We start from the raw sequence: 140313 nt of genomic DNA on the forward strand, positions 1-140313 counted from the left end.
GCCATCATCAAACTTTCGTCTGGCTTTTGTAAAACAGACAATGCAAGGACCCAAATAGCTAACTAGCTAGCTCGCTAGCTGCACGTTGCTTCCAACATTGTCAACTCCCACATGGATTTGATTTCATGCTAGCATTACAGAGTGTGAAATTGCCTCGCCGCAATGCTGTTGGTGTGAATGCTCTATTAAACTTCTGTCTCCCCTCGGATAGCATATTACAAACAAACAAAAACGACATTTTAAGTTTGTCGACAGCCTCAAAAGAAAATACATTCAAATGACCCCCATGACCCTAACTCTACTGAAGCAGTAATCACTCCCGTCCTTCTGCTGTGTCTCTGTGTAGAAGGTGTGCGGTGCCTACGTCTACCTCCTCTTCATGACGGTGGCCATTGTGGCGTTTACCTTCACGTGGCTACGCCTCCCAGAGACCAAGGGCCGCACCTTCGACGACATCGCAGCCGAGTTCCGCGGGGCTGAGGGCATCCCCCTGCACAACAAGACTGGCTTCAACACCTTCACCTGACCACCCCCAGAGCCTGGCCCCCATCCCACTATCACCACCACCAGCTGACCCAGCCTCCCTCCAGCCTGGCCCCCATCCCACTCTCACTACCACCAGCTGACCCAGCCTCCCTCCAGCCTGGCCCCCATCCCACTCTCACTACCACCAGCTGACCCAGCCTCCCTCCAGCCTGGCCCCCATCCCACTATCACCACCACCAGCTGACCCAGCCTCCCTCCAGCCTGGCCCCCATCCCACTATCACCACCACCAGCTGACCCAGCCTCCCTCCAGCCTGGCACCCATCCCACTCTCACTACCACCAGCTGACCCAGCCTCCCTCCAGCCTGGCACCCATCCCACTATCACCACCACCAGCTGACCCAGCCTCCCTCCAGCCTGGCCCCCATCCCACTGTCACCATCCTCCCTAGCCCACTCACCCTTCCAACCCAACAGCAGACTGGAGGTCTAGACTGGAGGTCAAGCGTTCATGCAGTCAAACATGGACACCTCCGATCTATATATATACATATACACACAGAGATCGATATATAGTTACTGTCTAGATATAGATAGATATATACATGCTGTATATACATATACTTATAAACATAGACCTATTACACTAAATACTATGTGATTCCTACTGAGGCATTGTGTTTTTCTCTTCTTTTCTCAGAGAACAGTACATTAGCACATAAAAGATTTTATTTTCTGTCCTCTGTCCCCTGAGCAGCAGCAGCACTTAGCTGCATGTGGCACTCAGCCCAGGTTGACACCAGGCCTCTCTACCAGGTTTCTCCAAGTCACGACAGCTCTGGGAGATCTGCCACCCACGTGTGTACATTGTAAGACAGGAAATCGAGGCCTGCCAAGTGATAAATAAATGCTGTATCGTATCCAATGTGTTCTGTTGTGGCTGGGAGGCAGTGGAGCTGGGGGGCAGTAGCGCTGCGGGGTGTGGAGGGTGGGGGGGGAGTGGTGGGGTAGGGTAGTCTAGGGGAGTTAGGGGGGGGGACAGAGTGTGTGAGGGTGGGGACAGTCTGTCTGCTTGTATACAGGAGCGAAGATGAGGATGTGGCCTAAGGCTCGGCCTTGACCCTCAAGTCTATCAAACGTACTCCTGTACTAGTAGTCCATTCTACAAGCAACATCACCAAGGGCTTCCCACTCATCTACAGATGTCCACAACATAACTCTCAGGAGGTTATAAAACGGACAGTCCGTTATCAGGAAAGGGAAGTGCATTCAATTTACTGGATACTGATGTGTTCAGCCTCCTAAAGTCAGTCACTAATCTGTCGTTGTTTTCTCTTATTGTTCTGTTGTTGCCATGTTCACGTGGTGTTGATGACAGCTTGGATGTAAATACACGTCTCTAGATGTGAGTTCACAAACTGCCACATCGTTGTTTGTTTCAAAAGAACTACAAAGAATAAGGAGTTCTTAAAATAGAGGTTAATCTGTGCAATAAGAAAGGTTTAAAAATAGTTTATTGAGGACATGACACAGTGCACAGATAGTGAACTCAGAAAACACGGGATGTGATCTATGTACAGATGCATGTTGTCTGTAACAAGGCTAACTAATTACTTAGTTACAAGAAAAGGGGGATTTTCTCATTAGCAGTGGAATCTATTAAACCAAACAATAGAGCTATTAGCACACATCTGATTCTGGAAAAATACAAACAGACCAAAACAAGACTTTAGATTTTTTTTACTGCTCAATTAACCCGACCTGTAAAAATATTAGTTTTTTAACAGGTATTTTCCAAGCGTCCTTTCAAGTCTGATAATGAAAACCGTGCCTTCCTATCACATGGGTTCCATGAGGACAGTCCTTACTTGGTCTCCAGATATGCTGATTTAAGTCTTGTCACGCTCTCAGAGAAGGAGGGAGGGATGGAGGGATAGAGAGGTGGATCAATGGGGGGATGGGGAGAGATGGGTGGACGGATGGAGGGAGGAATCGTAGGGAATGGAAGGATGGATGAAAGGATGAAGGAACAGCTGGAGGTGTGGAAGGGTGGTGAGATGGAAAGACAATAGAGGGACGGATGGATGGACACAGGGCTGGAGGGATGGAAGGATGAAAGGGTGGAAGAAAGGACAGGCAGGGTGCTGGAGGGATCGAAGGACAGAAGAATGTAAGGAAAGAAGGATGGAAAGAAAGAGGGTTGGAAGAATGGAGGGGTGGAGGAAGAGAGGGGTGGAGAGATGAGGCGTGGGGGCTGGAGGGATAGAGGGATGGAAGGATGGAGGCATGTAAGGAGGATATTGCTGGGAAGATTGATCTGGCCTCCCAGTCAGAGCATGTGTGAAAGCAACAATCCTAACATACCTCACCACACAGGGGACAATTAGAGCGCATCTGTCACTGAGTTCACACACACACACAGTCAAACACATGCAGCCACACACGCTCACACGTACATACATACACATGAAACAGACACGTTTGTACCCACACAGTCATACACACACTCTCTCTCTTACACACACACACTGATATACTTTAACTGACTTCTCAAAGTGTGCCAACAGCGCCACCCACTGTGAGCAGTCATATTGTGGAGAAGTGTCTATAATACTGGTTCATCTTGTTTGCTGGTCTGTTCCTGTGATCACACACTATCATCGCAGTCATCTGATACAAAATGGCTGGAATATTTAGTAGTGGTTTTCCTTAAAATGTTTGTTATATTTTTTTTATAGTGTTCTGATGGGTTTCTACACTAGAAAGTGCTTTGCTAGCATGCAGTATCATTAGTTAGAGTGAAAACTATATATGCAACACTGTGGAAACTATTGTCCAACAGCCATTCTTGAATAATGTATATTGAGGGGTTTACACACCAAAAGTGGCAACTACTTTCAATCAAGTCCGACCCCCCACCTCCTCAGCTGGGAGCGAAGGCCCAGGTGAATCTTGGGGGGTATTGCAGGCAGGAAGCATCAACCCCGAGGAGGGGTTAGGCTCTGGGGGTGTGTTGTCTGTGGGTTGAGGCAGGGTAATGTTGAGTCATCCTCTAGGTCAGGGGTCCCCAAACTACGGCCCGAACGCATCCGGCCCTCTGAACAATGCCAGTCTTAAAAAAATGCAATAAAAAATAAAAAAAACTTTTTTTAATAATTTAAAAAAATATATATATTAAGTAGATGTTTTGATTTCAATAGCAACGAATATGAAAAAAATCATGTACAATATCAATAATGCTCTTTTAATAGGATGTTATATGTACGGTGCATAACATAGTAATAAACTAATCTAGCATAATAAATATACATTTAAAATCATAATAAAATCTCCACAATACTGGTAGTTACTCCGGCCCAAGTAGTTTTCTGTTCCGACCCGGCCCCACATTCAAGAAAGGAAAATGATCTGGCCCTCGCAGACAAAAGTTTGGGGACCCCTGCTCTAGGGGTTCCAGAGACCACAGGTGTTCAGGGTTCTAAAAGGGGATTACAAACGGCGCAGCTTCTCCTCATGCAGGTAGTTTGGATTTAACTGTTAATTCTGGAATGTTCCTTTCCTCAGGTTCTGGGGTGAAACAGCCCCTAGACGCGCCCGTGGCTGAGGCCTTGAATACGACCCTGCGCTGCTCCCAGATCAGCACCTCCTACAACAGCATGCTCTGGTACCTCCAGAGACACGGCCAGAAGCACCTCACCGGGTGTCACGGTCAAGTTGCGTGCATTACCACAGTCTACCACTGTCCTCACGGCAGGAGCAGGTTGACACCCACCCTTACTATCCTGCCTCTTGGACACAAAAGCACAGGCAAAAGCTGCAGTGTTCATCGTGTGATACTCTGCACCCATAGGAGGGAGGAACTTGATTGCAGACAGGTCTGCATTGAGATTCTAATGATCATGGCTATTGATCAGAGGATCACTTGGAAGAGCCATTGTCTATTGGTATGCAGTGTACCCTTGGTTAACATATTCCTGCTCCTTAAGTCCTTGTCCTGTTGCAGCAGAACACACTTGAAGGACAGCTTTTGGTTAACATGAATATGGTAAAGTTTGGAGTAAAGTTTGGAGTGGTCTGGGGGGAGAGAGTCAGATTGGACACAAGTGGAAATTAGTGAGACAATGTCCTAAAACTCAATGGAAAAAATAGGAGAACAACAGTCCTCCCTTTTGATAGATGAGAGGTACACACATACCATCTAGCATAGATTAAAATGGCAATTAAAGTAAAAAGCGGTGTTGTTGGGTCCAAAAATAAACAAAACACAATTAAAGTAAACAGCAAGAATAAAATAAATACAAGTTCAAGCTATCTACATTTACAGGTCAGGAGCCATTGTGAGTTTTGCTAAAGCCTAGAGCATTTACCACCAACTAAAACACAAAGGTACATACTGATCCACAATACCGGCTTAACTCATCCACACAAATCAACATAGGAACCCATGGATGGACAGAATCTCACAACTTGGTCCTGAATTGAGTACATGTAAGAAATAGAAACATGTTACAACATGAAGGCTTTAAATCTTACCTACTCTACCATGATCATTGTAAATCAGAGAGAAAGCAAGAGGTTAGCAAGGAGTAGGACAGTAGGACAAAGGGAGAACTGTGAAGAAGATGAAGTATCCACAGGACAAAGCATTACAATACCCTTTATGCAGAATGAGGTGTGTTGGATGAATGGCGGAGTAGGATGTCCGGAAGGCAGTCACCAGACAGCTTGTGTCTCTCAAGGTATGTAGCTCTGCTCCTGCTTAGTAATGTTTTTACTTGTACCGCTCTTATTTTCTATTTTGTAATTCTACGTTTTTTAATAGAAGACTATGTTATTATTATTATTGGATTTTAAACTTTGCAATTGCAAGCTAAAGTCATTTTATGGTTAATTTGCATGTACGTGACCAAAATGTTTTGTGTTTCTCCAGTAAAATAAACCTGTAATGTTATTGTTATTTGCATTTAATTGCATTTAATGCGTATTGTGTAGGTAAATCATATAGCCTATATTTTTGAAGAAAACTAAATTACTATAAAGAGGAGTTGTATGCCAAATAAGTTTTTGTCACAGTGTTGTGTTTCTCCAGTAAACAATAAACCTGAGAAACATACACCTCTCACCAAATGATCAACCATACAAATGCAAAGTGGCCCATTATAACAGACAAAAGATTTAATATATATGTGAAAGCTGCAGATCCCTACTGGCCAATCATACTTCATCATGGGCGGAGGCTAGACAGAGGATACACTTTAAGGCTCCAGAGAGACTACAGAGACTCAACCAGAAAGACAACAGAGACTTACGCAGTAACCAGAGAGAAACAAGCTTTCAGAGACTACAGGATCTAACCAGAGAACAAAGAGAGAGCTGAGTATGAAACATCACTGTGATACATGTGGGAAGAGCCTTTCCTCATCCAGTAACCTTAAGAAGCATATGAGGATCCATACTGGAGAGAAGCCCTGCAGCTGTGACCTCTGTGGTAAAACCTTTAGCCATAATAGCAGTTACAAAGCTCACCGCAGAATCCACACTGGAGGGAAGCCCTACAGCTGTGACCTCTGTGGTAAAACATTTAGACAGACTGGTAATCTCAGACAACACCACAGGAAACACACAGGAGAGAAGATCTAAGCAGCCCACACTGACTTTTTATGTCAAACAAATGACTTATTTAAGATTTTCTTGCACATCTATGATTGAAAAACCAAGGGGGTGAAATTGTCCCAGCAGTCACCACCTGAGAGAACTTCTGTATGACCCACAGTTGGAAGAACTGCTGACCTGCACCTATTGGGACAGCACATGCAGTAACACCAGATCTACAGTCCAACATGACCAGACACAGGGAAGATACTCTTCCCCTGTAACAATGGAGGGGAAGCTGTGTCAGACTGGGTAGAATCTTGGTCAACACTGGCAGACACTTTTCAATTTTGAAGCACACATTTGTAATTTCATAGGAAACCCATCAAGGTGCTCAATATTAATTTCTGGTTGACCTCTTTTTCTCTGCAGTCCTTAAGAGTGTCTGTGTTTTTGACCCATTTGTTCACATTTCTGATATTAATTTCAATTTGCGCGGTTGTATATTTCTGAATGCCATGGAAATGCTCAAACCAATGCCAATCAATTTGAAGAGCCGAAGTTAGGCTATAGTGATGGGTCGTTCGCGAATGATCTGGCACGTCGGGAGTTGGCTCGCATATCTGAAGAGCCAACTCAATTTTTAATAGATTAATATAGCCTATAGAAATTAAATGAGAGAATTATTTTAAGTGTATTTAAAATAATTCACGAATTCCAAGAACAACAAAAAAATGTATTATATGGGCCTAAAGGCGCACACACATTCGTTTTGACTGTCTGATCAGCCACACGCTCTGTTCCTGTCAATCATACACGCGGTGTCAACTAATTATACTGCATAAGGGGGGGGCCGACACATATCGTTGAACGATCGTAGTCGTAGTCGAAACTCCATAACAAAGAGCCATAACAAATCAATGCATTTTTAAAGACATTGTGGATTAGATAGAGTATGATTTAATTGAATAATTTAATAAATATTGTTTTCCTATCATAGTCAAAGTCATGGTTAAAACATTTTATTTTAATTAACTAAGACACTGGCATTCCAGCTAACGAAAAAGAGCTGGAATGCCCATCAGGAGTTACACGTTGGCTATTCTCTTCAGTCGGGTAGCCTACTTCATTTCCTGAATTTCTATCCGGTGGTGTCCCAAGAAACGGGACCACGTTATTCTTCTACCAGACGGCTCGTGTTTCTCAAGGTATGTAACTCTGCTCTGTATAGTAAAGTTAAATTTTACAGCTCTCGTGGGAATCATAAAAAATTGCTGTATTGTTTCAGTGGATCTAATATGAATTGAGTGATCATAACCCTTCCGTAATTTATTTTACATTTTGTAATTCTCCGTTTTGAAATACAACTTCAGAAACAGGCAATGGAGACCAATTATATTATTATCATTGCATTTAAAACATTGCAATTCCAATGTAAAATCATTTTATTGTTCATTTGCATGTAATGCGTGACAAAAGTAAGTGTTTTGTCACGGTGTTTTGTGTTTCTCCAGTAAAAAATAAACCTGCCATTACATATGCAAAGTGGCCCATTATGACAGACATAAGAGTTCCTTGATATGTGAAAGCTTAGTGCTCATTAACTTGGAACAGTTTTTTCCAGATCTACTGGCCTATCATACTTGATCATGGGTGGAGACTAGACAGAAGAGACACCTTAAGGCTCCAAAGAGACTACAGAGACTCAACCAGAGAGACTACAGAGAGAGACTCAAACATAGATAGACTCAACCAGAGAAACTACCGAGAGAGACTCAACCAGAAACAGCATTAACTAGACAGAGGATCAACCAGAGAGAAAAAACAAGCTCCCAGAGACTAGATACAGGATCCAGAGAGATCAGATAGAGAACAAAGAGAGAGCTGAGTTATGGAGACACATTGCTGTGATACATGTGGGAATAACCTTTCCTCATCCAGTAACCTCAAGAGGCATATGAAGATCCACACTGGAGGGAAGCCCTACAGCTGTGACCTTTGTGGTAAAACCTTTACCCAGGCAAGCAGTTACACAGCTCACTGCAGGGTCCACACTGGAGAGAAGCCCTACAGCTGTGACCTTTGTGGTAAAACCTTTACCCAGGCTAGCAGTTACACAGCTCACTGCAGGGTCCACACTGGAGAGAAGCCCTACAGCTGTGACCTCTGTGGTAAAACCTTTAGCCAAGCTTCCACTTTGACAAATCACAGCAGGATCCACACTGGAGAGAAACCCTACAGCTGTGACCTCTGTGGTAAAACCTTTAGCCGTGCTAGCATTTACAGAGCTCACCACATGATGCACACTGGAGAGAAGCCCTACAGCTGTGACTTCTGTGGTAAAACCTTTAGCCACGCTTCTACTTTGACAAATCACAGCAGGATCCACACTGGAGAGAAGCCCTACAGCTGTGACCTCTGTGGTAAAACCTTTAGCCACGCTTCCACTTTGACAAATCACGGCAGGATCCACACTGGAGAGAAACCCCACAGCTGTGACCTCTGTGGTAAAACCTTTAACCAGGCTACAACTTTGAAAGATCACCGCAGAATACACACTGGAGAAAAACCCTACAGCTGTGACCTCTGTGGTAAAACCTTTAGCCGTGCTAGCAGTTACACAGGTCACCACCGCAGGATCCACATTGGAGAGAAACCCTACAGCTGTGACTTCTGTGGTAAAACCTTTAGCCGTGCTAGCATTTACAGAGCTCACCACATGATGCACACTGGAGAGAAGCCCTACAGCTGTGACATTTGTGGTAAAACCTTTAGCTACACTATCGATGTCACAGTTCATCACAGGATTCACACTGGAGAGAAGCCCTACAACTGTGACCTCTGTGGTAAAACCTTTAGAACCACTGGGCATTTGACAATTCACCGCAGAATCCACACTGGAGAGAAGCCCTACAGCTGTGACCTCTGTGGTAAAACCTTTAGACACACTGGGGAATTGACAGTTCACTGCAGAAACCACACTGGAGAGAAGCCCTACAGCTGTTACCTCTGTGGTAAAACCTTTAAACAGAATGGGGAATTAACAGTTCACCGCAGAATCCACACTGGAGAGACACCCTACAGCTGTGACCTCTGTGGTAAAACCTTTAGCCAGGCTGGCCATCTCAGACGTCACTGCATGTCCCACACTGGAGAGAAGCCCTAAGCAGCCGACACTGACTATTTATGTAGAACAAATGACCTATTGAAGAGTTTCTTGCTCATCTATGAGAGAAAAAACCAAGGGGGTGAAATTGTCCCAGCAGTCACCACCTGAGAGAACTTCTGCATGACCCACAGCCGGAAGAACAACTGGCCTGCACCTACTGGGACAGTACATGCAGTAACACCAGATCTACAGTCCAACATGACGGGACACTGGGAAGATACTCTACCCCTGTAACAATGGAGGGGAAGCTGTGTCAGACTGGGTAGAATCTTGGTAAACACTGGCAGACACCTTTCAGTTTTGAAATATTAATTTCTGTCTGACCTCTTTATCTCTGCAGCCCTTTAGAGTGTCTCTGTGTTTGACCCATTTGTTGAGTAAGATTGGTTGGTTTGTTATTGTTTTAATGACAAGAGCTGAGACAGGCAAGAATTATACTTTATTTGTTATTGTTGTTTACTGTATTATAGTGTTTATAGTTTCATGATCATGATTTTATTTATTATGTAATTCAAGTCTTCATTTTGACACCTTACTTTCAAGTTCCTCTATGGATACAATGTTTTTGTAGAAGAGAGACTTGTCTCCTTCTGGGGTCAAGAAGTCATACAGAGAGGCCCAGTCAGTCTGCATATAGAAATGTGACAGCTGTCCACACTCATTGGAGACAGTCAGGTACGAGTGATGTCGATGAGTTACGATGATGTCACCGGCCGTCTTTCAAGGGTACAAACTTGCTGACCACATTCTGTGCCTTGTAAGGACATATTCTGTGGAAGCTATATTTGTACCTGTTCCCCACTCATCTGACCACTCTGTTGTGGATGGTCATAAGATCCGAGCTGGTTCTAAGCCAATCTTTTTAACTGTTGTGCATCTTTATGCCCACCGACTGACATCATCCTATCTATGTTGTACAATGTAATATCGTTTTATGTTAAGTTTGGCAACTGAAGTGTTTAGATACATAACTCATTATGATTCTCTCTTTTAGAGTTTTCTCTGTTAGATAATGTCATTTAGCAGACGCTCTTATCCAGAGCGACTTACAGTGAGTACAGGGACATTCCCCCCGAGACAGGTAGGCCTTGCCCAAGAACACAACGTAATTGTTTAGCACGGCCGGGAATCGAACCAGCAGCTTTCTGATTAATAGCCCGATTCCCTAACCACTCAGCCACCTGACTCCCGATAAAAGAGTCATTCTCTCTTTTAGAGAAAATCATTGAGTGTCCCAGCTGTGAATGATTTTATGAGGCAAGGTTTACTCCCAAAAAACATACCCAGAAAGTTTGTTCAGTGTCAATGCATCTTCTGCCCCGTTATGCTGGTGTTGTAAGGGCTCGAGCCAAGGACATTGGACATCAGGTGATAAGCAAATTGATGGGTTCTGCCGCCTCCTCGTAAAAGGAATACATATTTCAAATGGTAATTGTAATCTGCGATAACATTGCAAGGTTCATTTATGTAGGCAAAATACATTGAATGATGAAGAATAAAACATTGTGGTCTTGGTCAAATTGTAATTGTCAAATTATATTACATGTGGCAGACAGTTATTTGTCGCTTGAATTCTGCATCTCTGCCCTTGATTGAGACTTCAAACTAGAGGGTCCCCAAACATTTTTCTGCAAGGGCCAGACATTTCTTTTAAATTTAGGGGCCGAGTCAGAGAAAATTGCATAGGCCAGAGTGATTACCAGTATTATTGTGGAGATTTTATAATGATTTTAAATGTATTTATTATGCTAGATTAGTTTGTTATTTTGTTATGCACAGTACATCCGTACATATCAAGGTACAGTATGTATAGCCTAATAAAAGGGAATTATTACCATCGTAGTCACCTTTTTTCATATTCATTACTATTAAAATAAAAATGTTTACTTACTTATGCATATTAATCAGTGTGAATGTGTTTTAATTTTTTATTACAAAAATGAAATAAAAATGTCTGGCATTGTTCAGAGGGCTGGTCCAAATGCGTGGGCGGGCCAAAGCTCGCGGGCTGTATTCATAGTTTTCACGTGACGTCACGTTCCAAGAGGCACGTCCGCTTGGAGGGCAAAAAAGACAATAGACCTTTTACACAATAACCGGAAATGCGTAAGCAATGTGGAAGTGGACTTCCTGTCAAGCGTCAACACATCAGAAGAAAATGGATCCGAGACTCTGAGAGTCTTCACAACTTCGCTCAGAGATTTACCAACAACTACATTTGCTGACGTTGCAAATGTAATTCAACCACCCCATCAACCACTCTTGAGAGAAACATTTTGAAGGATTTCTAGATTTTTTCGCGACCACCAAAAGACCAAAGAGAGTGTGACCAAAGCAGTATTCCCCACAAACAGTACTTTCTGTCTTCAACTTTGTTGTCAACAGTTGGATGTTTGGCAATCAGTGTAGCTCATAGGTAAAAGTAGCTAATGTGAATCACGTGTGGTTATGTATAAAACCACTCTGGTGTCGTGAAATTATTGTGTTTATCCCCATCATGGACTGTAGGGGGCTCTCTAGTCCCATCAATCCTCACGTCTCTAACGTTGTTGCTGTTCTCTTAAAACCTCAGACTTCTCCTGAAAGGTCCTGAGTGACGTCATGTGAGATGACAGTGTGTTCTGCTGACACTCCCTCCATCCACCTCCTCTGGGCAGAGTCACTGTGACACAGCAGGGGGTGGGTGTAGCTCAGTGGTAGACAGCCTCCTCCCTCTCAGTCAGTAAGCAGACTTTGTGTGAACAGAACTTTTCAAACCGTTTCAAAGTGCTTTCCTGCACATTTATCAATCCAACAAACCAACACAGAATCAAAGCCAGTCCCAGTAAAGACAACAGTGGTCCAGCAGTAACAGGTCAGTCCCTGATTATCTGAGGGAAGCCTCACTGGTAGAGCTTCAGCAGACAGGAGCACCATGATCATCTTGCTCATCAGCATATCCATTCATGCTGTCTGGGGTTCAGGTAAGTTTACATTCATGAGATGATTCATTCCTTTGGCTACTTGTATTTTTGTATTAAGGCAATAACATCTTGTCTCATCTCATCTGCAGGTTCGTCTCCGAGTGACCAAGTTTACCAGACTCCTGCAGCCTTGATTAAGGACCTGGGAGATTCTGCTGAACTAAACTGCAGACATGAAATACAGAATTTTAATTGCATATATTGGTACAAACAAACCAAATCTAGAGAACTGCTGTATCTGGGATACATGCAAGGGACAACTGAATTTCCTGAAGCTGGGTTCAAGATGAAAGGAAGTGCAAACCAAGGCCAAACCTGCACATTAACAATAGAGCAGCTCTCTTCAGACAGCAGTGCAGTGTATTTCTGTGCTGCTAGTCTCCACAGTGGTGTAAATCCCCTCTGTTCAATACAAAAACGTCTCCCAGACTGTGCTGTTTGTGTGGTAGGACTCCTCCACACACCTGCATGAAGCCACTATCACCAGCTTTGATCCAGGGCCAGAACTCTGCTCAGCAATGAGGAGAGGAGGAGCTTCTTGATGCAAGAACACCTCAGATGATGCAGGCGGGGCCTTTGTAGTTCCGCCCACCTCTTTCACTCACACACATACACACACAAACACATACACACACAAACGCACTCTCTCTCATGCCCTCCCAATCCTACGGAAGCTGCTTGGTTCTGTTCAGAGCAGCTCTCTCCAGATCTAGAGGGCCAGCATGACTCTCCAAGCTCTCATCCCTGTGTCTCTCTCTCTACTCTGGCTCACAGGTACTGTAGGGTCAGTGGCTACATAGGAAACATCTCCATGATGGACAAGATAATGCTCACACGGTGTAGATGTTTACAAGAGCATCACTTCCACTCTGCTATGATTATAATCTCCATCCCACAGGTCACTGCCAGAAGAGTGATGTCACACAGCAGCCAGGAACGATCTGGAGTCTTGCTCGGAAAACTGCGGAGATGAACTGCAGCCATGAGAAAGACGCGAGTCACATTCAGATGTACTGGTTCAGACAGCGTCCAGGGGAGTCCATGATGCTCATCGTGTTCACAAGCGTTGGTCTGCAGCCGGACTACGGAGATCTCAGTAAAACCAAATATTCAGCTGTTAAATCTGTGGCTCAGAACGGAGCGTTCAGCGTGAAGGACTTGACACCAGAGGACAGAGGGCTGTATTTCTTTGCTGTCAGCCAACACAGTGATACAAACTGATATCCAGATTTTCTGTGTACAGAGAAACTTGAGTCTCTTGCTGTGGTCAAGAGGTCAGACAGTGGGTCTCTGACAATACACATATAGATGGAGGAATGTGCTACTTTCACCTTTGGAAAGAACAACATCAAGAAAATAGTACAAACCATGAGTGATGAACGAACCACCTGTGTGTTGTTCTCCCTGTGCATTAAGTTGTGGAATGTATACCGTTTAAGGACATGTTTTGGTGGCTACTATATTCAGCTCATATATATAATGTCCATCTGAGACACATGTTTCTCACTCATGCCTATCACTCTGTTGTGGACTGATGGTATGATCCGAGCCTCGATAGCTAATAAACGAAGTCAACTCTTTTTCATTGTGGTGCGTTCCTTGGCCCCCCCTCCGACAGAAAATCATCTAACACAAACTGATTGTACAGCTGAACAAATACTGGTTTGTGTAAGCCTCTGGTTTGTTTTCCTGCATCATCAGAACAGATGTGGTGTCTGTCCTTTAGGTGGAGCTACAGCTCAACAAGTTCTCCAGCACCAGACTGGGGGTAAAGTCTTGTTCTGGATCAACCAGAGCTCAGAGCTCCTCAGAGTCCCTGAACATTTCTGGACTGAGAGTCAACATGGTCACATGTCTCATATTCACAGTGATTTTCTTCATCCTGACCGGTAAATGTTATATATTCCTCTCAGAGACATTACTGTTTAGATATGCTAAATGTGAACAATGTGTTTTTATGTATTGTGTGTCCATATGGTGGTAATATCTTCTCTGTCTGTCCAGATGTGTGTCAGACTGTGGAGGTCCACCAGACTCTCTCTGATCTCCTCAGCAGAGATGGAGATACTGTGCAGCTCGTCTGCACCCACGGCCAGGCTGACTACAGAGTGATGCTCTGGTACTTCCAGAAACCAGGGGACACAGCGCTCACACTCATTGGATAAATTAACTACCAGAGTCCCACATATGAGGGTTCATACAACAAATATTTTAGTATGACGGGTGATTTCAGTGGAAGTGGAACCAAGAATGGCTCACTGTGTATTAGAAGCCTGTCTATATCAGAAAATAGTGCCATTTATTACTGTGCTGCCAGCTATGCGCAGTGCTACAGATCCCCTCTGTTCTCTACAAAAACCCACCTCTCTCCTCCAAGAGTGGTTTGTGTGTCAGAGTGAAACACCTGCATCTGTCGGCTGACTTAGAACCAGCAACATCATATCAGCACAGTCGGATTACATCACTTCCTGTTCCTGCTCCAACTCCAGTAAGTGATGGTCTTTTGTTCTGGATCACAGGTAAGCCTATTGAGCTTACAGGACATCACATTTTCACACTACCAGGAAAATGACTTTAAACTGTAGTGTTGTAGTTGTACAGGAATAATCAAATCCGTGTGGCAAGCTTTAAGGATTCTCTAACTCAGTTTTACTCTTCTTCTCACTCCACAGTAGAGTCACTCAGTCAAGAGGTGAACCAGACTCCTTTTACTCTCCTGGGGAAGCCAGAAGAGAGGATCCAACTGAACTGCAGTCATAACATTCCTAATTACGACACTATACTCTGGTACCAGCGCTCAGTGGGAGACACTGCTCTGAAACTAATAGGATGTTTTCTTAAAAAATACCACTGTTGAGTCTCCATATCGAGGGATCTTCAATGCGAGTGGAGATGGTAAGAAAGAAGCCTACCTTCATCTCCAACTGAGGCAACCTAAAGATGATGGACAATATTTCTGTGCAGCCAGCTACACAGTGGTACAGAGCTCAGCTCCGCTCTACAAAAACCTTTCAGAGATCAACAGGCCCCTCAGCACACCTGGATCAAACCACAATAACAGTAATGTACTCAGAGGAGATAGATATCGTCATCACAACTACAGATGTTACTTCTGTTGAGGGTTCTTACTTTGAGAGGATGCAATGCATGATGGGTACTTACAAGTATTAGTCTATAGGGGGTGGTAGACTGCTTTGAATGTGAACTTTGTTTTTGATTCCTGACTGGTAAATGCACGGTGCTGCCGATCCCCCTGTTCTCTACAAAACCCCTCCTCTCTTCTTCAAGAGTGGTTTGTGTGTCAGAGTGAAACACCTGCATCTGACATGTGAATCACTTCAAGCAACATCATATCAGCACTGTCAGATTACATCACTTCCTGTTCCTGCTCCAACTCCAGGAAGTGAAGCTGGGGAAGGGGTGAGGAGGAGTATTGGGATTCGGCCTAAGTCCTCAGTTGATGCGACCTACAGATTCTAACCAATGGTGACGCATTCTAAACTTTTTCATTGTGATGTCATGAACCTCAGAAGTTTTGCAACATTAAGTTGTGCCAGCACTGTGTTTTACTGTCAGTTCAAAGAAGATTCAAGTGAATGTAGTTAATTTTTTGTTTAGCTACTAACGGTTTGTGATCATGATCAGGAAGATGGAGTTATTGAGGTGAGGACAAAGACATTAAGTGGCACAACTGAGAAATGTTCTATTAATAAGCATGTTTGCTTGAGGAGAAAGGTTTACATAACAATATGGCAGACCATTATGGACTTAACATAACAATAATAATGCATCTGTAAGACAGAAAACACATAAACAATAGAAGCCTAAAGCATAACATTTATACAAAATACGAATAAAAAAATATGTTTAAAATAGTTATTGCCAAGGATTTGGGATGCAGACTCAATAGTAGGCTACAACTGACAGTAAAGGGGAAAAAATGTGCAGCAAGATTTAAAACATGTCATATGCTGTATGGTGCTGTAACAATAATGCTGTTCATAATTTTGCCAATAATGAGTTTAACAGTTATAGCCTGCTCTTCCACAGCAACTCACAATGCTGCTTACTGACCAAGATTAACATTTTTTCATGCATCGATGTATTTAATATCAGTGACCTATTGTTCAGTGATAAAAGCATTATGTCCTGATGAATAAATAACTCCCTGATGAACACTGAGACTGATGTAGAGACTGGAGCTAGCCAGAAACAAACAAAAACACAAACTGAAACAGATATATATTTTTTTTCAACGTGAGGTGGGCTTTTGTTAGACGTAAAGGGACGTGACGACAATAATCCATTATGGACGAAATATATTATTGTTGCTTGCTTTTTCCACAGGTAGCCTACTCTCTTGCAATTTTGAGGTTATTGCTGTTTAATTGTAACTTGTCTAACTACATGCTCTTTTTGTTCTTCCCTTTGGGACTTATTTGGTTGCACGTTGGCTTCATGTTTGACTTCCCGAAATGTTTGGGGCTCGCGTTGTTATGATCAGTGACCTAGGCACTTTTGTAAAACTATATCTTGGAAGTCGCTTTGTATAAAAGCGTCTGCTAAATGCATAAATGTAAATGTCATGGACGCGGCGGTCTGCATCCAACAGTCTAACCAATGGCGGCGCATTCTTAACTTTTGCATTATGACGTCATTGTTAATCTCAGAAGTTTTGTAACATTATGTTGTGCCAACACACACATTCTAATGTCATTTCAGAGAAGATTCAATTTATGTTATGTGACTTTTGCTACTAACGGTTTGTGATCATGATCAGGAAGATGGAGGTATTGAGGTGAGGACAAAGATAAGAATTTCCTTCTAATACACATTTGCTTGGGGGGAATGGTTTACATAACTGCTGGGGGCGGGCCTGTGATGCTTTTACAGTATTGACATTTAACTATATAGCCTGTAACTGACAACTATCATATCAGCCGACATCTTCCCTCGGTATGCCTCGTCCATTGATTTTATAGCTTGACTAGTTATCCCTTACTTCTCAGCGTGTGAAATATTTAACAGTTGTGTGAAATACAAGGTGTGAGAAATGACTGAAATGCGTGAGAGCAGTGGTATGGCAGACAGACCATGATGGAACTAACACAACACAAATAATGTATTCGTTAAAGACAGGAAAAAACAGAAACAAAAGAAGCCTAAATAAATAAATGTTACAAAATACGAATGAACAAATACGTTTTAAATAATTATTTGCTAAGGATTTGAGATGCAGACAAAATTGTAGGCAACGACTAACAACAAAAAAATAAAATAAATGTGTAGCAAGATTATGACCATGTCATGGTGCTGTAACAATAATGCTGTTCATAATTTAGCGGCTAATGACTTGAATGTACCATTTATTACTAAGGGGAGTTTATAATGCTCATTTAGCTTAGACATAAAGTTGATGCTGAAACCTTATTGCTGCTTCCTGTATCTTGACCTTTTAGTGTTTTATTTGTTACAGAACAAAACATTTGATTTGGTATTGACTTTCCCTTGCCATGTGTGTCTTTACAGATGAGAGAAAAAATGAATTGAAAAATGCCAAGGAAGATGTAAGTTCTTTCTTACAAAATATTTCTGAGATTTAGATTTTTGTTCTTAGACTTTAACAATCTTTTCTAGTTATGATGAAATATGAATCTACAATGGATATCATGTTGTCTAAGTTGTTGTGTGTATGTATGTGTGTTGAAACAGAGAGAAAGTAGCTCTCTACTCTGGAGAGTTACCCAAAGCTCTCTTTTGGAAGAGGGGGAGTCGAAAGTAAGTCCGCAGTAAAATACAGTTTATGCTGCAAGCCTAGTAGTTGTGAGGTCAGGGTTTGGAGGTCTGATGTGTTTTAGTTGATTTATTACAAGAATACATAATGTTCATTTGGATGATGTGTTCTTCCAAATTGTACATTGAGTGCAATAGACCTCTTAAGTATGTAGACCTCTATCTGCATGTCACCTGTGTACAATAACACATGATGGATGTGTGTGTTTCCCTCCACAGGGATGATGAACCCTCCTCCTTCAGAGCACTCTCACCTGGACAGATTCCAGACATGAGGATGTTGAAGAACATACGGTAAGACAGGGTTGCCTCAACAGAATCGTAGGAAGGTCCGGGCGTCCAAATGACGGCTAAGTTTGGGGTTGAAGTTCGGGTTTAGATGATATGATGGTTTTAAGGCAGGACAGAGACTAAATGCCAGTGTTTGGAAAGAGGTTAAAACACAATTGTGATGTCCGGTCTGTCGCGTTTGAATGTGAGTTGATAACCTGCTGCCTGTGATGTGTCCATGTTACTGCAGAGGGGAGAGGTTCTATCTTGGAACCATCACCCTGGGGCTCAGTGACTCTGAGAGTTCCTCCGACGAGAGCTCTTCCTTCTCGTCTCACCGACTTCCCTGTCAACTTCCTGTAGCCACAAGGGGGCATCCTCAAATGAACCAGTAAGTGTCCTCTTCACAAGACACGCACACTCTAAATGGTACAAAATGATTATGCATTAGACATGTTAGGAAGGATTGCTTGACATGTGGAGTGAACTACAAAGATATTGACCATGTTGTAATGGGACCATGTTGTCATTCAGCGGGAAGATAAAGGAGCTAGAACACCTGGTGGAGGATTTGAGGAAAACCATCCGGGAGCTTCAACTAAAAAATATTTCTCTGAGCAACTTGGTTGAGAAATTACAGCATGTTGAAACCAGGAAGAAGGCTGAGATAAAGAATCTCAAGATGGAGGTATGACAATGTTACGTACTACTTCCTCAGCACATACCCAAAGTTATGCCCCAAAACAATGGTATTATTGTGTTCTAACATCAGTTGCAAGATTCTTTATGGTCGTAAACACAAAATAAAAAGTTGCTATAGGGACACAGAGACACCCAGAAGAGTTACCATGGGGACAAATCGGTGTCCCTATTCAGTTTTTATCATTTGTGAGTTCAATGTTTATAGAGGACAGCATAGGCCACCTTGTGTATAGTGTTTCATTGACCTTTTATGCATGCAGGTGCAGACACTGAAAGAAGCAGCATGCGATGGTGCTTGCCATAGACGTCTGGACAGGAAGAGGGTAGAGAACAGTAGAGAGAGAGTGATCAAGAGAGGGGAAGAAAGAGAGATGTACAGTGATGAAATGTACACAGAGAGAAAGGTTGATAAGCGAACAAAGCAGAATATTGACAAAAGGCAGATTGTGATGGACAGCTTGCGAGAAAAGGAGAACGAGACACGGAGGGAAGTGGAAGAACGGGACAACATGAAGAGGCAGAGAGACAAACTGCAGTGTGAGATCAAGAAGCTGAAAAGTGAACTTCTAGAGATGAAAAGGGAGAAGGTCCAAGAAATATATGAGAAGGATAGAATAAAAGCAAGGCAAGATGAAGAAAAAAACACAACAGAGTCACAGTGCCGGGCAGGAAAAAGCAGAGAAGTGTTGGGAAGGGGAGAAATGGAGAGACGGATGAAAGAGCAATCATTAGAAAAACAAAGAAAGGATGAGACGCAGAGGGAGTTGGAAAGGAGAGAAGAAGAGCTGATGCAAAGAGAGGCTAGGAGACAAAAGGAGAGACAAAAAGCTCTGGACACAGAAAGGGAAGCCCTAGAGGGAAGGGAAGAACTAGAGAGAGCGAGGGAGGATGCAAGACAAAAACAAGATCATCAGAAGGAACTTGAAAGACAGAAGAAGTTAGACGGAAAGGCCAAACAGGAGATGGAGGGTGCAAGAGAAAAAGAAGCACTGAAAAAGGAAGTTGAAGAGATGCAGAGACAAGAGAAGGAGAGGGAGAGACAGAGAGAACTGGAAAGAGAGAGTGAGGCCGCGAGACAAAAAGAGGATCTTCGGAGGGAAATTGAAAGACTTGAAGAGAAGGTAAGACAAAGAGACATTGAACGTCAACAAGAACAAGAGAGACAAGCGGAGGAGGAAAAGAGACAGAAAGAACTAGAAAGAGAGAGGGAGGACGCAAGACTAAAAGAGGAAATTCAGAAAGAACTAGAAAGACAGATCAAGTTTGACAGAAAGGCCAAACAGGAGATGGAGGGTGCAAGAGAAAAAGAAGCACTGACAAGTGAAGTTGAAGAGATGCAGAGACAAGAGAAGGAGAGGGAGAGACAGAGAGAACTGGAAAGAGAGAGTGAGGCCGCGAGACAAAAAGAGGATCTTCGGAGGGAAATTGAAAGACTTGAAGAGAAGGTGAGACAAAGAGACATTGAACGTCAACAAGAACAAGAGAGACAAGCGGAGGAGGAAAAGAGACAGAAAGAACTAGAAAGAGAGAGGGAGGACGCAAGACAAAAAGAGGAAATTCAGAAAGAACTAGAAAGACAGATCAAGTTTGACAGAAAGGCCAAACAGGAGATGGAGGGTGCAAGAGAAAAAGAAGCACTGAAAAGGGAAGTTGAAGAGATGCAGAGACAAGAGAAGGAGAGGGAGAGACAGAGAGCACTGGAAAGAGAGAGTGAGGCCGCGAGACAAAAAGAGGATCTTCGGAGGGAAATTGAAAGACTTGAAGAGAAGGTGAGTCAAAGAGACATTGAACTTCAACAAGAAAAAGAGAGACAAGTGGAGGAGGAAAAGAGACGGAAAGAACTAGAAAGAGAGAGGGAGGACGCAAGACAAAAAGAGGAAATTCAGAAAGAACTAGAAAGACAGATCAAGTTTGACAGAAAGGCCAAACAGGAGATGGAGGGTGCAAGAGAAAAAGAAGCACTGAAAAGGGAATTTGAAGAGATGCAGAGACGAGAGAAGGAGAGGGAGAGACAGAGAGAACTGGAAAGAGAGAGTGAGGCCGCGAGACAAAAAGAGGATCTTCGGAGGGAATTTGAAGGACTTGAAGAGAAGGTGAGACAAAGAGACATTGAACGTCAACAAGAACAAGAGAGACAAGCGGAGGAGGAAAAGAGACAGAAAGAACTAGAAAGAGAGAGGGAGGACGCAAGACAAAAAGAGGAAATTCAGAAAGAACTAGAAAGACAGATCAAGTTTGACAGAAAGGCCAAACAGGAGATGGAGGGTGCAAGAGAAAAAGAAGCACTGAAAAGGGAATTTGAAGAGATGCAGAGACGAGAGAAGGAGAGGGAGAGACAGAGAGAACTGGAAAGAGAGAGTGAGGCCGCGAGACAAAAAGAGGATCTTCGGAGGGAATTTGAAGGACTTGAAGAGAAGGTGAGACAAAGAGACATTGAACGACAACAAGAACAAGAGAGACAAGCGGAGGAGGAAAAGAGACAGAAAGAACTAGAAAGAGAGAGGGAGGACGCAAGACAAAAAGAGGAAATTCAGAAAGAACTAGTAAGACAGAACAAGATTGGCAGAAAGGCCAAACAGGAGATGGAGGATGCAAAAGAAGCACTGAAAAGGGAAGTTGAAAGACTTGAACAGATAGAGAGACTGAAAGAGACTAAAAGACAGCAAGAACAGGAGAGACGAGAGAGGAAGATGAAGAGACAAAGAGAATTAGAAAGAGAGAGGGAGGACGCAAGACAAAAAGAGGATATTCAGAAAGAACTAAAAAGACAGAACAAGTTTGACAGAAAGGCCAAACAGGAGATGGAGGATGCAAAAGAAAAAGAAGCACTGAAAAGGGAAGTTGAAAGACTTGAACAGATAGAGAGACTGAAAGAGACTAAAAGACAGCAAGAACAGGAGAGACGAGAGAGGGAGATGAAGAGACAAAAAGAATTAGAAAGAGAGAGGGTGGTCGCAAGACAAAAAGAGGATCTTCGGAAGGAAATTGAAAGATTCGAAGAGAATGCAAGGAAAAGAGAGAGGGAAAGTCAAAAAGATAAAATTAGACTTGAAAAGGAGGAAGAGAGACATAAACAGATGGACAAAACGAGCGAGGAGACAAGAGAAACAGAAGCACTGCAGAGGTACGTTGAAAGACAGAGAGAGACAGAAAGAGATTACAGACAGGAGAGACAAGAGGAAGAAGAAAGACAGAAAGAGATGGAGGCAACAAAACACAAAGAAGAGCATCAGAGGGACATTGAGAGATTTGACGGGCTTGCAAAACATCGAGAGATTGAGATGAAGGGAGAACAACTGACAGGGGAGAGGAAAGAGAAGGGACAAAAAGAAATGGAGAGCGCAGAGGAGGCCAGACAAGAAGAGGACCTGCAAAGGAAAGTTAAGAGACTGAAAGAGAATGAGAGAGAGCAAGAACAGGAGAGACAGGAGGAGGAAGGGAGACAGAAAGAACTAGAGAGAGAGAGGGAGGAGGAGAGACACAAAGCAAACATGCAGAGGGAACTTGACAAAAAAGGAGAAAATCAAGAAGAGCAACAGACTGAAGCAGAGGACCACAGACTTGCCATGAAGACAGAGCAACAACAAGTGGTCACTGAGGAAAGAAGGGGTGAGGTTGGAGAAATGGATCAAATGGAGCAAGACAGTGAGCAGGAAAGGAAAAGGCTCGAGACGGAAAGCCAAGAGGAGGGAAGAAAAAGAGAGATGGAAATAAAAATGGAGGAGAGGAGGCAGAGAGAAGAGCATAGAAAAGCCATGGAGCTGAGATGGAGACAAAAAGGAGACAGGAGATGGAAAGAGAAAGAATTGAAGAGACAGAAAGAGCTTGAGAAAAAGTCAGAGGAAGAGGTCAAACAACATGAGGAGAAAGGAGACAAGGAGAAAGAGTGGATGGAGGCGGAAATGGAGAGACTAAAAGAGAGGGACAAAACCCAGTTGGCCAGGTTATATAAAATGAGAGAAAAAGCTGCAGATAACTTTTGGCTCCAAACAACATTGGACAAGCAAATAGAGTTGGTTAAAGATAGGGAGAGAATTATGAGAGAGGATGCAAAAATGAAAGAATCAGAGAAGAGATGGGAGGAGGAGGAAAGACAACGGCAGGAATGCGGACAAGAGTCCGATGAGGCAAGACGACAGTGGCAGGAGAAGCATACACTAGCAGTCATGAGGAGAAAGGAGAAAGAGAATAGGAGAGCCATCGAGGAAAGGAGTCAGTACAGGAGAGAAGAGGAGCAAAGAATCAAAGAGATGGAACTAGAAATGAAAAGGCAAGAGAAACTCAAGGAGGAGAAAATAGCAGATACCAAGGAGGATTGCACAGTCGTAAAGAAGGACGATGCAGAAATGAAACGCAAAAGCAGAGAGAAGGTTAAGAATGCGTGGGGGCCAGAGAAGGAAGTGACAGAGAAGGAAGTGTCAGAGAAGGAAGTGACAGAAAAGGAAGTGACAGAGAAGGAAGGGTCAGAGAAGGAAGTGACAGAGACTGAAGAGTCAGATAAGGAAGAGTCAGAGACGGATGAGTCAGATAAGGCACAGTCAGAGACAAGTAAGAAATGTTTTTGTGATGTGAAAGTGTACTATATAATGATGTCAGAATGATTTAATTGAGACACTGTTGTAGGCTTGACAATCGTTATTCTGTGTGCTCTAAACCACGTTGAAGTATTTAATGCTTGTCTCTTGTAAACAGACAAGGAGAAGAAACGTGGTTTCTGGAGACAGTTCTGGCAGAAAGTAAAACCAAAAAAGAAGGCAACAAAAGAGGAAAAAAAAAGAGCCAGACTGGCTGAGATTGAAGCTTATGTGGAGAAACTGAACAAGGAGGCCGACCGTAACATAAAGGCCTTTGAGGATACGTAGTCTACACCTTCAGTTGGGGCCTCAGATCAGACATGGCGGCCGCCTGGAGGGAAATCTGAATTCTCCCTCTTTTTGTTGCTTTTTATAGAGAGACCCTGCGCCTGCCCTGTCGGCGACTCGCTACCTGGCTCTGTGTTTATGTTTTTATGTTCCTCGTTTCTTGTTTTACTTAACTGTTTTAAGCTGTCACAGTGGTAGATGTGTGGTGAACTTCCAATTAGTAAAATGTTTGGTCAAAAAGTTTGCGCGCTTGGACTTTTCTTGTGGTTTTTCCTGTGGACGGAATTTGTTTGTGAGGCTGTGCGAGCCCAGGGGGTGGCTGCTCCGGCCGCGTCCACGTACACATACAGCCCGGATGAACTACGCAGCATTCGGGATGCTGCGGCGATCTGTACCCCCCCTCCCCTGGATCTACCCCCAGAGCTGAAGCGGAGGAAAAGAGGCCGACGGAGCGGCATGCGGGTGAAAAACAGGTTGAGGAAATTTAAGCCTGTTCTACCATCGGTGATTATGGGTAACGTTCGCTCCCTAGCGAACAAAGTTGATGAACTCGCAGGGCTTCTGAAATACGATCGGATGTTTCGGCAAAGCAGCCTGCTTTGTTTTATGGAGTCTTGGCTTAATGACACAATTCCTATGGATTACACGGACATGGATGGCTTCACAATTATCCGACAGGATAGGGATCACGTCATGACAGGCAAGCGGACGGGAGGCGGAGTCTGCCTGTATGTGAATGAACAGTGGTGTCACTCTGGGCACATCACAATTAAGGAGAGAGTGTGCGACAAGAACATTGAATTGCTGGCGGTGAGTTGCAGGCCCTACTATCTTCCTCGCGAATTTTCCAATGTCATTGTTCTGGTTGTATACATCCCACCATCTGCAAATGCAAAACTTGCAAATGACACTATAGCCAGAGCTGCTCACAGTCTCTTAAGTCACACTCCAGATGCTCTCATTACTATAAATGGTGATTTCAACCACTGCACCCTCTCCTCCACACTGCCATCCTTCAAGCAGTTTTTTTACATGTCCAACAAGGAATCACAGGACTATCGATTTGTTTTATGCCAACATCAAAGACAGTTACACATCCACTGCTCTGCCACCACTTGGCAGCTCTGACCATAACCTAGTGCTGCTTTCAACCAAATACACCACACAGGCCCGAAAACAACCCACATCCACCAAATCAGTTCGTGTGTGGTCTACGGAGGCATGTGAAGAATTAAAGGCCTGCTTCGAAAGCACAGACTGGTCCGTGTTTAAGGACGAGGACAATTTTGATAGTTTTAACCGGATTGACAGTGTGGCTGATTGTGTTTCTGATTATATAAAGTTCTGTACTGACATGATCATCCCATGTAAAACCATCAAACTCTTCACAAACAACAAGCCGTGGGTCACTAAGGAAATAAAGAGTGCTATTAACAACAAAAAGGCTGCCTTCATGAGCAGAGATAGGGAAAAAATTAAATCAGCACAGAAACATCTTAAACAGGTCATAAGGCAGGGTAAGAGGGATTTTAAGGTAAAGGTGGAAAATAAACTTGAGGAGTGCGACACTAAAGGTCTATGGAGGGGCCTTAAGTCAATAACAGGTTATGGCACTGCCAGTTCTCACCTCAAGGAGGGTACTTTCACACCGGATGAGGCCAACCAATTCTTTGCCCGGTTTGAAACCATGGACCTCCCAGCTGTGGACATGGCAACCCACTCCACCCTGGGGGAGTCGAGGGGTAGCCTCAGCCCCTGTCCCCCTATAACGGTCACAGTGGATGAAGTACGCTCACAGCTTTTAAGGCTCAATGTAAATAAGGCACCTGGTCCGGATGGGGTCATGCCACGAGTTTTAAAAGTATGTGCTGATCAGCTGTGTACAGTATTGCATTTTATATTTTCTTTGTCTCTGTCCCTGTCTAAAATTCCAGTTTCATGGAAAACCTCATGTATTGTGCCCGTGCCTAAGAAACCTAACGCCAGAGCACTTAAAGACATGAGACCTATTGCCTTAACCTCTCACTTAATGAAATGTTTTGAAAGGACTGTACTAGGGCACTTAAAGAAGCAGGTCTGTGCCTTTCAGGACCCACTACAGTTTGCCTATAGAGAAGGGCTGGGTGTGGACGATGCCCTCCTCTACCTGTTGCACAGAGTATACAGCCATCTGGAGCAAACCTATGCATCTGTACGAATAATGTTTTTTGATTTTTCTAGTGCTTTTAACACACTGCAGCCACATATTTTAGCCAGCAAGCTTTTAAATTTTAACCTCAACAGCTCCACTGTTGCATGGGTCACAGACTACCTCACTAGTAGACCCCAGTTTGTACGGCTTCATGGTACTAGCTCTGGCATTATTACCACAAATACTGGGGCCCCACAAGGTACGGTTCTATCTCCGTTTTTATTTTCTATGTACACCTCTGATCACAGGCATAGCAGTGAACTTTGTCATTTACAAAAATTTTCGGATGACTCTGCCCTAGTTGGCTATATAACTAAAGATGCCAATACGGCTTACCAAACAGAAGTTGATAGCTTTGTCAGTTGGTGTGAGGATGCCCACCTGATTCTTAATATTGATAAGACGAAGGAGCTCATTATTGATTTTAGAAAGAAAAAAGCACAGGCAGCCCCCATCCTCATTAGGGGACAGTCAGTTGAGGTGGTCCCCTCGTACAAATATCTTGGTGTACATCTGGACAGTACACTTGACTGGAAATTGAACACCAGTGTCATTTTTAAAAAGGCCCAGTCCAGATTGTTTTTTTTAAGGAAACTCAGGTCATTTGAAATCAGCAGATCACTTCTTAATGTTTTTTATCACGGTATTGTTGCAAGTGTCCTTTTTTATGCTGTTGTTTGTTGGGGTGGCAGCTTGACAGTAGAGGACAGGAACAGGGTCAACAAACTGATAAAAAAGGCAGGATCCATTATTGGTATGAGCCCTGATTCTCTGGAGGTCATCACGGAGCAGAGAACCAGGAGGAAGCTTAGGACTGTCCTGTCACATGACGACCACCCCCTGCACTGCACTTTTGTTAGAAGTGGAAGGAGCAAACGTCTCCTGTTACCAAAGTGCTCTACAGAGAGATTCAGGAGGTCTTTTGTTCCTGCAGCAGCTAGGCTTTTTAATCATGACTGCTGATTTGATTTGATTTGATTGTATTACTGCACATTGCTCATTTGCACATCATAGTATTGTTATATTGTTATGTATTCCCTGTTTTAACCTTCTATTTTTACTGTGGTAGTGGACCACACTCCCCCTGTGACTATGCTTGTTTTATGTTGTTACTGTATTCCTGTTTTGTATGTTGTACAGACTATGGTGGCAAACCAGTTTCCCCATTGGGGATCAATAAAGTAAATCATCATCATCATCATCAATCAATCATCTCCACTACATCTACCGGCTTTTCCTCAAACATGAACCTTATCAACCTTGAACCAATGAACCTTAATAAAGTTGACATATTGACCACATGCTTCTACAGTGCAATGTTGATTCAAATAAAGATTTTAATTGATGCATGGCAACATCAACAAACAACATCATCAACCGTTAACCTAAGCAAACCAACACTTCCTTCTTCAGGTACCATGAACTACCATGTGATGACACAGAAGGGGTTGGGGGTAGCTCAGTGCAAGACAGCCTGGAAGAAACCATGCTAACCACATTGTGGATGATCACCCTCTCCCTGAATGTGCTGATTTGGATTTAAAGCTGTGAAATGTTAGATTGTGTGTATGTAATGAGGAGATGGGTTGAACACTGAGTCAGCAGGGGGAGACAGACCTCAACTTTTGAAGATTGAGGATGTTGGTACTGAGGTGACAGTTGTGATGTCACTCTGGTAGCCCCGCCCTCATCCTCTTCATGTACAGGACCATGCTGAATGCCAGCAGGTCATCAGGTCGTCACACAACAGAAGACTGTTCACCATGATCCTAGCCTTCATCCTCTGCTCTCTCTGTCTGCCCTGCATCAAGGGTGAGCAGCACAACATTTCAGAGAGAAAATATAAGTCATGGTTTTAGTTTTTCTCATCACCACTGTTTCTCTCCACAGGTTCCTCTGCCAGTCAGTCAGTTCAGCAGACCCCCTCTGCTCTGATCAAGAACCTGGGAGACTCTGTTGACAAAGAGTTCCTTTGTTCACACAGCGTTCAAAGCTATGATCGTATCCTCTGGTACAAACAACATTTAGATGGGGCTCTCCAGCTACTTGGTTATCTGAATCTTAATTCTCCATATCCAGAAGAAGATGTGAAAGGACAAATCAGCTTTGAGGGAGATGGGCGTAGCGAGTCAAAGCTCTCCATCTCCACACTCTCTCCAAGTGACGGAGCAGTGTATTTCTGTGCTGCTAGTCTGCACAGTGATGCACCCTCCCTCTCTCCTCTACAAAAACCCTCCTGTGATAAGAGTGGTGATCAGTGTGTGTGAGCAGCCAGTCTGAGGCTGGCTCCCTCTCTACACCTGGGGCTCACGTCTGCCAGCGAATCAGGAGCAGCACTTTGATCAACGCTCACACACCACCACACTGGTGATCTGCTGATAAAGGTCTGCGGTCTGACTTGTTCTGAGGACACACAGAGAAACAGCATCTAACCTGGTGGAGGAGGTGACAGGACTGGAGGTGGAGATCAGGAGGGTTTTTTCAGAGTCACGTCATTTCCTCCCTCCAGAGAGAGAAGCACAGCTCAGTCATGTTTCTGGTCAGTTGCTGAGATGTGTTCAGCTCTGACATCCTCATCCATGATCTCTCTTGTCATCCCAGTCTCTGTGTCGCTACTGTGGGCTGCAGGTACTTTCCAGGAACTGTTCTCTCTGCTACAGTGTGGAGAGATTCATTCTCAGGTCTAGCTGAGCTGGTGGACCTCAACGGTGGTTTATCAAGTCATCCTCATGTTCTGGTTTTGGTCTCTGTGTCTCCAGGTCTCTCTGAGGGGAGTGATGTCACCCAGACCCCCAGCATCCTCTGGTCAATCAAGGGGCAGCCTGCTGAGATGGACTGCAGTCACACCAAGGGTGCTACACACTACCAGATGTACTGGTACAGACAGCTACCAGGACAGGGGATGAAGCAGGTTGTGTACAGTGTGCCAAGCAGCAAGCCTGACTATGGAGAGTTCAGTGAAGTCAAATTCTCTGCAAACAAGACTGTAGCAGAGAGAGGTTCTTTCACAGTGAAGAACTCTTCACCAGAAGACAACGGCATGTACTTCTGTGCTGTTTATGAACACAGTGATACAGACATCATGTGCAGCTGCACAAAAACCCCCAGTGAGTTTTGATCTTCATTCAGAATGATGAACCATCTGATGATGTTTATCCCCATCATGGACTGTAGGGGGCTCTCCAGTCCCATCAATCATCATGTCTCTAATGTTGCTGCTGTTCTTTTAAAACCTCAGACTTCTCCTGAAAGGTCCTGAGTGACGTCATGTGAGATGACAGTGTGTTCTGCTGACACTCTCTCCATCCACCTCCTCTGGGCAGAGTCACTGTGACACAGCAGGGGGTGGGTGTAGCTCAGTGGTAGACAGCCTCCTCCCTGATTATCTGAGTGAAGCCTCACTGGTAGAGCTTCAGCAGACAGGAGCACCATGATCATCCTGCTCATCAGCATATCCATTCATGCTGTCTGGGGTTCAGGTGAGTTTGCATTCATGCGATGGTTCATTGCTTTGGATACTTGTTATTTTTTAAGAAAGGCAATAACATCTTGTCTTCCATCATCTGCAGGTTCGTCTCTGAGTGACCAAGTTCACCAGACTCCTGCAGCCTTGATTAAGAACCTGGCAGATTCTGCTGAACTGAACTGCAGACATGATATCCAGAGTTACAATGTTATCCTCTGGTATAAACAATCCGACACAGGAGAACTGGTGTATCTGGGATACATGCTAGTAACCTCAGGCTATCCTGAAGCTGGGTTCAAAATCACAGGAAGTGCAAACCAAGGCCAAAACTGCACATTAACCATAGAGCAGCTCTCTTCAGACAGCAGTGCAGTGTATTTCTGTGCAGCTAGTCTCCACAGTGGTGTAAATCCCCTCTGTTCAATACAAAAAGGTCTCCCAGACTGTGCTGTCTGTGTGGTAGGACTCCTCCACACACCTGCATGAAGCAACCGTCACCAGCTTTGATCCAGGGCCAGAACTCTGCTCAGCTATGAGGAGAGGAGGAGCTTCCTGATGCAACACCACCTCAGATGATGCAGGCCTCTGTAGTGCTGCCCACCTCTTTCACTCACACACATACAGGAGCCTTGTCATGTGACCCCCCTCACACAGGGACCTGGTCATTTGACCTCCATGACAGCATCCTCATTGCTGACAGTCTTCTTCCTCTGCACTCAGACTGTAAGCTGGGAGCCGACAACTATGTTAGCGTGGCTGATTCTGTCTCTGCCAACACTGGGTAATGCTAAACTTGATTCTTCCACATCTTCTTGTGTTTATATTTACATTTAGTCATTTAGCAGACGCTCTTATCCATAGCAAGTTACAGTAAGTACAGGGACATTCCCCCCGAGGCAAGTAGGGTGAAGTGCCTTGCCCAAGGACACAACGTCATTTTGGCATGGCCGAGAATCGAACTGGCAAACTTAAGATTACTAGCCCGATTCCCTAACCGCTCATTCATCTGACTCCTTTTGTGTTAAATGTACAGTGTGCAACAATGTGGAAATGATTGTTTAGCAGCTTGGTTTGTTGGATCTTTGTTAGATCTACAATATTGTTGTGTGATTCTGTCTGTGGTGCATTGGTTTTGAGTGCAGGCTTGTCCCTGAAGCAGCCCCCTGTGGTGGTGGTTGAGGAGAGGCAGCCTGTGAGACTCCTCTGTGACCAGGAGAACACCCCCAAATCTGTCTTGATCTGGTACCAGCAGAGGGGAAGGTAAAGTCTCATCTCTCTCCAACAAGATCCATCTGAAGCATGTAGCTCTACTGTAAATCATGGCGTTCAATGAGCGTGCTTACATTTTGTATTTTATTCATTTAGCAGACTTTTTCATCTAAAGTGACAAACAAAGCACGTAGAAAATACAGCAGAGATTCAAGGATTAGAAGTGCTCTGTTCTAAGAATATTTGTGTGGGTAGAGTCAATGAATGGTCTGTATCTCACCAGGCCCAGTACAAAAAGTGTGTGTTCTGTACAGTCTGATTCTCCGTTTTGGAAGAAACAGATACAGAAATGGCGTACGATAAATGTCTTTCTACATTTACTTTACTTTTTGATGAATCATTTCCAATAAAGACGAAAAAAAACGCAGAAAACCATGGTTGACCCATGGCCTGCCTAAGTCGATTAAGACGAAAAACAAACTTTGTGAAAAAACCCAACCCCCCTGACTGAGTACCTACAAAGTGTACAAGAACAAATAAATCATACATTAATAATTGCCAAAAAGAATGATTACCACAGCCACTCAGAGGGGGAGTGATGTCACCCAGACCCCCAGCATCCTCTGGTCGATCAAATGGCAGCCTGCTGACATGGACTGCAGTCACACAAAGGGTGTTAGGTACTACCAGATGTACTGGTACAGACAGTTACCAGGACAGGGGATGAAGCTGGTTGTGTTCAGTGTGCCCAGCAGCAAACCAGAGTATTCAGAGTACAGTGAAGTCAAATTCTCAATGGCAAGGACAATAGCAGAGAGAGATTCTTTCACAGTGAAGAACTCTTCACCACAACACAACAGCATGTACTTATGTGCTATGAGCAGACACAATAATACAGACTTCATGTGCAACTGGACAAAAAAACCCTGTGAGTTTTCATCTTTATTCAGAATGATGAACCATCTGATGATGTTTATACCCATCATGGACTGTAGGGGGCTCTCCAGTTCCATCAATCCTCATGTCTCTAATGTTGCTGCTGTTCTTTTAAAACCTCAGACTTCTCCTGAAAGGTCCTGAGTGACGTCATGTGAGATGACAGTGTGTTCTGCTGACACTCCCTCCATCCACCTCCTCTGGGCAGAGTCACTGTGACACAGCAGGGGGTGGGTGTAGCTCAGTGGTAGACAGCCTCCTCCCTCTCAGTCAGTAAGCAGACTTCATGTGAACAGAACTTTAGAAACATTACCAATTGCTTTCACTGTACTTTTATCAATCCAACAAACCAACACACAATCAAATCAAGACCCAGTAAAGACAAAAGTGGTCCAGCAGTAACAGGTCAGAACAAGTCCCTGATTATCTGAGTGAAGCCTCACTGGTAGAGCTTCAGCAGACAGGAGCACCATGATCATCCTGCTCATCAGCATATCCATTCATGCTGTCTGGGGTTCAGGTAAGTTTACATTCATGAGATGATTCATTCCTTTGGCTACTCGTTATTTTTTTATTAAGGCAATAACATCTTGTCTTCTCTCATCTGCAGGTTTGTCTCTGAGTGATCAAGTTCACCAGACTCCTGCAGCCTTGATTAAGGACCTGGGAGATTCTACTGAACTAAACTGCAGACATGAAATACAGGATTTTGATTACATCTACTGGTACAAACAAACCAACACTAGACAACTAGTGTATCTGGGACACATGGTAGGGACAACTGAATTTACTGAATCTGGGTTCAAGATAACAGGAAGTGCAGACCAAGGCCAAACCTGCACATTAACAATAGAGCAGCTCTCTTCAGACAGCAGTGCAGTGTATTTCTGTGCTGCTCGTCGCCACAGTGGTGTAAATCCCCTCTGTTCAATACAAAAACGTCTCCCAGACTGTGCTGTCTGTGTGGTAGGACTCCTCCACACACCTGCATGAAGCCACCGTCACCAGTTTTGATCCAGGGCCAGAACTCTGCTCAGCTATGAGGAGAGGAGGAGCTTCCTGATGCAACACCACATCAGATGATGCAGGCCTCTGTAGTGCTGCCCACCTCTTTCACTCACACACATACAGGAGACTTGTCATGTGACCCCCCTCACACAGGGACCTGGTCATGTGACCTCCATGACAGCATCCTCATTGCAGTCTTGTACCTCTGCACTCAGACTGTAAGCTGGGAGCCAACAACTATGTTAACGTGGCTGATCCTGTCTCTGCCAACACTGGGTAATGCTAACTTTGATTCTTCCGCATCTTCTTGTGTTTACATTTCATTTAGTCATTTAGCAGACGCTCTTATCCAGAGCGACTTACAGTAAGTACAGGGACATTCTCCCCGAGGCAAGTAGGGTGAAGTGCCTTTCCCAAGGACACAACATCATTTTGGCATGGCTGAGAATCAAACTGGCAACCTTAAGATTACTAGCTCGATTCCCTAACAGCTCAGCCATCTGACTCCTCTTGTGTTAAATGTATAGTGTGCAACAATGTGGAAACGATTGTTTAGCAGCTTGGTTTGTTGGATCTTCGTTAGATCTACAATATAGTTGTGTGATTCTGTCAGTGGTGCATTGGTTTTGAGTGCAGGCTTGTCCCTGAAGCAGCCCCCTGTGGTGGTGGTTGAGGAGAGGCAACCTGTGAGACTCCCCTGTGACCAGGAGAACACCCCCAAATCTGTCATGATCTGGTACCAGCAGAGGGGAAGGTAAAGTCTAATCTCTCTCTCCAACAAGATCCATCTGAAGCATGCAGCTCTACTGTAAACCATGGAGTCCAATGAGCCTGCTTACATTTTGAATTTTACTCATTTAGCAGACTTTTTCATCCAAAGTGACAAACAAAGCATGTAGAAAATACAGCAGAGATTCAAGGATTAGAAGTGCTCTGTTCTAACAATATTTCTGTGGGTAGAGTCAATGAATGGTCTGTATCTCACCAGGCCCAGTACAAAAAGTGTGTGTTTTGATCTCCCAGCACCTTGCAGCTGCTGCTGTGGTCCTCTGGACAGAACGTGGAGGTGGAGGCCCAAGGTCTGATCCAGGGCTTCAGGGGGGACAGGAAGGGCTCCTCTCTGGCTCTGCACCTGGAGAAGTCTCAACTCTCTCACAGCGCTCTTTACTACTGTGCTGTCAAGTCTCTACACAGTGACAGATCCACACCTGCAGCCATGACAAAAACCTCCCACAGTCAGCCAACCAGAAAACTAACCAACTAACCACCCAACCAGCAAAGAGACAGACTACCAGGAAACCAACCAATCAGCCTCTAAGCCAGACAGCCAATCAGCTCACCAGCCAGTAAAACAACCAGCTAACCAGGAAACCAGCCTTTCAGGAAATCAACCAACTGGCCAATCAGACAGACAGCCTTTCAGGAATCCAGCCAAGAAACCAACGAACCTGCCAGCCAGAAACCAATAAGACAGCCAAGAAAACAGCCAGCCAACAAGCCAGCCAGGAAGCATTAACCCCGAGGAGGGGTTAGGCTCTGGGGGTGTGGTGTCTGTGGGTTGAGGCAGGGTGAGTGTTGAGGCATCCTCTAGGTGTTCCAGAGACCACAGCAGCATCACACAACTCCAGCAGTCAGTCTATCTGTGAGCTTGAACAACTAGTGTCTCTGAGAGGTAATCTCTCTGAATATGGCTCTGAAAATGGTTGCCATGTGCCTTCTTCTCCAGCTTCTGCCACTAGGTAACTATACAGGCCGATTAAACTTCATAAACAAAATGAGTGTGTGGATGTGTGTTTGTTCCGGGTTCTGATGGAGAAAAGCAAACAGCTCAGGCTCTTAACCGGTAGTTCTGGAACATTCTTTGACTTAGGTTCTGGGGTGAAACAGCCCCCCGACGTGCTCGTGGCTGAGGGCCTGAATACGACCCTGCGCTGCTCCCAGATCAGCACCTCCTACAACAGCATGCTCTGGTACCTCCAGAGACACGGCCAGAAGCACCTCACTCTAATAGTCCACGCATACGTCAACATGGTGACTGTGAGTGAGGGGTTGGAGGTCAGATACTCAGCCACACGACACGGGACTGCACTGGATCTCACTGTGACAACGGCCAACAGCTCAGTCACCGGGGTCTACTTCTGTGTCAAACAGGAAGCACAGTGGTAGAGCTGAGGCAGACGCCTCAACAAAAACTGATACAATCATCTTCAGGGTGAAAATAACACGTGTGCACACAACATGAACTGATGACAGATAAGCTGCTGTGGTTTCATGCCCCTCTGAGTCACCAGAAGGTTACTCTGTCACTACTGCTCCAAAGGAAATCCATCTGAACAAAGAAATCAGTTCACCTCCAACCCAGCAGGGGGAGGCAGAGTCAAACTTCTGATGATTGAGGATGTTGGTACTGAGGTGACAGTTGTGATGTCACTCTGGTAGCCCCGCCCTCCTCCTCTTCATGTACAGGACCATGCTGAATGCCAGCAGGTCATCAGGTCGTCACAGAACAGAAGACTGTTCACCATGATCCTAGCCTTCATCCTCTGCTCTCTCTGTCTGCCCTGCATCAAGGGTGAGCAGAACAACATTTCAGCGAGAAAAACAGACTCGGTGGGTTCATAACCCTCGTTGAGCGCTTGATTTTGTTTGATCAAGTCTATGTTACGTCCTGTAACAGTCATGTCCTCTCCTCCAATGTCAGAAATCTAAAAACAAGACATCAAAATAATAATGTTTGTGTACGTAGGCTACAAATAAGCATGGGAGTATAGCAAATGCATACAAGACATGGAATTTCTGTTTTCAGTTCAACTGAGTTGATATTAAATGCGTTGATTGGGATTCTTTTTCCAGGATTATCAATCCAAATGAATGCACTGACTGATGAAGTAAATTGTTAAAACTCAAATTTATTTTTTATTTTTTTACCGGGGCATAGCAGATTTATACTGGGGCATGTGAATAACACCATTACAGTAATACTTAGATTATATTTAATATAACTGTGCCTAATAACTGTGCCTACTAATAACATCATCCACTCAATATTACCTGTGGTTCAATAAACCAGACTCCTCTTCTCTGTAAATCATTGTTCCTGCAGGTATGATCAATGGTATAGGCACTGTACACTGGAATCCGATGACTTGTGGAATACAGGGAAGCGTAGTAGTCGAAACCTTTTTTCTGGCATATTTTTACAGCATTCTGATCTATACCTGTGGGTTCAGTGTTTATGTAAAAAAATTCATTACATTCATTGAAAGTCTGTAACCACACAAGCTTCAAAGCCAAGAGGCCAAGCAGCAAGTGCTGAGAAGAGAAACAGAACCAGAGGAGCCATTGGGAAATAGAAAACCCTGCCTGTTGTACTGACACAACACTTTATATATATAGTCCCTCGGTATTCCACATAAGATGGCCTTGATTTTCTGTTATTGTATAACTTTGTCTAAGCCAACTGGTTATGTATGTTTATTCTAGTTTGTTAGCAGCTGTGTAACTGATGCATTGGGCCAAGAATAACATGAAAACACAAATACATGGTCACTCTACAAACACATTTTCTGACTCAGCAAAATAAAGAAACTTCCAAACAGTCTTGGCTCTTTTCAGCCTGTAGCCCTTCCTCACCTCCCTGTTCCTCACCTCCCTGTACCTCATCTCCCTGTACCTCCCCTCCCTGTACCTCACCTCCCTGTACTTCACCTCCCTGTACCTCACCTTTTTAATAAAGATACATGTATATTTATAAAAATATGATGGGATTTATTCCTAGAGACCTGGTTTAGTATAAACAGTAGGTAACCAGAAATACTATCGGTGTAATGCAGAAAGGACCAATGAAACATTGAGCCAGCTTGCAGGACTTTCCTAATTTTCCTAACTTTCCATTTCCTACGCATATTCCTAATTGAAAGCCACTTGGTTGGCTGGTGAGTATGTTAATTCCCATCCCCAATATTTAATGGACACACAAACAAACACACACACACACACACACACACTAGACTGCTGCATCTGTCAATCATTTAGAGTGCTACAGGTGCTCTAATCTAAACGGAATCAGTTGCTTTTTTGTTTGAATTTTTTCGAAGAATCTGAAGATATTGTAAAACTAGCTTGCATCGTTCCATTTGACCTACCAGGGAACTTCAGTTTATTTTCTGTGTCATCAATTTCAATCAATTCTTGTCAGGAACATCATGATACAAACGATCTTATACCAGCTCAGAATAACAGTAATTTTACTGTTTTCATCCTTTTGTTATTCTGTAATTATTGGGAAATAAAATAATATTTTGATTAACTCTGTTTTGACTTTATTCTTTTGTTTTTTAGTGTCCATCTATGTCTAGTATGTCACTTTGGATAAAAGCGTCTGAAAAATGAACAACATGTAAATGCTGTCATGTTGCTGCGTATTGGAAGCGTTTAGAAGCTTTTAGAAGGGAGATACCACCTGTCACCACTAGAGGTCCTGCGAGACCCAAACCTGTCCTAACGCTGTTCCAGATGGTTTACCCATTTATAACTGTAAACAGTCAGTCAGTCATTCAGTTCACCTGGACCAACTATGAAGTCTCTTCTCTGTTTCCTGCTGCTTAAATGTAAGAAAACACATCCACTATAATAACCATACCAAGTAGAGTTTGTCTGAAATCCGTACTTCTCTCTCCATCAGTGTTACACTAACTCGTCCCTCTCCCCCTCCAGACATAGCGGGCATGGACGTCCAGCAGCATCCTCCCAGCCAGGTTCTGTCTCCTCTCTCCCCCGTGAAGGTCTCCTGCTCGGTCTCTGGCACCAGCGACCCCTACCTCTATTGGTACTGCTGGACCAGGGCAGACGGTATGAGGCTGGTCTTCACCTCGGTCACTGCTGGGTTTGTAGAACCAGCCAGTAAGGACGGGTTCAGCGCCGTGCGGCCCGACAGCCAGACGATGGTTCTGCAGTCGTCCGGTGTGGCCCAGACAGAGCCCAGCGTGTGGTTCTGTGCAGCCAGTACCCACAGCATAGCAGAGCAGGCTGGGAGCCATACAAAAACCCCAGTGTCATTACAGTCATGTACTGTACTGCTCTGTCTTCTGGACAGAACATGAAAGCCCCACACCTTCCTCCCACAAGCACCACTGTCCCAAGGGATGAGGTGGATGGGTGTAATGTATGCATTCAAACCAGTGTCTTTAGCAGTGTAGATGTAGTACACTAATGCAGTGTCACATGTAGAAGATGGCTGTGTGATACTCTGGGTCGTGTAACACAACTGTCATCTCAGGAATGGAGCTGGAGGCCTCATCTCCCCTTATCTAATACTGTAATATGTTGTGTTCATTTAGGAGTCACTTTTATCCAAAGCAATATACTGGAAAGGATTTGAACCTGGGACTTCTGGATCTGTAATCAAATCTTCTAACTCCTTAGCTGTACCCATCCCCATCTGCCTCTCCCTGCCTCAAGTTCCTTGACTCACCCTGCCTCTCCCTGCCTCTCCATGTCTCACCGGCCCTGTCTCACCCTGCCTCACCCTGCCTCACCCTGTCTCTCCCTGCTTCACCCTGCCTCACCCTGTCTCACCCTCCCATACTGTAGTTGTTTCTGCACCAAGCGAGTGGTTGGAGGAGCAGAGTTGCGTGGCTGCAGGTGTGTCTGTGTGCGGTGGTGGTGAAGTGCAAGGTCACACACACACACAAGGTTTCTGTGCACATGGGCTTGAGGCTACGCTGCACTCTGTGACCACTTCCTGGCCTTGGCTGGCGATAGGAAGAGAACATCTTCTTCCTGTTGTCAGGTGCGACTCTGTGCTAGATTCACTACGACACTCATGTGCATGGCAGTCTCAAAAATATGTAGATCACTAGCTGTTCTACAGATCAACATTCAATAGACAGATCAACATTCATATACAGATCAAAAATAAATGTGGAATAAAAGCAAACTGTTCTTCATTAACAAATGTTTTATTCTCATAATATCCTTGAATAACTCAGGAACCTAAACTGAAGCCACACTGTTTTTGAAGACTGACTTTTTTTCTTCCACAATTATTCAAATCAACATTCATCTTACAGATCAACATTAGTTTATTTAAAGGGTAGATTCCTTTTTCTTAAGAAACTCTGTGGGACTTCATGCACAAGAGCAAGGTATTAAACTAGAGTGATGTCCATTGTTGGCAACAATCATTTTGTCTTTGACTATCAAATACAGTTAACCTAACATAATATAGAGTTTATGTAATGAAAGAACAATACATGTGATAGTGCAGATATTAACCTGACTTATCCACCCCTGGCAAAAGATTTGTTAGGAGGCCATACAATGTGTTATGAATGTAAGCAGGGTTTGACAGAAATTCTATATCTTATCAAAGTATTTAGCGGCACCCTAAGTTATGTCATGGGACATGAGACAGCATGTCCTAGAGGGCACGTTGTAGGAATGACTGGAAGGGCAGCATTTCATTTTCTTCACTGGGACTTTTTTTTCTCCATTGCAAGAGCACTTCATCATGTTTTCTCACTTGGAAGGGCATAAGAGGAGCACCAAATTGGGCACGCTTTTCTCACCTGTAGGAGTACCCTATACAGCACTGCATCCCCCACCCCCACCCCGAGTACACCAGTGGTACAGATCAAATATTCATTATACAGATCAATATTTATCTATTAGTGAACAGATTCTCATTCCTTAACTTATGTAATTTTTGTTTTAAGACTGCTAGGCAAAATGGAAAAGGTTATGTGTTAATGAAAACACAATACCCAAACTAAATGTCAGAGATCCAGTTTAGCTTAGTGGAAAAACTCAGACGAAGCCCCAGTGAGCAATCATGCCTCGCACCATTTTGCAGCACTTTGCAGCACTTTGCAGCGCTACCAGGAAACCGCATCGCCGTGTGGGCGCTGAGCAGGGCATGTTTCTCAGAAAAGTAGTCACACATCAGAATGAGAACATCTGCTCTAAATATCCTGCTCTCAGGTGCACTTCCTGTGGAAATACTGTAATACAGCTTGGAACACAAGTTGAAGGAGTCCTACTTTCCTTCCAGTGGCCTTTGTATCAGTTTGAACACTCATTGTTGAATTGAAAGTTTCACCCACTCTTCATTCATTTAAAAACGGTATTATTGACTAAATGTCAGAATAACTATAATAATAACCATCACTCAAAATGTATATTACAACTTTATTAACAATGAAAAATCTGAATGTGAATAATGTTAGCAGATGCAGCTGCTATGTTGAATACAAACATACACTATTATGGTTAATTCATTTCAAAAAGGTAGAGAACAAAAGTTTGTCTTCACAATGTTCTTTCTATACAGGCTTGAGGTTATTTCAGAAATCCCTATTAACAAAGCCCTCTTTACTCTGCAATCATTTCTATATACAGTACCCCACCATCCCAGTCAACACAGGTTTCCTGTTGTGGCCTCAGGTGAAATGCTTCCCAGATTTACCCTGTGGAGGAGAGAGGAGACAGGTGGCAGGCACACACTGCTGTTACTTTCAAAACATTACAGAACCTTTTATCAACTGCCTAGGAATGAGCGAATAGTAATCATAATAATAATAATGTGTTATTTTGAAGAAGACTGATCAAAAGTGTAGTTAGAGGGATTTGAACCTCTTAATCTGCTGTTGTTACAATGCTCTGACCACTCAGCAAACCCGTAAACGCATGCATTTAAAATAGTTTCAAATAGTGTAGTAATAATAATTTTGGCATTATATTTTTAGTGAGCCCTTTATTGTGAAGGTAATCTCAGGGCTCTTAAGCATACTATAGTATAGCATAAACAGTGTAGTGTTTCCATAGCTGTTGCAGGGGTGGAGTGGTTAGTGTAGAACAGTCACCTGGAGCTTCCACACAAACACGACCACAAAGAACCCATACAGGCTGCTTTTAGCGATGAAGACGATGTACGCCAGTTTAGCTGTCTGAGTGCTCTTCACGTAGTTCTCTGTGGAAAACAACACACTTCCATAAGCCTTGACGGCAATGTGGGTTTCCAATGGCAGAGTCAAAGATACAGTAGTCAGCATCTCACACAATTTGAGCTCGTTAAAAATACATGTATGAAACCTACCTGTTGTCATGCCTCCAGTTGACGGAGCTGTCAGAAACAAATATTAGCCAACCTTAGATACAGTAACATTCACCATTAAATTACATTAAACATATCTACCACAATAACACACAAGACACAGTAGGCCTACCATTACATTCAGCCTTTAAATATATTTTGAGGATCTCAAGTCATTCGTTTAACGTACCTTTATCTCCCATAACAGACGCTGAAAAGGCTTTGTCTTCCGTACCATCAAAGAAGAGGACAGTACAGTTGAACTGATTGGTGTCTGTGTACCACTCTCCGGCAGGCACTCTCAAGCGGCTGGTGATGCTGTACCTCTCCGTTTCGTTGTCCCACACGGCCGAGTTGTCCGTCCCCACTCCATCGGTCACGTTACGGTCACCGATCTTCCAGGACACGCTGACGTGATCCGGGTAGAAGCCGGTGGCCACGCACACCAGGGTCTTTTTGTTTTTGTTGTCTTTTGCATCCTTACACTCGTGTGTGGAGGGGGGCAGAACACTGACCTTCGGTGCGATGGCTATGTCTGATATTTTGGGATCTGCAATGAGGGAATACACAATTCTCAACACTATATTTTCACATTGTTCTGTAGCCTAACGTCAAACATTTTCCGGCCAAATTGAAGGAGCATTAAAAAAGAATTCTAACAACATTTCAGATTTCTTACCGAGCACTGTTAGCCTAGTCCCCCCTCCGAAGTAAGCCGGATAACCACTGGAGCACACCACATACGCACTAGCAGAAAACTATAGCCTGCCTGTTTTCTACGGCTGTCCAGAAAACATTATTCTTGAATGTTCACATTCTTACCATGTGTAGAAAACTATATTAGGCTACTCTGTCACATAATCTATCACTTACCCTTCATTTGAGACAGGATTAATAGACGGTTCCAGCATCTCTCATTAACATGGGAATTCATACATCACAGCCACAGTTTAAACACTGAAGGTTTCTCACCTAGGACCGTGAGTTTAGTCCCGCCGCCAAAGAAAGCAGGGTTGTAGTTCACACTGATAAACGGCTACAGAAAAAACACCCTGCTTTTGCGCTCTTACCTACTGTAAGATCATTTCTCACTATTCTACACAACACGGATATTGATAGAACCTCACATTTTACATCCTGATTCATAACCTGACCAACAACAACAATTATCAGTGTATTGTTAATATTATATATTGTGTATTATTAGTGTATTGTAGGCATACTCGGAGGAGAAGTGTTTTCCACACACATGTAGGCTAACAGAAAACCCTCCACACTTCTATCAGCTTTATTCGATCACTGCAAATTGTCTACAGTAGGCTATCCCTGAGACATTTAAGACATTAATTAAGTCTTACCTAAGACGGTGAGTTTGGTTCCTTTCCCAAAATAAGCCTCATTGAAACCCACAGTCGCTAACGGAGATATAAACTCATTGTGCACCAGGATCTGGGCATAGAGCCAACTCTTGCACATAATCACCGCAATAGCCCAATATGATGGCAGAGCACAGGCAGTGCTTCCTATAGTTTATAAATCCTACAAGACTTTGAAATTTATTTTTACCGTTTCAAAATGCAACATCCTTATGTCATTTCAACCAAATAAATGGTCGTAATCAGCTAAAGGTTTGTACAATACTGATTATGCCAAGACTGTTACTTTATTAGAGAGCTTTACACACATATCATAACAATTTACAGCATCTTTTCTTACCTAAAACTGTAAGTTTCGTTCCAGCTCCAAAGTATGCCTGGGAGTACGAGCACAGAGTGTCTACGCTGTTACAAAAACCATCTTTACAAATTCTCCTGATGTCACTCCACCTTTAGAAAACGTTCTCAGTCTTTGTGACTCTTTGAGGGACAAGATCCATGAGATCAGAGTGTGATCTGACAGAGGTCAGCCTTCCTTTGCTGCAATTTATACATGCGTAAATTTATATTTAATTTAATTTAGTAAATGTTTGTGTTGTTGCTGATGTTGCAGTTTTTTTGTATCTAGCAATCCCCATGTCACAATCTATCAGTCAACCTGCTTCCAGATTGTCACAATACATTGTTATTGTACAACACAAAGGAGTCCAATTTACATATTTTAATCATACTATCCTGTGTTGGCTGTGAACAGGATTGACAGGAAATCTGGTCTCACCTAGGACAGTCAGCCTGGTTCCTCCACCAAAGTAAGCTTCTCTGCCAGAGTCACAGCTCTCCAGACCTCAACTCTAATTCACCCATCTCTCCCAGCTGCCTTCCTCTCTCTATAGTACATTTGATCCCGTTTGCATTTTAATCATGTTATTCTCTTGACAGACTCCTACAACACCACGATACAGTACAACCACTGCCAAACACAAACGGATACAAACTGAAACGCTAATATTTCAACAGATATATTCAGCTAGGTTTGGGTATTTCAGCTCACCTACTGTACACCTGCAGTTACAACCCACATATTTTGTAAGGATTACTCACCCAGAACTGTCAGTTTTGTGCCTTGACCAAAGTAGGCTTCATAATTGGCACAGTGCACAAGCTCAACATCAAAAACGACCAAGTGGAAATCTACAAGCATCCTTCACCATACAGTATCAATCCCCCATATCACAGTTCAACTACTCCAAACAAAGAGACATTGTGCAGTTTCTTACCCAAAACGGTCAGTTTGGTTCCAGCTCCAAAGTATGCTGGGTTGGCACTGTACACACTGGTGGGGTTTAGCATAATATGCTAACTATGCCCCGTCCTCTCTAACCTCCTGTTCTACAACAGTCCCATCCCTAACTCCACACTAACAAGACCCTAACAGACATGGGAAATAAAGACAAATGTTTTCAAGCATTTTTAACATATTTACCTAAAACTGTGAGTTTGGTTCCGTTGCCAAAGAAGGCTGGTTGATTGGTCACAGTGTTTTCACACCAACCCATTAGTGGAACTTTTGACAGAACCCAACATCTCTCATGACAACTTCAACATTCTTTCCAGTTTTTTAAATTAATTACAGTGTTGTGACTTTGAAGGAGCTGAACTTACCTAAAACAGTCAGTTTTGTTCCATTCCCAAAGTAGGCTTGACTTCCAGTGTCACATTGAAAATGTCCTCTTCCAAAAAGACCCAGGTCACTTCAAAATCAAGACTTGGCAGGATGTTTCAAGACTGTTGGTATCCACGACCAACTGAAGAAATGTATTTCTTTATTCCAAAAAGAAGTAGATGTTGTGAGAGAGAAGGGATACAAACACTTGTACCTGTCCGATAGAATCTCCAACAATTCTGCAGATTATTCAAAATATTCACTTTTAAAGTTTATTTTATAAATGTCAGAGGTCTTAGTTGTTGTAGGCTCCTTGGTCACTAAGCAAGTCCATGCATCCGTCCGCCCCAGGCCGCTGCAGAGCTCTCCTCTATAGAAGTTGATGGCAGGAGGTTTTTGTACGGCGGCTCAATAGGAATGTATCACCGTGGCCCCCTGTCCCCACGGTGTTAAACCATCACACAAAAACACAGTTTCTCTCTTTTGCAACAGTATCACTCCTCCCTACCCCCCTCCTCTCCACACTCTTCCATATCCACCCCTCCATCTCTCTGAGGCCGGCGCTGAGAGCAGGTGCGCTGGCAGGAGCCTCTGAGGTGAGAGACACCTCTGCATGGACTGCTTCTATTTCTGTGAGCGCTAAGAAAAGCAACAGAGAGGAGGGGAGAACAAGGGAGGAGAATAGGAGGGGAGGAGAGGATAGGGTAGGACAGGGAGGTGGGGGGAGAAGACGAGAAGGGGAGGAGAGGATAGGGTAGGACAGGGAGGTGGGGGGAGAAGACGAGGAGGGGAGGAGGGAAGGACAAAGGGTAGAGGGAAGGAGGAGAGGAAAGGGGGGAGGAGAGAAGGGAAGGGAGGAAGGATTGGGGAGGATGGAGGGAGAGTAAGCGAGCAGGAAGGAAGGAGGGGAGGACAGGTACACGCTGGGTGTTTCTTTTCCTGCTGCAAAGGAGTTGACAGCTGTCACCCTGTTTACACCCCCACCACCCTGGTAAAGCTTACATCCAACAATAGGACCACATACAGTACACAGGACTAAATCATAATGAAACATTCCATTGTTTTGGTTAGTATCAATTGTATAAACACTACCGGTACTGCCTGACAGAGACATGTGGTTATAAGTTGCTCAGAAATCCATTCCAATGCTAGTATTTAGATGTTATCTTAGATGTTTTACCTTTAGATACAGTATGTGGATCGTTCAGATTTAAGATGTGCTCTTTTAGTGTCTCAAGCAGATATTTCTAGTTGTAGACTACAGCCTTTGGTCTCTATAATGGAAAACCAAGTCTCATACAGTCCAACCAAAATCAGATCAAAGGTTATTCATATTACTGACCCTGAAGCTGTTTGTATTCGCACGTTGAACATGCCCTCTAAAACGGACCCCTCTGAGAGGTGAGAAGGGAACCAGGAAGAGGAGGAACAACTGTCGTAATAATAATATTAATTTAGCAGACGCTTTTATCCAAAGCAGTTTTAACCTGTGGCTTCTTGACCTGCAGACAAATGCTCAACTTTGGAACTAGAGTATATCCTGTCATATAAAACTCTATAAACACATAAAAAAAGTTTTTGATGTAATTACATAATTCTCCCATAGAGGTCAGTCTATGATCATGATTGAGATGTTTTCTGAGGCGAATCTAGCTGAGTTGACAGTTGAGACAGCTAGTTGACTGACGTGTTGCTAAGCGACTGTAGCGTGCCCCTCTCCAGCATGGACTGAGGGGCTGTTGCTCCTGTTCAGGTAGACACCTGTGCTATCAGATTTGTCACCTGTCATCAGAGTGGGAAGACGAAGTTTGATATGAAAATTCATGGGAAGGTTTTTATATAGAAATGACATAGCGAACATAAAGATGAAGTCAGAATGTTACTTTTTAGAATGACAGCTCTGTCTTCATACATCCTCCCCCCCTCCCATCCTCCTCCCCCACTTCTCCCTCCTCTCCCCCCACCTAGCGCACCCATGCTTCCCACCCCCTCCTCCCCCCCCCCCCCCCCCCCCACACACACACACACACACTCCACGGTGTGGTTTCTAGGTTGTTGTCGCGCCATGTGGTTGCTCTGAGTCAGCGTGCCAGTGCTGGAGGCACAGAGATACACCGCAGAGTCCTGGCCTTCCAGCTGTCTGATCTCCAGGGAGGAGTAAGTCAGGTTAGGACGAGACATGGCATATCTGGGTCCAGCCTCCACAGTGGACACATTCTTGCCCATGGAGGAAGCAAGCATGCGCATCTGGCTGCCTGTTTGTCGGTACCAGAACATGTAGTAAAAGTTGCTGTCATCGTGTTCACAGTCCAGAGTCACGCACTCTGCTTGACGTAGCGCTGCGTGTCGGGGCCTCTGCTGAACATTCACAGCTGAGCAGAACTCTGGGAAATGAAATAACAGCCATTTAGTTGTCGGTGGAATGTTCTGGAATGTATATCTGAACACACTCTTTAGATGGGCACATAACCTGCTGTGTGTGTGAAGAGGGTTGCTATTACCGGTAGTGAGGTGGAGAGCTACTAACACACAGAACAGCTCCATGGCGTCAGAGAGAGAGAAAGAACGTCCAGGTCTCTGTTCCCCAGCCCTGCTCTGCCTCCTTCCTGCATCCTCACTGCCTCCCCATGCCTAGAGGGAGGTTGTCTACTGACATCACCAGGAAACTGATACACACGGGAGGGGGGAGGGGTGTGTTTGTGTGTGTGTGTGTGGGGGGGGGTCATGTGGTCACGCCCCAGAGATGGGAAATTCAGACGTTGCCGGATTTTAGCAAAGTTGTGTTGATTTAGCAGAGCCTTTCATCCAAAGCAACATTTGGCAAAATTGCCTCAATGTGGTTGCAATTGTGGTTCTGTGCCCAAATGTTCTGCCCCTGAGCTATACCCATCCCCATGCCCTACCACTGAGCTATACCGAGTGAAAATTATTAATACAAGTACGTTCTACTAAACTCCCTTCTGTTCTCCACCAACAATGTCTTTACTCCTCCCCCGGTAATGAAAATTATGTATAAGTATAAGTATGTATATAAAGTATGACTTGTGGATCCTCTAGAGTGGCTAGTTCATGCTGTCACATCAGTTTTTGTTGACATTGTTGACAAGACTGAGGTGGCTGTAACCCATCGGCCTCCTATTCTGGCCAAACAACCTCAAAACCTTCTTCTCCTCTATCTATGAAACGCCCCTCAGGAGGTTCCCAGCTGAACAGACAGACAAGCGCGCCACCAACACACCGTTACACCAGCCTGCTCACTAACAAAACCAGAAGAGCCACAACACCTTCCTGCACATCTCCGATCAGCCTTTCATGTCATCCTAATGTCATTAGCCTCACATGATGTATTTGCATGGCTCCCAGTCTGCTTGGCAGCACTGTGACTGGCAGCACAGAGGTAGGTGCTGCTGTCATCCGGAGACAGCTCTGATATCCGCAGGGTGAAGCTGTTGCTGGACGTGTCGATAGAGGGCTGGAGGTGGCCCTCGGGAGTCTCGTACTCCTTGGTGAGGTACTCTATCGGAGCCCCGGAGCCAGCCTGGCGGTACCACAGCATGGTGTAGCTGCTCATGCTGAAGCCTGGACCCACGCTGCACTGCAGGGTCACCTGGTCGGTCTGCCCAGCGTGGAGGACAAGGTCTGTGGGTGCCTGGAGGACCGTGGGGCCTGAACACTCACCTACACAACACCAGAGAAGAAGAAACAGCATTCAGGAGATCAGGTATGGAAAAACATTCTCGAATCTGTGAATGAAATATGATTTCAGCATTTCCAGTTTAGTATGCAGTACTGTGCATGCTCCAGTACCAGTTGTGTTAATTGTTTTGTGTGGAAAAGTACCAGAACATTCCTTTCCTGCACTCACATGAGTAGATCAGAGTCAGAAGAACTCCCAGGACTGTGACTAGCATGTTGCTGGTAACCACTTCCCCTGCTGAATGATGTTACATCCACATCACGGTCTCACCAGTTCACAGTAAACCAACCGGCAGGTCACGTGACCAATAGTTGGTGTTTTACTTGGAGACTAGCTCTTGCTCTGTGGTGCCCTGTGGCTCTTGTGTCTGGTGCAGTGAGGTGATGGATCAGTGACATGAATGTAGTAATGCAGGGTCTTGCTGTGTTAGGGTCTGAGGGTTGGTGCTTGGTAGGGGTACTGTTGGACATGAATCTGAGGATAGGCCTAAAGGACAGTTCAGAGGTTAGAGTATGTGACTGCAGGTCAAGAGGTTGCAGGTTCAAATTCCTTCTGTACGTTGCGTTGGATAGAAACGCCTGCTGGATTAATATGTTACATGACATGCTCAGTTATAAAGGGAGATGGAGGAGAGGTACAGAGGTTAGAAAGACTAAATGAGTTAGAACTGGCTCCAGCGTAAAGTTACGACCACTCAGAAGGCTCTCCCTCACTCCTCATGGGAACACGAGACTAATTTCAGTTTGTTTTCAGGGAACGTTGTGAACAAAACTAATGTGAATTAACTCCCAGCATTTGGATATATGCTATATGATATACATATAACATAATTCACACTGAGAATACAACTTTACCAATCCCTCCACAGAAACGTCTAAAACAAAACAACCAAACTCCCTAACAGCAGTGAGGTGGTTTTCCTGTGTGACTGAGCGCACCAGGGTTTTGGTGAGGCGGTGGCATCAAGCCACATCACTGTGTACTGGCAGCACAGAAATACACGGCCGAGTCTGCAGGAGCTGCGCGGGGGAGGACGAGCGCTCCTCTCAGGATGTCCTCTCTGGTGAGCTGGAAGCTCTCCTGGAACTGACCCTCGTAGCTGGGCTCGGAGGAGGCATAACCGTACCCGATGAGGGTCATATCCCGAGAAACAGGTCGCTGCTGGTACCACAGCATGATCACCAAGTTGCTGTCGTCATGGCTACACAAGATTTTTACACTGGCGTTCTCTGTAACCATGACAGACGGAGACTGCTGGAAGGTCACGCTCTTCACAGCACCTACGGAGACAACAGGATGAACACAGAGAAGGAGACAAACAGGACATGGAGAGAGAAAGCAATGTATTTTACCAGCATACCTTTAATAAAAGGTTTTACATCTCTTGAAGCAATAAGTCAGAGCTTTGGTAGCCTGAGAAAAAGCTTACATGGAAATAAGATGAAGAAACCGAGACATCCCAGAACAATCATGGCCACGAGGGTATCAGCAGGTCTGGAGAGACTCACAGTTAGACACTTCTGCTGTCTGTAGAGACTCACAGTTAGACACTTCTGCTGTCTGTAGAGAGACTCACAGTTAGACACCTCTGCTGTCTGTAGAGAGACTCACAGTTAGCCACCTCTGCCGTCTGTAGAGAGACTCACAGCTAGACACCTCTGCTGTCTGTAGAGAGACTCACAGTTAGACACTTCTGCTGTATGTAGAGAGACTCACAGCTAGACACCTCTGCTGTCTGTAGAGAGACTCACAGCTAGACACGTCTGCTGTCTGTAGAGAGACTCACAGTTAGCCACCTCTGCTGTCTGTAGAGAGACTCACAGCTAGACACCTCTGCTGTCTGTAGAGAGACTCACAGTTAGACACCTCTGCTGTCTGTAGAGAGACTCACAGTTAGACACCTCTGCTGTCTGTAGAGAGACTCACAGTTAGACACTTCTGCTGTCTGTAGAGACTTACAGTCACCAGATAGAGATGTTTAATCCTTAACCACATACTCCACATGACAGCATCTGCGCTCCCTCTATTGTCGTTGACACGTTATTGTTGTACTACACTAATGATAATAACTTACATTTACTGTGCCTTTCAAGACACCCAAGGGCACATTTCACATAGTAAGTCAACAGTAATGTTGTCCTTGACATGTTATGGTTGCACGGTACTATGTAATATAGTTGAGATGTTATTGTTGCTTGTACTATGTAATATAGTTGAGATGGTATTGTTGCTTGTACTATGTAATATAGTTGAGATGGTATTGTTGATTGGACTATGTAATGTTGTACTTGAGATATCCTGTAGTGTCCTGTAGTGAATATATATTATTGTTGAACTGAGATGTTACTTTGCATTGTGCCTGGTAAATATAGCCTGTTCCTTGACTAACCCCTGAAATGAAGTTAGAATAATGTAATTCAGATCCTTGATCTGCTGCATTTTCTAAATGTAGTATTTGTATGTCATTTTGGATTAAAGATAGACACAGAAACATGACCCATGTTGTCCTGTTCCTCATGGCTACAGAAAGTCCTCATCCAAGAGGATTTGTCCATGGTTGGTTTCTGCCCAAACATGTAATGGCTTTAAGTCAGAATTAAAATAAATCAACTTTTTTCCCCCTCTGGAGGTAGATAAGGTAACTGCCTACTTAGGAAGACCCATTCTTTCCCACCACCAGTGAGCAGGCTGGGCCATGAACAGCAGGTGTCAGAGCCTCCTGGCAGCCTCCCAGGGAGGGATATTGTCTCAGAGCTCCGTGACTCTGCAGCACCGTGCTGACTGGCAGCGCACAGATACACCGCCTCGTCAGTACTGCGCACCGCCTCCACGGCCAGAGACCACATCTTTTTCTCCGAGCTTGACACTCCAAAGCCAGAATCAAACCCAGGTTCGTAGCTCGGAGACCCAGCTACGAGAGTAGCCATCAGCACGGGCTCCTTCCCTCTCAGCTGCCTGTACCAGAACATGTAGGGATGGTCTGTGTTGTTCTGATAACAGTGCATCTCCACCGAGGCGTCAGGCTGGCTGGAGATGTAGCCTGGCCACTGGGTGATCAGCACAGTCTGGCTCCAACCTGAGGAGAACCAGGAGTTAGACACTCAGAACCGAAGGTAGATGAGAACCAGGAGTTAGGTCCAAGTGAGTCTCAAACTCACAAGCACAAGACAAAGAATGAGGTAATTCAGTGTTGTAAAGGCAGAGGGTGAATGCTTGTTGTACCTGTGTGCCAGAGAGCAAAGACACTGATGGTGAGGGCTCGGAACATGTTGACTCAGTCAGAGACAAACACAATACAAACACTGACAAGTACAGAACGCGGCAGGCAGGAAATAACATAATCAGTTCAACCACCACAGTAAAACACGTCACTTCCTGAATTAAAATTATACAGAGGAGCCACCCACATGCACCAAATAATATCAAATGTTTATGAAAAGAACACTTGAATTGTGCATTACTCAGTCCTCCTGAAACAAACATTTTAGAAGGGGTTTATGTTGAGGAAGTGGGCAAGGCCGGATTAACCATTAGGGCAACTGGGCCCAGGGGCACATGACATCTAAGGGGGCCTGGACAATGTCAACTAAAATGTTATATCACGTTATGAACGCAGTCCTAACTTTCCTTAATGTGAGTACTTTATTGCAACTCGTTCGATCAAAATGCGTGTGTTGCCCAGGGCACAGAAAATTGTTAATCCGGCCCTGGAAGTGGGGCACTTTTAGCAGTGCCCTCGATTGACTGCACAGAAGGAATCTATAGTGAGCCTTGAGATACATGTGTGCGTGTACACGGCCCTGGAGGCTGATGTTGGCTGTGGTTTAAGTAGCTGGAGAGGGCAATGTACAGCTTGCCCAGAAGAGGCAAGACTCCACCATGGGCTCCTATACCGCTAGGAAACAGTATTGCCTTGCGCATTGAGCGAGATAAGAACCACAATTTCCCACACAAAAGACCACGCACGAATACATTGAGCTAAAAGCCACGCACCATTGGTTAAGCTTCATCAATCTTTGCCATTAAACTAAACCTAACACTTCAATAAATCGTTTCATCCTAAAATAACCATATGTTCACGGATACAAGTTTGGACCAGTTGAGTTTTTGTTAAGGGAAGTGGAGGATTGGTTTCACTGTGGTCGTTGCTGTGCAAAAATAAACACCGCTGTCCTTTACTGAGGCGTTTGAAATGAGCAACAAGCCGCTGGAAGTAGCCGTCCCGGCCATGGATAACCGCTTATCGACGTCCTTTTCCATGATGTGCTCCGAGTAGAAGAGTCTGCCAAGAAATTGGAGCTCTCCCATCACAGATTGCTGGTACCAGTAAATATAATTGGCGCCAGTCTGCTTGTGATTGCAGCGTAGCTCGACATTCTCTCCAGGGTTACTTATTAAAGCGTGTGGGATCTGGTACACCTTGCTAATCACGGAGGAACAACCTGGGACATAAATAATGATCATATACGTCTTTCAGATTAACATTACTCATGCAGTGAGTTACTATGAAAGTGTATCTAAAACTAATGTTTGCAAATGTGTAGTGTTGCTTATGTTGTTTACCTGTAGCCAGGAGAAAAGAGAAGACAAGAAGGACGAGAAGGCCAGCTTTAGACATTGTCATGGCTGAGAGATGTGAACATGACATTCAGTCCTATTTGTACACATAGCTGGATGTTGGCACTGGGATGTCATGAAAAAACTTGGGGCTGTGCCTGCCCCCTTCTGGTAACTACTTTTTGTATATGTTGAAAACGGATTATTTAAATCTGCGATGCTGTCTCTTACCTATGTTTCTTTTAATTCATTATTACACACATTCTCTCTGTTAGTTAGCAGACTGCTGGACACCATGTTGAGTTATTTAGGTATGTAGCCCATGCTGTGTTCATTGTGAAAGACTAAACTGACTCCACCACACTATCAGTGCAGTTTTAGAACGGTGGTGGCTTGTCAGGCATGTGGCTTTGGCACTGACTTTTTGTCACAGAGGGAACGGAGATGTAACACTGTGCTGACTTGCTGCACAGAAATACACAGCCTTGTCATCCGCGGCCATGTTGGAGATGACCAGGGCGGCCTTGCCCTTAGAGTGGCCCGTTATGTTGAAGCGTCCTGAGTGGAATTTCTTCTCCAGGTTTGCGTTTTCATAGTGTAGCAACCCAACCAGCTCCATGGTCCCCTGGCCATCTCTTTGTTGGTACCACAGCATGTAAGGGTAGCTGTTGTCGCCGTGGTGACAATCGAGCCGTGTCTGCTGGCGTTCAGGCGTCACCAGAAGATGCTGAGGGGTCTGCTGGATGATGAGGGCTGAGAGCACTTCCTCTGCAAGAGACACAGAGACAACACCAGCTGAGAGGGCCAGGGTGGAGAGACACAGAGACAACACCAGCTGAGAGGGCCAGGGTGGAGAGACACAGAGACAACACCAGCTGAGAGGGCCAGGGTAGAGAGACACAGAGACAACACCAGCTGAGAGGGCCAGGGTGGAGAGACACAGAGACAACACCAGCTGAGAGGGCCAGGGCGGAGAGACACAGAGACAACACCAGCTGAGAGGGCCAGGGTGGAGAGACACAGAGACAACACCAGCTGAGAGGGCCAGGGTGGAGAGACACAGAGACAACACCAGCTGAGAGGGCCAGGGTGGAGAGACACAGAGACAACACCAGCTGAGAGGGCCAGGGTGGAGAGACACAGAGACAACACCAGCTGAGAGGGACAGGGCGGAGAGACACTTCCCTGGACAGGAAGGGGATGTTTCTGTCACACTTACCTGTAAGATAGAGGGACAGGGAAATAAGCACAGACAGGAAGACTGAGAACATTGTGTGACTTCTGAGACAGCTAGATGTATTTGAGCTTTATGAATTCAGTTGAACGGTTCTCCGTTGTCATTAACTGATGAGTGGGTGGTAGACAGACGGCTGCTGTCTCCATCTGGGTTCAGCAGTCGGCTGGTGTTTAATGTGGGAAGGGAAGATGAGAGAGGGGGAGGAGAGAGGGGGAGGAGATAAGCGAAGAGGAGGGGCGGTAGAGGGGGGAGGAGTAGGGGGAGGACTGAGGTTTTGTGTAACGTGGAGAGAGGAGCTGCCTCACCGTGCTCTACCCACAGCACAGTAGTACACGGCCCTGTCCTCAGCTCTCACTGCAGACGCCTCCAGGAAGCCCTCGGCCTCAGCGTCACCTGACATGGTGAAGGGTTCTGGAGCGTCTTCTGTGTTCTGGAACATACTTTCTAGAAACATCTGCTTGAAGGTCAGGAAGCCCAGGAGCTGAAGCCCCTGCCCAGACCCCTGCCTGTACCAGTAAATCCGATCGTATTTTTTATCATGGTGGCTGCAGGTGAGGTTGATGGCATCTCCTAGCTTCACAACGAGTTCCCGTGGCGACTGTTGAACGAAGTTGGTTGAGAAGCCGGATGCCGTGGCGATCCAGAGGAGAGGGAGGACAGCTCCCAACAGTTCTAATCCGGTACCAGTCCTGACCGTGGGACATGACACAGAACCTCCCCCTGGGACCCCCAGTCTCCAGACACAGACCACCACAAGAGCTGTAGTCATGGTGATTGTCAGCTTCACAGATAGGGGAGTAGATCAGAAACACAACTAAACTCAGTTTCATCTTTAAACTTTTTGACGTGGGAGGAGCTAAGGGACCTAAACTCTATTTGATCTTCATACTTCCTGGTGTGGGAGAGAGTTATAGCTGCTACAGCGTCACAGCTAGTGTTGTGCTACTGCTCTCTACTGGATGTGTTAAATTACTGTGTTGCTAAGAAGGAAGTGATGTTCCAAGGTAGACATAACATTACAGAATACTGTGAGTTAATTTAGCTGACCAAACAGGTTGACACACCAGCACCATATGATGTGTCGGTGTGTGTATTCAGATTTGATGATAGATCTGATGCGTTCATAATTTATTCGTAGTAAATTTATTTTATTTATCCTTTATTGAGTAAAGCCAACTGAGGGTGGGCCCCAGGACTCTTTTTTTAAAGAACACATTACATTTACATTTACATTACATTTTGTCATTTAGCAGACGCTCTTATCCAGAGCGACTTACAGTAAGTACAGGGACATTCCCCCCGAGGCAAGTAGGGTGAAGTGCCTTGCCCAAGGACACAACGTCATTTGCCACGGCCGGGAATCGATCGGACAACCTCCAGATTACTAGTCCGATTCCCTCACCGCTTAGCCGTCTGACTCCTACACAAAATAAACAACAACCAGAATACAGCAAACAGAGTTCCAGAACATAAACAGCCATCTGCGGCCGTTGGAACAACAAGAGCAGACATTATGATCTGCCACTTTCAATACTCAAGCAAACCTACACCAGCTAACCTACACCAGCAAACCTACACCAGCTAACCTACACTAGCTAACCTACACTAGCTAACCTACACTAGCTAACCTACACTAGCAAACCTACACCAGCTACCCTACACTGCTTCATGGATCTCATTGGTGGAGGGGGGATATAATATCCCTAGTGATGCTTTCTGTCTCTTTCCTTCAACCCACTCTATCTCTGTCGCTCTGTCCCTCTCTCTGTCTCACTCTTTCTCTCTCCTCTGAGTTTAAAACTGTGGTCGTGGTTTGATACAGGTGTGCTGCAGGGCCTGATAATGTCTGAAACGTTTTTGTACAGCAGAGCAGAGCTCTGTACCACTGTGTAGCTGGCTGCACAGAAATATTGTCCATCATCTTCAGGTTGCCTCAGTTGGAGATGAAGGTGGGCTTCTTTCGCACCATCTCCAGTCACATTGAAGATGCCCTGATATGGAGACTCAACAGTAATAGTTTTGTAATAAACATACCCTATTAGTTTCAGGGCAGTGTCTCCCACTGAGCGTTGATACCAGAGAATAATGTCGTAACTTGGAATGTTATGACTACAGCTCAGTTGGGTTTTCTGTTCTGGCTTCCCCAGGAGAGTAGAGGGAGTCTGGTTCACCTTTAAACTGACTGACACTCCTGTGGAAAGAGATGGAGGGTAACACTGATTAATACAATCTGTAAAGCTTGCCACACAGATTTGAATGATCATGTAAGGGGACTACACCCCAGTTTAAAGGCATTTTGTAGCAGCGTCAACTTGTAATGTCCTTTAAGTTCAGCAGGTTTACCTGTGATCCAAAACAAAGGAACAGAGAAGATAGTGAGAAGTCTGATCATGGTGACCATCAGTGCTGAGCTTGGAGGACCAACTGAGGACTTAGCTTCACTTCCTGGAGTTGGAGCAGGAACAGGATGTGATGTCAACTGACTGTGCTGATATGATGTTGCTGGATCTAATTCAGACGTCAGATGCAGGTGTTTCACTCTGACACACAAACCACTCTTGAAGAAGAGAGGAAGGTTTTTGTAGAGAACAGAGGGGATCTGTAGCACTGTGCTTTGCTAGCAGCACAGTAATAAACTGCACTATCTTCTGACAGAGACAGGCTTCTAATAGACAGAAAGCCATTCTTGGTTCCACTTCCACTGAAATCACCCTTCATTGTAAAATATTTTGCGTATGAACCCTCATATGTGGAAACCTGAGAGTAAATATATCCAATGAGTGTGAGAGCTGTGTCCCCTGGTTTCTGGAAGTACCAGAGCATCACTCTGTAGTCAGTCTGGCCGTGGGTGCAGACGAGCTCCACAGTATCTCCATCTCTGCTGAGGAGATCAGAGGGAGTCTGGTGGACCTCCACAGTCTGACACACACCTGGACACAAAATACATATAAAACACTTTATTAAACAACACAAATACTTTACATTTAGCACATCTAAATAGTAATGACTCTGAGAGGAATATATAACATTTACCAGTCAGGATGAAGAAAATCACTGTGCCTATGAGACATGTGACCATGTTGACTCTCAGTCCAGAAATGTTCAGGGACTCTGAGGAGCTCTGAGCTCTGGAGTGATCCAGAACAAGACTTCACTCCCAGTCTGGTGCTGGAGGACTTGTTGAGCTGTAACTCCACCTACAGGACAGATGACAGATGTATATTTGTGTTCATGATTCCCATCTCATCTGAGTGCAGGCTTGTTATTATGGTTTGATACAGGTGCGCCTTGATATTGTCTGAAAGGTTTTTGTAAAGCAGAGCAGAGTTCTCTACCACTGTGTCATATAAGCTGCACAGCCATATTGTCCATCGTCTTCAGGTTGCCTCAGATTGAGGAGATGAAGGTAGGCTTCTTTATCACCATCTCCACTCACATTGAAGAGGCCCTGAAATGGAGACTCGACAGTGGGACTTTTGTAATAAACATACGCTATTAGTTTCAGGGCAGTGTCTCCCACTGAACGCTGGTACCAGAGTATAGTGTCGTAATTAGGAATGTTATGACTGCAGCTCAGTTGGATCTTCTGTTCTGACTTCCTCAGGAGAGAAGAGGGAGTTTGGTTCACCTCTTGACTGAGTGACACTCCTGTGGAGAGACAAGGGTATTACTTTGTAATACTGAATCATGCAATCCTTAAAGCCTGCCACACGGATATGATTAATCATGTAAGTTTGCTACACTAAAGTTTAAAGGCATTTTTGTAGCAGCGTCAACGTGTAATGTCCTGTAAGGTCAGCAGGCTTACCTGTGATCCAGAACAAAGGAACAGAGAAGATAGTGAGAAGTCTGATCATGGTGACCATCAGTGCTGAGCCTGGAGGACCAACTGAGCACTTAGCATCACTTCGTGGAGTTGGAGCAGGAAAAGGAAGTGATGTCATCCGACTGTGCTGATATGATGTTGCTGGATCTAGTTCAGACCTCAGATGCAGGTGTTTCACTATGACACACAAACCACTACTCTGTCTCTGGAGGAGGGGATCCCTCACTGAATTGCTCCTCCCAAGGTTTCTTCCATTTTTTTCTTCCTTGAGGGTTTAGGTTTGATTTTTTTTTTATTTGACTCCTGGATGAGAGAGGAGGGTTTTTGTAGAGAATAGCTGTGATCTGTAGCACTGTGCATAGCTGGCAGCACAGTAATAAACTGTACTGTGGCTGTTTACACTAAGGGTTTTAATGACAAGAGAGGTGTACTTTGCCTTGTCACCACCCAGATCCCCAATGAAACTAAAATGTTCTTTATTTGATCCTTCAAAGTTTGGAGTCCCATGATTCAAATACCCGATGAGTGTGACAGCTGTGTCCCCTGGTTTCTGGAAGTACCAGAGCATCACTCTGTAGTCAGTCTGGCCGTGGGTCCAGACGAGCTGCACAGGATCTCCATCTCTGCTGAGGAGATCAGAGGGAGTCTGGTGGACCTCCACAGTCTGACACACACCTGGACAGACAGAGAGAAGACACACATGGACACACAAGACCACAGAGTGGAAGTGATGCTCTTGTAAACATCTACACTGTGTGAGCGTTATCTAGTCCATCATGGAGATGTTTCCTATGTAGCCACTGACCCTACAGTACCTGTGAGCCAGAGTAGAGAGAGAGACACTGGGAGGAGAGCTTGGAGAGTCATGCTGGCCCTCTAGATCTGGAGAGAGCTACTCTGAACAGAACCACTGGTGTACCTTCTCCAAACTGAGCTTCACTAGAACTGGGAGGGCGGGAGGATGTGTGTGTGTGTGTCTGTGTTTGTGAGTGAAAGGCCTGCATCACCTGAGGTGCATCGGAAAGCTCCTCCTCTCCTCATGGCTGAGCAGAGTTCTGGCCCTGGATCAAAATTGGTGACGGTGGCTTCATGCAGGTGTGTGGAGGAGTCCTACTACACAGACAGCACAGTCTGGGAGATGTTTTTGTATTGAACAGGGGGGGTTTACACCACTGTGGAGACTAGCAGCACAGAAATACACTGCACTGCTGTCTGAAGAGAGCTGCTCTATGGTTAATGTGCAGGTTTGGCCTTGGTTTGCACTTCCTTTCATCTTGAACCCAGTTTCAGGAAATTCAGTTGTCCCTAGCATGTATCCCAGATACAGCAGTTCTCCTGTGTTGGATTGTTTATACCAGAGGATAACATTGTAACTCTGGATATCATGTCTGCAGTTTAGTTCAGCAAATTTTCCCAGGTCCTTAATTAAGGCTGTTGGAGTCTGGTGAACTTGGTCACTTAGCGACGACTCTGCAGATGAGGGAAGACAAGATGTTATCGACTGATAAAATGTAAATGTACGCTAAGGAATGATTTTCACCTTTTATGAAAGCCCACTTACCTGAAGCCCAGACAGCATGAATGGATATGCTGATGAGCAGGATGATCATGGTGCTCCTGTCTGCTGAAGCTCTACCAGTGAGGCTTCACTCAGATAATCAGGGACTTGTTCTGACCTGTTACTGCTGGACCACTGTTGTCTTTACTGGGACTGGCTTTGATTCTGTGTTGGTTTGTTGGATTGATAAACGTACAGGAAAGCACTTTGTAACGGTTTCTTAAGTTCTGTTCACATGAAGTCTGCTTACTGACTGAGAGGGAGGAGGCTGTTTACCACTGAGCTACACCCACCCCCTGCTGTGTCACAGTGACTCTGCCCAGAGGAGGTGGATGGAGGGAGTGTCAGCAGAACACACTGTCATCTCACATGACGTCACTCAGGACCTTTCAGGAGAAGTCTGAGGTTTTAAAAGAACAGCAGCAACATTAGAGACGTGAGGATTGATGGAACTGGAGAGCCCCCTACAGTCCATGATGGGGATAAACATCATCAGATGGTTCATCATTCTGAATTAAGATCAAAACTCACTGGGGGTTTTTGTGCAGCTGCACATGATGTCTGTATCACTGTGTTCACTCACAGCACAGAAGTACATGCCGTTGTCGTCTGGTGAAGAGTTCTTCACTGTGAAAGAACCTCTCTCTGCTCCTGTCCTGGTGATTGAGAATTTGTGCTCACTGACATCTCCATAGTCAGGATTACTGTTGGGCACACTGAACACAACCAGCTTCATCCCCTGTCCTGGTAGCTGTCTGTACCAGTACATCTGGTAGTGTGTAGCACCCTTGGTGTGACTGCAGTCCATCTCAGCAGGCTGCCCCTTGATTGACCAGAGGATGCTGGGGGTCTGGGTGACATCACTCCCCTCAGAGAGACCTGGAGACACAGAGACCAAAACCAGGACATGAGGATGACTTGATAAACCACCGTTGAGGTCCACCAGCTCAGCTAGACCTGAGAATGAATCTCTCCACACTGTAGCAGAGAGAACAGGTCCTGGACAGTATACCTGCAGACCACAGTAGCAACACAGAGACTGGGATGACAAAAGAGATCATGGATGAGGATGTCAGAGCTGAACACATCTCAGCAACTGACCAGAAACATGACTGAGCTGTGCTTCTCTCTCTGGAGGGAGGAAATGACGTGACTCTGAAGAAGCCCTCCTGATCTCCACCTCCAGTCCTGTCACCTCCTCCACCAGGTTAGATGCTGTTTCTCTGTGGGGCTCTTCAGACGTGTCCTCAGAACAAGTCGGACTGCAGTTGAACCTCTATCAGCAGATCACCAGTGTGGTGGTGTGTGAGCGTTGATCAAAGTGCTGCTCCTGATTTGCTGGAAGACGTGAGCCCCAGGTGGTGATTCTTGAAATGTGTGAAATGTCTGTAATTGTGAGGAATGTTACAGGTGGCCAAAAAACACAAATTGAAAGCATTCCATGGTTAATTTCTGCCCAGATCAAACAGCATTCACTTTCTAAGCAGTTAAGCACCCCCTGTTGGCGAACAATAGTAACTACACCATCATGCATCACATCCTCTCAAAGTAAGAACCCTCAACAGAAGCAACATCTGTAGTTGTGATGACGATATCTATCTCCTCTGAGTACATTACTGTTATTGTGGTTTAATACAGGTGTGCTGAGGGGCCTGTTGATCTCTGAAAGGTTTTTGTAGAGCGGAGCTGAGCTCTGTACCACTGTGTAGCTGGCTGCACAGAAATATTGTCCATCATCTTCAGGTTGCCTCAGTTTGAGATGAAGGTAGGCTTCTTTCGCACCATCTCCACTCACATTGAAGATGTCCTGATATGGAGACTCAATAGTGGGATTTTTGTAATAAACATACGCTATTAGTTTCAGGGCAGTGTCTCCCACTGAACGCTGGTACCAGAGTATAATGTAGTAATTAGGAATGTTATGTCTACAGCTCAGTTGGATCTTCTCTTCTGGCTTTCCCAGGAGAGTAGAGGGAGTCTGGATCACCTCTTGACTGAGTGACACTCCTGTGGTGAGACAAAGGTATTACTTTGTAATACTGAATCATACAATCCTTTAAGCTTTCTACACAAATTTGATTATTTCTGTAAAACTACAACACTACAGTTTAAAGTCATTTTCCTGGTAGTGTGAAAATGTAATGTCCTGTAAGGTCAGCAGGCTTACCTGTGATCCAGAACAAAGGAACAGAGAAGATAGTGAGAAGTCTGATCATGGCGACCATCAGTGCTGAGTCTGGAGGACCAACTGAGGACTTGGCATCACTTACTGGAGTTGTAGCAGGAACAGGAAGTGATGTAATCCGACTGTACTGATATGATGTTGATGGATCTAATTCAGACCTCAGATGCAGGTGTTTCACTCTGACACACAAACGACTCCTGGAGGAGAGAGGAGGGTTTTTGTAGAGAACAAAGAGGATCTGTAGCACTGTGCTTCTCAAGCAGCACAGTAATACATTGCACTATTTTCTGACAGAGACAGGCTTCTAATAGACAGTGAGCCATTTTTGGTTCCACTTCCACTGAAATCACCCGTCATTGTAAAATATTTGTTGTATGGACCCTCATATGTGGGACTCTGGTAGTTAATAAATCCAATCAGTGTGAGAGCTGTGTCCCCTGGTTTCTGGAAGTACCAGAGCATCACTCTGTTGTCAGTCTGGCCGTGGGTGCAGACGAGCTGCACAGTATCTCCATCTCTGCTGAGGAGATCAGAGGGAGTCTGGTGGACCTCCACAGTCTGACACACACCTGGACAGACAGGGAGAAGATATTACCACCACATGGACACACAAGACATAAAAACACTTTATTACAATATAGAAATCATTCACATTTTGCATATCTAAACAGTAATTATTCAGAGTGTAATAGAACATTTACCGGTCAGGATGAATAAAATCACTGTGAACATGAGACATGTGATCATGTTGACTCCCAGTCCAGAAATGTTCAGGGACTCTGAGGAGCTCTGAGCTCTGGAGTGATCCAGAACAAGACTTCACCCCCAGTCTGGTGCTGGAGGACTTGTTGAGCTGTAGCTCCACCTACAGGACAGACACCACATCTGTTCTGATGATGCAGGAAAACAAACCCAAGGCTTACACAAACCAGTTTTTGTTCAGCTGTACAATCAGTTTGCATCACTGTGTTGGCTGACAGCACAGAAATACAGCCCGCTGTCCTCTGGTGTCAAGTCGTTCACGGTGAACGCTCCGTTCTGAGCTACAGATTTAACAGCTGAGTATTTGGTTTGACTGAGATCTCCGTAGTCCGGCTGCAGACCAACCCTTGTGAACACGATGAGCATCATGGACTCCCCTGGACGCTGTCTGAACCAGTACATCTGATTGTAACTCGCGTCTTTCTTATGGCTGCAGTTCATCTCTGCAGTTTTCTGGGCAAGACTCCAGATCGTTCCTGGCTGCTGTGTGACATAACTCTTCTGGCAGTGACCTGTGGGATGGAGATTATAATCATAGCAGAGTGGAAGTGATGCTCTTGTAAACATCTACACCGTGTGAGCGTTATCTAGTCCATCATGGAGATGTTTCCTATGTAGCCACTGACCCTACAGTACCTGTGAGCCAGAGTAGAGACAGAGACACTGGGATGAGAGCTTGGAGAGTCATGCTGGCCCTCTAGATCTGGAAAGAGCTGCTCTGAACAGAACCACTGGTGCACCTTCTCCAAACTGAGCTTCTGTAGGAATGGGAGGGCATGTGTGTGTGTGTGTCTGTGTTTGTGAGTAAAAGGCCTGCATCATCTGAGGTGCATCGGAAAGCTCCTCCTCTACATTTACATTTAGTCATTTAGCAGACGCTCTTATCCAGAGCGACTTACAGTAAGTACAGGGACATTCCCCCCGAGGCAAGTAGGGTGAAGTGCCTTGCCCAAGGACACAACGTCATTTGGCACGGCGGGGAATCGATCCGGTAAACTTCTGATTACTAGCCCGACTCCCTCACCGCTCAGCCACCTGATTCCTCTCCTCATAGCTGAGCAGAGTTCTGGCCCTGGATCAAAGCTGGTGACGGTGGCTTCATGCAGGTGTGTGGAGGAGTCCTACCACAAAGACAGCACAGTCTGGGGGATGTTTTTGTATTGAACAGGGGGGATTTACACCACTGTGGAGACTAGCAGCACAGAAATACACTGCACTGCTCTCTGAAGAGAGCTGCTCTAGGGTTAATGTGCAGGTTTGGCCTTGGTTTGCACTTCCTTTCATCTTGAACCCAGTTTCAGGATTGCCTGAGTCTGCTAGCATGTATCCCAGATACACTAGTTCCATAATGTTGGATTGTTTATACCAGTAAATGCGATTGTAACCCTGGATATCATGTCGGCAGTTAAATTCAGCAGAATCTCCCAGGTTCTTCAACAAGGCTGCAGGATTCTGGTGAACTTGGTCACTCAGAGACGAACCTGCAGAGGAGAGAAGACAAGATGTTTTTGCCTTTATTAAAAAAGTAACACGTAGGCAAATGAATTAAAAATGCCATGAATATAAACTCACTTGAACCCCAGACAGCATGAATGGATATGCTGATGAGCAGGATGATCATGGTGCTCCTGTCTGCTGAAGCTCTACCAGTGAGGCTTCATTCAGATAAGTAGAGACTTGTTCTGACCTGTTACTGCTGGAACACTGTTGTCTTTACTGGGACTGGCTTTGATTCTGTGTTGGTTTGTTGGATTGATACATGTGCAGGAAAGCACTTTGTAACGGTTTCTTAAGTTCTGTTCACATGAAGTCTGCTTACTGACTGAGAGGGAGGAGGCTGTCTACCACTGAGCTACACCCACCCCCTGCTGTGTCACAGTGACTCTGCCCAGAGGAGGTGGATGGAGGGAGTGTCAGCAGAACACACTGTCATCTCACATGACGTCACTCAGGACCTTTCAGGAGAAGTCTGAGGCAACAGCAACATTAGAGACGTGAGGATTAATGGAACTAGAGAGCCCCCTACAGTCCATAATGGGGATAAACATCATCAGATGGTTCATCATTCTGAATTAAGATCAAAACTCACTGGGGTTTTTGTGCAGCTGCACATGATATCTGTATCACTGTGTTCACTCACAGCACAGAAGTACATGCCGTTGTCTTCTGGTAAAGAGTTCTTCACTGTCAAAGATCCCCTCTCTGCTCCTGTCCTGGTGATTGAGAATTTGTGCTCACTGACATCTCCATAGTCAGGATTACTGCTGGGCACACTGAACACAACCAGCTTCATCCCCTGTCCTGGTAACTGTCTGTACCAGTACATCTGGTAGTATGAAGCACCCATGGTGTGACTGCAGTCCATGTCAGCAGGCTGCCCCTTGATTGACCAGAGGATGCTGGGGGTCTGGGTGACATCACTCCCCTCAGAGAGACCTGGAGACACAGAGACCAAAACCAGGACATGACGATGACTTGATAAACCACCGTTGAGGTCCACCAGCTCAGCTAGACCTGAGAATGAATCTCTCCACATTGTAGCAGAGAGAACAGTTCCTGGACAGTACCTGCAGCCCCCAGTAGCAACACAGAGACTGGGATGACAAGAGAGATCATGGATGAGGATGTCAGAGCTGAACACATCTCAGCAACTGACCAGAAACATGACTGAGCTGTGCTTCTCTCTCTGGAGGGAGGAAATGACGTGACTCTGAAGAAGCCCTCCTGATCTCCACCTCCAGTCCTGTCACCTCCTCCACCAGGTTAGATGCTGTTTCTCTGTGTGTCCTCAGAACAAGTCAGACTGCAGTTGAACCTTTATCAGCAGATCACCAGTGTGGTGGTGTGTGAGCGTTGATCAAAGTGCTGCTCCTGATTCCCTGGCAGACGTTAGCCCCAGGTGTAGAGAGGGAGCCAGCCTCAGACTGGCTGCTCACACACTGATCACCACTCTTATCACAGGAGGGTTTTTGTAGAGGAGAGAAGGAGGGTGCATCACTGTGCAGACTAGCAGCACAGAAATACACTGCTCCGTCACTTGGAGAGAGTGTGGAGATGGAGAGCTTTGACTCGCTACGCCCATCTCCCTCAAAGCTGATTTGTCCTTTCACATCTTCTTCTGGATATGGAGAATCAATATACAAATAACCAAGTAGCTGGAGAGCCCCATCTAAATGTTGTTTGTACCAGAGGATACGATCATAGCTTTTAACGCTGTGTGAACAAAGGATCTCTTTGTCAACAGAGTCTCCCAGGTTCTTGATCAGAGCAGAGGGGGTCTGCTGAACTGACTGACTGGCAGAGGAACCTGTGGAGAGAAACAGTGGTGATGAGATAAACTAAAACCATGATTCTGTTTTTCTCTCTGAAATGTTGTGCTGCTCACCCTTGATGCAGGGCAGACAGAGAGAGCAGAGGATGAAGGCTAGGATCATGGTGAACAGTCTTCTGTTGTTGGACGACCTGATGACCTGCTGGCATTCAGCATGGTCCTGTACATGAAGAGGATGAGGGCGGGGCTACCAGAGTGACATCACAACTGTCACCTCAGTACCAACATCCTCAATCTTCAAAAGTTGAGGTCTGTCTCCCCCTGCTGACTCAGTGTTCAACCCATCTCCTCATTACATACACACAATCTAACATTTCACAGCTTTAAATCCAAAGCAGCACATTCAGAGAGAGGGTGATCATCCACAATGTGGTTAGCATAGTTTCTTCCAGGCTGTCTTGCACTGAGCTACCCCCAACCCCTTCTGTGTCATCACATGGTAGTTCATGGTACCTGAAGAAGGAAGTGTTGGTTTGCTTAGGTTAACGGTTGATGATGTTGTTTGTTGATGTTGCCATGCATCAATTAAAATCTTTATTTGAATCAACATTGCACTGTAGAAGCATGTGGTCAATATGTCAACTTTATTAAGGTTCATTGGTTCAAGGTTGATAAGGTTCATGTTTGAGGAAAAGCCGGTAGATGTAGTGGAGATGATTGATTGATGATGATGATGATGATTTACTTTATTGATCCCCAATGGGGAAACTGGTTTGCCACCATAGTCTGTACAACATACAAAACAGGAATACAGTAACAACATAAAACAAGCATAGTCACAGGGGGAGTGTGGTCCACTACCACAGTAAAAATAGAAGGTTAAAACAGGGAATACATAACAATATAACAATACTATGATGTGCAAATGAGCAATGTGCAGTAATACAATCAAATCAAATCAAATCAAATCAAATCAGCAGTCATGATTAAAAAGCCTAGCTGCTGCAGGAACAAAAGACCTCCTGAATCTCTCTGTAGAGCACTTTGGTAACAGGAGACGTTTGCTCCTTCCACTTCTAACAAAAGTGCAGTGCAGGGGGTGGTCGTCATGTGACAGGACAGTCCTAAGCTTCCTCCTGGTTCTCTGCTCCGTGATGACCTCCAGAGAATCAGGGCTCATACCAATAATGGATCCTGCCTTTTTTATCAGTTTGTTGACCCTGTTCCTGTCCTCTACTGTCAAGCTGCCACCCCAACAAACAACAGCATAAAAAAGGACACTTGCAACAATACCGTGATAAAAAACATTAAGAAGTGATCTGCTGATTTCAAATGACCTGAGTTTCCTTAAAAAAAACAATCTGGACTGGGCCTTTTTAAAAATGACACTGGTGTTCAATTTCCAGTCAAGTGTACTGTCCAGATGTACACCAAGATATTTGTACGAGGGGACCACCTCAACTGACTGTCCCCTAATGAGGATGGGGGCTGCCTGTGCTTTTTTCTTTCTAAAATCAATAATGAGCTCCTTCGTCTTATCAATATTAAGAATCAGGTGGGCATCCTCACACCAACTGACAAAGCTATCAACTTCTGTTTGGTAAGCCGTATTGGCATCTTTAGTTATATAGCCAACTAGGGCAGAGTCATCCGAAAATTTTTGTAAATGACAAAGTTCACTGCTATGCCTGTGGTCAGAGGTGTACATAGAAAATAAAAACGGAGATAGAACCGTACCTTGTGGGGCCCCAGTATTTGTGGTAATAATGCCAGAGCTAGTACCATGAAGCCGTACAAACTGGGGTCTACTAGTGAGGTAGTCTGTGACCCATGCAACAGTGGAGCTGTTGAGGTTAAAATGTAAAAGCTTGCTGGCTAAAATATGTGGCTGCAGTGTGTTAAAAGCACTAGAAAAATCAAAAAACATTATTCGTACAGATGCATAGGTTTGCTCCAGATGGCTGTATACTCTGTGCAACAGGTAGAGGAGGGCATCGTCCACACCCAGCCCTTCTCTATAGGCAAACTGTAGTGGGTCCTGAAAGGCACAGACCTGCTTCTTTAAGTGCCCTAGTACAGTCCTTTCAAAACATTTCATTAAGTGAGAGGTTAAGGCAATAGGTCTCATGTCTTTAAGTGCTCTGGCGTTAGGTTTCTTAGGCACGGGCACAATACATGAGGTTTTCCATGAAACTGGAATTTTAGACAGGGACAGAGACAAAGAAAATATAAAATGCAATACTGTACACAGCTGATCAGCACATACTTTTAAAACTCGTGGCATGACCCCATCCGGACCAGGTGCCTTATTTACATTGAGCCTTAAAAGCTGTGAGCGTACTTCATCCACTGTGACCGGTATAGGGGGACAGGGGCTGAGGTTACCCCTCGACTCCCCCAGGGTGGAGTGGGTTGCCATGTCCACAGCTGGGAGGTCCATGGTTTCAAACCGGGCAAAGAATTGGTTGGCCTCATCCGGTGTGAAAGTACCCTCCTTGAGGTGAGAACTGGCAGTGCCATAACCTGTTATTGACTTAAGGCCCCTCCATAGACCTTTAGTGTCGCACTCCTCAAGTTTATTTTCCACCTTTACCTTAAAATCCCTCTTACCCTGCCTTATGACCTGTTTAAGATGTTTCTGTGCTGATTTAATTTTTTCCCTATCTCTGCTCATGAAGGCAGCCTTTTTGTTGTTAATAGCACTCTTTATTTCCTTAGTGACCCACGGCTTGTTGTTTGTGAAGAGTTTGATGGTTTTACATGGGATGATCATGTCAGTACAGAACTTTATATAATCAGAAACACAATCAGCCACACTGTCAATCCGGTTAAAACTATCAAAATTGTCCTCGTCCTTAAACACGGACCAGTCTGTGCTTTCGAAGCAGGCCTTTAATTCTTCACATGCCTCCGTAGACCACTCACGAACTGATTTGGTGGATGTGGGTTGTTTTCGGGCCTGTGTGGTGTATTTGGTTGAAAGCAGCACTAGGTTATGGTCAGAGCTGCCAAGTGGTGGCAGAGCAGTGGATGTGTAACTGTCTTTGATGTTGGCATAAAACAAATCGATAGTCCTGTGATTCCTTGTTGGACATGTAACAAACTGCTTGAAGGATGGCAGTGTGGAGGAGAGGGTGCAGTGGTTGAAATCACCATTTATAATAATGAGAGCATCTGGAGTGTGACTTAAGAGACTGTGAGCAGCTCTGGCTATAGTGTCATTTGCAAGTTTTGCATTTGCAGATGGTGGGATGTATACAACCAGAACAATGACATTGGAAAATTCGCGAGGAAGATAGTAGGGCCTGCAACTCACCGCCAGCAATTCAATGTTCTTGTCGCACACTCTCTCCTTAATTGTGATGTGCCCAGAGTGACACCACTGTTCATTCACATACAGGCAGACTCCGCCTCCCGTCCGCTTGCCTGTCATGACGTGATCCCTATCCTGTCGGATAATTGTGAAGCCATCCATGTCCGTGTAATCCATAGGAATTGTGTCATTAAGCCAAGACTCCATAAAACAAAGCAGGCTGCTTTGCCGAAACATCCGATCGTATTTCAGAAGCCCTGCGAGTTCATCAACTTTGTTCGCTAGGGAGCGAACGTTACCCATAATCACCGATGGTAGAACAGGCTTAAATTTCCTCAACCTGTTTTTCACCCGCATGCCGCTCCGTCGGCCTCTTTTCCTCCGCTTCAGCTCTGGGGGTAGATCCAGGGGAGGGGGGGTACAGATCGCCGCAGCATCCCGAATGCTGCGTAGTTCATCCGGGCTGTATGTGTACGTGGACGCGGCCGGAGCAGCCACCCCCTGGGCTCGCACAGCCTCACAAACAAATTCCGTCCACAGGAAAAACCACAAGAAAAGTCCAAGCGCGCAAACTTTTTGACCAAACATTTTACTAATTGGAAGTTCACCACACATCTACCACTGTGACAGCTTAAAACAGTTAAGTAAAACAAGAAACGAGGAACATAAAAACATAAACACAGAGCCAGGTAGCGAGTCGCCGACAGGGCAGGCGCAGGGTCTCTCTATAAAAAGCAACAAAAAGAGGGAGAATTCAGATTTCCCTCCAGGCGGCCGCCATGTCTGATCTGAGGCCCCAACTGAAGGTGTAGACTACGTATCCTCAAAGGCCTTTATGTTACGGTCGGCCTCCTTGTTCAGTTTCTCCACATAAGCTTCAATCTCAGCCAGTCTGGCTCTTTTTTTTTTCCTCTTTTGTTGCCTTCTTTTTTGGTTTTACTTTCTGCCAGAACTGTCTCCAGAAACCACGTTTCTTCTCCTTGTCTGTTTACAAGAGACAAGCATTAAATACTTCAACGTGGTTTAGAGCACACAGAATAACGATTGTCAAGCCTACAACAGTGTCTCAATTAAATCATTCTGACATCATTATATAGTACACTTTCACATCACAAAAACATTTCTTACTTGTCTCTGACTGTGCCTTATCTGACTCATCCGTCTCTGACTCTTCCTTATCTGACTCTTCAGTCTCTGTCACTTCCTTCTCTGACCCTTCCTTCTCTGTCACTTCCTTTTCTGTCACTTCCTTCTCTGACACTTCCTTCTCTGTCACTTCCTTCTCTGGCCCCCACGCATTCTTAACCTTCTCTCTGCTTTTGCGTTTCATTTCTGCATCGTCCTTCTTTACGACTGTGCAATCCTCCTTGGTATCTGCTATTTTCTCCTCCTTGAGTTTCTCTTGCCTTTTCATTTCTAGTTCCATCTCTTTTATTCTTTGCTCCTCTTCTCTCCTGTACTGACTCCTTTCCTCGATGGCTCTCCTATTCTCTTTCTCCTCATGACTGCTAGTCTATGCTTCTCCTGCCACTGTCGTCTTGCCTCATCGGACTCTTGTCCGCATTCCTGCCGTTGTCTTTCCTCCTCCTCCCATCTCTTCTCTGATTCTTTCATTTTTGCATCCTCTCTCATAATTCTCTCCCTATCTTTAACCAACTCTATTTGCTTGTCCAATGTTGTTTGGAGCCAAAAGTTATCTGCAGCTTTTTCTCTCATTTTATATAACCTGGCCAACTGGGTTTTGTCCCTCTCTTTTAGTCTCTCCATTTCCGCCTCCATCCACTCTTTCTCCTTGTCTCCTTTCTCCTCATGTTGTTTGACCTCTTCCTCTGACTTTTTCTCAAGCTCTTTCTGTCTCTTCAATTCTTTCTCTTTCCATCTCCTGTCTCCTTTTTGTCTCCATCTCAGCTCCATGGCTTTTCTATGCTCTTCTCTCTGCCTCCTCTCCTCCATTTTTATTTCCATCTCTCTTTTTCTTCCCTCCTCTTGGCTTTCCGTCTCGAGCCTTTTCCTTTCCTGCTCACTGTCTTGCTCCATTTGATCCATTTCTCCAACCTCACCCCTTCTTTCCTCAGTGACCACTTGTTGTTGCTCTGTCTTCATGGCAAGTCTGTGGTCCTCTGCTTCAGTCCGCTGCTCTTCTTGGATTTCTCCCTTTTTGTCAAGTTCCCTCTGCATGTCTGCTTTGTGTCTCTCCTCCTCCCTCTCTCTTTTTAGTTCTTTCTGTCTCCCTTCCTCCTCCTGTCTCTCCTGTTCTTGCTGTCTTTTAGTCTCTTTCAGTCTCTCTATCTGGTCAAGTTCTTCAACTTTCCTTTTCAGTGCTTCTTTTTCTTTTGCATCCTCCATCTCCTGACTTTCCCTCTCTCTTTTTGGCATTTCTGTCAAACTTGTTCTGTCTTTCTAGTTCTTTCTGAATATCCTCTTTTTGTCTTGCGTCCTCCCTCTCGCTTTCTAATTCTTTTTGTCTCTTCATCTTCCTCTCTCGTCTCTCCTGTTCCGGCTGTCTTTTAGTCTCTTTCAGTCTCTCTATCTGTTCAAGTCTTTCAACTTCCCTTTTCAGTAATTCTTTTTCTTTTGCATCTTCCATCTCCTGTTTGGCCTTTCTGTCAAACTTGTTCTGTCTTTTTAGTTCTTTCTGAATATCCTCTTTTTGTCTTGCGTCCTCCCTCTCTCTTTCTAATTCTCTTTGTCTCTTCATCTTCCTCTCTCGTCTCTCCTGTTCTTGCTGTCTTTTAGTCTCTTTCAGTCTCTCTATCTGTTCAAGTCTTTCAACTTCCCTTTTCAGTGCTTCTTTTGCATCCTCCATCTCCTGTTTGGCCTTTCTGCCAATCTTGTTCTGTCTTACTAGTTCTTTCTGAATTTCCTCTTTTTGTCTTGCGTCCTCCCTCTCTCTTTCTAGTTCTTTCTGTCTCTTTTCCTCCTCCGCTTGTCTCTCTTGTTCTTGTTGTCGTTCAATGTCTCTTTGTCTCACCTTCTCTTCAAGTCCTTCAAATTCCCTCCGAAGATCCTCTTTTTGTCTCGCGGCCTCACTCTCTCTTTCCAGTTCTCTCTGTCTCTCCCTCTCCTTCTCTCGTCTCTGCATCTCTTCAAATTCCCTTTTCAGTGCTTCTTTTTCTCTTGCACCCTCCATCTCCTGTTTGGCCTTTCTGTCAAACTTGATCTGTCTTTCTAGTTCTTTCTGAATTTCCTCTTTTTGTCTTGCGTCCTCCCTCTCTCTTTCTAGTTCTTTCTGTCTCTTTTCCTCCTCCGCTTGTCTCTCTTGTTCTTGTTGACGTTCAATGTCTCTTTGTCTCACCTTCTCTTCAAGTCCTTCAAATTCCCTCCGAAGATCCTCTTTTTGTCTCGCGGCCTCACTCTCTCTTTCCAGTTCTCTCTGTCTCTCCCTCTCCTTCTCTCGTCTCTGCATCTCTTCAAATTCCCTTTTCAGTGCTTCTTTTTCTCTTGCACCCTCCATCTCCTGTTTGGCCTTTCTGTCAAACTTGATCTGTCTTTCTAGTTCTTTCTGAATTTCCTCTTTTTGTCTTGCGTCCTCCCTCTCTCTTTCTAGTTCTTTCCGTCTCTTTTCCTCCTCCACTTGTCTCTCTTTTTCTTGTTGAAGTTCAATGTCTCTTTGACTCACCTTCTCTTCAAGTCTTTCAATTTCCCTCCGAAGATCCTCTTTTTGTCTCGCGGCCTCACTCTCTCTTTCCAGTGCTCTCTGTCTCTCCCTCTCCTTCTCTTGTCTCTGCATCTCTTCAACTTCCCTTTTCAGTGCTTCTTTTTCTCTTGCACCCTCCATCTCCTGTTTGGCCTTTCTGTCAAACTTGATCTGTCTTTCTAGTTCTTTCTGAATTTCCTCTTTTTGTCTTGCGTCCTCCCTCTCTCTTTCTAGTTCTTTCCGTCTCTTTTCCTCCTCCACTTGTCTCTCTTTTTCTTGTTGAAGTTCAATGTCTCTTTGACTCACCTTCTCTTCAAGTCTTTCAATTTCCCTCCGAAGATCCTCTTTTTGTCTCGCGGCCTCACTCTCTCTTTCCAGTGCTCTCTGTCTCTCCCTCTCCTTCTCTTGTCTCTGCATCTCTTCAACTTCCCTTTTCAGTGCTTCTTTTTCTCTTGCACCCTCCATCTCCTGTTTGGCCTTTCTGTCAAACTTGATCTGTCTTTCTAGTTCTTTCTGAATTTCCTCTTTTTGTCTTGCGTCCTCCCTCTCTCTTTCTAGTTCTTTCTGTCTCTTTTCCTCCTCCGCTTGTCTCTCTTGTTCTTGTTGACGTTCAATGTCTCTTTGTCTCACCTTCTCTTCAAGTCTTTCAATTTCCCTCCGAAGATCCTCTTTTTGTCTCGCGGCCTCACTCTCTCTTTCCAGTTCTCTCTGTCTCTCCCTCTCCTTCTCTTGTCTCTGCATCTCTTCAACTTCACTTGTCAGTGCTTCTTTTTCTCTTGCACCCTCCATCTCCTGTTTGGCCTTTCTGTCAAACTTGATCTGTCTTTCTAGTTCTTTCTGAATTTCCTCTTTTAGTCTTGCGTCCTCCCTCTCTCTTTCTAGTTATTTCTGTCTCTTTTCCTCCTCCGCTTGTCTCTCTTGTTCTTGTTGACGTTCAATGTCTCTTTGTCTTACCTTCTCTTCAAGTCTTTCAATTTCCCTCCGAAGATCCTCTTTTTGTCTCGCGGCCTCACTCTCTCTTTCCAGTTCTCTCTGTCTCTCCCTCTCCTTCTCTCGTCTCTGCATCTCTTCACCTTCCCTTTTCAGTGCTTCTTTTTCTCTTGCACCCTCCATCTCCTGTTTGGCCTTTCCGTCTAACTTCTTCTGTCTTTCAAGTTCCTTCTGATGATCTTGTTTTTGTCTTGCATCCTCCCTCGCTCTCTCTAGTTCTTCCCTTCCCTCTAGGGCTTCCCTTTCTGTGTCCAGAGCTTTTTGTCTCTCCTTTTGTCTCCTAGCCTCTCTTTGCATCCGCTCTTCTTCTCTCCTTTCCATCTCCCTCTGCGTCTCATCCTTTCTTTGTTTTTCTAATGATTGCTCTTTCATCCGTCTCTCCATTTCTCCCCTTCCCAACACTTCTCTGCTTTTTCCTGCCCGGCACTGTGACTCTGTTGTGTTTTTTTCTTCATCTTGCCTTGCTTTTATTCTATCCTTCTCATATATTTCTTGGACCTTCTCCCTTTTCATCTCTAGAAGTTCACTTTTCAGCTTCTTGATCTCACACTGCAGTTTGTCTCTCTGCCTCTTCATGTTGTCCCGTTCTTCCACTTCCCTCCGTGTCTCGTTCTCCTTTTCTCGCAAGCTGTCCATCACAATCTGCCTTTTGTCAATATTCTGCTTTGTTCGCTTATCAACCTTTCTCTCTGTGTACATTTCATCACTGTACATCTCTCTTTCTTCCCCTCTCTTGATCACTTTCTCTCTACTGTTCTCCACCCTCTTCCTGTCCAGACGTCTATGGCAAGCACCATCGCATGCTGCTTCTTTGAGTGTCTGCACCTGCATGCATAAAAGGTCAATGAAACACCATATACAAGGTGGCCTTTACTGTCCTCTATAAACATTTAACTCACAAATGACAAAACTGAATAGGGACACCTATGTGTCCCCATTGTAACTCTTCTGTGTGTCTCTGTGTCCCTATAGTAACTTTTTATTTTGTGTTTACGACCATAAAGAATCTTGCAACTGATGCTAGAACACAATAATACCATTGTTTTGGGGCATAACTTTGGGTATGTGCTGAGGAAGTAGTAAGTAACATTGTCATACCTCCATCTTGAGATTCTTTATCTCAGCCTTCTTCCTGGTTTCAACATGCTGTAATTTCTCAACCAAGTTGCTCAGAGAAATATTTTTTAGTTGAAGCTCCTGGATGGTCTTCCTCAAATCCTCCACCAGGTGTTCTAGCTCGTTTATCTTCCCGCTGAATGACAAATGGTCCCATTACAACATGGTCAATATCTTTGTAGTTCACTCCACATGTCAAGCAATCCTTCCTAACATGTCTAATGCATAATCATTTTGTACCATTTAGAGTGTGCGTGTCTTGTGAAGAGGACACTTACTGGTTCATTTGAGGATGCCCCCTTGTGGCTACAGGAAGTTGACAGGGAAGTCGGTGAGACGAGAAGGAAGAGCTCTCGTCGGAGGAACTCTCAGAGTCACTGAGCCCCAGGGTGATGGTTCCAAGATAGAACCTCTCCCCTCTGCAGTAACATGGACACATCACAGGCAGCAGGTTATCAACTCACATTCAAACGCGACAGACCGGACATCACAATTGTGTTTTAACCTCTTTCCAAACACTGGCATTTAGTCTCTGTCCTGCCTTAAAACCATCATATCATCTAAACCCGAACTTCAACCCCAAACTTAGCCGTCATTTGGACGCCCGGACCTTCCTACGATTCTGTTGAGGCAACCCTGTCTTACCGTATGTTCTTCAACATCCTCATGTCTGGAATCTGTCCAGGTGAGAGGGCTCTGAAGGAGGAGGGTTCATCATCCCTGTGGAGGGAAACACACACATCCATCATGTGTTATTGTACACAGGTGACATGCAGATAGAGGTCTACATACTTAAGAGGTCTATTGCACTCAATGTACAATTTGGAAAAAAACATCATCCAAATGAACATTCTGTATTCTTGTAATAAATCAACTAAAACACATCAGACGTCCAAACCATAAACTGACAACTACTGGGCTTGCAGCATAAACTCTATTTTAGTGCGGACTTACTTTCGACTCCCCCTATTCCAAAAGAGAGCTTTGGGTAACTCTCCAGAGTAGAGAGCTACTTTCTCTCTGTTTCAGCACACATACACACAACAAATTAGACAACATGATATCCATTGTAGAATCATATTTCATCATAACTAGAAAAGATTGTTGAAGTCTAAAAACAATTCTAAAATAGCATCTCAGAAATATTTTGTAAGAAAGAACTTACATCTTCCTTGGCATTTTTCAATTCATTTTTTCTCTCCTCTGTAAAGACACACATGACAAGGGAAAGTCAATACCAAATCAAATGTTTTGTTCTGTAACAAATAAAACACTGGAAGGTCAAGATACAGGAAGCAGCAACAAGGTTTCAGCATCAACTTTATGTGAAGCTAAATGAGCATTATAAACTCCCCTTAGTAATAAATGGTACATTCTAGTCATTAGTCGCTAAATTATGAACAGCATTATTGTTACAGCACCATACAGCATGACATGGTTTAAATCTTGCTACACATTTTTTTATTTTCTTGCTGTTAGTCGTTGCGTACAATTTAGTCTGCATCTCAAATCCTTATATAAAATAATATAATTATTTAAAACGCATTTGTTCATTCGTATTTTGTAACATTTAATGATTTAGGCTTCTTTTGTGTCTGTTTTTTCCTGTCTTTAACGAATACATTATTTTTGTTGTGTTAATTCCATCATGGTCTGTCTGCCATACATCTGCTCTCACGCATTTCAGCCATTTCTCACACCTTGTATTTCACACGACTGTTAAATATTTCTCACGCTGAGAAGTAAGGGATAACTAGTCCAGCTATAAAATCAATGGACGAGGCATACCGAGGGAAGATGTCGGCTTATATGATAGTTGTCAGTTACAGGCTATAGTTAAATGTCAATACTGTAAAAGCATCACAGGCCCGCCCCCAGCAGTTATGTAAACCATTCCCCCCAAGCAAACGTGTATTAGAAGGAAATTCTCATCTTTGTCCTCACCTCAATACCTCCATCTTCCTGATCATGATCACAAACCGTTAGTAGCAAAAGTCACATAACAAAAATTGAATCTTCTCTGAAATGACATTAGAATGTGTGTGTTGGCAGAACATAATGTTACAAAACTTCTAAGATTAACTATGACGTCATAATGCAAAAGTTAAGAATGCGCCGCCATTGGTTAGACTGTCGGATGCAGACTGCCGCGTCCATGACATTTACATTTATGCATTTAGCAGACGCTTTTATACAAAGCGACTTCCAATATATAGTTTTACAAAGGTGCCTAGGTCACTGATCATAACAACGAGAGAGCCCCAAACATTTCGAGTTGCCAAACATGAAGCCAACGTGAAACCAAATAAGTCCCAAAGGGAAGAACAATAAGAGCATGTAGTTACACAAGTTACAATTTAACAGCAAGAACCTCAAAAGAGCAAGAGAGTAGGCTACCTGTGGCAAAAGCAAGCAACAATAATATATTTCGTCCATAATGGATTCTGTCGGCACGTCCCTTCAAAATTACTAAACACAATCGCTATCTGCCGTCTCACAAAACCCCACCTCACGTTGAAAAAAAAGCGATTAAGCAGTTGTATATCTGTTTCAGTTTGTGTTTATGTTTGTTTCTGGCTAGCTCCAGTCTTTACATCAGTCTCAGTGTTGATCATGGAGTTATTTATTCATCAGGACTTACTGCTTTTATCACTGAACAATAGGTCACTGATAATAAATACATCATGAACATTTTTTGATCTTGGTCAGTAAGCAGCATTGTGAGTTGCTGTGGAAGAGCAGGCTATAACTGTTAAACTCATTATTGGCTAAATTATGAACAGCATTATTGTTACAGCACCATACAGCATATGACATGGTTTAAATCTTGCTGCACATTTTTTCCCCTTTACTTTCAGTTGTAGCCTACTATTGAGTCTGCATCCCAAATCCTTGGCAATAACTATTTTAAACATATTTTTTTATTCGTATTTTGTATAAATGTTATGCTTTAGGCTTCTATTGTTTCTGTGTTTTCTGTCTTACAGATACATTATTATTGTTATGTTAAGTCCATAATGGTCTGCCATATTGTTATCTAAACCTTTCTCCCCAAGCAAACATGCTTATTAATAGAACATTTCTCAGTTGTGCCACTTAGTCTTTGTCCTCACCTCAATACCTCCATCTTCCTGATCATGATCACAAACCGTTAGTAGCTAAACCAAAAGTTAACTACATTCACTTGAATCTTCTTTGAAATGACAGTAAAACGCAGTGCTGGCACAACTTAATGTTGCAAAACTTCTGAGGTTCATGACATCACAATGAAAACGTTTAGAATGCGTCCCCATTGGTTAGAATCTGTAGGTCGCATCAACTGCGGACTTAAGCCGAATCCCAATACTCCCCCTCACCCCTTCCACAGCTTCACTTCCTGGAGTTGGAGCAAGAACAGGAAGTGATGTAATCTGACAGTGCTGATATGATGTTGCTGGAAGTGATTCACATGTCAGATGCAGGTGTTTCACTCTGACACACAAACCACTCTTGAAGAAGAGAGGAGGGGTTTTGTAGAGAACAGGGGGATCGGCAGCACCGTGCATTTACCAGTCAGGAATCAAAAACAAAGTTCACATTCAAAGCAGACTACCACCCCCTATAGACTAATATCTGTAAGTACCCATGCATCGCATCCTCTCAAAGTAACAACCCTCAACAGAAGTAACATCTGTAGTTGTGATGACGATATCTATCTCCTCTGAGTACATTACTGTTATTGTGGTTTGATCCAGGTGTGCTGAGGGGCCTGTTGATCTCTGAAAGGTTTTTGTAGAGCGGAGCTGAGCTCTGTACCACTGTGTAGCTGGCTGCACAGAAATATTGTCCATCATCTTTAGGTTGCCTCAGTTGGAGATGAAGGTAGGCTTCTTTCTTACCATCTCCACTCACATTGAAGATCCCTTGATATGGAGACTCAACAGTGGGATTTTTTAAGAAAACATACCCTATTAGTTTCAGAGCAGTGTCTCCCACTGAGCGCTGGTACCAGAGTATAGTGTCGTAATTAGGAATGTTATAACTGCAGTTCAGTTGGATCCTTTCTTCTGGCTTCCCCAGGAGAGTAAAAGGAGTTTGGTTCACCTCTTGACTGAGTGACTCTACTGTGGAGTGAGAAGAAGAGTAAAACTGATTTAGAGAATCCTTAAAGCTTGCCACACAGATTTGTTTATTCCTGTAAAACTACAACACTACAGTTGAAAGTAATTTTCCTGGTAATGTGAAAATGTGATGTCCTGTAAGCTCAGTAGGCTCACCTGTAATCCAGAACAAAGGAACAGAGAAGATAGTGAGAAGTCTGATCATGGTGACCATCAGTGCTGAGCCTGGAGGACCAACTGAGGACTCAGCATCACTTCCTGGAGTTTGAGCATGAACAGGAAGTGATGTAATCCAGCGCTGCTGACATGATATTGCTGGATTTAATTCATACCTAAAATGCAGGTGTTTCACTCTGACACACAAACCACTCCTGGATGAGAGAGGAGGGTTTTTGTAGAGAACAGTGGTGATCTGGAGCGCTGCATAGCTGGCAGCACAGTAATAAACTGCACTGTGGCTGTTTACACTCAGTTTCTTAATGACAAGAGAGGGGTTCTTTGCCTTGTCACCACCGAGATCCCCAATAAAATTGAACCTTCAACGTTTGGAGTCCTGAAATTCAAATACCCGATAAGTGTGAGAGCTGTGTCCCCTGGTTTCTGGAAGTACCAGAGCACCATTGTATAATCTGTTTTACTGTGGGTGCAGACGAGCTGCACAGTATCTCCATCTCTGCTGAGGAGATCAGAGGGAGTCTGGTGGACCTCCACAGTCTGACACACACCTGGACAGACAGAGAGAAGATATTACCACCACATGGACACACAAGACATAAAAACACTTTATTACAATATAGAAATCATTCACATTTAGCATATTGATGTGGAAATCTCAGAAGGTTCTAAGATAGAAGTGGATCAAAAATAGAGTCTCAAGTCTCCAAGTTTAGTTCTCAAGGCCAAAGAGGTGGCTTGATGGTGTTTATTCAGGCAGATAGTTGTATACAAACAACACTGGTACAGAACAAAAAAAAGCAGGCAACTCCCCCCGACACTGGGTAATATAGGCAGAATATTAAACGCACACCCCTTGTCCCAAGAGATTTTGCAATATGGAACCTTCTAGAAGCTTCTGGAAGATGAGTCACCCCCCCCCCCGTTACTGTGCACGCAGCCTCATCCTTGTCTTTGGGGGCTGCGCTCCCCTCTTATCCAGTGACCAGAAATAGCATGTTCTCCAAAAACCTCCACTTTCCTCGACCAACCCAACCATGTTGTTCTCACAAACCTTCCTTCACCCTACTCAGCCCCCTCCTTACTTGAAGTCACTCTGACATGCCCGCGTCCAGGTCCCACCCTTGGGAGTCAGTAGCTCCTTAGTTTCTCCTGAGAACAGCTGGAAACACTCACTAACCATGGCAACCCCTGCTCCCTTGTCTCTTGTTGGTCCAAACTAAACTATCAGCAGTGTTCTACATAACAAGATACGCACACACAGAAGAAAATCCCCCTGTATTAATCAGCCCAGCCTCACACTCTCGGCCCCCCTCCTGCCTTCCAAGGCAAGTTTCCTTCCTGCTCAAACAGGCCTGTTTGCAGCCAGATGTTTAAAGGCAGCCTAAAATTACAAAATATCAAATGACATACTAAGGTTAAAATAAGTCAACAAGCATACAGTAACGTAGACACACCCAGTTCACATATAAGCATCAGAGAAGTGTCCCTGCAGTACAAGCGCATCTGAGGCACATGACACACATGACATCAACACAACAAACACACATATAAGGAGACATTACATCAATGCTTGCATACCTGATTGGCAACAAGCCATACCTTAAGGCTGTTTGAATGTTTTGCATGTGTCTTTTGTATGTATGTGTGATGGCAGAGCATTCCAAGTGTTTGCTGAATTTACAGAAAATGCTGATTTGCTAAAACATTATTCACTAATCAATAGAACTAGTCATTGGATACTAGTTAGTATGTTCTCATGTAAGCTTGCAATTAATAAGAGTAGATTGTGTCTATGTGTCAGGGTTAATAGATATTCAGGATCAGCAGAAAGTACTGGTTACACGTTCCTTGTCATGACTACATTTACAAGACGCTCTTATCCAGAACGACTTACAGTTAATACAGGGACATTCCCCCCGAGGCAAGTAGGGTGAGGTGCCTTTCCCAAGGACACAACGTCATTTGGCACGGCGGAGAATCAATCCGACAACCTTCTGATTACTAGCCCGACTCCCTCACCGCTCAGCCATCTAACTCTCTGAATACAAGGAGAGCTCCAACTATGAACTCTCTAGTCTGAGTGGTCATGTGTTAGGAGCAGTGAATCTTTTTCTCTGAGAATGTTGTAACATCATTACTGCCTGCCTGACTATCACTATATATGTTTACATTCTTGTGCCCTATAAAAGATGGCCCTTCGGCCTTCAGAGCTGAGAGAGACATGATTGAGACCTAAGCCTGGTGTTGTGTTGTCATTTTATTGTCAGAAGTCTGGTTTTCTCTCCCAATCTGCATATCGATAAATACTTATTAAAATCCAGAACTCAACTAAACTTAGTCACTCCGTTTATGAAGAGACGGACAAAACACTTTCTTCATAAAGACCAGACATGTTGTTGTATTCTAAGTGTGAGCACATCGTTTACTATATTGATTTAACAATTCCCTTTGGAGGAAGCACTTGAAAGAAGTAAGTAAGTAAGTAAGTAAGTAAGTAAGTAAGTAAGACTTTATTTATATAGCACTTTTCATACAAGAATTGCAGCTCAAAGTGCTTTACATAAAATCAACAAAAACAATAATACAAGTGTTGATCTAACTAGCCGCACTCTATCTGCGGTCTCTCGAATCCGTCTTAGATCCGAGCTGCCACTTGCAGTTTCTAATACACAAACATGACAAGGGGGTAGACAGGACAGGAAGAAATGTTCAGCATAACATGAGGAGAGAGAGGAGAAAAAAAGGCATCCCCCAGACTATGCTCCTAGAGGAGTACAGTGTGGGAACAGACAAAAAACACCTCAGCATTAAGCACATACATTGTACAACATTACAGAACCACATGACTTGCAACGGGGAGGGGGGGGAGGGGTATGGACAAGCAGCATCTGGACCTGCAGCCATACTAGGCGCTGGTCACAGACCCTTGGTCATGACCCATGACAGAGACGCAATCCACAAGTGAAAGTTAGTGTATGAGTAGGCCTGGGTTGTCACCATCGCCTAGGCCACAATTACACACTTCTCAGTTCGCAGATCTTATTGCCATGGAGACAGCCTTAATCAGGGCCCAGACAGAGACAACAATCCTCAGGTGTCTGTTGGAAGGGGGTAGGGAATGCAAGAGAAGTCTCGCTGCAGCGCTCTTCAGGGGAGTTGTTGTTCCAGCAACAGCCTTGGCCAAGGCCTGTGCTGGTTAGGGTGCCGAAAGCAGATAAGATTGGGGTTGTTTGGTCGAGTAGCCGCATTCCAATTTGCACGTCTACTCCTTTTTCCACCGAAGAAGGAAGCAAATGTATGCAAAAGTGGTAGTGGAAGCTAGGCAACAAGGTTGGATATGGGTGTGTCAGAAGCTTTGTAGGTAAATCAACCACAACACGTCTGTTGGACTTTGGTTTTCAAGGACAGTCACTCAAGGGAGTTCATAAAGGAGCTGTAGTCATCTGGTGAAAGGGCAAGCTATAATATAAGTGCTGAATTCAAGTTTCATTTTCTGGGAACTTGAGCGGTAAGCGATATCTATCTGGTTTAAGAAGGAAGGGAGGATTTTTTGGAAAGTAGAATGTCCTGTACATGTAAGCTAATACCCGATGCCATAGTCTGAGTAATTTATTTTGTCGTCACCTGAACAAGGTTACTTACTTAAATAAGTTTGGAAGTATGTTTGGAAGTTCCAAAGCAAAAGTGTATCAGACAAATTCCAATTCAGTGCTACATTGAACATAAGCTTAAGCAAAACAAGCAGAAGAAGAAGCAGAAGAAGCAACAATTAACGGCCAAACAGTAAGTAATTAACTCATTTCTTACCGCATAAATTGTGCATAAAATAGAGGAAAACAACACTTAATGTTGAATTACAATTTTTTACCTGTCTATTCTGCCCTCCTGATGGTGGTGTAAAGTTATGCGTAGTCTGTCTCAACCACTACCACTGCCTTTCCCAGTCCTTTGGTGTCAGGTGAATACACATGTCAACTTTTACGGATTTATTGCAGCATTGAAATTGCTTACGGAAATATACATTAAATTATACGGAATGATTGACGCCGTTGGTATATGACACCCCCTTTATGCCACAAAAGCGATTCAGCCAGGCCTTATAAATTATACATTTTCTTACAGCTGATGTTATGAGAATTTTATCACTGTATGGAGGGGGCACAAGAGTTTGCATTTCACCCCGTTTTGAACGCACCCTTTGTCAGACATCCCAAACAAGCAGAGACTCATTTCCGGGAGGTGGCTTCCTCCCCCCCGGGGTGCAATCAGGACACGCAATGTGCACCTTTATCTATCCGGATATGACCTTAGGACACTCTCTCGCTCGCTCTACATGCAAAATCCCCAATTTCCGGGAGATTGTATAGCATTTGCGGGCGTCAGGATGCAAATGCGTTGGGATGTCTGCTTTGTTCCCTTAGCTACACTTGTACATCATGAATACACGTGATATAGGCCCATGGTGTATGACGTGGTTGTCTCAGTTGGTAGGCTGCATTAGAGCCCCTATATGCCACAACATGAAATATACAAATTGAGTCTGTGTTCTCCACCCCCTGCAACTCAGAATACCACAGCACCTGGATTGAGAGAAACAATAATTGAAAAAGTTCTCACAATGTGTTAGTCATTTTGATTGCAAAATAAATCAGAACAAATTGCAAAATCTTGGAGGGACTGGTTATTTTAGCACATATTTGAACAGAGGCTGTTTTAGACAGATAACGGATAAATGTGCCAAAATTCAAAATTCATTCATTCGTTTCTTCAAAAGATTATCTCAATTTTGCTCAATCTTAATTCCAGTGGTTTAGATGAATTGTAAATTAAGCCTATACTGTGTAGCAGAGAGTCAACAGACAAAGCTTGGTACATCCACATCTTTCTCCTACCCCCGAAAAGGGGGAAGGGTCCTTCCCCCTTTGTCCTTATCTCCCAGAAGATGCTTCAAACCCCTGACCCAGCATGGGGTCAGGAACAGAGACCACATGGTCACACAGTATCAGACAATGGAGTATAAGGGAGAACTTTCTTTTGTGGATTTACAAACATATTTCTCAAGGACTACATGGCTCATGGACACTAATTCAATGACAGTAGTCGATGTGTTATAATGTGTGTTTTCTCATTTGCCTAGAACGTGTTTAATTGATGTTTGATTATAACTCCCCTTCAGATACAGTAAATCAGTCAATCTTGATATCAAAATAATTGTATCATACTAACAAAACCAGTTATGAACGTTGTATTGCTCTATTCTGAAGTTCAAGCATTTCATGGACATTTGAGATAATGGAATTTAAACTATCAGCCACTTCACACCTCTGGGCAGATCTCAAGACGACGCCCAGGTGGAAGTAACTGACCAATGAGAGAGGTCACCTTCACACGGATGACCCCCTGTTCTTTGGAGTATAAAATCGCCAAACGTACAATCACCCCCGCTTGTTCGTAGGATTAACTTGGGGTGAACGCGTCACTCTCTAACCTTTACCTCATAACTTGCATATTCACTTTGCGCCCGGAACTTTGACGAGAGATTCCGTTTCCTATTCGTTGGATATGACGAACCATTGACTCCGTTCTTCAAACCGACAAAAGTAACTGCGATTTGCAATATTTCTTACTTGTGACATATTGGCATGTTGTGATTGAATTGTCGATGTTTGATTGTATTTTACAAATGATTTAACTTGACCATCGTTAGGTCAGTTGCTATTGATCGTCCATTGTTACTATAGAAGCCTCTTCCTCTGTACCTCTTCCTCACTCTCTCTCTCCTCCCCCTCCACACGCGCTCTACGCAGCCATTGTGTAGTGCGCTCTCATTAGAATTTAGGCATACTGTACTGCTTTAGCCCAACTAACCCATAACTTATCTGGCATGTGTTCACTATAATTACATTCTCTTAAATAAATCATTGTGTATAATACTCGCGTATCTCTCACGTTATATGATCTGCTCTACTTTCATAGAATTCCCTACTTAAGATTAGACTGATTATTACGAGTGCTATTATTCAATATTATTAAACAAGGTTTCCTCTGTCCCTTTCACGAATCAGAGGTGGTGCCCCCAAGAACTACTATACTTTATTATAAACTAAGTATTGCTAATCTTAACCGTGCAAACCACACTACAACTGTTATATTGCAATTGGTTTAATCTTTTGCAGTGAGGCTTGTGTTGCTGGGGAAGAATGAACTGGACAATGGCCGAGTGGGAAACCTCATCCTTGGAAGAGATGCATTTCAGACTGAAGCCCTTGAGGTTTGTGAAGAACATGTAAGTGAGAGAGTCAGAGGACAGGTGGAGGGAAAAGCCATCACAGTCATTAACACTCCTGACCTATTTCATCCCCAACGCTCACAACATGAGATCTCGGTGGCAGTGAAAGAGTGTGTGGCCCTGTCTGCTCCAGGGCCTCATGTATTTCTACTGGTGCTGCAGCCTGACAGCTTCTCAGAGGAGGACAGACAAAAAGTGAAAGCCATACTGAACTTGTTCAGCGATGAGGCCATGAACTTTACCATCGTACTAACTACTGTTAGAAGTGCGCAACATGTCTCTACAACTTACACTGGTGAAAAAGAAGACCCTTTAGGCCTGATCATACAGGAGTGTAAGATGAGGCATCACATGTTTGATAAGATTTACAGATTTAGTCAAGTTCTTAAACTCTTTGAGAAGATGGACAAGATGATGGAAGAGAATGGGAGAAAACATCTCACCTGTGAGGAAATTGGGGTGATACCAGGGGGCTCATTACTTCCAGAGAGCAAACAGAAAGCAAAAAGAGGAAGAGAGAGTGATTCTCACAAAGACAAAGAATGGAAGAAGAAGAGAACAGGAGGTAGGAACCTGCGATAAATAATTTGTTTAATCACTTTCATTAAAAAATGACTGTTCTGAATAAAGAATGGCTCTTCTGTGGGTTACCATATGGTCCCATAACAGACAAGTTACTGATAGTGTCATCATTCCATGGTAAATACTGTGTCACATCCATCTGTTCCACAAATTAAATTATGGTGATAAATAATAAAACAATGGTTATAGCTGAATAATAACAAGATCAACACGATGGTTTGTTAGTTTTGGAACGTTTTGGTTTTGCACATATTCAAACAGCCCTCGGACTTCATCCAATCCATTCACAATCATTCTCATCTAAGTCTTAGATTAAAGGATTAGTCAAACCTGTCTGGATACTGTGGTCAGATCTGGCAAAAAGACATGGACTTTCACATTTACTCTCACTACAGGTAATTGTCAAAGAACAGATATTGTTTATGGTTTTATGGTCTTTTAATTTATAGAGATTAAAGATATTGCAGCCATACAGCAAGCACAAGAAGTCATGGCACAGGTTCAACACAGATTTGAAAAGAAAATCCAAACCCATGCCAATACCAACACAGAATTTATGAACTTCATCAGGTACATTGCCTGTTTCAGTAAAATAGCATTAATTAACATGCATGATAATGTTTTCCTGAATCTGCTGTTAATAAAAGCAAACTATCTATTTTTGTGTATGTCTATCTAGCTATTTATCTATGTCTTGTTTGTTTCTTGTGTCCAGAGACATTATGGCAGATCTGCTAAAGAAGACGATACAGAAAACCACTATTGGTGTGTTTGGAAAGACAGGAGATGGTAAAAGCTCCCTGATAAATGCCGTCCTAGATGAGGAGGGGCTGTTACCAACAGGGACACTCGATGCCTGTACATCAGTCATCATACAAGTGGAGGCTGGGGCTGAGAGAGACCAGTACACAGCAACTATTGAATTCATCTCAAAAGAGGTTTCTTACAACTGTTACATTACCACTGTCATACTGTAATGTAACAACTCACATCCTATGTTTAAAATGAATACTGAAAAATACTTTGTGTTCGTTTGTAGGCCTGGGAAAATGAGCTAAAGAGCCTGCTAGGTTTTCTAGCAGAACATGAGGAAAGGGATGAAACCATCTGCAAAATGGCAGAAGACAAGATTGAAGCTCTGTATGGAAAGAATGCAACTTCAAAAAGCTTTGATGAACTGATGAAGGATGATCGTTCAACAGTTATTGCAGCCCTGCTCAGCTTAACCACTAAAACCATCTCAAATGTTCAGGTAAGTTACAGTTCTTGTAGCTGTAAATTGTAATTGTATGTGAGTTCAAGTTACTTTATTTACAGCTCATATTTGTTAAAAATGATTACCTTCTAAGTCTAATTCTATGCTCAAACAGGCCTCAGATCTCTCTGAAGAAATCAGGCCTTATATTCAACATCAAGAGTCTGATCTTGGGGGACTCTATTGGCCAGTAGTGAAGACTGTGAGAATCAAAGTGCCAGATCACAAAGAGCTTCTCCAGAACATTGTGCTAGTTGATCTCCCTGGAAATGGAGACTGCAATCAGACCAGGGACGAGATGTGGAAATCGGTAAGTGCTCACTGTAGTGCTCTTTGTCACAAACTGAAGGAGATTCTGGATGCATGTGCAGCGCCCAACTTATTTGAATGAAAAAAATTACTTCAAGGAACTTACAAGATTCTTGTGTCAGACCTCAAGTTTAGACACCATATTGACAGTAAAATTCCACACCCAATCAAACAAGTGAAAATGAGGAGTATTGATACAAAACAGAAGAAAGACAGAATAAGCAAAAACAGGTGCAGTAAATGATTTGACTACCAAGGTTAACTGAGGGGCAGCAATATAAACAAGCCCAACATAGAATGACCAGCAGGGGGAGAGAACCAGGGTGTGACATAATTAAACAAACCATTTTTTACATTCATATATGAATTCATTAATAGCATACAAGCTACAGGTTTCAATGACATGAATAAAATGTCATATTTGGCAAGTGAATTTCTTTTTTTGGGAGAAAATATAGTTTATAGTTTCAATGACAAATTATATAGGTACCGGCGCTTATTTTATTTTTCATATTGAATAGATAGAAACGGGTTTGGATTATACTGTACTAGTTGTTTGTAATGAGAATTCTATTCCATTAAACCAAACGAACAACAAAAACAATAACTTTTTTTTTTCTTCCAGATGTTAAGGGAGTGCACAGCTGTTTGGGTTGTGAGTGATATCAATCGAGCCGCATCTGACAAGGCAGCCTGGGAGATCCTGAAGAGCAGCATGACAGATATGGTACAGGGAGGGGCATGCACTGGCATCACTTTCATTTGCACCAAAACTGATCAAATTGGTGCCCAGTCTTACATGAAATCATTAAGGTCAGTCTTTTTTTTATCCTTGATTTTGTGGATGTAAGTGTATGCCATACTAAAGAGTGTGTTCAGTGTACTATTAGTTTGTTTATTATGTTATTAGGTTTGAAACAGTATGCATAAAACTACAAAAATTACATATTTGATTTTCACATCCCTTAGACTGAACAATGAAGATCTAAAAATCACAGCGGATAATGTAAGTGAAAATTGATACAAACTGACACTACTTCATTAGATGATCTATCTATGCCAGATGAAATACAAGGTGATTTATTATTCTCCCCATTTCCCAGGAGTCAGAGAAAAAGCTTAAATGCATACAGCACAGGAATAACATGGCCAAGAATCGAGTGAAACAAGCCTTTGAAAAACATCTCCAGGTATTTTTCTCACCTTGGAGGTGTTTGTGAAAGATTTTTCTGATCATACAGCTGGCTATTGACCTATTTTGATTTTTTTTCAGACATACTACATGCCAAGCATTTCAGTGTTTACTGTAAGTTCACAGGAGTTCTGCTCAAAGGAGCCATATCTGACACAGGAGGACACAGGTAGAGCATCATCAGTTTTAGTAGGTGTCTCTTTTTTCCATTAGAGGAGTGTGTGCTGTTCATCCACACCCATAAAGGGAGTTTGTGTATTTATTGAAGTGAGCACAAAAGAGCAGATTCACATGTTAATGGAGTCATTATAGCTGACAAAGAGACTATTTTCTTAATTGATTTCTTTGGGGAAAAACCCCGTTAGAGTTACCAAAGCTGAGAGAGGTGCTGAGGGGATTTAACCACAGTCACACAAACAGAGTGGCCTCACACTATTTTACAAGAGCCACAGGGATCCTGTCCCTCATACAGACATCCAAAGATAACAACGAGGAGATGGTAAGTGTCACCATTAATGAAGGTGTCCTTGTGTTGTCTGTAAATTAGTCTTATCTTGAGGAGAAACTCAGATGGTTTTGTGGTATGTGTTTCAGAATAAGGACAAAGCTAAGCTGCACAGTGAGTTGAAGAAGAAGCTGGACGATGAACTGAAATGTCTATGGGTTAAACACTTAGAGCCATGTTACAATGAACTGGAAAAGTACCTCTCAGATGGAGTTAACAAGTCAGAGACGAAATGTGCTGAAATAACCAAGAAAAACGTGCATGTACCAGTAAGTACTACTACTTGGCAGATTAAGTTATTTTATGGTATTATATTTAAAACTGCTACAGATCTACCATGCTTTAATCCACACACATTTAATTAATTTACCATTCAATATTATTTCCTTAGGCAGGCAAAGATGGACGTGGACACCATCAGACTCTATCCGCCTTGTGCAGAAATAAAGGTTTCTTCAGGTCAAACAATGGAGAAACAAGAGACCTGAACGGGTCTTTGGCTGAACACATGTATGAAAGCATCAATGAAAAGTTTAATGCCTTGTTCCCGTAAGTATTCTTACAGTAGTCTTAAAAGTGTTTTTCATCCACAACCTCTGTGTGTGACGTGTCCAATGTTATGTGTGCAGAAATGAAGGGGAAACTAGCCTGTCAGTGCGGGGGAAGTTCAAACGATTCAGTGTCTGCTCGATCAGTGTCACTAAGGGCTACAGCAACCCTGCCGCAATGACTCACATTCTGAGGTTCTTAAAAGCTGAGGTAAGTGAGAGTGTTTACACCGCTGTATTTCTTTCTTGGTGGTAAATATATCACCAAACACTGAGGTAAAAAAATGAAAAACCTGCCACAATATGCTATAAGTACAATAAACATATAACATACACATAAACCACTTCTAATAGCTATTGGGGGAAACACACTTCAACATTTGTTTGTAAAATTAATTTCCCTATTATGTGTCCCACATTTGACGAGTGTGGTGAAACAATGAACATTCCACAAATTAATTTAACTTTAGTGAAGTTGCCATGTATGTTCACAGTGTAACTCTTCTCTAAAGCCTTATTGCTTCATTTGGAAACTTTGGTTGGCCTTCTAGTACTTTTTTTATTAGTACTCTCACATCGTTGCACAAACCTACACTTAACGATGCATTATTTTGTCATTCTGCTAATCAACAAAGTGTACTGAAAGTGTTTATAATTGTTTTGAAATGCTAAAATTATTATAAAATTATGTGATGTAAGGTTGGACAATGGAAATCCATGCTATCTGACACTTTTTAGTCTCACAACCACTTGTTTTTGAGTCTCTGAATGGAAGCGATCCTCCTAAAACTGGATTTCGGTGTTTCTTTAGTAATGCTGATTAATAGTTAAAGAAACCTATAATGTTTTCAAAATGTACTATTGTTTTCTGAATGCAATATTTCATTGATTTCCCATGAAAATATACAGGAAGCCAAGCTGAAGGATTTAATAGATATAGAGATTGGGCAACAAAAGAAGGAAATATATGCATCAATCACAGATGCCATCAAAGACGACATGGTTCCTGGCTACAACAGTAAGTCAGTGGAATTGTGCTTAATTCCAGAAAGACTTATTTGAAGAGTTATGTGATTATGTAATTACGGTAATATAAACCAAATTGCTTGTTTGGTTGCAGAGGCTGAAGAATGTGTTGGACCGAGATCCATGTCGGAGAAGCAGAGAGTACTGATACAACATACTGAGTCACTGAAGCACACCATGTTCAACAAAGCAAAGATCAGGATGTTGGATTTGTTCAGAAAACTGATGACGGTTTGTTCACTTTTACATGTGAAGTTCAAATATGAGAATTCTTTAGGATTTCGGAATTCTTTAGGAAGATTTAGTTGCTTAGGTGAATCGATTCCTTCGGAAATATTTAAACAAATGTTTGTTTGACTTTAATCTTTTTTTTTCTTTCTTTGCAAGGAACTTACCGAGACCAAGTTGAGAGAGTACCTACTGAAAGCTATGGCTCATGCACTGACTGAATCCAACTTCCCGTTTATCTTGGGTAAGTCAGGATCTCAACAGATCTTCATCTTAATCCATATCCATCTGCCTGAACAGTAAACTCACATTCCAAAGCCTTGCTTGGACACTGATGTTTGTAAATCTGATCAAAATGCTTTCTCAGGAGTCTGATCATTCAGCTGGTATTAATCACACGAGAAAACACGACTGACTGTGTTCTTCTTTGTTGTAGATGTCAGCGCTGATATTAGAGAGCTGGAGATGTTATCTGCCCTAACTGATGAATAACAGCGGCAAGAATCTATTGAAGAGTGGGTGTGGAAAACAGGTTTTTGTGTAGCCATGCCATAGTGTCAGAAATTGTCAGTGTATTGTTTTGGCGCTATATAAATTAAATTGAATTTAATTCAATATATGATTCAGTTTAAAATGTAGATCCCGTTAGTATATAGAGTTTGCTTCATTACAAGTGCAGAATGAAGAGGGTGAAAAGTTGTCCTTTGTAGCTGATTATTACTCACTTTGGCATTACATCATTAAAATTCAGACGCTGTTTCAGTGAATCTCTTTAATGTAACTACTGTCTATGAACCTACTGCCCATTCAATGAAAAAGGAATTTTATACATTTAATTCACTTTTTATTTTATGCTTCAGTTAACATTTCTGATGCCAATACACACATAGATGTCAAGATTGTGGCGCGCACAGGTGCGGTGGCTCCTTGCTCTCCAGTGTGGTGTTTTGTTTGTACTGTTTTGTACTCGTTTTTTGTGTTTGTTAGTCGAGATTTGCAAAGCAAGCTATGATGAAATCAGAGGGAGTCTGGTGGACCTCCACAGTCTGACACACACCTGGACAGACAGAGAGAAGATATTACCACCACATGGACACACGAGACATAAAAACACTTTATTACAATATAGAAATCTTTCACATTTAGCATGTCTAAACAGTCATGACTTTGAGAGGAATATATAACATTTACCGGTCAGGATGAAGAACATCACAGTGACTATGAGACATGTGATCATGTTGACTCTCAGTCCAGAAATTTTCAGGGACTCTGAAGAGCTCTGAGCTCTGGTTGATCCAGAACAAGACTTCACCCCCAGTCTGGTGCTTGAGGACTTGTTGAGCTGTAACTCCACCTACAGGACAGATGACAGATGTATATTTGTGGTGACGATACCCATCTCGTCTGAGTACAGGCCTGTTATTGTGGTTTGATACAGGTGTGCCTTGATAGTGTCTGGAAGGTTTTTGTATAGCGGAGCAGAGTTCTGTACCACTGTGTCATATAAGCTGCACAGAAATATTGTCCATCATCTTCAGGTTGCCTCAGTTGGAGATGAAGGTGGGCTTCTTTCTTACCATCTCCACTCACATTGAAAATCCCTTGATATGGAGACTCAACAGTGGGACTTTTGTAATAAACATACCCTATTAGTTTCAGGGCAGTGTCTCCCACTGAACGCTGGTACCAGAGTATAGTGTCGTAATTAGGAATGTTATGACTGCAGCTCAGTTGGATCTTATCTTCTGGCTTCCCCAGGAGAGTAGAGGGAGTCTGGATCACCTCTTGACTGGGTGACACTGCTGTGGAAAGAGAAGGAGAGTAACTCTGATTTATACAAAGTTTGCCACACATATTCAATTAATCATGTTACTACACTACAGTTTAAAGGTATTTAAGTAGCAGTGTCAAAGTGTAATGTCCTGTAATGTCAGCAAGGTTACCTGTAATCCAGAACAAAGGAACAAAGAAGATAATGAGAAGTCTGATCATGGTGACTATCAGTGCTGAGCCTTGAAGACCAACTGAGGACTTAGCATCACTTCCTGTAGTTTGAGCAGGAACAGGAAGTGATGTAATCCAAATGTGCTGATATGATGTTGCTGGATTTAATTCATACCTCAAATTCAGGTGTTTCACTCGGAGGGTTTTTGTAGAAAACAGACGGGATCAGTAGCACTGTGCATAGCTGGCAGCACAGTGCTGCACTGTGGCTGTTTACACTTACACAAGGCATTCTTTGCCTTGTCACTGCTGAGATCCCCAATGAAACTAAAATGTTCTTTATTTGAACCTTCAAAGTTTGGAGTCCTGAAATTCAAATACCCGATAAGTGTGAGAGCTGTGTCCCCTGGTTTCTGGAAGTACCAGAGCATCATTCTGTTGTCAGTCTGGCCGTGGGTGCAGACGAGCTGCACAGTATCTCCATCTCTGCTGAGGAGATCAGAGGGAGTCTGGTGGACCTCCACAGTCTGACACACACCTGGACAGACAGGGAGAAGATATTACCACCACATGGACACACAAGACATAAAAACACTTTATTAAAATATAGAAATCATTAACATTTTGCATATCTAAACAGTAATTATTCAGAGAGTAATAGAACATTTACTGGTCAGGATGAATAAAATCACTGTGAATATGAGACATGTGATCATGTTGACTCTCAGTCCAGAAATGTTCAGGGACTCTGAGGAGCTCTGAGCTCTGGAGTGATATAGAACAAGACTTCACCCCCAGTCTGCTGCTGGAGGACTTGTTGAGCTGTAGCTCTACCTACAGGACAGACACCACATCTGTTCTGATGATGCAGGAAAACAAACCCAAGGCTTACACAAACCAGTTTTTGTTCAGCTGTACAATCAGTTTGTATCACTGTGTTGGCTGACAGCACAGAAATACAGCCCGCTGTCCTCTGGTGTCAAGTCCTTCACGGTGAACGCTCCGTTCTGAGCTACAGATTTAACAGCTGAGTATTTGGTTTTACTGAGATCTCCTTAGTCCGGCTGCAGACCAACGCTTGTGAACACGATGAGCATCATGGACTCCCCTGGACGCTGTCTGAACCAGTACATATGATGGTAACTCGCGTCTTTCTCATGGCTGCAGTTCATCTCTGCAGTTTTCCGGGCAAGACTCCAGATTGTTCCTGGCTGCTGTGTGACATCACTCTACTGGCAGTGACCTGTGGAATGGAGATTATAATCATAGCAGAGTGGAAGTGATGCTCTTGTAAACATCTACACTGTGTGAGCGTTATCTAGTCCATCATGGAGATGTTTCCTATGTAGCCACTGACCCTACAGTACCTGTGAGCCAGAGTAAAGAGAGAGACACTGGGAGGAGAGCTTGGAGAGTCATGCTGGCCCTCTAGATCTGGAGAGAGCTGCTCTGAACAGAACCACTGGTGCACTTTCTCCAAACTGAGCTTCTGTAGGAATGGGAGGGCAGGAGGATGTGTTTGTGTGTGTGTGTGTGTCTGTGTTTGTGAGTAAAAGGCCTGCATCATCTGAGGTGCATCGGAAAGCTCCTCCTCTACATTTACATTTAGTCATTTAGCAGACGCTCTTATCCAGAGCGACTTACAGTAAGTACAGGGACATTCCCCCCGAGGCAAGTAGGGTGAAGTGCCTTGCCCAAGGACACAACGTCATTTGGCACGGCGGGGAATCGATCCGGTAAACTTCTGATTACTAGCCCGACTCCCTCACCGCTCAGCCACCTGATTCCTCTCCTCATAGCTGAGCAGAGTTCTGGCCCTGGATCAAAGCTGGTGACAGTGGCTTCATGCAGGTGTGTGGAGGAGTCCTACCACACAGACAGCACAGTCTGGGGGATGTTTTTGTATTGAACAGGGGGGATTTACACCACTGTGGAGACTAGCAGCACAGAAATACACTGCACTGATCTCTGAAGAGAGCTGCTCTAGGGTTAATGTGCAGGTTTGGCCTTGGTTTGCACTTCCTTTCATCTTGAACCCAGTTTCAGGATTGCCTGAGTCTGCTAGCATGTATCCCAGATACACTAGTTCCATAATGTTGGATTGTTTATACCAGTAAATGCGATTGTAACCCTGGATATCATGTCGGCAGTTAAATTCAGCAGAATCTCCCAGGTTCTTCAACAAGGCTGCAGGATTCTGGTGAACTTGGTCACTCAGAGACGAACCTGCAGAGGAGAGAAGACAAGATTTTTTTGCCTTTATTAAAAAAGTAACACGTAGGCAAATAAATTAAAAATGGCATGAATATAAACTTACCTGAACCCCAGACAGCATGAATGGATATGCTGATGAGCAGGATGATCATGGTGCTCCTGTCTGCTGAAGCTCTACCAGTGAGGCTTCACTCAGATAATCAGGGACTTGTTCTGACCTGTTACTGCTGGAACACTGTTGTCTTTACTGGGACTGGCTTTGATTCTGTGTTGGTTTGTTGGATTGATAAATGTGCAGGAAAGCACTTTGTAACGGTTTGAAAAGTTCTGTTCACATGAAGTCTGCTTACTGACTGAGAGGGAGGAGGCTGTCTACCACTGAGCTACACCCACCCCCTGCTGTGTCACAGTGACTCTGCCCAGAGGAGGTGGATGGAGGGAGTGTCAGCAGAACACACTGTCATCTCACATGACGTCACTCAGGACCTTTCAGGAGAAGTCTGAGGCAACAGCAACATTAGAGACGTGAGGATTAATGGAACTAGAGTGCCCCCTACAGTCCATAATGGGGATAAACATCATCAGATGGTTCATCATTCTGAATGAAGATCAAAACTCACAGGGGGTTTTTGTGCAGCTGCACATGATGTCTGTATCACTGTGTTCATAAACAGCACAGAAGTACATGCCGTTGTCTTCTGGTAAAGAGTTCTTCACTGTGAAAGACCCTCTCTGTGCTACAGTCTTGTTTGCAGAGAATATGACTTCACTGAACTCTCCATAGTCAGGCTTGCTGCTGGCAACAGTGAACGCAACCTGCTTCATCCCCTGTCCTGGTAGCTGTCTGTACCAGTACATCTGGTAGTACCCAACACCCTTGGTGTGACTGCAGTCCATCTCAGCAGGCTGCCCCTTGATTGACCAGAGGATGCTGGGGGTCTGGGTGACATCACTCCCCTCAGAGAGACCTGGAGACACAGAGACCAAAACCAGGACATGAGGATGACTTGATGAACCACCGTTGAGGTCCACCAGCTCAGCTAGACCTGAGAATGAATCTCTCCACACTGTAGCAGAGAGAACAGTTCCTGGAAAGTACCTGCAGCCCACAGTAGCGACACAGAGACTGGGATGACAAGAGAGATCATGGATGAGGATGTCAGAGCTGAACACATCTCAGCAACTGACCAGAAACATGACTGTGCTTCTCTCTCTGGAGGGAGGAAATGACGTGACTCTGAAGAAGCCCTCCTGATCTCCACCTCCAGTCCTGTCACCTCCTCCACCAGGTTAGATGCTGTTTCTCTGTGTGTCCTCAGAACAAGTCAGACTGCAGTTGAACCTTTATCAGCAGATCACCAGTGTGGTGGTGTGTGAGCGTTGATCAAAGTGCTGCTCCTGATTCCCTGGCAGACGTTAGCCCCAGGTGTTGAGAGGGAGCCAGTCTCAGACTGGCTGCTCACACACACTGATCACCACTCTTATCACAGGAGGGTTTTTGTAGAGGAGAGAAGGAGGGTGCATCACTGTGCAGACTAGCAGCACAGAAATACACTGCTCCGTCACTTGGAAAGAGTGTGGAGATGGAGAGTTTTGACTCGCTACGCCCATCTCCCTCAAAGCTGAATTGTCCTTTCACATCTTCTTCTGGATATGGAGAATTAAGATTCAGATAACCAAGTAGCTGGAGAGCCCCATCTAAATGTTGTTTGTACCAGAGGATACGATCATAGCTTTTAACGCTGTGTGAACAAAGGATCTCTTTGTCAACCGAGTCTCCCAGGTTCTTGATCAGAGCAGAGGGGGTCTGCTGAACTGACTGACTGGCAGAGGAACCTGTGGAGAGAAACAGTGGTGATGAGATAAACTAAAACCATGATTCTGTTTTTCTCTCTGAAATGTTGTTCTGCTCACCCTTGATGCAGGCAGACAGAGAGAGCAGAGGATGAAGGCTAGGATCATGGTGAACAGTCTTCTGTTGTGTCACGACCTGATGACCTGCTGGCATTCAGCATGGTCCTGTACATGAAGAGGATGAGGGCGGGGCTACCAGAGTGACATCACAACTGTCACCTCAGTACCAACATCCTCAATCTTCAAAAGTTGAGGTCTGTCTCCCCCTGCTGACTCAGTGTTCAACCCATCTCCTCATTACATACACACAATCTAACATTTAACAGCTTTAAATCCAAAGCAGCACATTCAGGGAGAGGGTGATCATCCACAATGCTGTTGGCCTGGTTTCTCCAGGCTTCTTGCACTGAGCTACCCCCAACCCCTTCTGTGTCATCACATGGTTCATGATACCTGAAGAAGGAAGTGTTGGTTAGCTTAGGTTAACGGTTGATGATGTTGTTTGTTGATGTTGCCATGCATCAATAAAACCTTTATTTGAATCAACATTGCACTGTAGAAGCATGTGGTCAATATGTCAACTTTATTAAGGTTCATTGGTTCAAGGTTGATAAGGTTCATGTTTGAGGAAAAGCCTGTAGATGTAGTGGAGATGATTGATTTCCCTCCAGGCGGCCGCCATGACTGATCTGAGTCCCCAACTGAAGGTGTAGACTACGTATCCTCAAAGGCCTTTATGTTACGGTCGGCCTCTTTGTTAAGTTTCTCCACATATGCTTCAATCTCAGCCAGTCTGGCTCTTTTTTTCTCCTCTTTTGTTGCCTTCTTTTTTGGTTTTACTTTCTGCCAGAACTGTTTCCAGAAACCACGTTTCTTCTCCTTGTCTGTTTACAAGAGACAAGCATTTAATACTTCAACGTGGTCTAGAGCACACAGAATAACGATTGTCAAGCCTACAACAGTGTCTCAATTAAATCATTCTGACATCATTATATAGTACACTTTCACATCACAAAAACATTTCTTACTTGTCTCTGACTGTGCCTTATCTGACTCATCCGTCTCTGACTCTTCCTTATCTGACTCTTCAGTCTCTGTCACTTCCTTCTCTGACCCTTCCTTCTCTGTCACTTCCTTTTCTGTCACTTCCTTCTCTGACACTTCCTTCTCTGTCACTTCCTTCTCTGGCCCCCACGCATTCTTAACCTTCTCTCTGCTTTTGCGTTTCATTTCTGCATCGTCCTTCTTTACGACTGTGCAATCCTCCTTGGTATCTGCTATTTTCTCCTCCTTGAGTTTCTCTTGCCTTTTCATTTCTAGTTCCATCTCTTTTATTCTTTGCTCCTCTTCTCTCCTGTACTGACTCCTTTCCTCGATGGCTCTCCTATTCTCTTTCTCCTTTCTCCTCATGACTGCTAGTCTATGCTTCTCCTGCCACTGTCGTCTTGCCTCATCGGACTCTTGTCCGCATTCCTGCCGTTGTCTTTCCTCCTCCTCCCATCTCTTCTCTGATTCTTTCATTTTTGCATCCTCTCTCATAATTCTCTCCCTATCTTTAACCAACTCTATTTGCTTGTCCAATGTTGTTTGGAGCCAAAAGTTATCTGCAGCTTTTTCTCTCATGTCATATAACCTGGCCAACTGGGTTTTGTCCCTCTCTTTTAGTCTCTCCATTTCCGCCTCCATCCACTCTTTCTCCTTGTCTCCTTTCTCCTCATGTTGTTTGACCTCTTCCTCTGACTTTTTCTCAAGCTCTTTCTGTCTCTTCAATTCTTTCTCTTTCCATCTCCTGTCTCCTTTTTGTCTCCATCTCAGCTCCATGGCTTTTCTATGCTCTTCTCTTTGCCTCCTCTCCTCCATTTTTATTTCCATCTCTCTTTTTCTTCCCTCCTCTTGGCTTTCCGTCTCGAGCCTTTTCCTTTCCTGCTCACTGTCTTGCTCCATTTGATCCATTTCTCCAACCTCACCCCTTTTTTCCTCAGTGACCACTTGTTGTTGCTCTGTCTTCATGGCAAGTCTGTGGTCCTCTGCTTCAGTCTGCTGCTCTTCTTGATTTTCTCCCTTTTTGTCAAGTTCCCTCTGCATGTTTGCTTTGTGTCTCTCCTCCTCCTTCTCTCTCTCTAGTTCTTTCTGTCTCCCTTCCTCCTCCTGTCTCTCCTGTTCTTGCTCTCTCTCATTCTCTTTCAGTCTCTTAACTTTCCTTTGCAGGTCCTCTTCTTGTCTGGCCTCCTCTGCGCTCTCCATTTCTTTTTGTCCCTTCTCTTTCCTCTCCCCTGTCAGTTGTTCTTCCTTCATCTCAATCTCTCGATGTTTTGCAAGCCCGTCAAATCTCTCAATGTCCCTCTGATGCTCTTCTTTGTGTTTTGTTGCCTCCATCTCTTTCTGTCTTTCTTCTTCCTCTTGTCTCTCCTGTCTGTAATCTCTTTCTGTCTCTCTCTGTCTTTCAACGTACCTCTGCAGTGCTTCTGTTTCTCTTGTCTCCTCGCTCGTTTTGTCCATCTGTTTATGTCTCTCTTCCTCCTTTTCAAGTCTAATTTTATCTTTTTGACTTTCCCTCTCTCTTTTCCTTGCATTCTCTTCGAATCTTTCAATTTCCTTCCGAAGATCCTCTTTTTGTCTTGCGACCACCCTCTCTCTTTCTAATTCTTTTTGTCTCTTCATCTCCCTCTCTCGTCTCTCCTGTTCTTGCTGTCTTTTAGTCTCTTTCAGTCTCTCTATCTGTTCAAGTCTTTCAACTTCCCTTTTCAGTGCTTCTTTTTCTTTTGCATCCTCCATCTCCTGTTTGGCCTTTCTGTCAAACTTGTTCTGTCTTTTTAGTTCTTTCTGAATATCCTCTTTTTGTCTTGCGTCCTCCCTCTCTCTTTCTAATTCTCTTTGTCTCTTCATCTTCCTCTCTCGTCTCTCCTGTTCTTGCTGTCTTTTAGTCTCTTTCAGTCTCTCTATCTGTTCAAGTCTTTCAACTTCCCTTTTCAGTGCTTCTTTTGCATCCTCCATCTCCTGTTTGGCCTTTCTGCCAATCTTGTTCTGTCTTACTAGTTCTTTCTGAATTTCCTCTTTTTGTCTTGCGTCCTCCCTCTCTCTTTCTAGTTCTTTCTGTCTCTTTTCCTCCTCCGCTTGTCTCTCTTTTTCTTGTTGAAGTTCAATGTCTCTTTGACTCACCTTCTCTTCAAGTCTTTCAATTTCCCTCCGAAGATCCTCTTTTTGTCTCGCGGCCTCACTCTCTCTTTCCAGTTCTCTCTGTCTCTCCCTCTCCTTCTCTCGTCTCTGCATCTCTTCAAATTCCCTTTTCAGTGCTTCTTTTTCTCTTGCACCCTCCACCTCCTGTTTGGCCTTTCTGTCAAACTTGATCTGTCTTTCTAGTTCTTTCTGAATTTCCTCTTTTTGTCTTGCGTCCTCCCTCTCTCTTTCTAGTTCTTTCTGTCTCTTTTCCTCCTCCGCTTGTCTCTCTTGTTCTTGTTGACGTTCAATGTCTCTTTGTCTCACCTTCTCTTCAAGTCCTTCAAATTCCCTCCGAAGATTCTCTTTTTTTCTCGCGGCCTCACTCTCTCTTTCCAGTTCTCTCTGTTTCTCCCTCTCCTTCTCTCGTCTCTGCATCTCTTCAAATTCCCTTTTCAGTGCTTCTTTTTCTCTTGCACCCTCCATCTCCTGTTTGGCCTTTCTGTCAAACTTGATCTGTCTTTCTAGTTCTTTCTGAATTTCCTCTTTTTGTCTTGCGTCCTCCCTCTCTCTTTCTAGTTCTTTCTGTCTCTTTTCCTCCTCCGCTTGTCTCTCTTTTTCTTGTTGAAGTTCAATGTCTCTTTGACTCACCTTCTCTTCAAGTCTTTCAATTTCCCTCCGAAGATCCTCTTTTTGTCTCGCGGCCTCACTCTCTCTTTCCAGTGCTCTCTGTCTCTCCCTCTCCTTCTCTTGTCTCTGCATCTCTTCAACTTCCCTTTTCAGTGCTTCTTTTTCTCTTGCACCCTCCATCTCCTGTTTGGCCTTTCTGTCAAACTTGATCTGTCTTTCTAGTTCTTTCTGAATTTCCTCTTTTTGTCTTGCGTCCTCCCTCTCTCTTTCTAGTTCTTTCTGTCTCTTTTCCTCCTCCGCTTGTCTCTCTTGTTCTTGTTGACGTTCAATGTCTCTTTGTCTTACCTTCTCTTCAAGTCTTTCAATTTCCCTCCGAAGATCCTCTTTTTGTCTCGCGGCCTCACTCTCTCTTTCCAGTTCTCTCTGTCTCTCCCTCTCCTTCTCTTGTCTCTGCATCTCTTCAACTTCCCTTTTCAGTGCTTCTTTTTCTCTTGCACCCTCCATCTCCTGTTTGGCCTTTCTGTCAAACTTGATCTGTCTTTCTAGTTCTTTCTGAATTTCCTCTTTTTGTCTTGCGTCCTCCCTCTCTCTTTCTAGTTCTTTCTGTCTCTTTTCCTCCTCCGCTTGTCTCTCTTGTTCTTGTTGACGTTCAATGTCTCTTTGTCTTACCTTCTCTTCAAGTCTTTCAATTTCCCTCCGAAGATCCTCTTTTTGTCTCGCGGCCTCACTCTCTCTTTCCAGTTCTCTCTGTCTCTCCCTCTCCTTCTCTTGTCTCTGCATCTCTTCACCTTCCCTTTTCAGTGCTTCTTTTTCTCTTGCACCCTCCATCTCCTGTTTGGCCTTTCCGTCTAACTTCTTCTGTCTTTCAAGTTCCTTCTGATGATCTTGTTTTTGTCTTGCATCCTCCCTCGCTCTCTCTAGTTCTTCCCTTCCCTCTAGGGCTTCCCTTTCTGTGTCCAGAGCTTTTTGTCTCTCCTTTTGTCTCCTAGCCTCTCTTTGCATCAGCTCTTCTTCTCTCCTTTCTCTCTCCCTCTGCGTCTCATCCTTTCTTTGTTTTTCTAATGATTGCTCTTTCATCCGTCTCTCCATTTCTCCCCTTCCCAACACTTCTCTGCTTTTTCCTGCCCGGCACTGTGACTCTGTTGTGTTTTTTTCTTCATCTTGCCTTGCTTTTATTCTATCCTTCTCATATATTTCTTGGACCTTCTCCCTTTTCATCTCTAGAAGTTCACTTTTCAGCTTCTTGATCTCACACTGCAGTTTGTCTCTCTGCCTCTTCATGTTGTCCCGTTCTTCCACTTCCCTCCGTGTCTCGTTCTCCTTTTCTCGCAAGCTGTCCATCACAATCTGCCTTTTGTCAATATTCTGCTTTGTTCGCTTATCAACCTTTCTCTCTGTGTACATTTCATCACTGTACATCTCTCTTTCTTCCCCTCTCTTGATCACTTTCTCTCTACTGTTCTCCACCCTCTTCCTGTCCAGACGTCTATGGCAAGCACCATCGCATGCTGCTTCTTTGAGTGTCTGCACCTGCATGCATAAAAGGTCAATGAAACACCATATACAAGGTGGCCTTTACTGTCCTCTATAAACATTTAACTCACAAATGACAAAACTGAATAGGGACACCTATGTGTCCCCATTGTAACTCTTCTGTGTGTCTCTGTGTCCCTATAGTAACTTTTTATTTTGTGTTTACGACCATAAAGAATCTTGCAACTGATGCTAGAACACAATAATACCATTGTTTTGGGGCATAACTTTGGGTATGTGCTGAGGAAGTAGTAAGTAACATTGTCATACCTCCATCTTGAGATTCTTTATCTCAGCCTTCTTCCTGGTTTCAACATGCTGTAATTTCTCAACCAAGTTGCTCAGAGAAATATTTTTTAGTTGAAGCTCCCGGATGGTCTTCCTCAAATCCTCCACCAGGTGTTCTAGCTCGTTTATCTTCCCGCTGAATGTCAAATGGTCCCATTACAACATGGTCAATATCTTTGTAGTTCACTCCACATGTCAAGAAATCCTTCCTAACATGTCTAATGCATAATCATTTTGTACCATTTAGAGTGTGCGTGTCTTGTGAAGAGGACACTTACTGGTTCATTTGAGGATGCCCCCTTGTGGCTACAGGAAGTTGACAGGGAAGTCGGTGAGACGAGAAGGAAGAGCTCTCGTCGGAGGAACTCTCAGAGTCACTGAGCCCCAGGGTGATGGTTCCAAGATAGAACCTCTCCCCTCTGCAGTAACATGGACACATCACAGGCAGCAGGTTATCAACTCACATTCAAACGCGACAGACCGGACATCACAATTGTGTTTTAACCTCTTTCCAAACACTGGCATTTAGTCTCTGTCCTGCCTTAAAACCATCATATCATCTAAACCCGAACTTCAACCCCAAACTTAGCCGTCATTTGGACGCCCGGACCTTCCTACGATTCTGTTGAGGCAACCCTGTCTTACCGTATGTTCTTCAACATCCTCATGTCTGGAATCTGTCCAGGTGAGAGTGCTCTGAAGGAGGAGGGTTCATCATCCCTGTGGAGGGAAACACACACATCCATCATGTGTTATTGTACACAGGTGACATGCAGATAGAGGTCTACATACTTAAGAGGTCTATTGCACTCAATGTACAATTTGGAAAAACACATCATCCAAATGAACATTCTGTATTCTTGTAATAAATCAACTAAAACACATCAGACGTCCAAACCATAAACTGACAACTACTGGGCTTGCAGCATAAACTCTATTTTAGTGCGGACTTACTTTCGACTCCCCCTCTTCCAAAAGAGAGCTTTGGGTAACTCTCCAGAGTAGAGAGCTACTTTCTCTCTGTTTCAGCACACATACACACAACAAATTAGACAACATGATATCCATTGTAGAATCATATTTCATCATAACTAGAAAAGATTGTTGAAGTCTAAAAACAATTCTAAAATAGCATCTCAGAAATATTTTGTAAGAAAGAACTTACATCTTCCTTGGCATTTTTCAATTCATTTTTTTTCTCTCCTCTGTAAAGACACACATGACAAGGGAAAGTCAATACCAAATCAAATGTTTTGTTCTGTAACAAATAAAACACTGGAAGGTCAAGATACAGGAAGCAGCAACAAGGTTTCAGCATCAACTTTATGTGAAGCTAAATGAGCATTATAAACTCCCCTTAGTAATACATGGTACATTCTAGTCATTAGTCGCTAAATTATGAACAGCATTATTGTTACAGCACCATACAGCATGACATGGTTTAAATCTTGCTACACATTTTTTTATTTTCTTGCTGTTAGTCGTTGCGTACAATTTAGTCTGCATCTCAAATCCTTGGCAAATAATTATTTAAAACGCATTTGTTCATTCGTATTTTGTAACATTTAATGATTTAGGCTTCTTTTGTGTCTGTTTTTTCCTGTCTTTAACGAATACATTATTTTTCTTGTGTTAATTCCATCATGGTCTGTCTGCCATACATCTGCTCTCACGCATTTCAGCCATTTCTCACACCTTGTATTTCACACGACTGTTAAATATTTCTCACGCTGAGAAGTAAGGGATAACTAGTCCAGCTATAAAATCAATGGACAAGGCATACCGAGGGAAGATGTCGGCTTATATGATAGTTGTCAGTTACAGGCTACATAGTTAAATGTCAATACTGTAAAAGCATCACAGGCCCGCCCCCAGCAGTTATGTAAACCATTCCCCCCAAGCAAACGTGTATTAGAAGGAAATTCTCATCTTTGTCCTCACCTCAATACCTCCATCTTCCTGATCATGATCACAAACCGTTAGTAGCAAAAGTCACATAACAAAAATTGAATCTTCTCTGAAATGACATTAGAATGTGTGTGTTGGCAGAACATAATGTTACAAAACTTCTAAGATTAACTATGACGTCATAATGCAAAAGTTAAGAATGCGCCGCCATTGGTTAGACTGTCGGATGCAGACTGCCGCGTCCATGACATTTACATTTATGCATTTAGCAGACGCTTTTATACAAAGCGACTTCCAATATATAGTTTTACAAAGGTGCCTAGGTCACTGATCATAACAACGAGAGAGCCCCAAACATTTCCAGTTGCCAAACATGAAGCCAACGTGAAAACAAATAAGTCCCAAAGGGAAGAACAATAAGAGCATGTAGTTACACAAGTTACAATTTAACAGCAAGAACCTCAAAAGAGCAAGAGAGTAGGCTACCTGTGGCAAAAGCAAGCAACAATAATATATTTCGTCCATAATGGATTCTGTCGGCACGTCCCTTCAAAATTACTAAACACAATCGCTATCTGCCGTCTCACAAAACCCCACCTCACGTTGAAAAAAAACGATTAAGCAGTTGTATATCTGTTTCAGTTTGTGTTTATGTTTGTTTCTGGCTAGCTCCAGTCTTTACATCAGTCTCAGTGTTGATCATGGAGTTATTTATTCATCAGGACTTACTGCTTTTATCACTGAACAATAGGTCACTGATAATAAATACATCATGAACATTTTTTGATCTTGGTCAGTAAGCAGCATTGTGAGTTGCTGTGGAAGAGCAGGCTATAACTGTTAAACTCATTATTGGCTAAATTATGAACAGCATTATTGTTACAGCACCATACAGCATATGACATGGTTTAAATCTTGCTGCACATTTTTTCCCCTTTACTTTCAGTTGTAGCCTACTATTGAGTCTGCATCCCAAATCCTTGGCAATAACTATTTTAAACATATTTTTTTATTCGTATTTTGTATAAATGTTATGCTTTAGGCTTCTATTGTTTCTGTGTTTTCTGTCTTACAGATACATTATTATTGTTATGTTAAGTCCATAATGGTCTGCCATATTGTTATCTAAACCTTTCTCCCCAAGCAAACATGCTTATTAATAGAACATTTCTCAGTTGTGCCACTTAGTCTTTGTCCTCACCTCAATACCTCCATCTTCCTGATCATGATCACAAACCGTTAGTAGCTAAACCAAAAGTTAACTACATTCACTTGAATCTTCTTTGAACTGACAGTAAAACACAGTGCTGGCACAACTTAATGTTGCAAAACTTCTGAGGTTCATGACATCACAATGAAAAAGTTTAGAATGCGTCCCCATTGGTTAGAATCTGTAGGTCGCATCAACTGAGGACTTAAGCCGAATCCCAATACTCCCCCTCACCCCTTCCACAGCTTCACTTCCTGGAGTTGGAGCAAGAACAGGAAGTGATGTAATCTGACAGTGCTGATATGATGTTGCTGGAAGTGATTCACATGTCAGATGCAGGTGTTTCACTCTGACACACAAACCACTCTTGAAGAAGAGAGGAGGGGTTTTGTAGAGAACAGGGGGATCGGCAGCACCGTGCATTTACCAGTCAGGAATCAAAAACAAAGTTCACATTCAAAGCAGACTACCACCCCCTATAGACTAATATCTGTAAGTACCCATGCATCGCATCCTCTCAAAGTAACAACCCTCAACAGAAGTAACATCTGTAGTTGTGATGACGATATCTATCTCCTCTGAGTACATTACTGTTATTGTGGTTTGATCCAGGTGTGCTGAGGGGCCTGTTGATCTCTGAAAGGTTTTTGTAGATCGGAGCTGAGCTCTGTACCACTGTGTAGCTGGCTGCACAGAAATATTGTCCATCATCTTTAGGTTGCCTCAGTTGGAGATGAAGGTAGGCTTCTTTCTTACCATCTCCACTCACATTGAAGATCCCTTGATATGGAGACTCAACAGTGGGATTTTTTAAGAAAACATACCCTATTAGTTTCAGAGCAGTGTCTCCCACTGAGCGCTGGTACCAGAGTATAGTGTCGTAATTAGGAATGTTATGACTGCAGTTCAGTTGGATCCTTTCTTCTGGCTTCCCCAGGAGAGTAAAAGGAGTTTGGTTCACCTCTTGACTGAGTGACTCTACTGTGGAGTGAGAAGAAGAGTAAAACTGATTTAGAGAATCCTTAAAGCTTGCCACACAGATTTGTTTATTCCTGTAAAACTACAACACTACAGTTGAAAGTAATTTTCCTGGTAATGTGAAAATGTGATGTCCTGTAAGCTCAGTAGGCTCACCTGTGATCCAGAACAAAAGAACAGAGAAGATAGTGAGACGTCTGATCATGGTGACCATCAGTGCTGAGCCTGGGGGACCAACTGAGGACTCAGCATCACTTCCTGGAGTTTGAGCATGAACAGGAAGTGATGTAATCCAGCGCTGCTGACATGATGTTGCTGGATTTAATTCATACCTAAGATGCAGGTGTTTCACTCTGACACACAAACCACTCCTGGATGAGAGATGAGGGTTTTTGTAGAGAACAGTGGTGATCTGGAGCGCTGCATAGCTGGCAGCACAGTAATAAACTGCACTGTGGCTGTTTACACTCAGTTTCTTAATGACAAGAGAGGTGTTCTTTGCCTTATCACCACCGAGATCCCCAGTGAAATTGAACCTTCAACGTTTGGAGTCCTGAAATTCAAATACCCGATAAGTGTGAGAGCTTTGTCCCCTGGTTTCTGGAAGTACCAGAGCATCATTGTATAATCTGTTTTACTGTGGGTGCAGACGAGCTGCACAGTGTCTCCATCTCTGCTGAGGAGATCAGAGGGAGTCTGGTGGACCTCCACAGTCTGACACAGACCTGGACAGACAGAGAGAAGATATTACCACCACATGGACACACAAGACATAAAAACACTTTATTACAATATAGAAATCATACACATTTAGCATATTTATGTGGAAATCTCAGAAGGTTCTCAGATAGAAGTGGATCAAAAATAGAGTCTCAAGTCTCCAAGTTTAGTTCTCAAGGCCAAAGAGGTGGCTTGATGGTGTTTATTCAGGCAGATAGTTGTATACAAACAACACTGGTACAGAACAAAAAAAAGCAGGCAACTCCCCCCGACACTGGGTAATATAGGCAGAATATTAAACGCACACCCCTTGTCCCAAGAGATAAGATTGTGCAATATGGAACCTTCTAGAAGCTTCTGGAAGATGAGTCACCCCCCCCCCCCGTTACTGTGCACGCAGCCTCAACCTTGTCTTTGGGGGCTGCGCTCCCCTCTTATCCAGTGACCAGAAATAGCATGTTCCCCAAAAACCTCCACTTTCCTCGACCAACCCAACCATGTTGTTCTCACAAACCTTCCTTCACCCTACTCAGCCCCCTCCTTACTTGAAGTCACTCTGACATGCCCGCATCCAGGTCCCACCCTTGGGAGTCAGTAGCTCCTTAGTTTCTCCTGAGAACAGCTGGAAACACTCACTAACCATGGCAACCCCTGCTCCCTTGTCTCTTCTTGGTCCAAACTAAACTATCAGCAGTGTTCTTCATAACAAGATACGCACACACAGAAGAAAATCCCCCTGTATTAATTAGCCCAGTCTCACACTCTCGGCCCACCTCCTGCCTTCCAAGGCAAGTTTCCTTCCTGCTCAAACAGGCCTGTTTGCTGGCAGATGTTTAAAGGCAGCTTAAAATTACAAAATATCAAATGACATACTAAGGTTGAAATAAGTCAACAAACATACAGTAATGTAGACACACCAAGTTCACATCAGAAACAACAGAAAAGTATACCTGCAGTACAAGCGCATCTGAGGCACATGACATACATCTGAGGCACATGACATACATCTGAGGCACATGACATACATCTGAGGCACATGACATACATCTGAGGCACATGACACACATGACATCAACACAACAAACACACATATATGGAGACAGTACATCAATGCTTGCATACCTGATTGGCAACAAGCTATTCCTTAAGGCTGTGTTAGAATGTTTTGTTTGTGTCTTTTGTGTGTATGTGTGGTGGAATCAACTCCCCACCTCCATCAGAGACACGGACTGTCTCTCCACCTTCAAGAGAAGGCTCAAGATGCACTTGTTCCGGGAGTTCAATGGTACTTAGGAATGGTTTGCTGAACCCAACGCTAGTCTCCTCAAGGATCACAATGACTCTTGCTTAGACTGTTGCTCTTGTTGGTTAGTGGTAGCTGGTTTAAACTGTTGTATTCTATTTTAGTTAATCCTATTTTTATTGCTTTTCTACAGGTACACCTGCACTTAGAGATTAATGTTGTGTAATTTAACTTGTTTAACTACATGCTCTTATGGTTTCTTCCCTTTAGCACTATTTTTTGGTTGTTCACAATATGTACTTCTTGTTTTTGACTACCCGCAATGCTGTGGGGCTATCTTGTTGTTATTATCAGTGACCTATGCACTTTGTAAAGCTCTCTCTTGGAAGTCGCTTTGGATAAAAGCGTCTGCTAATTGAATAAATGTAAATGTGTGATGGCAGAGCATTCCAAGTGTGTGCTGAATTTACAGAAAATGCTGATTTGCTAAAACATTATTCACTAATCAATAGAACTAGTCATTGGACACTAGTTAGTATGTTCTCATGTAAGCTTGCTATTAATAAGAGTAGATTGTGTCTATGTGTCAGGGTTAATAGATATTCAGGATCAGGAGAAAGTACTGGTTACACGTTCCTTGTCATGACTACATTTACAAGACGCTCTTATCCAGAACGACTTACAGTTAGTACAGGGACATTCCCCCCGAGGAAAGTAGGGTGAAATGCCTTTCCCAAAAACACAACGTCATTTGGCACGGCGGGGAATCGATCTGGCAACCTTCTGATTACTAGCCCAACTCCCTCACCGCTCAGCCATCTGACTCTCTGACCACAAGGAGAGCTCCAACTATGAACTCTCTAGTCTGATTGGTCATGTGTTGGGAGCTGTGAATCTCTTTCTCTGAGACTGTTGTAACATCATTACTGCCTGCCTGACTAATACTATATATGTTTACATTCTTGTGCCCTATAAAAGAAGGTCCTCCGGCCTTCAGAGCAGAGAGAGACATGATTGAAACCTAAGCCTGGTGCTGTGTTGTCATTTTATTGTCTGAAGTCTGGTTTTCTCTCCCAATCTGCAGATTGATAAATACTTAAAATCCAGAACTCAACTGAATTTAGTCACTCCGTTTATAAAGAGACAGACTAAACACTTTCTTCATCAAGACCAGATTTGTTGTTGTATTCTAAGTGTGAGCACATCGTTTACTATATTGATTTAACAATTCCCTTTGGAGGAAGCACTTGAAAGAAGGAAGCAAATGTATGCAAAAGTGGTGGTGGAAGCTAGGCAACGAGGTTGGACAGCCAGCCACACAAGACCATGGATATGGGTGTGTCAGAGGCTTGGTAGCTAAATCAACCATAACACATCTGTTGGATTTTGGTTTTCAAGGACAGTCACTCAAGGGAGTTTATAAAGGAGCTGTAGTCATCTGGTGAAAGGGCAAGCTATAAATAAAACTTAAAAGTGCTGAATTTAAGTTTTATAATCTGGGAACTTGAGCGGTAAGCGTTATATCTGGTTTAAGAAGGAAGGAAAGATTTTTTGGAAAGTGGAATGTCCTGTACATGTAAGCTAATACCTGATGCCATAGTCTGAGTAATTTATTTCGTCGTCACCTGAACAAGGTGAACTTAAATACATTTGGAAGTTCCAAAGCAAAAGTGTATCAGACAAATTCCAATTCAGTGCTACATTGAACATTAGCTTAAGCAAAACAAGCAGAAGAAGAAGCAGAAGAAGCAACAATTAACGGCCAAACAGTAAGTAATTAACTCCATCAGTTTGAGTATTTCTTACTGCATAAATTGTGCATAAAATAGAGGAAAACAACACTTAATGTTGAATTACATTTTTTTACCCATCTATTCTGCCCTCCTGATGGTGGTGTAAAGTTATGCGTAATCTGTCTCAACCACTACCACTGCCTTTCCCAGTCCTTTAGTGTCAAGTGAATACACATGTCAACTTTTACGGATTTATTGCAGCATTGAAATTGCTTACGGAAATATACCTGAAATTATACGGAGTGATTGACACGGTTGGTATATGACACCCCCTTTATGCCACAAAAGCGATTCAGGCCTTATAAATTATACATTTTCTTACAGCTGATGTTATGAGAATTTTATCACTGTATGGAGGGGGCACATGAGTTTGCATTTCACCCCGTTTTGAACGCACCCTTTGTCAGACATCCCAAACAAGCAGAGACTCATTTCCGGGAGGTGGCTTCCTCCCCCCCGGGGTGCAATAAGGACACGCAATGTGCACCTTTATCTATCCGGATATGACCTTAGGACACTCTTTCGCTCGCTCTACATGCAAAATCCCCAATTTCCGGGAGATTGTATAGCATTTGCGGGCGTCAGGATGCAAATGCGTTGGGATGTCTGCTTTGTTCCCTTAGCTACACTTGTACATCATGAATACACGTGATATAGGCCCATAGTGTATGACGTGGTTGTCTCAGTTGGTAGGCTGCATTAGAGCCCCTATATGCCACAACATGAAATATACAAATTGAGTCTGTGTTCTCCACCCCCTGCAACTCAGAATACCACAGCACCTGGATTGAGAGAAACAATAATTGAAAAAGTTCTCACAATGTGTTAGTCATTTTGATTGCAAAATAAATCAGAAAAAATTGCAAAATCTTGGAGGGACTGGTTATTTTAGCACATATTTGAACAGAGGCTGTTTTAGACAGATAACAGATAAATGTGCCAAAATTCATAGTTTCTTCAAAAGATTATCTTAATTTTGCTCAATCTTAATTCCAGTGGTTTAGATGAATTGTAAATTAAGCCTATACTGTGTAGCAGAGAGTCAACAGACAAAGCTTGGTACCATCTACACCTTTCTCCTAGGGTCCTTCCCCCTTTGTCCTTATCTCCCAGAAGATGCTTCAAAGCCCTGACCCAGCATGGGGTCAGGAACAGAGACCACATGGTCACACAGTATCAGACAATGGAGTATAAGGGAGAACTTTCTTTCGTGGATTTACAAACATATTTCTCAAGGACTACATGGCTCATGGACACTAATTCAATGACAGTAGTCGATGTGTTATAATGTGTGTTTTCTCATTTACCTAGAACGTGTTTAATTGATGTTTGATTATAACTCCCCTTCAGATACAGTAAATCAGTCAATCTTGATATCAAAATAATTGTATCATACTAACAAAACCAGTTATGATTGTTGTATTGCTCTATTCTGAAGTTTAAGCATTTCATGGACATTTGAGATAATGGAATTTAAACTATCAGCCACTTCACACCTCTGGGCAGATCTCAAGACGACGCCCAGGTGGAAGTAACTGACCAATGAGAGAGGTCACCTTCACACGGATGACCCCCTGTTCTTTGGAGTATAAAATCGCCAAACGTACAATCACCCCCGCTTGTTCGTAGGATTAACTTGGGGTGAACGCGTCACTCTCTAACCTTTACCTCATAACTTGCATATTCACTTTGCGCCCGGAACTTTGACGAGAGATTCCGTTTCCTATTCGTTGGATATGACGAACCATTGACTCCGTTCTTCAAACCGACAAAAGTAACTGCGATTTGCAATATTTCTTACTTGTGACATATTGGCATGTTGTGATTGAATTGTCGATGTTTGATTGTATTTTACAAATGATTTAACTTGACCATCGTTAGGTCAGTTGCTATTGATCGTCCATTGTTACTATAGAAGCTTCTTCCTCTGTACCTCTTCCTCACTCTCTCTCTCCTCCCCCTCCACACGCGCTCTACGCAGCCATTGTGTAGTGCGCTCTCATTAGAATTTAGGCCTACTGTACTGCTTTAGCCCAACTAACCCATAACTTATCTGGCATGTGTTCACTATAATTACATTCTCTTAAATAAATCATTGTGTATAATACTCGCGTATCTCTCACGTTATATGATCTGCTCTACTTTCATAGAATTCCCTACTTAAGATTAGACTGATTATTACGAGTGCTATTATTCAATATTATTAAACAAGGTTTCCTCTGTCCCTTTCACGAATCAGAGGTGGTGCCCCCAAACCAAAACAATAGGGGGGCACGGCTGTGGCCGTGACAAACACAGGCTGTTTACGACAGAAACAGATGAATGTGCCAAAATTCATAGTTTCTTCAAAAGATTATTTTAATTTTGCTCAATCTTAATTCCAGTGGTTTAGATGAATTGTAAATTAAGCTTATACTGTTATATTGCAATTGGTTTAATCTTTTGCAGTGAGGCTTGTGTTGCTGGGGAAGAATGAACTGGACAATGGCCGAGTGGGAAACCTCATCCTTGGAAGAGATGCATTTCAGACTGAAGCCCTTGAGGTTTGTGAAGAACATGTAAGTGAGAGAGTCAGAGGACAGGTGGAGGGAAAAGCCATCACAGTCATTAACACTCCTGACCTATTTCATCCCCAACGCACACAACATGAGCTCTCGGTGGCAGTGAAAGAGTGTGTGGCCCTGTCTGCTCCAGGGCCTCATGTATTTCTACTGGTGCTGCAGCCTGACAGCTTCTCAGAGGAGGACAGACAAAAAGTGAAAGCCATACTGAACTTGTTCAGCGATGAGGCCATGAACTTTACCATTGTACTAACTACTGTTAGAAGTGCGCGACATGTCTCTACAACTTACACTGGTGAAAAAGAAGACCCTTTAGGCCTGATCATACAGGAGTGTAAGATGAGGCATCACATATTTGATAAGATTTACAGATTTGACGAGAGTCAAGTTCTTAAACTCTTTGAGAAGATGGACAAGATGATGGAAGAGAATGGGAGAAGACATCTCACCTGTAAGGAAATTGGGGTGATACCAGGGGGCTCATTACTTCCAGAGAGCAAACAGAAAGCAAAAAGAGGAAGAGAGAGTGATTCTCACAAAGACAAAGAATGGAAGAAGAAGAGAACAGGAGGTAGGAACCTGTGATAAATAATTTGTTTAATCACTTTCATTAAAAAATGACTGTTCTGAATGAAGAATGGCTCTTCTGTGGGTTACCATATGGTCCCATAACAGACAAGTTACTGATAGTGTCATCATTCCATGGTAAATACTGTGTCACATCCATCTGTTCCACAAATTAAATTATGGTGATAAATAAAACAATGGTTATAGCTGAATAATAACAAGCTCAACACGATGGTTTGTTAGTTTTGGAACGTTTTGGTTTTGCACATATTCAAACAGCCCTCAGACTTCATCCAATCCATTCACAATCATTCTCATCTAAGACTTAGATTAAAGGATTAGTCAAACCTGTCTGGATACTGTGGTCAGATCTGGCAAAAAGACATGGACTTTCACATATACTCTCACTACAGGTAATTGTCCAGATATTGTTTATGGTTTTATGGTCTTTTAATTTATAGAGATTAAAGATATTGCAGCCATACAGCAAGCACAAGAAGTCATGGCACAGGTTCAACACAGATTTGAAAAGAAAATCCAAACCCATGCCAATACCAACACAGAATTTATGAACTTCATCAGGTACATTGCCTGTTTCAGTAAAATAGCATTAATTAACATGCATGATAATGTTTTCCTGAGTCTGCTGTTAATTAAAACAAACTATGTATCTATTTTTATGTTTGTCTATCTAGCTATTTATCTATGTCTTGTTTGTTTGTTGTATCCAGGCACATTATGGCAGATCTGCTAAAGAAGACGATACAGAAAACCACTATTGGTGTGTTTGGAAAGACAGGAGATGGTAAAAGCTCCCTGATAAATGCCATCCTAGATGAGGAGGAGCTGTTACCAACAGGGACACTCGATGCCTGTACATCAGTCATCATACAAGTGGAGGCTGGGGCTGAGAGTGACCAGTACACAGCAACTATTGAATTCATCTCAGAACAGGTTTCTTACAACTGTTACATTACCACTGTCATACTGTAATGTAACAACTCACATCCTATGTTTAAAATGAATACTGAAAAATACTTAATGTTCATTTGTAGGCCTGGGAAAATGAGCTGAAGAGCCTGCTAGGTTTTCTAGCAGAACCTTGGCAAAGGGATGAAAGCATTTGCAAAATGGCAGAAGACAAGATTGAAGCACTGTATGGAAAGAATGCAACTGCAAAAAGCTTTGATGAACTGATGAAGGATGATCGTTCAACAGTTATTGCAGCCCTGCTCAGCTTAACCACTAAAACCATCTCAAATGTTCAGGTAAGTTACAATTCTTGTAGCTGTAAATTGTAATTGTATGTGAGTTCAAGTTACTTTATGTACAGCTCATATTTGTGAAAAATGATTACCTTCTAAGTCTTAATTCCATGCTCAAACAGGCCTCAGATCTCTCTGAAGAAATCAGGCCTTATACTCAACATCACGAGTCTGATCTTGGGCGACTCTACTGGCCAGTAGTGAAGACTGTGAGAATCAAAGTTCCAGATCACAAAGAGCTTCTCCAGAACATTGTGCTAGTTGATCTCCCTGGAAATGGAGACTGCAATCAGACCAGAGACGAGATGTGGAAATCAGTAAGTGCTCACTGTAGTGCTCTTTGTCACAAACTGAAGGAGATTCTGGATGCATGTGCTGCGCCCAACTTATTTGAATGAAAAAAAAAATTACTTCAAAATTACTTCAAGGAACTTACAAGATCCTTGTGTCAGACCTCAAGTTTAGACACCATATTGACAGTACAATTCCACACCCAATCAAACAAGTGAAAATGATGAGTATTGATACAAAACAGAAGAAAGACAGAAAAAGCAAAAACAAGTGCAGTTAATGATTTGACTACCAAGGTTAACTGAGGGGCAGCAATATAAACGAACCCAACATAGAATGACCAGCAGGGGGAGAGAACCAGGGTGTGACATCATTAAACAAACCATTTTTTACATTCATATATGAATTCCTTAATAGCATTTATTTGTGTTCATATGTATTCATGCTATTATATTAGCAAAGCTACAGGTTTCAATTACATGAAAAAATGTCATATTTGGCAAGTGAATTTCTTCTTTTGGGATAAAATATAGTTTATAGTTTCAATACACTGACAAATTATATAGGTACAGGCGCTTATTTTTTTTTTCATATTGAATAGAGAAAACGGGTTTGGATTATACTGTACCAGTTGTTTGTATTGAGAAATCTATTCCATTAAACCAAACGAACAACAAAAACAATAACTTTGTTTTTCTTCCAGATGTTAAGGGAGTGCACAGATGTTTGGGTTGTGAGTGATATCAATCGAGCCGCATCGGACAAGGCAGCCTGGGAGATCCTGAAGAGCAGCATAACAGATATGGTACAGGGAGGGGCATGCACTGGCATCTCTTTCATTTGCACCAAAACTGATCATATGGATCCCCAGTCTTACATGAGATCATTAAGGTCAGTCTTTTTTTTATCCTCGATTTTGTGTATGTAAGTGTATGCAGTACTAAAGAGTGTGCTCAGTGTAATATTAGTTTGTTTATTATGTTATTAGGTTTGAAACAGTATGCATAAAACTACAAAAATTACATAATGATTTTCACATCCCTTAGACTGAACAATGAAGATCTACAAATCACAGCGGACAATGTAAGTGAAAAATTGATACAAACCGACACCACTTCATTAGATGATCTATCTATGCCAGATGAAATACAAAGTGATTTATTATTCTCCCCATTTCTCAGGAGTCAGAGAAAAAGCTTAAATGCATACAGCACAGGAATAACATGGCCAAGAATCGAGTGAAGAATCGAGTGAAACAAGCCTTTGAAAAACAGGGTCAACTCCAGGTATTTCTCTCACCCAGGAGGTGTTTGTGATTGATTTTTCTGATCATACAGCAGGCTGATTGACCTTCTAGGATTTTTTTTCAGAAATATTACATGCCAAGCATTTCAGTGTTTACTGTAAGTTCACTGGAGTTCTGCTCAAAGGAGCCATATCTGACACAGGAGGACACAGGTAGAGCATCATCAGTTTTAGTAGTTGTCTCTTTTTTTCCATTAGAGGAGTGTGTGCTGTTCATCAACACCCATAAAGGGAGTTTGTGTATTTCTTGAAGTGAGCACAAACAGAGTAGATTCACATGTCAATGTAGTCATTATAGCTGACACTACACTATCTATTTTATTTATGTATTTCCTTGGAAAAAAAACCTGAAGAGATACAACTGCTGAGAGATGTGCTGAGAAGGTTTAACCACAGTCACACAAACAGAGTGGCCACACAGTATTTTACAAGAGCCACAGGGATCCTGTCCCTCATACAGACATCCAAAGATAACAACGAGGAGATGGTAAGTGTCACCATTAATGAAGGTGTCCTTGTGTTGTCTGTAAATTAGTCTTATCTTGAGGAGAAACTCAGATGGTTTTGTGGTATGTGTTTCAGAATAAGGACAAAGCTAAGCTGCACAGTGAGTTGAAGAAGAAGCTGGACGATGAACTGAAATGTCTATGGGTTAAACACTTAGAGCCATGTTACAATGAACTGGAAAAGTACCTCTCAGATGGAGTTAACAAGTCAGAGACGAAATGTGCTGAAATAACCAAGAAAAATGTGGATGTACCTGTAAGTACTACTACTTGGCAGATTAAGTTATTTTATGGTATTATATTTAAAACTGCTACAGATCTACCATGCTTTAATCCACACACATTTTATTAATTTACCATTCAATATTATTTCCTTAGGCAGGCAAAGATGGACGTGGACACCATCAGACTCTATCAGCCTTGTGCAGAAATGAAGGTTACCTCAGGTCAAGATATGGAGAAACAAGAGACATGAACAAGTCTTTGGCTGAAATTATGTATGAAAGCATCAATGGAAAGTTTAATGCCTTCTTCCCGTAAGTATTGTTACAGTAGTCTTAAAAGTGTTATTCATCCAGAGCCTACCTGTGTGGAATGTGTCCAATTTTATGTGTGCAGAAACGAAGGGGAAACTAGCCTGTCAGTGCGGGAGAAGGTCGAACAATTCAGTGTCTGCTCGATCCGTTTCACTGAGGGCTACAGCAACCCTGCCGCAATGACTCACATTCTGAGGTTCTTAAAAGCTGAGGTAAGCGAGAATGTTTACACCGTTCTATCTCTATCTTTGTGGTAAATATATCACCAAACACTGAGGTAAGAAAAAAGAAAAACTAGCCACAATAGGCTATAAGTACAGCAAAAATATCAGTACCACGTCCGAATGCTACGGGGGGGGAAACACAATTCAACATTTCTTTGTAAAATGAATTTTCCTATTACAGTATGTGTCCCACATTTGAGTAGTGTGGTGAGACCATTAACATTCCATTAATTCATTAACTTAAGTGAAATTGCCATGTATGTTCATAAAGCCTTATTGCTTCATTTGGAAACTTCTGTTGGCCTTCTAGTACTGTTTCATTAAAGCTCTCTAGTGCTTGCACTGTTATATAATATAATATTGTTTGCTCAATGCAATATTTAATTTATTTCTCATGAAAATATACAGGAAGCCAAGCTGAAGGATTTGATATATATAGATATTGCGCAACAAAAGAAGAAAATATATGCATCAATCATAGATACCATTAAAGAAGAAATGCTTCCTGGCTACAACAGTAAGACAGTGGTATTGTGGTTAATTCCTCAGAGACTTATTTGAAGATTTATGTAATTTCGGTAATAAAAAAACAAATGTTCCTTGTCTGGCTGCAGAGGCTGTAAAATGTTTTGGACCGGGATCCATGACAGAGAAGCAGAGAGTACTGATACAACATACTGAGTCACTGAAGCACACCATGTTCAACAAAGCAAAGAACAGGACGCTGGATTTGTTCAAAGATCTGACGGTTTGTTCACTTTTACAAGTGAAGTTCAAATATACAAATTCTTTAGGATTTCTGAATTCTTTAGGAAGATTTAGTTACTCAGGTGAATCGATTACTTCGGAAATATTTAAACACATGTTTGTTTGACTTTAATCTTTTTTTTTCTTTCTTTGCAAGGAACTTATCAAGACCAAGTTGAGAAAGTACATACTGGAAGCTATGGCTCATGCACTGACTGAATCCAACTTCCCTTTTAGCTTGGGTAAGTCAGGATCTCAACAGATCTTCATCTTAATCCATATCCATCTGCCTGAACAGTAAACTCACATTCCAAAGCCTTGCTTGGACACTGATGTTTGTAAATCTGATCAAAATGCTTTCTCAGGAGTCTGATCATTCAGCTGGTATTAATCACACGAGAAAACACGACTGACTGTGTTCTTCTTTGTTGTAGATGTCAGCGCTGATATTAGAGAGCTGGAGATGTTGTCTGCCCTAACTGATGAATAACAGCGGCAATAATCTATTGAAGAGTGGGTGTGGAAAACAGGTTTTTGTGTAGCCATGCCATAGTGTCAGAAATAGAAAACAGGCCCTAGACTCTGTAAAGGCTTGGCAGTTAAATGTTTTAATAATGTAAGAATGTTAGATATAGAAAACAAGCCCTGGGCTCTGTAAAGCGCCTTGAGATAATTGTATTGTTTTGGTGCTATATAAATTAAATTGAATTTAATAAAATTGAAAATATGACCCAGTTTAAAATGTAGATCCCGTTAGTAGGCTATATAGAGTTTGCTTCATTACAAGTGCAGTATGAAGAGGGTGAAAAGTTGTCCCTTGTAGCTGATTATTACTCACTTTGGCATTACATCATTAAAATTCAGACGTGCTGTTTTAGTGAATCTCTTTAATGTAACTACTGTCTCTGAACCTACTGCCTATTCAATAAATTGTATATTATACATTTAATTATATTTTTCACTTTTTATTTTATTCTTTATTTAACATTTCTGATGCCATTACACACATAGATGTCAAGATTGTGGCGCGCACAGGTGCGGTGGCTCCTTCCCCTCAGTGTGGTGTTTTGTTTGTACTATTTTGTACTCGTTTTTTGTGTTTGTTAGTCGAGATTTGCAAAGCAAGCTATGTCTGGAGCCGCCAGGACTTAATTGACAACAGATTCCAAATTTCGTTGTATGCAAATGATAATGATTCTCCTTTCTCTCTCTCTCTCAGTCACCTGCTGAGCTCCGCTCTGGCCAGAAATGAGTCTCTGCAGGTTGGGATGTCTGTAGTTTAGTTCCTAGTTTAACCGAGTTTGACTCGTGGGTTTTGTTTCACGCTACAGCGTCTAGTTTAGTTACCTTAGAGAGTTTGCCTTCATTCAGTTCATTTTCGAATTCATTTCGAGTTAATTTCCTTTCTGCGCCCTCCGTGAATGTTTCCTCTGTTCGCTAACCGTGCTTCGTGCCTGTGCTCTTCCGTGGGTTTGTCCACGTTAGTGATGTGTCGTTCGTGAACGATTCGTTCATTTTGAACGAATCCTTATAAGGACTCGGGAGTAACGAGTCCTCTCAACGAGTGATTCGTTCATTTCCCGACTCGGTCTTTCTACGAGTCTTTGGATCATTTTTCACGTGACCTGCATAGGCTCTGTAGCTACAGGAAACGAACGATTCGTTCCTTTCCCGACTCGGTCTTTCTACGAGTCTTTGGATCATTTTTCACGTGACCTGTATAGGCTGTAGCAAGAGGAAACGAACGATTCGTTCCTTTCCCGACTCGGTCTTTCTACGAGTCTTTGGATCATTTTTCACGTGACCTGCATAGGCTCTGTAGCTAGAGGAAAAGAATGATTAGTTCCTTCCCCGACTCGGTCTTTCTACGAGTCTTTGGATCCTTTTTTCACGTGACCCGCATTGTATTTTTTAGTAGAGGAAACAGTTTCCTTATTCCCTTTCGCGTGGCCGCTGTTTTAGTAAGACGTGAATGAATTATATTCGCTCAAGTCATCATACTGACTGGTTTTGTTATTTTCACTTTACATTTACACTTACAGTTTAGTGCAGTGTAATTGTTTGACGTGATAATTAAATGCTAGTGTGATAATACATGACCAAATCATACAAACTCATGATACATTATTTTAATGCAGGAATTTATTTTGAAATAGTATTTGCTGGTGCACATGTCATGCACTAACCTACAGTGGACGTATAGGGGCTATACGTCCTTTGCAGTGGACGTATAGCCCCCAACCCCCCCCCCCCCCCTCCTGAAATGAACAAATGACTCGAAAAAAGATTCGTTCATTTTACTGAACGAGATTCAAAGAACCGAATCAGTAAAAAGAACCGAACTTCCCATCACTAGTCCACGTGTATCAACGTGTGAGAGGATCTGTTCCTCAACGTCTGTATTCCCTTCAACCTATTGGTCTGTCGTGTTTGTTCTCTGGCTGTTCGTCCTCAATAAACTGTTTCCCTCAACTACATCTGTGTTTGCCAGTCCCGTGACACTCTCTCTCTTCCGGTTCTCTGTGGGGGGATAGGCTGTTACTGACTCCATCATTTAGTAATTTGTCTCAGTAGATATGATACAGAAGGCTAATGAGCTTCAATGTGGAGGTGTCTCTGTTTTTTTTTTTTTTTTCTGAGATGTTATTTTGTTAGTTGCTTTGTGGATCCTTTTGGATTAGTCAAACTGCTAAATGTGTGTTTCCAGTCTTTTTTATATTCTCTGTGAACAAGGGGTTTTGGTTTATCTGATTCAGCAGGATAACTGTAGCCTGGCTCTGCCTTCCTACGTACTTCCGCTCAATTTGGATTTTGCTTCTGTACTAGGTCTGGGATGTCGGTTCTGAAGTCGGTTTCCAGAAACACATTTTTTGTAGGTCCAATCAGCGAACAGAGGTAGTGGCTGAGAACGATGACGTTAATGTCGTGCACTTGTTTGAGTAGTTCAGTAATGGCGGCGGAGAAAGATGCGAGCGAAACTATGCTGCGGTTGTGGCAACGCTGCCGAATATAGGTTAAAGCCGGAGCAAGAACATTCCTTGCTGAGTTTTGTTGGTGGCCATGATGTTGTGGCCCTCCTCCCCACGGGGTTCGGGAAAAGTTTGATTTTCCAGCTACGGCAGCTAGCTCCGTTACAGTAGTGGTGAAGGAGTTGGCTAAGGCGAACACTTGCGATTGGTTATGGCAAATCAGAGTGGCTCTGGGCGGATCCAATAGTTTTTAACTTCAACAGAGGACCCGCCTTCAAGGAAGTTAACGTTTGTCAATCGAGAGATCCCAGACCCTCAGTACAAATGAAATGTACGAGGGTCTGGTTAGGACCAGGCTAGGATAACTGAATGCTCATTAATGAATGATTTTTTTTTTTATGTTCTAGTATATAATCATATTGTTGTTTGGATACGTTTGAGTATTTTTTGTATGGCGAACACAATTGATTTTTGAGGGGTTTGGCAGTTATTTTACTCTCAGTTTCATAAACAGGTTTTAGGCATGTTTGGTATGCAGTCTGTTTGTTGCATTCTGGGTGTTTGATTGGGTGTTATATGACTCTCTGCAGTTTCTCCTGGTCCATCAGGACCTGAGTAGGGTGACATAAGTGCACATGCGCTGGTAATGAGGGGTAGTAAATCACACGGTAACCGGTGGAGCCCCTGGGGCACATTTAGAAGGCTGAACTGAGCGTGGACCAAAAAGAGTCACCATTACACTGATTTGTGGCTGTGGCTTTTGTATAAACGCTAACACCTTTTGGTCACATGTGAAGGGCGTCCACACGGCTCTCCCGAGTCTTTACTCCAAGGAAACACTAGCACACAAACGCACACATTCACACATGGTTGAACCGTCCATGGAATGCACACGGAGAATTCACGCAACATGCCACCCAGTGGCGTTTCTACATTAGGGGCACGTGGTGAGCGTGAACCACACCGGCCAAAGTTAACATTGGGAGATGGGGCACTTTCAGATGTGCCCCATGAAATCTGCCTAGCAACTGAAATATTGCGAAAACCGCGAAAACTGTACCCCGTGACCAAGAAATAAAACATAGGCAGATCATATCAGACAGAGTAATGCCAATAACGTAACTGCTAGTTAGCTATCGCTAGTTTTCGAGTATTTTGGAAGTGTTCAGACTTCTCTGTGATGTCAAGCTCTCCATCTTTCCTTCCCTCTGACACCAACACCTTATCTGCAAGTGTGCTGTCTCCCTTCATCTCGCTGAGGTTCAGGAGAGCCATGTTGAGGAAATCGTCAGCAAAATGAAATCCTGTACCTTGGACCCCATCCCCACTGCTCTGCTCAAGTCACACATCCCCACTCTCAGTCCTTTCATCACCAAAGTTGTTAACCTTTCCCTTCAGTCTGGCTGTGTCCCACCGGCTCTCAAGGTTGCAGTCATCCGTCCCCTTCTCAAGAAGCCCACACTGGACCCGGAGGTTCTAGCAAACTACAGGCCTACAAGACAGAGCAACAACAAGTGGTCACTGAGGAAAAAAGGGGTGAGGTTGGAGAAATGGATCAAATTGAGCAAGACAGTGAGCAAGAAAGGAAAAGGCTCGAGACGGAAAGCCAAGAGGAGGGAAGAAAAAGAGAGATGGAAAGAAAAATGGAGGAGAGGAGGCAAAGAGAAGAGCATAGAAAAGCCATGGAGCTGAGATGGAGACAAAAAGGAGACAGGAGATGGAAAGAGAAAGAACTGAAGAGACAGAAAGAGCTTGAGAAAAAGTCAGAGGAAGAGGTCACTCACTAAAAAAGAGAGGGACTAAAAGAGAGGGACAAAACCCAGTTGGCCAGGTTATATGACATGAGAGAAAAAGCTGCAGATAACTTTTGGCTCCAAACAACATTGGACAAGCAAATAGAGTTGGTTAAAGATAGGGAGAGAATTATGAGAGAGGATGCGAAAATGAAAGAATCAGAGAAGAGATGGGAGGAGGAGGAAAGACAACGGCAGGAATGCGGACAAGAGTCTGATGAGGCAAGACGACAGTGGCAGGAGAAGCATAGACTAGCAGTCATGAGGAGAAAGGAGAAAGAGAATAGGAAAACCATCGAGGAAAGGAGTCAGTACAGGAGAGAAGAGGAGCAAAGAATAAAAGAGATGGAACTAGAAATGAAAAGGCAAGAGAAACTCAAGGAGGAGAAAATAGCAGATACAAAGGAGGATTGCACAGTCGTAAAGAAGGACGATGCAGAAATGAAACGCAAAAGCAGAGAGAAGGTTAAGAATGCGTGGGGGCCAGAGAAGGAAGCTACAGAGAAGGAAGTGTCAGAGAAGGAAGTGACAGAGAAGGAAGTGTCAGAGAAGGAACAGTCAGCGACAAGTAAGAAATGTTTTTTGTGATGTGAAAGTGTACTATATAATAATGTCAGAATGATTTCATTGAGACACTGTTGTAGGCTTGACAATCGTTATTCTTTGTGCCGTAAACCACGTTGAAGTATTTAATGCTTGTCTCTTGTAAACAGACATGGAGAAGAAACGTGGTTTCTGGAGACAGTTCTGGCAGAAAGTAAAACCAAAAAAGAAGGCAACAAAAGAGGAGAAGAAAAGAGCCAGACTGGCTGAAATTGAAGCGTATGTGGAGAAACTGAACAAAGAGGCCGACCGTAACATAAAGGCCTTTGAGGATACGTAGTCTACACCTTCAGTTGGGGCCTCAGATCAGTCATGGCGGCCGCCTGGAGGGAAATCAAGATAGGGTCAAATTAAAAATTCCCTTCAACCCGTTTTTTAATCTAACTTGTAAAAGGAAGGATACTTACCCATTGCTCTCCCCTGCAACAGCTCTATATCGTGTCTAGAAGGATGGATGACATTCTGCTGCTGACCTTGATCACCAGGACCTCTACAACATCTCCACTACATATACAGGCTTTTCCTCAAACGAACGAATGAACCTTATCAACCTTGAACTAATGAACCTTAATAAAGTTGACATATTGACCACATGCTTTTACAGTGCAATGTTGATTCAAATAAAGGTTTTATTGATGCATGGCAACAACAACAAACAACATCATCAACCGTTAACCTAAGCTAACCAACACTTCCTTCTTCATGAACTACCATGTGATGACACAGATGGGGTTGGGTTTAGCTCAGTGCAAGACAGCCTGGAAGAAACCAGGCTAACCACATTGTGGATGATCACCCTCTCCCTGAATGTGCTGCTTTGGATTTAAAGCTGTGAAATGTTAGATTGTGTGTATGTAATGAGGAGATGGGTTGAACACTGTGCCAGCAGGGGGAGACAGACCTAAACTTTTGAAGATTAAGAATGTTGGTACTGATGTCACACTGGTAGCCCCGCCCTCCTCTTCTTCATGTACAGGACCATGCTGAATGCCAGCAGGTCATCAGGTCGTCACACAACAGAAGACTGTTCACCATGATCCTAGCCTTCATCCTCTGCTCTCTCTGTCTGCCCTGCATCAAGGGTGAGCAGAACAACATTTCAGAGAGAAAAACAGAATCATGGTTTTAGTTTATCTCATCACCACTGTTTCTCTCCACAGGTTCCTCTGCCAGTCAGTCAGTTCAGCAGACCCCCTCTGCTCTGATCAAGAACCTGGGAGACTCTGTTGACAAAGAGATCCTTTGTTCACACAGCGTTCAAAACTATGATTGTATCCTCTGGTACAAACAACATTTAGATGGGGCTCTCCAGCTACTTGGTTATCTGAATCTTAAGTTTCCATATCCAGAAGAAGATGTGAAAGGACAAATCAGCTTTGAGGGAGATGGGCGTAGCGAGTCAAAACTCTCCATCTCCAAACTCTCTCCAAGTGACGGAGCAGTGTATTTCTGTGCTGCTAGTCTGCACAGTGATGCACCCTCCCTCTCTCCTCTACAAAAACCCTCCTGTGATAAGAGTGGTGATCAGTGTGTGTGAGCAGCCAGTCTGAGACTGGCTCCCTCTCAACACCTGGGGCTAACGTCTGCCAGGGAATCAGGAGCAGCACTTTGATCAACGCTCACACACCACCACACTGGTGATCTGCTGATAAAGGTTCAACTGCAGTCTGACTTGTTCTGAGGACACACAGAGAAACAGCATCTAACCTGGTGGAGGAGGTGACAGGACTGGAGGTGGAGATCAGGAGGGCTTCTTCAGAGTCACGTCATTTCCTCCCTCCAGAGAGAGAAGCACAGTCATGTTTCTGGTCAGTTGCTGAGATGTGTTCAGCTCTGACATCCTCATCCATGATCTCTCTTGTCATCCCAGTCTCTGTGTCGCTACTGTGGGCTGCAGGTACTTTCCAGGAACTGTTCTCTCTGCTACAGTGTGGAGAGATTCATTCTCAGGTCTAGCTGAGCTGGTGGACCTCAACGGTGGTTCATCAAGTCATCCTCATGTCCTGGTTTTGGTCTCTGTGTCTCCAGGTCTCTCTGAGGGGAGTGATGTCACCCAGACCCCCAGCATCCTCTGGTCAATCAAGGGGCAGCCTGCTGAGATGGACTGCAGTCACACCAAGGGTGTTGGGTACTACCAGATGTACTGGTACAGACAGCTACCAGGACAGGGGATGAAGCAGGTTGCGTTCACTGTTGCCAGCAGCAAGCCTGACTATGGAGAGTTCAGTGAAGTCAAATTCTCTGCAAACAAGACTGTAGCAGAGAGAGGGTCTTTCACAGTGAAGAACTCTTTACCAGAAGACAACGGCATGTACTTCTGTGCTGTTTATGAACACAGTGATACAGACATCATGTGCAGCTGCACAAAAACCCCCTGTGAGTTTTGATCTTCATTCAGAATGATGAACCATCTGATGATGTTTATCCCCATTATGGACTGTAGGGGGCACTCTAGTTCCATTAATCCTCACGTCTCTAATGTTGCTGTTGCCTCAGACTTCTCCTGAAAGGTCCTGAGTGACGTCATGTGAGATGACAGTGTGTTCTGCTGACACTCCCTCCATCCACCTCCTCTGGGCAGAGTCACTGTGACACAGCAGGGGGTGGGTGTAGCTCAGTGGTAGACAGCCTCCTCCCTCTCAGTCAGTAAGCAGACTTCATGTGAACAGAACTTTTCAAACCGTTACAAAGTGCTTTCCTGCACATTTATCAATCCAACAAACCAACACAGAATCAAAGCCAGTCCCAGTAAAGACAACAGTGGTCCAGCAGTAACAGGTCAGAACAAGTCCCTGATTATCTGAGTGAAGCCTCACTGGTAGAGCTTCAGCAGACAGGAGCACCATGATCATCCTGCTCATCAGCATATCCATTCATGCTGTCTGGGGTTCAAGTGAGTTTACATTCATAAGATTATTAATTCCTTTGGTTACTTAAAAAAAAAAATAAAGGCAATAACATCTTGTCTTACCTCATCTGCAGGTTCGTCTCTGAGTGACCAAGTTCACCAGACTCCTGCAGCCTTGATTAAGGACCTGGGAGATTCTACTGAGCTGAACTGCAGACATCATATCCAAAGTTACAGTGTTATCCTCTGGTACAAACAATCTGACACAGGAGAACTAGTGTATCTGGGATACATGCAAGGGACAACTGGATTTCCTGAAGCTGGGTTCAAAATCACAGGAAATGCAAACCAAGGCCAAACCTGCACATTAACAATAGAGCAGCTCCCTTCAGACAGCAGTGCAGTGTATTTCTGTGCTGCTAGTCTCCACAGTGGTGTATTTCCCCTCTGTTCAATACATAAACGTCTCCCAGACTGTGCTGTCTGTGTGGTAGGACTCCTCCACACACCTGCATGAAGCCACCGTCACCAATTTTGATCCAGGGCCAGAACTCTGCTCAGCTATGAGGAGAGGAGGAGCTTTCCGATGCACCTCAGGTGATGCAGGCCTTTCACTCACAAACACAGACACACACACACACATCCTCCCGCCCTCCCAGTTCTAGTGAAGCTCAGTTTGGAGAAGGTACACCAGTGGTTCTGTTCAGAGTAGCTCTCTCCAGATCTAGAGGGCCAGCATGACTCTCCAAGCTCTCCTCCCAGTGTCTCTCTCTCTACTCTGGCTCACAGGTACTGTAGGGTCAGTGGCTACATAGGAAACATCTCCATGATGGACTACATAACGCTCACACGGTGTAGATGTTTACAAGAGCATCACTTCCACTCTGCTATGATTATAATCTCCATCCCACAGGTCACTGCCAGAAGAGTGATGTCACACAGCAGCCAGGAACGATCTGGAGTCTTGCCCAGAAAACTGCAGAGATGAACTGCAGCCATGAGAAAGACGCGAGTTACTATCAGATGTACTGGTTCAGACAGCGTCCAGGGGAGTCCATGATGCTCATCGTGTTCACAAGCGTTGGTATGCAGCCGGACTACGGAGATCTCAGTAAAACCAAATACTCAGCTGTTAAATCTGTAGCTCAGAACGGAGCATTCACCGTGAACGACTTGACACCAGAGGACAGCGGGCTGTATTTCTGTGCTGTCAGCCAACACAGTGATACAAACTGATTGTACAGCTGAACAAAAACTGGTTTGTGTAAGCCTTGGGTTTGTTTTCCTGAATCATCAGAACAGATGTGGTGTCTGTCCTGTAGGTGGAGCTACAGCTCAACAAGTCCTCCAGCACCAGACTGGGGGTGAAGTCTTGTTCTGGATCACACCAGAGCTCAGAGCTCCTCAGAGTCCCTGAACATTTCTGGACTGGGAGTCAACATGATCACATGTCTCATGTTCACAGTGATTTTTCTTCATCCTGACCGGTAAATGTCATATATTCCTCTCAGAGTCATTACTGTTTAGAAATGCTAAATGTGACTGATTTCTATATAGTAATAAAGTGTTTTGATGTCTTGTGTGTCCATGTGGTGGTAATATCTTCTCTCTGTCTGTCCAGTTGTGTGTCAGACAGTGGAGGTCCACCAGACTCCCTCTGATCTCCTCAGCAGAGATGGAGATACTGTGCAGCTCGTCTGCACCCACGGCCAGACTGACTACAGAGTGATGCTCTGGTACTTCCAGAAACCAGGGGACACAGCTCTCACACTCATCGGGTACTTGAATTATGGGGCTCCAAACTTTGAAGGTTCAAATAAAGAACATTTTAGTTTCACTGGGGATCTCAGCAGTGACAAGGCAAAGAACGCCTCTTTTGTTATTAAGAACCTGAGTGTAAACAGTCACAGTGCAGTTTATTACTGTGCTGCCAGCTATGCACAGTGCTACAGATCCCGTCTGTTTTCTACAAAAACCCTCAGAGTGAAACACCTGAATTTGAGGTATGAATTAAATCCAGCAACATCATATCAGCACATTCGGATTACATCACTTCCTGTTCCTGCTCAAACTCCAGGAAGTGATGCTAAGTCCTCAGTTGGTCTTCAAGGCTCAGCACTGATAGTCACCATGATCAGACTTCTCATTATCTTCTTTGTTCCTTTGTTCTGGATTACAGGTAACCTTGCTGACATCACAGGACATTACACTTTGACACTGCTACTTAAATGCCTTTAAACTGTAGTGTAGTAACATGATTAATTAAATATGTGTGGCAAGCTTTATATAAATCAGAGTTACTCTCCTTTTCTTTCCACAGGAGTGTCACTCAGTCAAGAGGTGATCCAGACTCCCTCTACTCTCCTGGGGAAGCCAGAAGATAAGATCCAACTGAGCTGTAGACATAACATTCCTAATTACGACACTATACTCTGGTACCAGCGTTCAGTGGGAGACACTGCCCTGAAACTAATAGCGTATGTTTCATACAAAAGTCCCATTGTTGAGTCTCCACATCAGGATATCTTCGATGTGAGTGGAGATGGTGAGAAAGAAGCCCACCTTCATCTCCTCAAACTGAGGCAACCTGAAGATGATGGACAATATTTCTGTGCAGCTTATATGACACAGTGGTACAGAACTCTGCTCTGCTTTACAAAAACCTTCCAGACACTATCAAGGCACACCTGTATCAAACCACAATAACAGGCCTGTACTCAGACGAGATGGGTATCGTCACCACAAATATACATCTGTCATCTGTCCTGTAGGTGGAGTTACAGCTCAACAAGTCCTCCAGCACCAGACTGGGGGTGAAGTCTTGTTCTGGATCAACCAGAGCTCAGAGCTCCTCAGAGTCCCTGAACATTTCTGGACTGGGAGTCAACATGATCACATGTCTCATACTCACTGTGATGTTCTTCATCCTGACTGGTAAATGTTATATATTCCTCTTAGTCATTACTGTTTAGATATGCTAAATGTGAAAGATTTCTATATTGTAAGTGTATTATTAAGTGTTTTGATGTCTTGTGTTTCCATGTGGTGGTAATATCTTCTCTCTGTCTGTCCAGGTGTGTGTCAGACTGTGGAGGTCCACCAGACTCCCTCTGATCTCCTCAGCAGAGATGGAGATACTGTGCAGCTCGTCTGCACCCACAGTAAAACAGATTATACCGTGATGCTCTGGTACTTCCAGAAACCAGGGGACACAGCTCTCACACTTATCGGGTATTTGAATTATGGGATTCCAAACTTTGAAGGTTCAAATGATGAACATTTCAGTTTCACTGGTGATCTCGGTGGTGACAAGGCAAAGAACGCCTCTCTTGTCATTAAGAAACTGAGTGTAAACAGCCACAGTGCAGTTTATTACTGTGCTGCCAGCTATGCACAGTGCTACAGATCCACTCTGTTCTCTACAAAAACCCTCATCTCTCATCCAGGAGTGGTTTGTGTGTCAGAGTGAAACACCTGCATCTGAGGTCTGAATTAGATCCAGCAACATCATGTCAGCAGAGCTGGATTACATAATAATAACAATAATAATAATAAATGTTATTTATATAGCGCTCTTCAAAGTGCTCAATGTCACTGTACATGGTTAAAATAAACATAAAACAAGTACATCATATAAAATCACAGCATTAATTACACATTAAAAGCAGATCTAAAAAGGTGCGTTTTGACTAGTGATTTAAAAGTTGACACGTTGGTGCAGTCTCTGATGGGTTTGGGGAGTGAGTTCCAAAGGGAGGGAGCGGCGATGGAAAAAGCTCTGTCACCCCAGGTTCGGTGCTTGGTCCTGAGTGGGTTGGACAGGAGGTTGGCATCAGAGGAACGGAGGGAGCGGGAGGGAGTGTGTTGGTGGAGCAGGTCGGTGAGGTAGCGGGGGGCCTGGTTGTGAAGGGCTTTGTGAGTGAGAAGAAGGACTTTAAAGTGAATGCGTTGTGGGACGGAGCCAGTGGAGGTTCTGGAGGACGGGGGTGATGTGGTCACAGGAGCGGGTGTGAGTGAGCAGACGTGCGGCGGAGTTCTGGATGTACTGGAGTTTATTGAGGATTTTGGATGGTGAGCCGTAAAGGATGCTATTGCAGTAATCGAGTCTGGAAGTGATGAACGAGTGGATCAGAATCTCGGCAGAGGAAGAGGAGAGTGATGGACGGAGGCGTGCAATGTTTTTGAGATGGAAGAATGCAGTGCAGGTGATGTTATTGATGTGGCGTTCGAAGGTGAGGTGACTATCAAAAATGATGCCAAGGTTGAGGATTTGAGGGGAGGGGAACAGAGTGGCGTTGTCAATGTTGATGGTGAGGTTGTGGGTGGTTTTGGTGAGGGATTTCGGACCGATGATGATGAAGTCTGTTTTGTCACAGTTGAGTTTGAGAAAGTTTATTTGCATCCAGGATTTAATTTCACTGAGACAGTTGGTGAGGGTGAAGATTGTAGCAGGGGTGATGGAGGTAGTGGAAATGGTTGGATGGTAAAGTTGGATGTCATCGGCGTAGCAGTGAAAGCAGAGTCCATGACGGCGTATGATGTTGCCGAGATGAAGCAGGTAAAGGATGAATAGGAAGGGACCAAGCACCGAACCCTGGGGGACGCCTTGGGACAAAGGGGCAGGGGAGGAGGTGCAGTTGTTGATGTGCGGTGATATTAATGGTGGATTGAAGGCGGGAGAGGAGGATAGAGTGGTTAACACTGTCAAAGGCTGCAGTGAGGTCGAGAAGGATGAGGATGTTTAGATGGCCGGAGTCTGAAGAGAGGAGGAGATCGTTGACACGTACATCACTTCCTGTTCCTGCTACAACTCCAGGAAGTGATGCTAAGTCCTCAGTTGGTCCTCCAGGCTCAGCACTGATGGTCGTCATGATCAGACTTCTCACTATCTTCTCTGTTCCTTTGTTCTGGATCACAGGTAAGCCTGCTGAATTTACAGGACATTACACTGTGACACTGCTACTAAAATGCATATAAACTGTAGTGTTTTACAGAAATAATGAAATCTGTGTGGAAAGCTTTAAGGATTGTATGATTCAGTATTAAAAAGTAATACCCTTGTCTCTCCACAGGAGTGTCACTCAGTCAGGAGGTGAACCAGACTCCCTCTACTCTCCTGTGGAAGCCAGAAGAGAAGATCCAACTGAGCTGCCGTCATAAGATTCCAAGTTACAACAATATTCTCTGGTACCAGCGCTCAGTGGGAGACACTGCTCTGAAACTAATAGGGTTTGTTTATTACAAAAATCCCACTGTTGAGTCTCCATATCAGGGCATCTTCAATGTGAGTGGAGATGGTGAGAAAGAAGCCCACCTTCATCTCCTCAAACTGAGGCATCCTGAAGATGATGGACAATATTTCTGTGCAGCCAGCTACACAGTGGTACAGAGCTCAGCTCCGCTCTACAAAAACCTTTCAGAGATTAACAGGCCCTTCTTCACACCTGTATTAAACCACAATAACAGGCCTGTACTAATACATGATGGGTATTGTCATCACAGCTGCAAATGTTAATTTGAGGGTTTACTTTGAGAGGATGCAAAGCATGAAAGGTAGTTACAGATGTTAGTCTACAGGGGGTGGTAGACTGCTTTGAATGTAAATGTTATTTTTGAGAGCATTAACAGGGCAGAAATCAACCATGACATTGCTTTTGAATGGCGTTTATTGGGGATCTTTGACATTCCTCACAATTACATAGAGATTTCACACATTTGCGTTCTGTATCATTGCATTTGTAGAGGATTGAAATTGGGCCACTAGACATCCTGTCACAATTCTCAGTCTCTGAACCCAAACGCAGACCAGGACAAGGTAGGTGGTGAAAAAGGTGAGGCGTTACTGACGACTGAAGAGGTGTAGCCAGGTGTGTACGGGTGATTGGGTGCTGGTGAATGGTTCTGGTTGCCAGGCCGGAGTGAGGGGAATTGCAGGGTGAAGGTACTGAAACAGAGGAACAGGAATCCGATAACATAAACAAGCATCAAAGAGCGACGCAAACAGAGACTGACTAGCGAAACGATATAGGCTGACACGCAAGCACAAGATACAAGTTTAGCTGACGATCCGGCAGGGACTGGATGTCAGGCCACAGCTTAAATTCTGTTGTGAGTATGATGATCAGGACTAGGTGTGTTTACATTACATTACATTTATTCTTTTTACAGACGCTTTTATCCAAAGCGACTTTCAAGAGAGAGCTTTACAAAAGTGCATAGGTCACTGATCATAACACCGAGATATCCCCAAACATTGCAGGTAGCCAAACATGAAGCATACATTGTGAAAAAAACTAACATTTAAAAATAAGTGACAGTCAGTGTCTCTGATGGAGGTGGGGAGTTGATTCCACCACTGGGGGGCCAGACAGGAGAATAGCTTGTGTTGAGACCGGGCGGTCTTGAGCGGTGGGACCACCAGACGGTTGTCAGAAGAAGACGGCGGGTGGGGGTGTAAGGTTGCAGGAGAGACTTGATGTAGTCGGGTGCAGTCCCATTCACCGCTCGGAAGGTCAGTACCAGGGTCTTGAATCTGATACGTGCCGTGATGGGTAGCCAGTGAAGTGAGATGAGGAGCGGGCTAACATGGGAGCGTCTGGGTAGGTTGAAGACCAGGCGGGCTGCTGCGTTCTGAATCTGTGCGGGTTGCGCATGCTGGGAGGCCGGCGAGCAGCGAGTTGCAGTAGTGCAACTTGGAGAGGACAAGTGCTTGGACTAGCAGCTGGGTGGAATGCTCAGACAGGTATCTCCTGATCTTCCGGATGTTGTAGAAGGTGAACCTACACGACCAGGAGACCGCAGCAATGTGGGCTGTGAGGGAGAGCTCTTCATCCATGGTCACCCCGAGGTTCCTAGCAGAGGATGAGGGGGTCACCGTCGCCGATCCCAGGGTGATTGAGAGATCGTGGGAGATGGAGGGTTTGGCCGGGATGATGAGAAGTTCTGTTTTGGCGAGGTTCAGCTGGAGCTGGTGCTTGGTCATCCAAGCGGAGATGTCTGTGAGGCAGGCCTCAATCCTAGCTGAGATCTCCGGATCAGTCGGGGGGAACGACAGGTACAGCTGCGTGTCATCAGCGTAGCAGTAGATGCATTCGATATGGACTGTGGCTGCATATAATGACCGGCGAGAGTAGCCGCTTGCAGTCGGGGAGGAGTTAAAAAAGGCTCTGTGAAGTCGGACATTTCAGCTTCTCGTGGTTTGTTGCGTTGACGTCAGTCACGGCCGATTAAGCGCTGATTGCTTACTTTACTTTATTTATAATTAAACATAGTCTTTTTGTTAGTGAAAAGGCGGACTAAAACCCTTTCTTTAACAAATGTTTTATTCAATTAAACAGTTTGGTCGGGATTTGAGCATTGGCGAAACTGAAGGTGTCAGAATAATTACAAAACACGCGTCAAAGTTGTCGTGTGTGAGTCTAGCCAATCATGAAATAGCTGTGTCGTCATTAGAACCAGTGCAGTTGCTCTTGAGAAAATGCGCTCGGCTACACAGCCGACAGTTTTCAAATCGATCTCACGGTACTTTGATGGCTACGTCACAGGGACCTAGCCTCGGCGCCGTCTCAAGTCGGACAAAAAGTTTAACCAGAATTCACTGTTTCAAGTCAGCCGCCTGTAGCTGGCTGCAGTGCTGCATGAAGTCAGTCCATGTCGAACACACCTAGTGGTAGAAGAAGCCATGGGAGGGGATTATGTTGATTGCTGATGAGGAACAGGTGAGAGCAGATTCAAGATCCCGCCTTGCACTCGTTGCCCGGCAACCAGAACGGGGTACGTTCAGGGACGTAACAGAAGAACAAACCAGACAGACAGACAGGGAAAACATGCTCAAGGGGATGGGGTCGTGACACATTCTTTCCTCTTTGTCTGCCCCATGGCTGGGTAGTTCAACTGGAGATAGTGTAGCATCAACAAGTAATAAATAATAAACTGAGGTAAATAATTGCATGCTAACCCAAATAGTTTTACAGTTGTTACCTTATAACCTTTTTTTCCTAACACTTCCCCAATTAAGTTTTAACCAGACTAGTGTAAAGAGGTGACATGGCTCATTGGTAGAGCACGTCAATGTAGGTCAAGAGATCCCAGGTTCAAATATCTCCTGAATGCGGTGCTTTGGATTAAAGATGTTCAATGAAAACCTAGATAATGTGTGTGTAATGAGGAATGGGTATCGTCATCACAAATATACATCTGTCATCTGTCCTGTAGGTAGAGCTACAGCTCAACAAGTCCTCCAGCAGCAGACTGGGGGTGAAGTCTTGTTCTATATCACTCCAGAGCTCCTCAGAGTCCCTGAACATTTCTGGACTGAGAGTCAACATGATCACATGTCTCATAGGCACAGTGATTTTCTTCATCCTGACCGGTAAATGTTATAAATTCCTCTCAGAGTCAAGACTGTTTAGATGTGCTAAATGTGAATGATTTCTAGAGAGTAATAAAGTGTTTCTATGTCTTGTGTGTCCATGTGGTGGTAATATCTTCTCTCTGTCTGTCCAGGTGTGTGTCAGACAGTGGATGTCCACCAGACTCCCTCTGATCTCCTCAGCAGAGATGGAGATACTGTGCAGCTCGTCTGCACCCACGGCCAGACTGACTACAGAGTGATGCTCTGGTACTTCCAGAAACCAGGGGACACAGCGCTCACACTCATCGGGTATTTGAATTATGGGACTCCAAACATTGAAGGTTCCAATGAAGAACACTTCAATTTCGTTGGGAATCTCGGTGGTGACAAGGCAAAGAATGCCTCTCTTGTCATTAAGAAACTGAGTGTAAACAGCCACAGTGCAGTTTATTACTGTGCTGCCAGCTATGCACAGTGCTACAGATCCCCTCTGTTCTCTACAAAAACCCTCATCTCTCATCCAGGAGTGGTTTGTGTGTCAGAGTGAAACACCTGCATCTGAGGTCTGAATTAGATCCAGCAACATCTTATCAGCACAGTCGGATGACATCACTTCCTGTTCCTGCTCCAACTCCACTAAGTGATGTTAAGTCCTCAGTTGGTCCTCCAGGCTCAGCACTGATGGTCACCATGATCAGACTTCTCACTATCTTCTCTGTTCCTTTGTTCTGGATTACAGGTAAGCCTGCTGACCTTAAAGGACATTACACTGCAACGCTGCTACAAAAAAATACCTTTAAACTGTAGTGTTGTAGTTTTACAGGAATAATCAAATCTGTATGGCAAATTTTAAGAATTGTAAAAATCATTATTACAGTCATACACTCTCCTTCTCACTCCACAGGAGTGTCACTCAGTCAAGAGGTGAACCAAACTCCCTCTACTCTCCTGGGGAAGCCAGGAGCGAAGATTCAACTGAGCTGCAGTCATAACATTCCAAGTTACTACATGATTCTCTGGTACCAGCGCTCAGTGGGAGACACTGCTCTGAAACTAATAGCGTATGTTTCATACAAAAGTCCCACTGTTGAGTCTCCATATCAGGGCATGTTCAATGTGACTGGAGATGGTGCGAAACTAGCCTACCTTCATTTCCTCAAACTGAGGCAACCTGAAGATGATGGACAATATTTCTGTGCAGCCAGCTACACAGTGGTAAAGAGCTCAGCTCCGCTCTACAAAAACCTTTGAGAGATCAACAAGCCCTTCTTCACACCTGTATCAAACCACAATAACAGTAATGTACTCAGAGGAGGTGGATATCGTCATCACAACTACAGATGTTACTTCGTTTGAGGGTTCCTACTTTGAGAGGATGCGATGCATGATGGGTAGTTAAAGATGTTAGTCTGTAGGGGGTGCTTTGAATGTGAAAGTTGTTTTTGAGACCGTGCACTGGGCATAAATTAACCATGACATTGCTTTCAACTGGTGTTTATTGGTCACCTGTGACATTCCTTATAATTACATATAGAGATTTCACACATTTGCGTTCATAATTCTGGACTTTTAAGAGTCTGCATTGGGAAAACAGTCGTTCTTCACGCCTCTGTCTGCTACACAGATAGGTGGCTTGACAATAGTGTAGCATCAACCAGCAATAAGAATATACTTCTGTAAATAATTCCACCCTCACCCAAATGGTTTTACAGTTATAATGTTTTTAACCGACTTGTCCACACTGAATGTAAAAACCAAACAAGTGTAAAGACTTGATATGTCTCAGTGGTTGAGCAATTGAATGCAGATCATGAAATCCCAGGTTCAAATAACCACCTGGATGAGATGCTTTAGATTAAAGATGTTCAATGAAAACCTAGATAACGTGTGTGAAATGAGGAGATGGGTATCGTCATCACAAATATACATCTGTCATCTGTCCTGTAGGTGGAGTTACAGCTCAACAAGTCCTCCAGCACCAGACTGGGGGTGAAGTCTTGTTCTGGATCAACCAGAGCTCAGAGCTCCTCAGAGTCCCTGAACATTTCTGGACTGGGAGTCAACATGATTACATGTCTCAGAGGCACAGTGATTTTCTTCATCCTGACCGGTAAATGTTATATATTCCTCTCAGAGACATTACTGTGTATATATGCTAAATGTGAACGATTTCTATATTGTAATAAAGTGTTTTGATGTCTTGTGTGTCCATGTGGTGGTAATATCTTCTCTCTGTCTGTCCAGGTGTGTGTCAGACTGTGGAGGTCCACCAGACTCCCTCTGATCTCCTCAGCAGAGATGGAGATACTGTGCAGCTCGTCTGCACCCACGACCAGGCTGACTACAGAGTGATGCTCTGGTACTTCCAGAAACCAGGGGACACAGCGCTCACACTCATTGGATATATTTACTTTCAGAGTCCCACATATGAGGGTTCATACAACAAATATTTTACAATGACGGGTGATTTCAGTGGGAGTGGAACCAAGAAGGGCTTTCTGTCTATTAGAAGCCTGTCTATGTCTGAAGATAGTGCAGTTTATTACTGTGCTGCTAGCAAAGCACAGTGCTGCAGATCCCCTCTGTTCTCTACAAAAACCCTCCTCTCTCCTCCAAGAGTGGTTTGTGTGTCATAGTGAAACACCTGCATCTGAGGTCTGAATTAGATCCAGCAACATCATATCAGCACAGTCGGATTACATCATTTCCTGTTCCTGCTACAACTCCAGTAAGTGATGCTAAGTCCTCAGTTGGTCCTCCAGGCTCAGCACTGATGGTCACCATGATCAGACTTCTCACTATCTTCTCTGTTCCTTTGTTCTGGATCACAGGTAAGCCTGCTGACCTCACAGGACATTACACATTGACGCTGCTACTAAAATGCCTTTAAACTGTAGTGTTGTAGTTTTACAGAAATAACAAAATCTGCATGGCAAATGTTAAGGATCGTATAAATCATTATTACAGTAATACCCTCTCCTTCTCTCTCCACAGGAGTGTCACTCAGTCAAGAGGTGAACCAGACTCCCTCTACTCTACTACTGACATGAGAGTCAGGTTGTTGAGCGGTTAGGGAATCGGGCTAGTAATCTGAAGGTGGCCAGTTCGATTCCCGGCTGTGCCAAATGACGTTGTGTCCTTGGGCAAGGCACTTCACCCTACTTGCCTCGGGGGAATGTCCCTGTACTTACTGTAAGTCGCTCTGGATAAGAGCGTCTGCTAAATGACTAAATGTAAATGTAAATGTACTCTCCTGTGGAAGCCAGAAGAGAAGATCCAACTGAGCTGCCGTCATAAGATTCCTGATTACTACACTATACTCTGGTACCAGCGCTCAGTGGGAGACACTGCCCTGAAACTTATAGGGTTTGTTTATTACAAAACTATTACCGTTGAGTCTCCGTATCAGGACATCTTCGATGTGAGTGGAGATGGTGAGAAAGAAGCCTACCTTCATCTCTTCAAACTGAGGCAACCTAAAGATGATGGACGATATTTCTGTGCAGCTTATATGACACAGTGGTACAGAGCTCAGCTCCGCTCTACAAAAACCTTTCAGTGATCAACAGGCCCTTCAGTACACCTGTATCAAACCACAATAACAGTCCTGAACTCAGAGGAGAGAGAAAGAGGGAGACAGAGAGAGGGGCGGAGTGACAGAGATAGAGTGAGTTGAAGAAAAAGAGATAGAGACAGAAAGCATCACTAGGGATATCATATCCTGTCTTCACCAATAAGAACCATGAAGCAGTGTATGTTAGTTGGTGTAGGTTAGCTAGTGTAGGTTAGCTAGTGTAGGGTAGCTGGTGTAGGTTTGCTTGTGTATTGCAAGTGGCAGATCATAATGTCTGCTCTTCTTGTTCCTATGGCCGCAGAAGGCTGTTTACGTTTTGGAACTCTGTTTGCTGTATTCAAGTTTTTTTTAAATTGTGTGTCCACTTTTTAAAAAGAGGCCTGGGGCCCACCGTCAGTTGGCTTTACTAAATAAAGGATAAATAATTTATTCATAATTAATTTATTTTATAAACACATCAAATGGAGATCTGAATACACACACTGTGACAAGGGGGCCTTGTCAACCATGGTCCTGGCAGCATGTTGGCCTCGTTACCGACGCAAAGCCTCAACGAAGCACACCTGTTGCACATCTACCCCACTCCTGGTGAGTACAAAAGGGGACAAAAAGGGGTGATATGGTGGTTGATGTGGACATGTTCTATGCTACATAGACTCGCCCCAAGGAGAGAAGCACCCTAACGCTTGAGGCAGGCGGGCCAGAGGCTACGACCCGTGGAGACCGAAGAGACACGCCGACATAGTTCTCATTTTCCTTAGTACTGTTTTTGTTTTACCCCAAAAGGGGCTATTAAAAAACCTTTGGCTTACCTTCTCTTTCATTAGTCTGGCTCAGTGCTTCACCACAACCACACATTACCACTGGTCAACTTGTTTGGTCAGCTAAATTAACTCACAGTATTCTGTAATGTTATGTCTACCTTGGAACATCACTTCCTTCTTAGCAACACAGTAATTTAACACATCCAGTAGAGAGCAGTAGCACAACACTAGCTGTGACGCTGTAGCAGCTATAACTCTCTCCCACACCAGGAAGTATGAAGATCCAATAGAGTTTAGGTCCCTTAGCTCCTCCCACGTCAAAAAGTTTAAAGATGAAACTGAGTTTAGTTGTGTTTCTGATCTACTCCCCTATCTGTGAAGCTGACAATCACCATGACTACAGCTCTTGTGGTGGCCTGTGTCTGGAGACTGGGGGTCCCAGGGGGAGGTTCTGTGTCATGTCCCACGGTCAGGACTGGTACCGGATTAGAACTGTTGGGAGCTGTCCTCCCTCTCTTCTGGATCGCCACGGCATCCGGCTTCTCAACCAACTTCGTTCAACAGTCGCCACGGGGACTCGTTGTGAAGCTAGGAGATGCCATCAACCTCACCTGCAGCCACCATGATAAAAAATACGATAAAATGTACTGGTACAGGCAGGGGTCTGGGCAGGGGCTTCAGCTCCTGGGCTTTCTGACCTTCAAGCAGATGTTTCTAGAAAGTATGTTCCAGAACACAGAAGACGCTCCAGAACCCTTCACCATGTCAGGTGACGCTGAGGCCGAGGGCTTCCTGGAGGCGTCTGCAGTGAGAGCTGAGGACAGGGCCGTGTACTACTGTGCTGTGGGTAGAGCACGGTGAGGCAGCTCCTCTCTCCACGTTACACAAAACCTCAGTCCTCCCCCTACTCCTCCCCCCTCTACTGCCCCTCCTCTTCCCTTATCTCCTCCCCCTCTCTCCTCCCCCTCTCTCATCTTCCCTTCCCACATTAAACACCAGCCGACTGCTGAACCCAGATGGAGACAGCAGCCGTCTGTCTACCACCCACTCATCAGTTAATGACAACGGAAAACCGTTCAACTGAATTCATAAAGCTCAAATACATCTAGCTGTCTCTGAAGTCACACAATGTTCTCAGTCTTTCTCTCTGTGTTTATTTCCCTGTCCCTCTACTTTACAGGTAAGTGTGACAGAAACATCCCCTTTCTGTCCAGGGAAGTGTCTCTCCACCCTGGCCCTCTCAGCTGGTGTTGTCTCTGTGTCTCTCCGCCCTGGCCCTCTCAGCTGGTGTTGTCTTTGTGTCTGTTTGCCCTGGCCCTCTCAGCTGGTGTTGTCTCTGTGTCTCTCCGCCCTGGCCCTCTCAGCTGGTGTTGTCTCTGTGTCTCTCCACCCTGGCCCTCTCAGCTGGTGTTGTCTCTGTGTCTCTCCACCCTGGCCCTCTCAGCTGGTGTTGTCTCTGTGTCTCTTGCAGAGGAAGTGCTCTCAGCCCTCATCATCCAGCAGACCCCTCAGCATCTTCTGGTGACGCCTGAACGCCAGCAGACACGGCTCGATTGTCACCACGGCGACAACAGCTACCCTTACATGCTGTGGTACCAACAAAGAGATGGCCAGGGGACCATGGAGCTGGTTGGGTTGCTACACTATGAAAACGCAAACCTGGAGAAGAAATTCCACTCAGGACGCTTCAACATAACGGGCCACTCTAAGGGCAAGGCCGCCCTGGTCATCTCCAACATGGCCGCGGATGACAGCGCTGTGTATTTCTGTGCAGCGAGTCAGAACAGTGTTACATCTCT

The 140313-nt window shown here is 43.8% G+C and overlaps 11 protein-coding genes and 14 gene segments (V, D, J or C); 12 read left to right on the forward strand and 13 right to left on the reverse strand.

The window, feature by feature from the left end:
• Nucleotides 1-696, forward strand: part of LOC124464947 (solute carrier family 2, facilitated glucose transporter member 1) — a 5190-nt gene extending 4494 nt beyond the window's left edge. The window contains exon 10 of the mRNA XM_047016886.1: nt 347-696. Within this exon, the coding sequence (XP_046872842.1) occupies nt 347-526 (180 nt within the window). The 3' untranslated portion in view covers nt 527-696. The remainder of the gene's footprint in view (nt 1-346) is intronic.
• Nucleotides 697-32639: 31943 nt separating this feature from the next.
• LOC124465283 lies at nt 32640-34604 on the forward strand. The segment is given in 4 exon segments: nt 32640-32922; nt 33283-33400; nt 33670-34385; nt 34517-34604. Coding segments are annotated over 3 exon segments (564 nt in total).
• Nucleotides 34346-34812, forward strand: LOC124488963. The segment is given in 2 exon segments: nt 34346-34385; nt 34517-34812. Coding segments are annotated over 2 exon segments (336 nt in total).
• Nucleotides 34813-37195: 2383 nt separating this feature from the next.
• LOC124488968 lies at nt 37196-37959 on the forward strand. The segment is given in 3 exon segments: nt 37196-37256; nt 37363-37659; nt 37925-37959. Coding segments are annotated over 3 exon segments (366 nt in total).
• A 1861-nt stretch (nt 37960-39820) lies between these two features.
• Nucleotides 39821-48251, reverse strand: LOC124488975. The gene is made up of 8 exons (XM_047051562.1): nt 47643-48251; nt 47091-47455; nt 45808-46132; nt 42097-42264; nt 40929-41288; nt 40742-40768; nt 40509-40615; nt 39821-40112 (listed from the first exon to the last, which is right to left on the reverse strand). Exons 1-8 carry the CDS (start codon nt 47686-47688, stop codon nt 40086-40088), a joined length of 1425 nt encoding a protein of 474 aa, XP_046907518.1. The 5' UTR covers nt 47689-48251; the 3' UTR covers nt 39821-40085.
• A 91-nt stretch (nt 48252-48342) lies between these two features.
• On the reverse strand, nt 48343-49136 carry LOC124484823. The segment is given in 3 exon segments: nt 48343-48754; nt 48904-48968; nt 49051-49136. Coding segments are annotated over 2 exon segments (351 nt in total).
• Nucleotides 49137-49820: 684 nt separating this feature from the next.
• Nucleotides 49821-52019, reverse strand: LOC124484755. The segment is given in 2 exon segments: nt 49821-50550; nt 50697-52019. Coding segments are annotated over 2 exon segments (516 nt in total).
• Nucleotides 52020-52458: 439 nt separating this feature from the next.
• On the reverse strand, nt 52459-53393 carry LOC124488976. The segment is given in 2 exon segments: nt 52459-52799; nt 53251-53393. Coding segments are annotated over 2 exon segments (393 nt in total).
• Nucleotides 53394-53569: 176 nt separating this feature from the next.
• Nucleotides 53570-54049, reverse strand: LOC124488984. The segment is given in 1 exon segment: nt 53570-54049. A coding segment is annotated over 1 exon segment (468 nt).
• Nucleotides 54050-58712: 4663 nt separating this feature from the next.
• On the reverse strand, nt 58713-59740 carry LOC124484788. The segment is given in 3 exon segments: nt 58713-59052; nt 59184-59531; nt 59665-59740. Coding segments are annotated over 3 exon segments (435 nt in total).
• Nucleotides 59741-61788: 2048 nt separating this feature from the next.
• LOC124488995 lies at nt 61789-62340 on the reverse strand. The segment is given in 2 exon segments: nt 61789-62111; nt 62236-62340. Coding segments are annotated over 2 exon segments (375 nt in total).
• Nucleotides 62341-63547: 1207 nt separating this feature from the next.
• LOC124489006 lies at nt 63548-64528 on the reverse strand. The segment is given in 3 exon segments: nt 63548-63568; nt 63689-64035; nt 64167-64528. Coding segments are annotated over 3 exon segments (444 nt in total).
• Nucleotides 64529-69066: 4538 nt separating this feature from the next.
• LOC124489014 (histone-lysine N-methyltransferase, H3 lysine-79 specific-like) lies at nt 69067-69597 on the reverse strand. The gene is made up of 2 exons (XM_047051620.1): nt 69312-69597; nt 69067-69167 (listed from the first exon to the last, which is right to left on the reverse strand). Exons 1-2 carry the CDS (start codon nt 69595-69597, stop codon nt 69067-69069), a joined length of 387 nt encoding a protein of 128 aa, XP_046907576.1.
• On the reverse strand, nt 69092-71262 carry LOC124484732 (golgin subfamily A member 6-like protein 22). Its single transcript, XM_047045805.1, has 2 exons — nt 70990-71262; nt 69092-70529 (listed from the first exon to the last, which is right to left on the reverse strand). Exon 2 carries the CDS (start codon nt 70527-70529, stop codon nt 69615-69617), a length of 915 nt encoding a protein of 304 aa, XP_046901761.1. The 5' UTR covers nt 70990-71262; the 3' UTR covers nt 69092-69614.
• Nucleotides 71263-72106: 844 nt separating this feature from the next.
• LOC124489023 (vicilin-like seed storage protein At2g18540) lies at nt 72107-78277 on the reverse strand. Its single transcript, XM_047051633.1, has 9 exons — nt 78183-78277; nt 77873-78029; nt 75092-75129; nt 74881-74946; nt 74572-74646; nt 74205-74345; nt 73909-74062; nt 72879-73635; nt 72107-72126 (listed from the first exon to the last, which is right to left on the reverse strand). The coding sequence occupies exons 3-9, from the start codon at nt 75103-75105 to the stop codon at nt 72107-72109; spliced, it is 1227 nt and encodes a 408-aa protein (XP_046907589.1). The 5' UTR covers nt 75106-75129; nt 77873-78029; nt 78183-78277.
• A 3280-nt stretch (nt 78278-81557) lies between these two features.
• On the forward strand, nt 81558-90896 carry LOC124484718 (nuclear GTPase SLIP-GC-like). Its single transcript, XM_047045786.1, has 18 exons — nt 81558-81986; nt 84380-85057; nt 85524-85644; nt 85790-86012; nt 86114-86326; nt 86445-86639; nt 87264-87451; nt 87608-87644; nt 87742-87828; nt 87912-87999; nt 88196-88329; nt 88425-88604; nt 88727-88884; nt 88965-89094; nt 89793-89901; nt 90004-90140; nt 90297-90381; nt 90574-90896. Coding segments are annotated over exons 1-18 (2820 nt in total). The 5' UTR covers nt 81558-81985; the 3' UTR covers nt 90630-90896.
• A 3553-nt stretch (nt 90897-94449) lies between these two features.
• On the reverse strand, nt 94450-95555 carry LOC124484779. The segment is given in 2 exon segments: nt 94450-95263; nt 95395-95555. Coding segments are annotated over 2 exon segments (435 nt in total).
• A 779-nt stretch (nt 95556-96334) lies between these two features.
• LOC124484708 (nuclear GTPase SLIP-GC-like) lies at nt 96335-118559 on the forward strand. 2 transcript variants are annotated; one of them, XM_047045777.1, is made up of 18 exons: nt 96335-96403; nt 112057-112740; nt 113198-113318; nt 113468-113690; nt 113792-114004; nt 114124-114318; nt 114996-115183; nt 115339-115375; nt 115474-115578; nt 115663-115750; nt 115951-116084; nt 116180-116359; nt 116482-116639; nt 116722-116851; nt 117272-117380; nt 117478-117611; nt 117768-117852; nt 118045-118559. In XM_047045777.1, the coding sequence occupies exons 2-18, from the start codon at nt 112401-112403 to the stop codon at nt 118098-118100; spliced, it is 2496 nt and encodes an 831-aa protein (XP_046901733.1). In that variant the 5' UTR covers nt 96335-96403; nt 112057-112400; the 3' UTR covers nt 118101-118559. The 2 variants fall into 2 exon arrangements, with proteins under 2 accessions (XP_046901733.1, XP_046901723.1); XM_047045767.1 differs by lacking the exon at nt 96335-96403 and adding an exon at nt 109132-109584.
• LOC124484862 (trichohyalin-like) lies at nt 96397-99417 on the reverse strand. Its single transcript, XM_047045964.1, has 2 exons — nt 97178-99417; nt 96397-97033 (listed from the first exon to the last, which is right to left on the reverse strand). Exons 1-2 carry the CDS (start codon nt 98922-98924, stop codon nt 96864-96866), a joined length of 1917 nt encoding a protein of 638 aa, XP_046901920.1. The 5' UTR covers nt 98925-99417; the 3' UTR covers nt 96397-96863.
• Nucleotides 118560-122222: 3663 nt separating the features above from the next.
• On the forward strand, nt 122223-123987 carry LOC124484747 (protein MNN4-like). The gene is made up of 2 exons (XM_047045830.1): nt 122223-122940; nt 123086-123987. Exons 1-2 carry the CDS (start codon nt 122421-122423, stop codon nt 123253-123255), a joined length of 690 nt encoding a protein of 229 aa, XP_046901786.1. The 5' UTR covers nt 122223-122420; the 3' UTR covers nt 123256-123987.
• A 558-nt stretch (nt 123988-124545) lies between these two features.
• On the forward strand, nt 124546-125810 carry LOC124484771. The segment is given in 2 exon segments: nt 124546-124872; nt 125004-125810. Coding segments are annotated over 2 exon segments (435 nt in total).
• Nucleotides 125811-126435: 625 nt separating this feature from the next.
• On the forward strand, nt 126436-127162 carry LOC124484802. The segment is given in 2 exon segments: nt 126436-126612; nt 126737-127162. Coding segments are annotated over 2 exon segments (375 nt in total).
• Nucleotides 127163-127168: 6 nt separating this feature from the next.
• LOC124484739 lies at nt 127169-128724 on the forward strand. Its single transcript, XM_047045818.1, has 4 exons — nt 127169-127310; nt 127445-128002; nt 128144-128456; nt 128595-128724. Exons 2-4 carry the CDS (start codon nt 127552-127554, stop codon nt 128638-128640), a joined length of 810 nt encoding a protein of 269 aa, XP_046901774.1. The 5' UTR covers nt 127169-127310; nt 127445-127551; the 3' UTR covers nt 128641-128724.
• A 5938-nt stretch (nt 128725-134662) lies between these two features.
• LOC124484723 lies at nt 134663-138242 on the forward strand. Its single transcript, XM_047045794.1, has 5 exons — nt 134663-134915; nt 135081-135391; nt 136124-136286; nt 136421-137007; nt 137171-138242. Exons 1-4 carry the CDS (start codon nt 134780-134782, stop codon nt 136810-136812), a joined length of 1002 nt encoding a protein of 333 aa, XP_046901750.1. The 5' UTR covers nt 134663-134779; the 3' UTR covers nt 136813-137007; nt 137171-138242.
• A 1377-nt stretch (nt 138243-139619) lies between these two features.
• Nucleotides 139620-140313, forward strand: part of LOC124489029 — a 707-nt gene continuing 13 nt past the window's right edge. Inside the window, 2 exon segments of the V gene segment in view lie at nt 139620-139694; nt 139986-140313. The exon segment at nt 139986-140313 is cut by the window's right edge and continues 13 nt beyond it. Of these exon segments, the coding sequence occupies nt 139643-139694; nt 139986-140313 (380 nt within the window).

The sequence above is a fragment of the Hypomesus transpacificus genome, chromosome 3, assembly GCF_021917145.1.
Source record: "Hypomesus transpacificus isolate Combined female chromosome 3, fHypTra1, whole genome shotgun sequence".
NCBI lineage: Eukaryota > Metazoa > Chordata > Actinopteri > Osmeriformes > Osmeridae > Hypomesus > Hypomesus transpacificus.

Coding starts and splice junctions, on each gene's coding strand:
- LOC124488975 (XM_047051562.1), bottom strand. CDS start 47,688: ATGCTAGTCACAGTCCTGGGAGTTCTTCTGACTCTGATCTACTCAT. Junction 47,456..47,642: donor TCTGACTCTGATCTACTCAT/GTGAGTGCAGGA, acceptor GGTGTTGTGTAG/GTGAGTGTTCAGGCCCCACG. Junction 41,289..42,096: donor AACCAAACTCACCGTCTTAG/GTAAGACTTAAT, acceptor CCCTCATTGCAG/ATCCCAAAATATCAGACATA.
- LOC124489014 (XM_047051620.1), bottom strand. CDS start 69,597: ATGAAAAGGCAAGAGAAACTCAAGGAGGAGAAAATAGCAGATACCAAG. Junction 69,168..69,311: donor TAAGGCACAGTCAGAGACAA/GTAAGAAATGTT, acceptor TCTTGTAAACAG/ACAAGGAGAAGAAACGTGGT.
- LOC124484732 (XM_047045805.1), bottom strand. CDS start 70,529: ATGGAGGATGCAAAAGAAAAAGAAGCACTGAAAAGGAAAGTTGAAGAA.
- LOC124489023 (XM_047051633.1), bottom strand. Junction 74,647..74,880: donor TGGAATAGGGGGAGTCGAAA/GTAAGTCCGCAC, acceptor TTCCCTCCACAG/GGATGATGAACCCTCCTCCT. Junction 73,636..73,908: donor TAAAGAATCTCAAGATGGAG/GTATGACAATGT, acceptor TTATGCATGCAG/GTGCAGACACTCAAAGAAGC.
- LOC124484718 (XM_047045786.1), top strand. Junction 88,330..88,424: donor AAGATAACAACGAGGAGATG/GTAAGTGTCACC, acceptor TATGTGTTTCAG/AATAAGGACAAAGCTAAGCT. Junction 90,141..90,296: donor TGTTCAGAAAACTGATGACG/GTTTGTTCACTT, acceptor TTTCTTTGCAAG/GAACTTACCGAGACCAAGTT.
- LOC124484862 (XM_047045964.1), bottom strand. CDS start 98,924: ATGGAGGATGCAAAAGAAAAAGAAGCACTGAAAAGGGAAGTTGAAAGA. Junction 97,034..97,177: donor TAAGGCACAGTCAGAGACAA/GTAAGAAATGTT, acceptor TCTTGTAAACAG/ACAAGGAGAAGAAACGTGGT.
- LOC124484708 (XM_047045767.1), top strand. Junction 113,319..113,467: donor GAATTTATGAACTTCATCAG/GTACATTGCCTG, acceptor TGTTGTATCCAG/GCACATTATGGCAGATCTGC. Junction 116,640..116,721: donor AAGTTTAATGCCTTCTTCCC/GTAAGTATTGTT, acceptor TTATGTGTGCAG/AAACGAAGGGGAAACTAGCC.
- LOC124484747 (XM_047045830.1), top strand. CDS start 122,421: ATGAGAGAAAAAGCTGCAGATAACTTTTGGCTCCAAACAACATTGGAC. Junction 122,941..123,085: donor GAAGGAACAGTCAGCGACAA/GTAAGAAATGTT, acceptor TCTTGTAAACAG/ACATGGAGAAGAAACGTGGT.
- LOC124484739 (XM_047045818.1), top strand. CDS start 127,552: ATGCTCTGGTACTTCCAGAAACCAGGGGACACAGCTCTCACACTCATC. Junction 128,003..128,143: donor TCCTTTGTTCTGGATTACAG/GTAACCTTGCTG, acceptor TTCTTTCCACAG/GAGTGTCACTCAGTCAAGAG. Junction 128,457..128,594: donor GCAGCTTATATGACACAGTG/GTACAGAACTCT, acceptor TCTGTCCTGTAG/GTGGAGTTACAGCTCAACAA.
- LOC124484723 (XM_047045794.1), top strand. CDS start 134,780: ATGACATCACTTCCTGTTCCTGCTCCAACTCCACTAAGTGATGTTAAG. Junction 134,916..135,080: donor TCCTTTGTTCTGGATTACAG/GTAAGCCTGCTG, acceptor CTCACTCCACAG/GAGTGTCACTCAGTCAAGAG. Junction 135,392..136,123: donor GTGCAGCCAGCTACACAGTG/GTAAAGAGCTCA, acceptor TCTGTCCTGTAG/GTGGAGTTACAGCTCAACAA.